General features: G+C 38.2%; 3 protein-coding genes and 1 pseudogene across 17 annotated transcripts in view; 2 read left to right on the top strand and 2 right to left on the bottom strand.

Moving 5' to 3' along the window:
* The window catches only part of PCF11 (PCF11 cleavage and polyadenylation factor subunit), a 23,570-nt gene extending 3,340 nt beyond the window's left edge, over nucleotides 1-20,230 (top strand). The window contains exons 2-16 of one of the 2 annotated variants that reach the window (XM_028514633.2): nucleotides 1,201-1,326; nucleotides 3,293-3,481; nucleotides 3,825-4,019; nucleotides 5,303-6,417; nucleotides 6,828-7,008; nucleotides 7,113-7,596; nucleotides 8,122-9,683; nucleotides 10,745-10,844; nucleotides 13,504-13,623; nucleotides 14,136-14,241; nucleotides 16,353-16,536; nucleotides 17,054-17,209; nucleotides 17,632-17,724; nucleotides 18,217-18,252; nucleotides 19,131-20,230. In XM_028514633.2, coding sequence (XP_028370434.1) covers nucleotides 1,201-1,326; nucleotides 3,293-3,481; nucleotides 3,825-4,019; nucleotides 5,303-6,417; nucleotides 6,828-7,008; nucleotides 7,113-7,596; nucleotides 8,122-9,683; nucleotides 10,745-10,844; nucleotides 13,504-13,623; nucleotides 14,136-14,241; nucleotides 16,353-16,536; nucleotides 17,054-17,209; nucleotides 17,632-17,724; nucleotides 18,217-18,252; nucleotides 19,131-19,346 — 4,863 coding nt within the window. In that variant the 3' untranslated portion in view covers nucleotides 19,347-20,230. The remainder of the gene's footprint in view (nucleotides 1-1,200; nucleotides 1,327-3,292; nucleotides 3,482-3,824; nucleotides 4,020-5,302; nucleotides 6,418-6,827; nucleotides 7,009-7,112; nucleotides 7,597-8,121; nucleotides 9,684-10,744; nucleotides 10,845-13,503; nucleotides 13,624-14,135; nucleotides 14,242-16,352; nucleotides 16,537-17,053; nucleotides 17,210-17,631; nucleotides 17,725-18,216; nucleotides 18,253-19,130) is intronic. The other variant, XM_028514635.2, reaches the window with a different exon arrangement.
* Nucleotides 20,231-27,425: 7,195 nt separating this feature from the next.
* On the top strand, nucleotides 27,426-94,335 carry ANKRD42 (ankyrin repeat domain 42). Of its 8 annotated transcripts, XM_036028736.1 has the most exons (13): nucleotides 27,428-28,471; nucleotides 29,989-30,155; nucleotides 35,989-36,096; nucleotides 40,574-40,693; nucleotides 42,213-42,348; nucleotides 53,613-53,813; nucleotides 60,051-60,176; nucleotides 66,192-66,297; nucleotides 69,052-69,227; nucleotides 80,608-80,734; nucleotides 84,936-85,080; nucleotides 89,443-89,525; nucleotides 94,281-94,335. In XM_036028736.1, the coding sequence occupies exons 1-13, from the start codon at nucleotides 28,414-28,416 to the stop codon at nucleotides 94,318-94,320; spliced, it is 1,593 nt and encodes a 530-aa protein (XP_035884629.1). In that variant the 5' UTR covers nucleotides 27,428-28,413; the 3' UTR covers nucleotides 94,321-94,335. The 8 variants fall into 8 exon arrangements, 6 of the variants coding, with proteins under 6 accessions (XP_035884629.1, XP_028372959.1, XP_035884624.1 ...); XM_028517158.2 differs by lacking the exon at nucleotides 94,281-94,335 and having other exon boundaries at nucleotides 89,443-90,279; XR_004903866.1 differs by lacking the exon at nucleotides 94,281-94,335 and having other exon boundaries at nucleotides 27,563-28,471; nucleotides 80,608-80,757; nucleotides 89,443-89,489.
* LOC114500940 lies at nucleotides 52,579-53,423 on the bottom strand (annotated as a pseudogene).
* CCDC90B (coiled-coil domain containing 90B) lies at nucleotides 94,161-109,544 on the bottom strand. 7 transcript variants are annotated; one of them, XM_036028741.1, is made up of 9 exons: nucleotides 109,395-109,544; nucleotides 106,683-106,802; nucleotides 105,341-105,444; nucleotides 103,744-103,845; nucleotides 103,051-103,092; nucleotides 102,884-102,955; nucleotides 102,734-102,787; nucleotides 101,259-101,373; nucleotides 94,161-96,414 (listed from the first exon to the last, which is right to left on the bottom strand). In XM_036028741.1, the coding sequence occupies exons 3-9, from the start codon at nucleotides 105,359-105,361 to the stop codon at nucleotides 96,353-96,355; spliced, it is 468 nt and encodes a 155-aa protein (XP_035884634.1). In that variant the 5' UTR covers nucleotides 105,362-105,444; nucleotides 106,683-106,802; nucleotides 109,395-109,544; the 3' UTR covers nucleotides 94,161-96,352. The 7 variants fall into 7 exon arrangements, with proteins under 7 accessions (XP_035884634.1, XP_035884630.1, XP_028371460.2 ...); XM_036028737.1 differs by having other exon boundaries at nucleotides 106,674-106,802; nucleotides 109,033-109,535; XM_028515659.2 differs by having other exon boundaries at nucleotides 109,033-109,533.
* Between the last annotated feature and the right edge of the window lie 34,635 nt (nucleotides 109,545-144,179).

The following is a 144,179-nucleotide window of genomic DNA, read 5'->3' as shown; positions in this document are numbered from 1 at the left end:
CCTTTTATTAGATAGCATTGCAAAAGAAAATTTTAATACAAGGTTTTTCAAGTTTCCTTAGCCACCTTTGGTTGTAGTAAAGGTTATCGGAAACGAGCACTCCTCTACACACTTGTATGGGCAATTGGTTTTGTGAAATGATGGACTTGTGTACTGCAGAACTGTGAGCCTACCCTAGCTACAGGTAGCTATGGGTGTTGTTCAGAGTTAAGATTCCTATACACATGGGGTGGGTAAATGGGGGTGATTTTTTTTTTAAATCATGGTTGCTCCAGTGGAGTTGGATTTAACACTTAGTGTTTGTGGTGTGTCTTAATGCTGCTCAGCAAGTCTGTGAACCTGCTGATGCTTTCTGGAAACTTGCTGTGCCTTCTAAAAGCCAGTGATGGGTAGGCATTGCAATTGAACTGGGGCAACGTTTGTTTACTTTGGAAAGGGCCACCTGTATCCGCATCACCATACTGGCTCTGCACAAATTTAGAACCTCTGGTTTGTGCACGTCAGAGGAAAATATTTCGACGGAGAGTCCATGCTGTGAAGAAAATCTTCAGGACAAATCCTGCCTTCCAGAGTCAAGTTCAACCTGATTTACATGACTCAGCGGCTGCTCCATCCAGTTTTTCTTGTATCAGTAATAACTTGCACCTTCCTGCAAGTTTAAAGGTGTTTTTTTTGCCATTAACTTCATGTGTGAAGTATACTTAACTTCTTTGTACATTGGATTATAGATAAGTAATCCTAATGATTTTACAGGTAACAAAAGCTTCATAGACTTTAACATATAAAATATGCTTATGGAAACTAGGGTTTCTGCCAGAAGTCTGAAAACTTCATTGAGTCTAGGTACACCATCATAAGTTAATGTGGATCACAAAGCTTATACTTGAATTGCAGAAAATAGCCCCCCTTATTTTTGGTCACTTAAAATGGGTCTTTACAATATGAACCTCAAACTCCATTGAGCATTAAATGAGCTTACTAGAGATTAAGGTTTTACTTAATGGTGATTTTGAGCTTATTTTGTATGCTCAACTAAAGATCACTGTAAGATGAGTAATTGAACACAAATGTTTCATAAACGTTAATATTTAAAATTACCAGCAAAAAGAGGTCTGTATTATAGGTTTAAAAACTCACTTTTAAAAGTACTTTTTTGGTGGTAATTCATTATACTAAACTTCTCAGTTTCTTTTTATTCAGGCTCCTTCCTCAGAGAAGCTTCCTGTTATGTACCTTATGGATTCTATCGTGAAAAACGTTGGACGAGAGTATCTCACTGCCTTTACTAAAAATCTAGTTGCAACATTTATTTGTGTGTTTGAAAAGGTATATATTGCATTTAGAAACATTTGAATTTTTAAAAGTGTTCCTGATTAAATAAATACTTGCCTTTGTGTTGGGTTTTCTTGGGTGGTAAAATGTTTTATTCTCTTGGACATTTATCAAATACCATGCTAAAGTTAGTGTTTTGTGTTAGATATTTAATGCAGATTTTAGGGGTTTTACATTACCCATTTACGAATGGACTGCTTTTAGGTGAGTGAAAAGATCTGAAACTATCAAGAGTATTTCAAATTCCATTGTTTACATTCTTGGTGTTAGGGTGTTAGCTATTTCTATTTGGAAAAAAAGTGTAATCCACCAGTGTCTTTAGACCTGTGATTGATGCCTGAAATTTATGTGATTTTTTTTTTTCTGGAAATGTTTTCTCTTGTTAACTCTGTTCAAGTATGTTTTATATTAATGTTCTAGGCATATGTGGATAGTGGACTTGTTAATTGCCTTAGGTTATATTGGAAATACTTTTTATTCCCTTAGTGTTCAAAGAAAGGATTATTTGTTTCTATAGCCAGAGATGGAACATTCCTTTGATAACGTTGTATCTGGTAGTTTGGTAAATTCAGACATTATGTTGAGGAGGACCAGAGACTTGCTGAATTAAGTCAGGCTTTATCTTGCACACATAGTAAAAGAGCGTTTATAAAATAGTAAAGTTTAGAGACTCTTTCCTAACATAAAAAATTGTAGTTCTTATATTTTAGATGTACTCATGTTTACAGAGAACCTATAGTTGTTAGACTTGGAGAATTTGGATTAGCTTGAAAGAACTCTTCATTAGATTTTACTTGTTTGTTATAACAGAAAATGTAGTTGTTGCTTGAGTAGTTTTTTTTTTCCTTTAAGTTCCTAGAGAAAAGAAATACTAAGTAAGTATATGCAGAAGAAATTTGGAAAACTGTGTTTCAGATTGTGTTACGGAGGTTGTTAAAGTGTAACCTTTGCTAAATACTTCTTACCTGAGCCTGTAGCCTTAAGGAGAGGTTCACTTTGCATTATAGAACTTGGAGAGCTAAACTATCCTCTGGGTTTCAGTTTTAGTATGTTCAAATTCATTTTTGTGTTTGGTAGAATAACTTTACTGAATCTAACTACGCCTTAACACTAGAGTTGATGAAAATGACCTTGTAATAAATACAATTATTAAAGACATAGGTATAGTCAAGGCTTTATTATCCTAAAGTTAAATACCTAACTCAGTTTTCCTAAGTACTAGGTTTCTCTGATGGCTAATTTTGAAAACATTTGTTGTATCTACCATAAGCATGAGTAGTTATATAAAACTAAAGCTAATCAGTGGATAAAGATTTTGAATTTTAATAATTAAGGTGCCTTCCACACCACAAGTATCTTGTTTTTAGGGATCAACCATATTGTATTGCAGAAGATTGATTAGTGATACAGTTTTGTCTTAATTTTAACTTTGTACTACCATGTAAGTAAATCAAGAAATTTAAGCCTTGCTCAGGTAAATTGTTTTGTAGGCACTTGGTACTTTTTGTTTTCAATGAGCCTCTCCTATTTGGTGACAAGCAAGTTCAAGAAAGTCTGTTAGTAATTTGTTCATTTGTCTGATTTTGCCACATCTGCACTCTGGCCAGAAGGTACTTGGAGGTTTTTTTTTGAAGGACGTGAGCATCTGCGGTCTGTATCTTTGTCTCAGTAATCTCAAAGCCAAGCTTCTTGTAGAATTGCACTCTTGAAAGTACAAAGACTTGCCTAGTGGTTTGTTTTCATGAAGGCTAGATGATGACTTTTTCTATTTTTTTTTTGAGGGAGAAATTTATTTTACATTTACAAACCAAATATAAAAGTTTTACTGTTGCATATATTCATGAGTGAGCAGTATGAATGCTATATGTGAAGTACAACAGGGATTGATTTAGCCTTATACTTAATATTTAAAACATTCTATAGTAACTTAACAAGCCATAGAATTGTTCTGTTGTTTTAGGTGGATGAAAATACTAGAAAAAGTTTATTTAAGTTACGTTCCACATGGGATGAAATATTCCCATTGAAGAAACTTTATGCCCTGGATGTCAGAGTCAATTCGTTAGATCCTGCTTGGCCTATTAAACCTCTACCCCCCAATGTGAATACATCTAGCATCCATGTGAATCCTAAATTTTTAAATAAATCGGTAAGTTTTACGTAAATGGTATATAACTAATACTTTTAACTGTCAAGTTTTGAGTTTCCTAAAATTTCTTGCCCGAAATACCAAGAATATCCTGTGCTGCAACAGTTTAAATTTTTTTCCCTTCAGGTTCACAGTGCATTTAAAAATATATTCTTGTTAGGTGTTAACATAGTATGTTTATTTTGATTTTAAGTTCCTGAACAGTTTTTCTGTGTTCTTTTAAACATGATTGGCTATTTAAAATTATAAAGGATATTGAGATAAGCTGGTAATTTTTAATTCCCTCTTAGCTCCCTTTTTAGTTGAGATACATAGTTTTTTAAATAATAATTTTCTCTTATAGCCTGAAGAGCCTTCAACACCTGGCACAGTGGTCAGTTCCCCTAGCATCTCCACTCCTCCAATTGTACCTGATATACAAAAGAATCTTACCCAAGAACAACTAATAAGGCAACAGTTACTGGCAAAACAAAAACAGTTATTAGAACTTCAGCAGAAAAAGCTGGAGCTTGAACTAGAGCAAGCTAAAGCACAATTGGTAAGTAGAGGAAATTTTCACTTTAAATGTTTTAAACATGTCTTTTGATAGAGAACTAATTTTATATTTGAATTTTATTAACATTACTTTTATTAATAGTGTGTTTTCCCATTTTTATTTAACAAATTATGGTTATTTTGTTAGGAAATTTTCATATCCTTATAAAACTGACTTGAATATAAACAACACTGTTTTCTTTCAAGTACCTTATTTAAAAAAATTTTTTTAAAGATTTTATTTATTTATCTTTAGAGAGGGAAGGGAGGGAGAAAGAGAGAGAGAGAAACATCAATGTGCGGTTGCTGGGGGCCATGGCCTGCAACCCAGGCGTGTGCCCTGACTGTGAATTGAACCTGCGACACTTTGGTTCGCAGCCCGTGCTCAATCCACTGAGCTATGCTAGCCAGGGCAAAAATTTTTTATTTATTGACTTTAGAAAGAGAGAGAGGAAGGGGGAGAGAGAGAGAAACATTGATTTGTTGTCCCACTCATTTATGCATTCATTGCTTGATTCGTGTATGTGCCCTCACCTGGGCAGTTTTGGTATATTAGGATGACACTCTAACCAACTGAGGTGCCCAGCCAGGGTCCTCAAATACTTTTTATTGGATTGCAATCTTCTACGATAACACCTGAGTTTGTTAACAATTATATCACGTGGAGTTAATATCAGACCAATATGGTAGGTATGTAGTGAATGTTTTTACAGTTTTGAATCTTTTATGAGCTTATGCTTCATGAGCAGAAATCAGGTTCCTAGAAGCCATCAAAAAAAGCCATTACAAAATTAAGGAGTCCAGGAAGACTACATGTTTATATGCACCAATGACATTATACTAAGTTACTTTACTTGGCACTTATTTGAGAATGAGGAGTTTTATAAGTTTATTATCAGTGCCACTTTTGGAGGAAGTGAATTTTATAACAATTTAGCTGGGATAATTGACTCTTGTGAATCTGGAGTGCAGTGATTTATTTAGCAGTTTCTTAGCATCAGTCTGGTTCAGAATCCTGAATAATTGGGAAGTGAATATTTTTTCCAGTTTACCCAGAGATTATACTATAAAACCTCAAAGTAAAGTACTTAGTAAGAAGTAAGAGGCCATGTAAGTATATGAATTTTCTCTTTTCACTTTAATCTCCATGTAAACATTAGAAGTATACAATGTAAAAACAGTGAATAAATGGATGTATTGAATAAGCATATTCTTTAGGTTTCAATTTCTTAATAAATAGTCTGCACATTTTACAGTATTAACATGAACATTTACTTTGTATTTCAGGCAGTTTCTCTTAGTGTTCAGCAGGAGACATCCAACTTAGGTCCTGGATCTGCACCATCCAAACTACATGTTTCACAAATTCCTCCTATGGCAGTTAAAACTCCCCATCAGGTTCCTATGCAACCTGAGAAAGGTCGTCCAGGTCCATCCTTACAAATTCAGGATTTGAAAGGAACAAACCGGGATCCCCGTCTTAATAGGATGAGTCAACATTCTTCACATGGAAAAGATCAAAGTCACAGAAAAGAATTCCTGATGAACCCATTAAACCAATCTGATATTAAGACAAGTAAAACTATACCCTCTGAAAAACTAAATTCATCCAAACAAGAAAAAAGTAAATCAGGTGAAAAAACCAAGAAAGAACTTGACCAATTAGATTCTAAATCTAAATCTAAATCTAAATCACCATCACCTTTGAAAAACAAACTATCCCACACAAAAGACTTGAAAAATCAAGAATCTGAATGCCCAAGGGTGTCTGATATGAGCAAGAGAGATCCAAGATTAAAAAAACACCTTCAGGATAAGACTGATAGCAAAGATGATGATATAAAAGAGAAGAGAAAAACTACAGAAAAAAAGGATAAAGATGAGCATATGAAATCATCTGAACACAGACTGGTTGGAAGTAGAAATAAAATTGTTAATGGCATTGTACAAAAACAGGATACAATAACAGATGAATTGGAGAAACAGGGAACAAAACCAGGGAGATCAAGTACTAGAAAGCGATCAAGATCGCGATCACCCAAGTCTCGATCACCAATTATACATTCTCCTAAGAGAAGAGACAGGCGGTCACCCAAACGAAGGCAAAGGAGTATGTCTCCAACCTTGACACCCAAACCTGGAAAGATGCGCCAACCGGGATGTAAGCAGTCACATATAGAAGAATTTATGCCACCTTCCAGGGAAGAAAGAAACGCTAAGAGAAGTACTAAACAGGATATTCGAGATCCAAGACGAATGAAAAAGACTGAAGAGGACCGACCACAAGAAGCTGCAAATCAGCATTCTACAAAATCAGGCACTGAACCAAAAGAGAATGTAGAAAATTGGCAAAGTTCCAAGTCTACCAAAAGATGGAAATCTGGTTGGGAAGAAAATAAAAGGTAGGATGTTCACATTTTTTAATCAAGTAGAATAATACGTACATTTTAAAATATAGTGCTAACTTAAAAATTGGATAATGTTCACTGGGTGCTAAAATTGGTGCCTTATTTTTCCATTTAATTTTTAAACCCCCATTATAGGTTGAATATCATTATTATTCCTATTTTACAGATAAGGATAGTGAAGTTTAGAAAGGTTAATCTACCAAAGGCTGCACATCTAGGACAAGGAAGAATTTTGAGTTTATATCTGATTTTCCTAACTGCAAATTTGTGCTTTTAATCATTTAATTAGCTTTTATGATGACTTATATTCACTTTAACCAGATCCTTTGAAAAGGATTCCTAAGTATGGTCCTGAGTATTAAGAAAAGTTTATGAAATAACATAACTGCTTTTATGGTTTACAGCATACAACAGGGTGATGAACATAGTAAATCTCCTCATTCAAGACATAGGGAAACCTGGCCAAGCACTAAAGGAATCTTGTCACCTCGAGCCCCAAAGCAGCAGCATCGATTAAGTGTAGATGCCAATCTTCAGATTCCTAAAGAGTTAACTCTTGCAAGCAAAAGAGAATTACTTCAAAAGGTAGTTATCATGATCCCATGTAATCATTATTCCCTTTGTCTAAGTATTTTTGTAAGTACTGTTTATATTTAAAATACTTGGTTTCCTTTTATTACCCCATGCAGACGAGTGAACGTTTAGCATCTGGTGAAATTACACAGGATGAGTTCCTTCTTGTTGTGCATCAAATTCGACAGCTATTTCAGTATCAAGAAGGTAAACATAGATGCAATGTACGCGATAGTCCTACAGAAGAAAATAAAGGTGGATTAAAAAAGAAACCTCTCTTATCTGATGCTGAATTAACCTACTATGAACATAAAGCAAAACTGAAAAGGACACAGGTTCAGCATTCATTTCCAAGACTTGATCTCTTAGATCCTGATATTTTTGACTACCCTTTGACTGATGCCTTGTTGTCTGGAATAGAATGTGAGCCATCCAAAAGTAAACATGCAAGTAGGAATAGTGGAGCACAGTTTGACAGAAAAGAACAATTTAGTGAAAGAGCAAGACGTCTTTCTCCTATATCTGGGAGTCGTACTTATGCTGAGAATCTTTCACCCCATGAGGGCCGGAGAAGACATGACGAGCAAGTCTCTGCTAAAGGTAGAAAGTTAAATCAGATTATGCCTATTGAATCACACAGCAGTGAAGGGAAAATGAACAAGCTAAGGGGATGGATTTTTGTGACCGTTCAGACAACCTTTTTCTGTTTTGATTTGTTTTTCCCTCACAGAAGGGAAGAGAGCTAATACTTAAAAAAGCAGTTCTGTGTCAGGTACTTTACTAGGTTCTTTACATATGTAATCTTAATTTAATCCTCACAATAACCCAATGAAATATATATTACCCCATTTTACAGATAGGAAATAGGACCAGAGAGGTTAAATAACTTGGTCTCAAAGTCAAGTAATTAGTAAGTTGACAGAAGGGGGATCTTTTTTACCCAGATGTGTCTGACTCTGGAGGGCATCCTTTTACCTGTTGTTTGGTGCTGTCTTTTTTCCTCCCCTCTAAGTGAGATAGTTATGGATATTTTTGGATAAACATTTACATGAATATAGAAAGTCTGTAAGATAATTTTATATAAATTCAGATTCAGAGAAAATAATTTTTTTTTCTTTTTAAAAGGTGTACGAGAAGAGCAGAGATCACCATTCAATGATCGTTTTCCACTTAAGCGACCTAGATATGACGATTCAGATAAACCATTTGTAGATAGCCCAGCATCACGATTTGCCGGCCTTGATACAAATCAGCGACTTACAGCTTTAGCTGAAGACAGACCATTATTTGATGGACCTAGTAGGCCATCAGTAACCAGAGATGGCCCAACCAAGATGATTTTTGAAGGACCTAATAAATTAAGCCCTAGAATTGATGGACCTCCTACACCAGGTTCTCTTCGGTTTGATGGGTCACCTGGACAGATGGGGGGAGGTGGCCCTTTGAGATTTGAAGGACCACAAAGTCAGCTAGGAGGCGGGTGTCCTTTGAGATTTGAAGGTCCTCCAGGACCAGTAGGGACACCTTTGCGGTTTGAGGGGCCAATTGGTCAAGGAGGTGGAGGTGGTTTTCGGTTTGAAGGTTCCCCTGGTCTGAGGTTTGAGGGATCTGCAGGTAGTCTAAGATTTGAAGGACCAGGGGGCCAGCCTGTGGGTGGTCTCAGGTTTGAGGGACACCGGGGTCAACCTGTGGGTGGTCTAAGGTTTGAGGGACCTCATGGTCAACCTGTGGGTGGACTTAGATTTGATAATCCCCGAGGTCAGCCTATAGGTGGACTTAGATTTGAGGGGGGTCATGGTCCATCAGGACCTGCAATTAGGTTTGATGGACCCCATGGTCAGCCAGCAGGTGGGATCAGATTTGAGGGCCCTTTGCTACAGCAGGGAGTTGGGATGAGGTTTGATGGCCCCCATGGTCAGTCAGTAGCTGGTCTGAGGTTTGAAGGACAACATAATCAACTTGGTGGGAACCTTAGGTTTGAGGGTCCACATGGTCAACCAGGAGTAGGGATCAGGTTTGAGGGACCTTTAGTCCAACAAGGAGGTGGAATGAGGTTTGAGGGTCCTGTGCCAGGAGGTGGCCTGAGAATTGAAGGGCCTCTGGGTCAAGGTGGTCCAAGATTTGATGGTTGTCATGCTTTAAGGTTTGATGGGCAGCCCGGGCAGCCATCACTCTTACCAAGATTTGATGGACTACATGGTCAACCAGGTCCTAGATTTGAAAGGACTGGTCAGCCAGGCCCACAGAGATTTGATGGACCACCTGGACAGCAGGTTCAACCAAGATTTGATGGTGTTCCTCAAAGATTTGATGGTCCACAACACCAGCAAGCATCAAGGTTTGATATTCCCCTTGGTCTTCAAGGAGCACGATTTGACAATCATCCTTCACAAAGGCTTGAATCAGTTTCTTTCAACCAGACTGGTCCATATAACGATCCACCTGGCAATGCTTTTAATGCCCCATCCCAAGGACTGCAGTTCCAAAGACATGAACAAATATTTGATTCACCTCAAGGACCAAATTTTAATGGACCACATGGCCCTGGAAACCAGAGTTTCTCCAATCCCCTTAACAGAGCGTCTGGACACTATTTTGATGAAAAAAATCTTCAGAGTTCTCAATTTGGAAATTTTGGTAATTTACCTGCTCCGATAACTGTAGGAAATATTCAGGGATCTCAACAGGTAAGTCTTTTGCAGTTACAGCAAAATTATGTTTCGTGGAAATAACCATTTTTAATGATTCTAGAGTTTGAGGAAGGTTTTCAGGAGATAGTTTATTCTACAGATTGGAATATTTTTAATGTATTTCAAACTAGGGAAGTGGAAAGAAAGTCTTGGGGCTGAAATTTGCAATTTCAATCCAAAATGGATTTTCACTCTTTCAGTATCTAGGAGAAATCTCCCCCCACCCCCACCCCTGTGTCCCCTCTTTCTCTCACACACTTTTTTTTTTTTTTTAGTAGACTTTATTTTTTAGAGGAGCTTTAGGTTCACAGTAAAATTCTGCTGTGAGGTACAGATATTTGCTCTATACCTCTTGCGTTCACACATGTGGATCCTCCCCATTATGGTTTTTTGTTCTTTATTATGTATATATACCACTGAAAGTTCACATGGATACTGAACAAGGTTTATGAATGGATATTTGTTTACATACCAGCAACATTTAGAAGTCTTAACCTCACTCTGGAGTACAAGTACAGTATCTGTATGCCTATACAGTACTTTTTTCATGACTATTTTACTTTGCAACATTCCCTTGATGTCTTTTACAATCTACTTTGTAACCTAAAGTATAATGGCCAAGCAAGATGATCACAAAGGAGTTCAGATTGCTAATTAAAACAAGCTTTTGGCACAGGTCACATCTCTGGATGTTCGTTCTTCTATTTATAAGAGAAAGCACTAGCAAGGTAAAGTGATTTGTGTAAGGTTACACAGCTAGTTGGTGGCTATCTTATGTTTGCATTGTGATGTCTTAAAGTGATATCTTAAATTTTTCAAAGAGACTTCACATCCAATCTCAGTTCTTTATAATTTTATGAAACAGATTCAGGAGGGTATTAATTGTTCATTTTTGTAGCAAGTCTACAATTGAAGGGACCAGTCAGGTTATACTTGTAAATCTTTATTGTAGAAACCAAACCTTAATGATATCTGTGACTATTTGTATGTGGTTAGGATGTTAAAGTCTTACTTAAAATATGGAAAGGATGTTTATAAAACTAAGGTTTCTCTTAAAGGTTCTGACTGGTGTTGCTCAGCCAGTATCGTTTGGCCAAGGACAACAATTTTTACCAGTTCATCCACAAAATCTTGGAGCATTTGTTCAGAATCCTTCAGGTATGTACTTTCTGAACTTTTTGTTTTTCAAAAGACAAATACTGTTTTTTTTGAATAGCTACCTTACAGATTTTAAAAAAATGACAATGTTGAGAGGGCATATGTGATTTTGAGAAAATTAATCTGGCTGGAATGTTTTGTTTTCTTTCTGGGTTTACATTGTTGATGTGTATTCACATTGTTTCTGTTTACAACTAGAGATCCATTAAAAATAAGAGGAGTGAAACCTATTGGGTGCAAGCTGGAAAGTGGGATAGGAGTGTAATACTTGTGCTGAAATGAAATAAATGACAAACCTCAGAAATCTCAGTTATTTGATATTTTGAGTTTTTGTTTTGTGTGTATGTGTGTGATAATCCAATAACCATTAAGTAAATACAGGGTACATTGCCTTATAAAGTTGATCTGTTCATGTGTTTTTTATGGACACTCAAATAATAATTATATCCAACATGTTAAAAGAGTAGAAAAAACTTCTGTGATTCCCTAGCTAGCTCCCTGATAAGTGAAGTGCCTTTGTTACTGTGTGGTGAAGCATAACAATATTGTTATGAATACAGTAACAATATTGAATGCAAGGGCTTTAAAATGAATTTTAGTTTTAATATGTGAAAAATAGGAAGTGTAAATTATGGTGGTTTATAAAATAACTGCAGAGTTAATGTATTGAAAACCAGCCCACCAAGTCATAGTGATACTTGCTTTATTTTTGAATCTTCAGAAACATACTCTAGTATAGCAGTATTCAGTTTCCAAATTTAGGGAGTTGTCTAAAACTTCTGACATAGCTAGGAAAGTCCTATCCAAGTTCTAGTTTATTTATGCATTAGATCTTAAACTGTCATCATAAGAAATTTATTCAATTAATTTAAAGCTTTTTGTTTTTAATTTCTAGGTTGACTATTAGGATTAGTTCGTTTTTCTTAAAAAAGATTTTATTTATTTTTAGATGGGAAGGGAGAGAGGAAGAGAAGAAGAGAAACATCAATGTGTGGTTGCCTCTAACACGCCCCCTACTGGGGACCTGGCCGCAACCCAGGCATGTGCCCTGACTGGGAATCGAACCAGTGACCCTTTGTTCACAGACCAGTGCTTAATCCACTGAGCTACACTAGCCAGAGCAGATTAATTAATATTTTTAGTGCATGTGGTGTTTTTTTGGGGGGGGGGGTGTCATAACGAAAGGGAAGGAAGGAATTTGGAATCTAAAGTCATAAGACCAGGCTTAGAATATCCACTTTGCTATTTCATGGATAGGCAGGATGTAAGCAAATATGCTCTCTGGGCTTCAGTTTCTTCCTCTGTAGACAGAATTTAATAAAAGGTATTATTTGTCTAGAAAATTTTTTATAAGAGAATCAAATGAGATTGTATATGCAAAAGTACTTTGTAACTTGTAAAGTGCTATATTAATGTACATTTCTTTGGAGGTCAGATTTTCTTGTTGAGTGGAGAATTTCATGTGCAATTGGTGTGCAGTTTTTTTTTTTTTTAACAAACAGTGTATATAATGCCAGACACCTCAGTGCATTATAATTATTAATTCATTTAGTTCTCATGACAGCCTTAGATAGGAACAATTACTATTACTACCCTTTTACAGGTGAAGGAAACTGGGGCACATATAAGCAATGTGATCATGTCACACAACTAGAATGTGAGATTTTTAGTTAGAATCCCAGGGAGTCTGGTTCTATAGTTCATGCTCTTGATCACCGAACTTGGCCATCTGCAGGCATGTGAATGGCTGTTTACCACTCTAAGACATATAGATAGCTAATTCTAATGAAATGTAAATGTTAAACTAGTGTGTGAAATGCTATTGTTATTAACTATCAGGGTTGATTTATTCATTCATATATGTATTCAGACATTTCATTTCAGTAGACATTAATTAAGCCTATTGTGTCCAAGCATTGTGCTAAGTGTGAAGAATATGCAGTGGTTAGGAGCAGGGTGGATGCAAATTGAATTTCTTCTCACAAAGAGGAATTTTTAGTAGTTCACAACTTTTTCTAGAGGTGTAATGAGATGCATGATGGTGACATACAAATACATTAAAATATTTTTATAGTTGAGTGAGAGGATCATAATTAGATCAGTGCTTAACAAGGTACATAATTGGATTGATTCCTAATCAGTGAGCTTAAGGAGAAGATTGTTATTTATTTAAATTATTGAAGCTTTAATAAGCCTCATACCTGTTTAACAAGAGCCTGGGCTGCTTTGCAAGGGTAATAATTCAGCAAAGGGCAGAGGGCAGGTATACTCTGAACCACATGGCTCATCTTCCTGCATTAGTTTTCCTGGGTAGTCATGGCAGTGGGGAGAAGTACTTTTGCTTAGGCTCTGGGTATTTTTTTCCCCCAGTATGGTTAGAAGATGAGAAAATTAGATGGTTGGAAATAAAGGGTGGTGTGTTGCATTGCATAGAAGGGAGTATGAATATAAAGTATTAATGTTTTTAGTATTTATCCTAAAGTATATTAAGATAAAAAGTTCATTTTAGGAGGTTTCGAGATAATTTATAGTTATTCTTAACAAGAGTCTGTAAAATTTATTGTTTGATAGACATCTTGAAGAAAACTTTGAAAATGCTTAGTATAATTTATACCTTTAAGTTCTAGTTTCATTTGAAGAGTGTTATTTTTCTTTAAAGGAGCCCTTCCTAAGGCATACCCTGACAATCATCTCAGTCAGGTGGATGTAAATGAATTATTTTCAAAACTGCTTAAAACAGGAATTCTCAAATTGTCCCAGCCTGATTCAGCTACAACACGTAAGTATGTTTCTGTACTTCATTCATCTACACAAAGCTCCATTAAGTTACAAAGATGTATGATATGATACAATGTTAAGTTATGATAAAAGTTCTGACTTACAATAATTGAATTCTTAGATACACTCTTTATTTTTGAAAATCTAAAAGAATTGGTTTATAATAATTCTTAAGTTTTCTAAGGTGGAAGTATTTTTGTAGTGGACATTGTTTTCAGACTAACATTCCTGATGCAGATAATGTGCAGACTTTTTACTAGTTAATCTATATTAGTTTTTAAAAATAATTTGAGTATTGATGAACTAGTTTTGTGAAATTGACTTTTAAAGACCTAATATTTTATCAAAAGAAAGAATTGTATTAGGTTTCTTGGCCAGTAAATAAATATAAGATTACAAACACTGAATAGACAAGATGGGCTTCTCTATTGCTTATAAGCATGTAGTATTCCTCTATAAATAATAAATGGAGACTGGTATTGAGAAATTGGTATATATTTTTGTCAATTGAAGAAGTAAATGAAGTTGCTGCGCAGCCTTCCACTGAAGAGGAGGAAGATCAAAATGAAGATCAAGATGTTCCAGATCTTACCAATTTTACAATTGAAGAATTGAAACAGTATGTAATCATTAATTTTCTTCCTAATTTTCTAAGATAAAAAGGACAGTGACTTTTTATCAACAGTGGACAGTATTATTAGTGTTACTAATTTTACCCCTCTTACTGTTTTTAAAATTTAGGGAGCCTGGTTTCTTTATTTAATGTTGTAAACTATGCATAACATAAACATTTAGGAAGCCTATTTAAATCTTCTTTTAAAATATGTCTGCTGCACAAATATTTAGGCCTGAAGGCTATCACAAATGTCTGTTGTTGTTTTTTTTTTTGTTTTTTTCATATCTGTGCTTGGAACAACAAATACAGGGAGTTTAAATATTAGGTATTGATGATCACTCATTTCCATTTTTATTTTATTCTTCCCTCAATCCTCATTATTTTTTCTTTATTGATATTCTTACACTTTCGTGATAAAGAAATTAGATTTTTGTAGTCTAATATTTCAAAAGTTTTTTAAAAAAATCAATTTCCACTTTATCAGTAATGCATGTTTATTGTGGACAATAGAAAGTACAAATGAAATCAAGAAAATAAAATTACCTACAATTCCCACTTTGATAACAGTGTTACTCTTTGTCCCATATCTTTTCATAAAGTTTTATTACCTATATTATATTTATAAAAAACATCCAAAGCTACTTTATCAATTCATTTTGTCTTTATGAGTACTTGATTTAAAAATAGAATAGCTAATGTTTTTCACTTTTAAAATCAGTATTTTTAAATTAATACTTTCATATAAAGTTTTGTAATGAAAGGCTTATATAGGCTTGCTTATAATAAATAATAAAAGATGGCATCCCTTTTCCCTAGTACTACTCTTCACCCAGAAGCAACCATTTTTTAACTCTTTTTTTTCTATGGTTCCTGGCATTTACTTTTGGATTTTTAAAAGATACATACATGGTGGTGCGAAAAGAAGTTTACAGTTGTTAGTATGTTAAGCACCAAGAGTTTATTCTTGTATTATTAGTTAGTTACAGTACTATTTTCCATGTGAACAACTGTAAACCTGACTTTGCCTAACGCTGTATTTTTCTGATATATAACATTTAATTTATCATATTTAGAAATCTTGATTTTTCTTTTGTCAAAAGATTTTATTTATTTTTAGAGGGATGGGAAGGAAGAGAGAAAGTAAGGGATAGAAACATCAATGTGTGGTTGCCTTTCATATTCTCCTACTGGGGACTTCGCCCTCAACCCAGGCATGTCCCCTGACTGGGAATCGAACTGGTGACCCTTTGTTTGCAGGCCAGCAGTCAATACACCAAGCCACACCAGCCAGGGCGAAATCTTGACTTTTTGAATGTGAAGATTTAGTTATCTCCTTTACTGTTCTGTCAACTTTCTCCCATATAGTTATATAATCAGTTTTTCATGAAATCATTCAATATTAATACAACTCTTAAGTATTTTATTTGCTGGTATACAAAGTACTAGTGTACTGTCCTTTGCTTTATTCAACTATTTAAAAATTGTTTGGAGTTTCCCACTGCCCTGCTTGTGGGTTTGCCTGGTCTTACACAATTTATTTCCAAATAGGGAGCCCAGAATTTTAAAAAAGGATTTGGTGACTTGTTTCCCATTAGTTTTCTAATTTTTCTTTTTAGTAATCTATGCAATTATTATTTCTCCTGTACCTCTTTTCAGTATTCTTTAGATCAGGGTAGAGTGGTTGAGTTACTAGGAGCTTCAAAGATCTGGAGAGGTGAAATCTGATTATTCTGCCATATCCACCTGCTGTGTCCACCTTGATATTGACACTAGTCTTAAGAACAGGCCAACTGTTGCTTTATTAGTTAGTGCATGGTCATTCTGTTTTTAACCAAAAGGAAGTAAGTAGCTGGGCCAGGTCTGTTAATAGGATAGACTGCATGTGCCAAAATTTACCAAAGTTAAGGAAAAAGGGGGTCACTAATATACATTAGACAATAATAATATTGATCTTTGGGTTTCACCAGCTAGCTCTTGGATGAAATATTATTTCATCACATAATAATGGCTTCACCATTATTAAAATACAGAAAACAAATATTTGTAATTGCCTTTTTTAAAGTTCTTTAAGCCAAGTTATCAAAGCTAAAGATTATTTCTTTTTTTCAAAATAGACGTTATGATAGTGTTATAAATCGACTGTACACTGGTATTCAGTGTTACTCTTGTGGAATGAGATTTACAACATCACAGACAGATGTATATGCAGATCACTTGGACTGGCATTATCGGCAAAACAGAACTGAAAAAGATGTTAGCAGAAAAGTCACTCATAGACGTTGGTACTACAGTTTAACAGTACGTAACTCATATGTCTCTGAATTGTCTTTTACCCTTTAAATTTTATAATTTTAAAAGTATGTTAGTTTAAATAAGTGCTGAGACTCTAACTTTAGAATTTTTTAAATATTTGACCCCTAGTATATAGGAGGTTTTTTAAATAAAAGAAATTAGAACAGTATGTATTTGCTTTTTCTTGACTTTAGAGTAGGACACAGATTTCTTATAGGCCTAAAATTCCAAGTTGCTGTGACTGATTTTTAAAAAATATTATACTATATTATACTAATGTTTATCATGTATAAATTAGTAGCTGTAACTATAGAGGTAATGGAAACTTAATATTAAGGTCTTAATTGTAATTAGTTGCCTTATGTTGTCTATTAGTTATGGGCCTCAAAGAGAAGGCATAATTATGAGTAATATTAAAGTATATTGTAGAAGACTGAACCCTTTAAATAACATCATATTGAAGATAACTCAGTAAAAGTTTAGGAACAATGAAAATATTCTTCTTAAATCAACTTCTTTTAAGGACTGGATAGAATTTGAGGAAATAGCTGATTTGGAAGAACGTGCAAAGAGCCAGTTTTTTGAAAAGGTGCATGAAGAAGTTGTGCTCAAAACTCAGGAAGCTGCTAAGGAAAAGGAGTTCCAGAGTGTACCTGCAGGGCCAGCTGGAGCAGTTGAGGTAAGAGAATGCTAAATATTCTACCTCTGGTCATGTTGCTTAAGTAAATGATCATAAACATATCACTTTATTTACATCCCTCTTTCAATGATTTTATGATTTCTTCACTTAGCCAGAAGGCCAAAAAGCAATTTTTTAAAAAAACATTTCTTATAAGCTTTACTCATCAGTTGTACTCTGTGATCTAGCTTTGGGTTTTATAACCACTGGAGTTATTGTATCAGTGAACAACAGTAGTGAAATGTTACCTGTTTTTGCATGGAAGAATGCAAAATTCTTAGAACTTATTTTGTATCAGTATTACATAGGGAACATTGTTTAAACGTTCAGAAAGCTCAAGTTTCCTTTGCCCATTTAATGTTTATATGTTTTTACTTAATGTATTGTATTAGTAAATTTCACTTTATACAATTCTATTTTAGAGTTGTGAAATCTGTCAAGAACAATTTGAACAATACTGGGATGAAGAAGAGGAGGAATGGCATTTAAAAAATGCTATTAGAGTAGATGGAAAGGTAATTTTCAGTTTTTTTGTAAGTTTTAAGATTGCTTTTGGTTTTTGTAGGGGTAACTTACCACATTGACAGAAATGCTGTCGGTTCTAATACAAAAGGTTTTTCTGTGTTTGAGTTGGAAGGGATCTTAGCAATCTTCTGGTTCTGTACTCATTTTATGTAAGAGGTTGCATAACTAGTTAATGATAAACACAGGACTAGGTCTTAGGAATTTAGTCTTTCTGCCTAACCAGTTTTGATTCTAAATTTTTATTTCATCATCAAAACTGTTAATGTCTTCAAAACCTACCGTGTTATCTACTTAAATGTAGCAAGCTAAGTTTAAAGAGAAATCAGGATAAAAATTTTTTATCCATATTTGTGACCAAATGATTTTGTTTCCTTTTCTAAGATAGTTATCTTCTGGTTTGATTTAGAAAAGAAAATCTTATTAGAATAGCCACTAGAAATGAATATACATGTGAATACCTACTTTTTTTCTTTTTGCTTCAGATTTATCATCCATCATGTTATGAAGATTATCAAAATGTAAGTTCTTTTTGGTTACCGATCTTATTACATTAATAAGTTTTATTTTTTGCATCAGAGCAATATTGTTATTTTGAGATACTGAGCTGATTTTGTTTTTATACAGCATTTAGGTTCATTAAATATTGGTGCTAGTTACAATCTGATGTAAATTTTGAAATTTCTGCATTATTCCTTGCATTCCATTCACTTCATTATTGATGATGTCTTTGACTACAGCACTAGTCATAGAAAAATGTGAGGGAAACCGAAAGAGAAGGATGATGGGAATAGGTTTCTAGAGTTGTGGGTAGCATTTACTACTTTTTATCTTAACATACTTCACTCATCCATGTAATATAGGAATAATTTTTAAATGATCACACATGAAATCTGAAAAAGGTATCAATGTGTTTCTCTTAGAAATTCAATTTTTTTTTTGTATAACGACCACTTTTAAAAAACCAAACAGTGGAATACATTGCCTTTCAAAGAATATTTGTTTCGCGGGTTTAAGAGGCAGTTTGGTAGATACATGTGGGTCATCAGAAGACTAGGCTTTGTAGGATGTTTTGAGGGTTTATGGAGCTTTTAGAAATCCTCTGAGTGTTTAAAATTAGGAGTCACAAAAAAACCCAGTATTTGTAGGGGGTTACCATCTGTGTGGGGTTAACTATAGAAGCATATCTAATCAACCTCTTTTGGCCTTTTACTGGTTGCTGCTTTTCTTAGCTCATTGCTGAGTACATGTTAAATACTTAATAGTCTGTTTTTATGCCATGTTTTGTAGGGAAACAAACATGTTTGTTTCTTTGTCCATATAAGGGTCTTACAGACTGTCATTTAATATGATAACGTTTGAGCTTTAGTCATTACTTATAGGACTTTTCATTTTGTAGACATCTTCATTTGATTGTACACCATCTCCCAGCAAGACACCAGTTGAAAACCCTTTGAACATTATGTTGAACATTGTCAAAAATGAATTGCAGGAACCCTCTGAAAGTCCCAAAGTTAAGGAAGAACAAATCGATACCCCACCAGCGTGTACAGAGGAAAGCATGGCAACACCCACTGAAATTAAAACAGAAAATGATCCAGTTGAGTCAGTTTAAAATAAAATGAGAAAGGTATGTTTTTCTTTTTTAAAAAAGCTGCTGTTGGATCTAGAAGGTGAAGAATTTATGTATATATAGTCATATCTATATAAATTGTGTAGCTGAGGCAGGGCCTTCAGCTATCATTTGGTTAATAAATACATTTTAGTATTTGCATTTCCTACTGCCTGCACAGTTTCAGGTGCTTGTTGTGTGAAAGTTCTGTAGATGTGTGCAAATTTAACAAAATGAAATTGTATGTGTAAAAATGTACGATTTTCACTTGTGAAACTGTAAATTATAAATAAAAATATTTTTGCTATCCATGGAGTGTAATATTTATGCACACCATCAAATAAAGACAGTGTTTCTGTACTTTTTACTGGGTGAAAATGGAATTAAACAGCAACTTCAACATAAGATTTTTTTCCTAGTAGCTCCCATCATTAAGGAGGCAAAGTCTTAAGTTAGTTTTATTCTTCAAAAGGGGGTTGTGAGAGAGCATTGCAGGACTTTTCTCAAATAGAAAAGCCAGATTTGAAATATTTTAAAAAACAAAACAGGACATATTTGCATATATATCTATCTCCAGCTTTAGAGAACCATCCAGATGTCCATTTTTGAAGAGCATCTAATGAAGCAACTTTTATTCTTGAACTTGGACAATGATGCCATCAAACAATTAAATATGTTTAAGTACTAAAGGTGATTTCTTTTTAAATGACACTTCAAATTTGTCATAATTTAATGCAGTGAACATACTTCTATTTTAAGTTACAGGGGGATCTGTAAGAATGTTCATTTGAAACATGGTTAACTTTTATCCTTTGTTGGTTTTGACTGAACTAGATGAATACCATGTTAATATCTCATACATGTAATAAATAGGATGAAGAAACTTTGTTTGTGTCTCTTTATTTCTTAAATGGTTTCAGACTGTGACTTCTTTCATCAGCTTTAAAACATGAAGTGATACTTAATGAGTCAGGCACTCAGAGATGCAACATTAATCTTTTCTGCCATCTTTTGGAGGAGCTAGACATACATAACAACGAAAATCAGTTTGTTGAATACTGTGTGGTAGGCATCGACAAACATTTTACATGTATTTTCTCTGGTGCTTACAAATAATCCTACATTGTAAATGGTAACAACTTAGAAAGTTGTAGAACTAAAATATGAACCTGGCTGCTAAATTTCTACAATTTAAAATAGTTCCCTAAGATAAATGCTAGGATAGAAATAGGCACACCAAACTACCTGGAGATGGCTAAGCTAAGTTTTGGGAGATAACTAGGACTGGAGTCCACTTTTGTAGGAAGGGGGGTATCTATGGAGAATGAACAAATGTAAACCATGTGTTTTCAAAAATTTTTATATGGTTAAAACCCAGTAACTCAGAACAGTTTATGTACCGTTGGTCATGTCATGGCAACCACTAGAAATTTTAAACAGGTAATATCCTATCTGCATCTTGGCTTCTTTTTTTAATAGAATCAAGTGAATAAAATTTTATTTAAAGAGATTTTCAAATGCTATAGAGAGGTCTAGTAAAAAACTAAGTGTCCACTGTACTGGAGTTACAAACACCATGTGATAGCTGAACCTTTGAATGTATGTGACAGTCATGAAGAAATGCTGGAATCCAAATCCAAAAATGTAGTTTTCTGCTGTGACTTTTGGAGGCCATCAGTTTTTATCAAATGCTTAAAAAGTATGTGACAAGACATTCAAAACTACTAATACCTGTATAGTGGAAGAGGTGCCTGGGGAACATTTATAGGAAGGTGAGAGAACACTACTGAAGTAGTGAGTGATAGGTGACAAAATAGTTAAGAGCTAACCTTAAATTTGACCGAAGAGACTTGTGGTTAGAATGAGGTAAACAGGAGACGTTAGCATGCTAAGTTAGCTTAAAGAGAGACATGACTCGTCACTTGGAGCTGGAAAGAGACTCCATAGCACCAGAGGAATTAGTTGGAGGGACAGTACTGAAATGACCACAGATACTGGACCACCTGGAATTAAGAATTCAATTCCTACTTTTTCTTTGAGGTAGGGGGCTAGATGTCAGGTAGTGATTTAGATGTCTCTCCCCCTGCACCCCTTACCTGTGCAAAATTTAACCAGGGCTGTGCACTAGAATGACAGTGAATGTTAAGAACAGATTCCTATCTCAAGTTGTTTAGTAGATTGTCATTCAGAGACAACTCATATTTAAGATGCTCCATAGATACACTTGAAACTAGTAAGCCAGTTATATTAATAAAGTTCCACACTTCATTATAATGAACAGCCAAATCTCATTAACTGATTTAGAAATCAAACATTTAACTTGAGCCACAGAAGATGGAACAGCAGTAGCCAACATGCCAACACATAGCAACTGGGAACTAGAAACAGTCATCTATACTGGAAAGTGTGGCAAGGAAAGCTAGAAACCTTATGGAAGGTGAATGTTACCATTTGAATGAATTCATGAGAACAAAAGGAATAGTGTATTTCCTGAAAACTGCAAAGTTCATTACACCCTTCACATTGTCAACATAATTTACCTACTTAAAACTTTCATGTTCTGGAAAATACTATACAGTAATCTGTTATTCAGCTAAAAACAAAGTATGCTTTAGGGAGAAAAATAAAACTAAGATTCTCATACACTAGCTTAAACTAAAAGAATTTTAGATTCTATTTTCCTGGATTTCTTTACATACAGTTTTAGTGCCCAATAAATGCTCTGAAAGGTTTATACAAAATGTTCAGCAAAATATCAAGGCATTTAACCATGCCCACAAGTGAAAAGATTTAGCTAAAAAGGTAGTCTGGAGATAGAAATGGAAAACCAGGCTATTATCAAGGCCTGACCTCCTGCAGAACTTGAAAGTTTTCTCCTAATGAGGTCAGATCCGTGCAATAACCGACATTTCATTGGGCAGGCAGGGAAGGACAAAAAGCCAAAAAGCACCAGTGGTGTCCCTTAGGATTTGCAGGTGTGCACCAAAAGGAAAGCGAGAATGCCTGGAAAGCATGAATGTAGACAGGCAGGAAGGAGTATGGAGATGGTTACCAAAAACCTCTTTGTTCAAGTTTTAATTCGGGGTTGGCCCTGCTTCCTTTTCTGGAAATAGCTGCAAAGAACTGATTTATGAGGGATTTTTGGGACAAACTGATTCATTACCTCACTTTGGAAAACCTAAGGTGGAGGTGGAAGAGGAGGACTAGCCATTTTTCCTAATTGGAACCATAATTTTCCTGCTTACAAAGGGTTCCATTTCCTTAGAATGCTGAGATGCCCACTTCAGTGTGTTCTGACACGTTTTTCACTTGAGAAACTTCATGTCAGTCCCTTACTTACCTTAAAATCCTGTGCAACCTGGGTTTTACATCTTGACGACTACATTAAAATTGCTGAGTATTATCAAGGACTCCTTGCCAAAACCAATGTGCTTTTCTTAGCCTCTTAATCTCTCCTGGGTCACATACTCCTTAAAATTATCTTTTGCTTTATGTGACAATGCATGTCTTTCTGCACTTCTGTATTTTTACTTAAGAAGAATTAAATTTCAGAGATCAAATACAAGTATAGAAAATAGTCTTTCATGTCCTTTCTTCTTGTATAAAGTAACCACTGAGTTAACAATTTGGCATAGATCCTTCCCAAAGTTAGAAAAAATTTTCACCTATTTTCAGAAATTAAATGAGATCACATATATATATATATATATATATACACACACACACACACGTAGTTTTGCCTTTTTTCATTTACCGTATCTTACAAACCTTTCCATGTTGATTAATGCATGTAGATCTGTATGTCTACCGCTATGCATTTCCTATACGAATGTAACATACTTGAGCCATTCTTTCACTGACAGATATTCAAATTCATAACTATTTAGTTACAAATTGTTGCAATGACTATCCTAGTACATTCACTTCAGCCAGTTAGTTTGAAGATTTTATAACTTGAAAGCTGCTGGTTCAAGCACAGTATTTAGAATTTTGACAGGTAGTGCGAAATTGTCCTTCATGGGTCACACCACTTTAGTCTTTCACCAGCAGACTTCAGAGTGCTTTGTTTAGACAACCTCTTTCAACACTTAACGTCCCTAGTTTTCATCATTGTGCTGCTCAGCCTGTGAATATCCTTCCTTTTGTTAATTTCCTCTTGGTATTTTGTTTTTGCTCATTATTTTGTGTTTTGACTTAAATTTTTAGAATAAGTGTCTGATCTTCTAGTAACATAGCTTGTAACCTTTTAAATGTTTATTATACTATTTTTTTCCTTTTGTGGTCTCTGGGGCTTGTCTTGCTTAGAAAGGTCTTCCTAAGATTAAACAAATTTTCTGTATTGTCTTCTAACACTTTGCTAATATCTTTAATTCTTTTGAAATTGTATGTGAAAATACTGAAGAGCCATTTCTCCATTTGATAAAACCTCTGTAATAAACAAATGGGCTAATTTCTGGATTCTGTTAATAGTTTTGTTCCACTAATCTGTCTAGTCCTTTTCCTACACCACCCTGTTCTAAATACTCTAGCTTTATAGTTCTAGTATGTATCAGGGTTAAGTCCTCATTAATTGTCCTTTTTCAGAAATGTTTTATTTAATCCTGCACATTAAATTTTCCAGACAAATCTGAAATTATCTTGACAATTTCCACTAAAAATTACATTAGAAGTTACTTGAAATGCAACCAATTTATGGCCTCAGGAGAATCCAACCTACAGTACTGAGCCTCCTCACACAGGGACACAGCATCTTTCCATCTATTTGAATCTTTTGTAACATCCATAAATAAAGTTCTATGGTTTTCTGGTAGATTTTGCTTACTTCTTGATAAATTTGTTCCTAGAATTTTCCACCACTGTTGCTGCTGATGTGAACAAGATCTTTTTTTACATTTAAAAATTGATTCTCATTAGTGGGAAATCTTCCGTATGCTGCTATCAAGCTTACCATCTTACTGAACTTTTTATTCTAATATTTAATATTTTACAGTTGCTTTAGGCTTTCCAGGTAAACAATATCACATCTTAATTTCCTGTTCAATCATACCTTATTTATCTTGCTTATTATTACACTGGGACCAAAATTTGCAGACCAGTGCAGACTCACAGGAATGACTGCAGATAACACGGACTATAACATTAAGTGTGCTGTTTATTTGTTCATTCAGTTAAAGGTTCTTTTTATGTTAATATGAACTTAACTTTTGAATCAGTAATAGATGCTAATTTTTCAAGTGACTTTTCAGTATGACTTAAGATCATATAGTTTTTCTCATTTATTAAATTAGGATATTTTCACTGCTATACTGTCTAATGGTAACCCATCCTTGTACTGGTAGGATAACCCCAACTTAGTTACGACATTCTCTAAATGCACTGCTGGCTTCATAGTTTCCTTAGGATTTTTGCAATCACATTGATAAGTGAGACTGAGAGACACTTCTTTCAAAGCTCTCCTTATTTAGCATCTATTAGTACTGTCATAGTTGGGAAGTATTCTTCTTTATTTTGTTCCTGGTGCCTTTTGTCAGGCATACATAGGTCATTCTTTTATGATTATCAGTTTATTAAGGTTTTCTAACCCTTAGGCCAGTTTTTTGAAATTTATGCTTTCTTAGAAAATGATGCAAGTCAATTTTCAGGACTATTAGCGTAAGTTTACATTAAATCATTTCTGATTTTCAAAGATCCTCCTATCTGTGTAATATGTTCCTTTTGTTTCCAAATTGTTTTCTTTCCTTTTCTTCCTCAGATTTGCTAAGTGTCTATTTATTGTTCTTTTCAAGTACCAATTATTATTGTGATCAATTTATTTTCCATTTCATTTATTTCTGCTTTTATTTTTAAATCCTTTTTAATCTCTTTTGGGAGATTTTACTTTTTCTGCTGTTTGTTTCCTTTTTTGTTCTTTCCTGCCATGTGTACACCCTTTAAGGATGTGCTGCCTCATTCCCTCAGTGAGTTTATCCATACAACAAAGCAAAAAATGAACCCATTACCATTATTATGTAAGTGGCTACAGCACTATATTAATTTGGAGTCAATCATAGTGGGTTCCAGTCCCCCACCTCCTAGTTATGTGGTCTTGGCCAAATCTGCGCTGTTTCTTCATCTGTAAAAACAGAAATAATAATACTGATTAAGTTTGAAACTATTTTCAAATCACTTAACATAGAAACTGTCCCATACTAGTAATTCAACAGATATCTGGTAAAATGTCTCAATTGCCCCATTTCTAAAAATGAGGTAATTGGGATGACTAATCCCCAAATCTCTCGTACGTGTAAAATCCTTTACTTTCAGTCTATCAGTTCATCCACCAGACAATCGACCAATCAGCCTCCCCACTTACCCACACAGCAGTTAGTAAGCTTTCTCCTTGAAGTATATATTCTAGATATCAGGAACTCCAAAATGAAGAAAGAAAACAGTACCTACCTTCCAAAAGCTCAGAGTCCATGAAGGGTAGGGGTGAAAATCAACTGTTAAACAGGTAATTATAATACAATGTGATAAGTGGTCTAATAAAAAGGTTGCAGGAATTCAGAGACTTTGTAGAGTATGTGCAGCAAAATCAAAGATCTAAGTAGAAACCCTGATTCAGGTACTTCCAACTAACTAGTTGTGTGCCCTCAGACAATTAACTTTGGTGCTTTATCTGTGTAAAGCAACGGTAATACTATCCTGGAAGGTTATAGTAAGGATTAAATAAAACTAATATAAAGCACTTACTATAGTGCCAGACTCATCATATGAACTCAACAAATGGCAGTTATTAATATTACAAGATGCTGTGGAAGTTAAAGAAAGGCAATTTACTGTATTTCAAGAGAGGAAAAATATGGTCAGGGGAATTTTCCAAATATGTTCAGAGCACAAAACCTATGGCAAAGCAGAGGTCAGGAGGTTAAGGGACTAGGTGAAAAAGGTAAAGGGATTGAGAAGTGCAGATTGGTAGTTACAAAACTGTCACGGGGATGTAAAGTATAGCACAGGGAATATAGTCAATATTGTGATAACTATGTATGATGCCAGGTGGGTTCTTAAATATTAGGGGGATCACCTTGTAAAGTATATGACTGCCTAACACTATGCTGTACACCAGAAACCAACACAAAATAAGAGTGTCAACTGTAATTGAAAAATAAAATTTAAAAGTTTTGTAGCTAAAAAAAAAAGTAGCAATTATAGCAACTACAAAACCCCACCCGTGGAAAGGCAATACTAATGGAGGGAAAAAAAACCAGGATGAGAATCAAGGTGGGTGATGATGTTGGAGGACAATTTTAATTTCTGTATTCTCAGCTGCTAGCACGTTTGCACACATTTGACCCATACATTTATAATAGTTAATGGAAGAATACACGTTAAGCAATAGGGCTGAAGAAAAAGATCTGGGCCAAACTGTTCAAAGTAAACATTTTACAGTTACAGTGGAAGGAACCTTGGATTCTAAGTCAGAAGACCTGGAGCAATCTCTTGATAAATGACCTGTGGTTTTTTGTTTTGCTTTTTTTGCACTGGTTCTACAACTTGCCTGTTTGGCCTCAGCAAATAACTGATATTTTGAATGTCCTTACCTGTAAAATAGGGATAACACCTACCTTACAAAATTATTGTGAGAATTAAGTACCAAGCGATTATCAAAGGGCCAGGCAATAGTAAGCACTCAATAGTGAGAGCGGCTGCAGCTGCTAACTTCCCTGTAGGTCTTTTGCCACACTTGTGAGAAGTTAGGGTTAAGAATAGCCTTTCTTCAACGTCCCAACCAGCACTTAAACAATTACACTAGGTTTGTCAAGGACGAAAGGCCCCGCCCGGCACGCGCCACACAGGTCACCTACGCAGACCGCAATCCTGGAGCCTCCACCTGAGCGCTGAGCCATGAAGGGTGCGATCCAGGCCTGGCAGTTTTAAAGACAGGGCCTAGATAAGCCTGGGTGTGAGACCGAGAGGAATTTCACCGAAAAACCGGTATGTACCAGGATCCGACTCCTCCTGAAGGGAAGCCTGGAAAAAGGTGAAGGAAGGGAAGACGGAAGTGACGCAAGCCGTAAGGAACTGGAAGTGACCAGAGCACGCCGGAAGTTTTCGTTTCCAAGGCGACGGCTCTGTGGGCGCTCCAAGCAGATGGCGGGAGTCAGAACGCTGTAAAGTTACTCCAAGGGGAGCGTACCCGTGTCCGGCGGTCGCCGCCACAGCGACTCGCAGGGAATAGCAGCCGAAGACGGCGGCCGCCACAACTGGCCCTCGTGTGTGGAGGATAAACGGCCGACCCAGCCATCGCGGCGGCTGGTCAAAGGAAAGAGGTAGCGAAGATCAGGAGTTCAGTTTCAGCGAAGACAGGGAAAGAACCCTTGAAGATGATGACCGTCGCTGCAGCGTCTCTACGGGAAGCGTAAGTGAGGACGTTATCTTTTCCATCAGTAACTCCAGAAGGGTCAGTGAAGACCTGGGCCACCGCCGCGCTGGTTCTCCGGAGACAGTTAGGAGAGATGGTGGCCATGGTCACAGCAGCTCTTGGGAGAGAGTGAGAGGAGACCGCGGATTTGGCAGCAGCGACGTCCGTTTCCGTGAAGTGGGCGGCCACCAGTCTAGTGACTCTGGAGGAACCGTCAGAGAAGACTGCGGCCTCCATCTCAGTGGTACCTGGGAGGGGGTCAAGGAAGTCCGCGGCCCCGGAACCAGCGACCCGGGGGAGAGAGGCAGTGAAGACCGCAGCCGCCGCCTCAGTGGCTCTTGGGGAGGAGGGAGTGTCGATGGCGGCCCCAGCTTTAGTAGTTCCTGGGAGGGAGTAAGTGAAGACCGCGGCTACGCGGCCAGCGACTCCTCCCGGGTGAGCGGCAGCCAAGACTCCTGCCGCCGCCTCAGTGGTTTCTGGGAGAAGGAAAGTGAAGACGGAGGGTTCCGCTGCAGGGGCTCCTGGGAGGGAGCAAGGAAGGACGGCGGCCCTGGTCCTAGCGAAGACGAAGGCGGCCGCTGCAGTGGCTCATGGGTGACAGCCAGTGAAGACCGTCGTGGCAGCAGGGGCCTGGACTCTTCTCCTCCCCGGAGTCCGTGGGATCGCACCATGCCTGGGGTGCCCGGGTCAGGCCCTTCCACCTCCTCTGCGGAGAACACAACGCCGTGTGAGTCCTGTTACTTCCATGGCCCTTGTCTCTGCCACACTACTTTTCTCACTTCTGCCCCCAGCAACCTTATCGCTTTCTGGCAGTTGCCTTTCTCAGCTGTCACTCCTCATTTCCCCTAAGTGACCTATTTTCAGTGGTCTCAAAGCTGTTCACCTTTTCCCCAATCTCCTTTATTTTAGCTTTACTGCCTTTCTTTCCATCTGCACATTCCTCAGTCTTTTTACCCATTGATGTCCACTGTCGTTAAATCTTAAGAACGCTTTTAAGTTCTTCCTTGATTTTTCTGAAGCATTTACCCTGTGGAGATGACATTAAACTTACCTAGTTTTCTTCCTTCCACTCTGTTGACTCTCCCTTTTCTTTGCTGACTTTCCTTCATCCTCTCCTTAAATGTTGCTTTTTTTCCCTGGACGCTGCCATCACTGGTGCTTTTTTCCATGTTATGTACTGTACTTCAGTCCTACTGAGGACCCCCAAATTATGTTATTCATTCAGCCATCTAGTAAATACTTATGAATTGGATAAAATGCACTGTGTCTTAAGGATATATCATTAAAGAAGATAAGCATATTCCTTACCTTCTACTGGGGAAGATAAATACTGAACAAATAATGACTAATGTGATGAGTATTATAAAGAAGAGTAGAGTGCCATTAGTTCCAGTAGGAGGTGAGGATGGGTATCAGAAAAACCTACCTAATACTGAGACACATCTAACACTGAAGTCTGAATCTCACATCACGCCTCTGGGCTGCAGACTCATATGTTAAAGTCCTTTCTGAAACTGTTGCTTGAGCACCTGGAGAACATGCTTAAAACATAATTTTGTATCCATATGCCTTCTCTGTCCTTTAGCATTCACTGTCTCAATGGCACCACACCAGGGAACTAAGCCAGATTCCTTGCATACTCTTCCCTTATTTTGTCCACTATTCACATCCAATTTCTGTTTAACCTGTTTTCATAGTATTTGTTGAATATTCTGTTCCTAATGCCATTCTCTTGGTTGCAGGTATCAACCTTTCTGCTGTAGACTACCATACCTATTTTCTTACATGGTCTCCCTGAATCTCTAGTGTTGAAATTTTACTTCATAGTCAATCCCCTAACCACAGCCAGTCCTATACACCCAGCATTACACATCTGATAATTATTATTCTTCTGTTTAAAATCCCTCAACAACTCCCCATTTAAGTGCTTCTAGCTCTTTATGGCTCCAATGGTTCCTGCTCCAGGTAAGCTGAACTTTAATGTGTTTCTCTGTATTTGCCTGTCTTTCCTGAGACCTCAGTTCTCTGATCAGTCCAAGAAAAGTCATTAGTTTTCAGTTTGTTCACCAGTTCTCCATGCTCGTTACATGTTAGAACTGAAACGGAAGTCAGATCAACATGTTAATCACAATTATGTCTATAGTAAATTATTTGGAAAATCAAAGCCATTTTTTTCTTTCTTTTGACTTATTGCTTCAGTATTTTTTTATATTGTAATATAATTTAGACAATTCAATTTTTCAGTAGGCGCCAGGAGGAAAGTGCATTTTGGTAGCATACATGATGCAGTAAGAGCTGGAGATGTAAAGCAGCTTTCAGAAATAGTAGAACGTGGAACCAACATTAATGAAGTTGACATCATCCATAAATTTACCCCTTTACATTGGGCAGCACATTCTGGAAGTTTGGAGGTAAGAAGCTAAATAAAACTAGGTTAAATTTACAGCAGTTTTGCAAATTTAACCAACAGGACTGAGGTCCTACATGAAGCACTGCAAATATTTTCTTTTTCATTTCAGTCTAATGGGTGTTTTGGTCACAAATTAAACCAAAACTTAGTGGGATAAAATAACCATTTATTTATGCTCAGGAGTGAGCCTGAGCTTTGTAACAAATTAACCCAAAACTTAGTGGGATAAAATAACCATTTATTTATACTCAGGAGTGAACCTGAGCTTTGTAACAAATTAAACCAAAACTTAGTGGGATAAAATAACCATTTATTTATGCTCAGGAGTGAACCAGGAATTTGGATCCCAGGGACAGCTTGTTCTGCTCCATGATATCTGGGGTTTAGCTACAGATTGAAAAGCTGGGGCTAGAACCTTCTGAGGTCTTATTCACGCAGATGTCTGGTGGTAGATGTTGGCTTTAGGCTGGGTACCTTAATTCTCCTCCACATGGGCCTACTGGTAGAAGTTCTCCACCTGGGCTGGTTTGTGCTTCCTCACAGTGTGGTGGCTGGGTTCCAAAGGCAAACATAAAGGGTAACTTAGAGTGGGTAATATAGTGAATACCTAGTTTTCTTAAGTCCAAACATTTTTGCTGTAATTGCTTCTGATTTTTGGAAAACAAATGGAGCATTATAGATACATTTGAAGTCCCTGTGCACCCCTCCTAGGCACCATTTCTCTTCTTCCAACTCCAGAGATAACTATTACCCTGAATTTGGTGTTTATTATTCCCATCTTTGTTTTATGCTGTTATTGCATATGCTTATATCATTGTCTTAAATGACATGTTTTATATAAATGACATGTATCATTCCGCAGCTTGATACATGTGGTTAAATATATGTAATGTAGTTTATTTTTTGAAAGACTTTATTTATTTTTAGAGAGAGGGGAGGGAGGGAGAGAAACATGGATGTGCAAGAGATATATTGATAGGTTGTCTCTCACATGCCCTGAACTGGGAACCTGTCCTGAAATCCAGGCATGTGCCCTGACAGGGAATCCAACTGGTGATCTTTTGGGTCACAGGCTGACACTCAATCCACTGAGCCACACCAGCCAAGGCCTCTACTTTATTTCTTTCAGCCATGTTGTGACAGTTTATTCTTAGACTAATATCAGAATTTATTCATTTTTCAATGGATGGATATTCAGTTGGTTTCAAGTTTTAGCTAGTACAAGCAGTGCCTAGTAAATTTTTTATGCAAAATTTCTTATTCTTGGGCTGTGTACAAAGATAACTGAGATTTTTTTCTCAAGATTCAAGGCTGTGTGGGGGGAACTTATTTTAGCTACTACATTTCCCCAGCCTGCCGCAGTAGGTCTATTCACTATGCAGTCTTTTTCTTTTTTTTGCTCCCCCGCCCCCTGCACTTAATCTGTACTTTGGCAGCTTTCCCATCTGTTTTGTGATTTGAGTTTCAGATGTCTCCTAGTTTCATCAAAGATGGGGTTTTCTTCCTCTTTTTCTTTTTCTTTTTTTGATGATTTTACTCTGCCATATTCTAGTAGTATAGGACTAATTGATATACTATTTATTTAATCTCTTTTCTGATATCCTTTCAGCTTCTCTGATTACTCTTACTTAGGCTTCTTTGGTTAACCTACCCTGCCTATTCTATAAATATAGGTATTTTTATGCTTTTGCCTTCTCTCTCTCTCCAGGCAGTTTTTTTTTTTTTAATTTCCTTGGCTTTATCACTTCTACATAATAATTCATGGATTTGCTTTCTCTCCTGAATTCTGGCTTATGTATTGGGTGCTTGATCAACAACTCATGCATATCTGACTAGCATCTCAAATTCAATTGCTGTAAAGCTAAACTATTATTCATTTCTATCCCTTTCTTAGTTTTCAAGGCTAATGGACTTTGAATCATTATTGAGTTGTTTCATTTTTTTTCGCCATCTAAAACAGTGGTTTTCAACCTTTCATCTCATGGCACACATAAACTAATTACTAAAATTCTGCAGCACACCAAAGAATATATTTTTTGCCAATCTGACCAAAAACATAATTTTGATTCATTCACACCAGACAGCTATTGTTGTGTTGGCTGTTGTCACTTTAAATTTGACAATCTAAGGGAAAAGAGGTCTAATCTGCCTCTGACTAAATAGCCAGGTATTGCATATTTTTAAAATTCTTGCAGCACACTGGTTGAAAATCACTTATCTGGAATATTTGTTTAGTAACAACAACAACAACAACAGAAAACCCCCACAGGACTGTTGTAAAACAATATTGTCTGTCATGATTATTGTAATATAAGGTGCAAAGCAATTTTCTCAGAAATCTGAGAAGCACCAAATGTGATCATTTAAAAAGTATCTTTGAGTTGTCTTAATTTTTTTCAGAAGCATTACACATTATCAACATTTCTCTAGGTGAAGGTGCCCTTCATGGTCCACATTGATGCAGTAAGAACTGATCACTAGGTCAGTTGGTTCTATTCCATCTTTGGTTTTCGATTTTTCTTCTTTGTCCTCATAGCCACTGCCTTAGATCTAATTAGTTTTCTCTTTTTTGCCTTGTCTACTTCTAGTTCATATTCTGTATATAAACTTACCACTCTAAAACTAAAATCTGACATTACTTAACACTCACCCTGTATAGGACACAGTTCAAGCTATTTAATATGGTAGACTTGTATCTCCAATCCCATCTTCCAACACACTTGGACGTTTAAGCCCTGGCTGGTGTGGCTCATGGAGAACTAAAAGGTCATTGGTTTGATTCCCAGTTAGGGTACATGCCTGGGTTGTGGGCCAGGTCCCCAGTTGGGGGTGTACAACAGGCTACTGGTTGATGTTTCTCTTACTCTCTCCCTCCCTTCCCATCTCTAAAAGTAAATAAATAAGTAAAATCTTAAAAAAGAAAAACCCTGGACATTTCAGATTATATATTGTAGCAACCCTGGAGTTTGATCCTACTTCCTCTCCCCTGCCCACGGTGGTTGCTGCTGTGTACTTGCATTTGTTTACTTGCCTGGACTAATTAGGTGGAGTCTGGTTTCCTCACAGCATGTAGCCACTGCTCAATTGTTGTTTCTTTTAATTCTTGTTGTTTTTTTTTAAAGCCTGGCTTTCTGGGGTTCACCCCTGGGTCAGCATAGTTTAGTGGTTAGCCAGTGACTTATGAGAGCACATGCTTAAATACCTTGAGCCAGTAAGTATTTCTTCTTTTACTGATGAGTCTCTGTGTGGCTTGGCGAATGTTTTCACAATCCAAGCAATTTAAAAATTGGCTGGACATCTTTTTTTTTTTTTTTTTTTTAGAAAAATGTGTTTGTAATTCTTCGTGGTTAGCCAGGGATGTGTAGCTAACTTAGTTCCTCTTCAGTCTTTTCTTGAGTCTGAGCAGCCTTGTACATGCACACAGCCTTTTAGATTACAAGGATTAAATGGAATCTTAGTAAGGCCCACTTTGACCATCTCATTTCTTGGGTTTTCCTATTAATTTTGTGGGTAGTCTGTAGTTTTGTGCTTGCCCCAACCAGCAACATGACTTCAGGCTAGCTCTGATGTTGGCTTTCTCAGGCTGCTCTGAGGTGTGGAAGTGTTTTTAACAACGTGCCTGGGCATGGAACTTTTCATGTTTAGCTCCTAATTAAGTCAACCCTTCCAGTAGGACAATGGAGCTGTCCTGTGGATCTACCTGTCTACAGGTAGATCTTCTGCACCATGCAGTGGGGAAGAGGGATATCTGTAGTCTCAGTTTTCCTGTTCTTGCTGAGATTCAGTAGATTTTCTTGAATAAATTCTCCTTATTTTGTTATATTGCCTGTGGTCAATTTCCAGGGTCTTCCAGGGTCTTGGTTTTTGACAACTTTGTCCAGTTTTATCATTGCTTCTTGGGGAGGATTTGCCAAGCTCCTCACTTAGCCATTTCTGAATTCTTGCTTATTTGTCAGTTGATTTTTCAATGTAATCTAATGGAGAACAGATATTGTTTTCATTAAATGGTGCTGGCACAATTGGACATTTATGTGTAAAAAAGTTTGAAACTTAACCTTATAAAACTTCTAGAAGAAAAATTAGGAGAAAAATCTTTGCAAATCATATGTCTGAACTTGTGATCAGAATGAGAGACTTACAGCTCAGTAGTAAGAAACAAAAAACCCAATTAAAAAAAATGACAAATGACTTCAATAGACACTTTCTCAAAAATATGGATGGCAACTGAACACATGAAAAGATATTTAACACCATTAGGCATTAGGGAAATGCAAATTAAAACCCAGTGAGATGCTACTACATGCATATTAGAATGACAAAACAAAAACAAAAATACTCAAGAAATAACTGTGAAATATTGGCAAGGATATGGAACAACTAGAACTCTCATACATTGCTGGTAGAAGTATAAAATGATACAGCCACTTTAGAAAACAGTTTCGTGGCTTCTTAGAAAGTTAAACATATGGTTACCTATGTTCCAGCAATCTCACTTCTACATATTTATTCAGGACAAATAAAAAACCTATACATGAATATTTACAGTATTCTCCAATACCGGAACAGGCTTAGTATATAGTAGTCTCTCCAGAAATATTTGTTGAGTAAATGAATGATATACTGTGCTTATTAGTGAAGTTGAGCTTTTTTTAAACAATTTTGTTTTATTATTATTATTTTTTAAAATTTTATTTATTTATTTTTAGAGAGGGAAGGGAGGGAGAAACAGAGAGAGAGAGAAACATCAATGTGCAGTTCCTGGGGGCCGTGGCCTACAACCCAGGCATGTGCCTTGACTGGGAATTGAACCTGCGACATTTTGGTCTGTAGCCTGCGCTCAATCCACTGAGCTATACCAGCCAGGGCAAGTAAGCCTTTTCAACAAATGATATGGCTATAACTGACTTTAGTGTATTGCAATGATATAATCAATTAAAAAAAAAACAACTTCCTGAAGGTAGAACCTACAAACTTGAACAGTAAAGTATATATACTGTATATACAGTATATAAAAACAGTAATACTACATGTGGCACATACCTCTAAGTACTATATTATAATGAGACTCAGGGCAGTTTTTAAAAATCTTAAAGATGCATTTGATTCCCACCATTTTTAAAATATAAATCACTATGTTTTTAGAGGGTATCATCAGAATAGCAAAGTTTTCTTTGCTACAGAAGCTTCTGGGCCCATTTGAAAGATCCTTGGCAGAGGTTGCAAACTAGCAGCCTCTGAGTAAATTTGGCTCACACATGTTTTGTTTGGGTTGTATAGTATTGGTTAAATATTAGATTTGGATCAACATTTTACTCACAGCGATGACTGGCTGGAATTGAGTAGCACCTTATTGTCGAGGAGTGTTGTCTCCAGTTTGTCACAGTTCCCACTGCTACCTATTGTTTACCCAATGGTAGAGCCAAGCCCTGACTGGTGTGGCTCAGTAGGTTGGAAGTCATACTGCAAACTGAAAGGTTGCTGGTTCGATTCCTGGTCAGGTTACATGCCTAGGTTGCAGGCCAGGTCCCTGGTTGGGGGCCTGCGAGAGGCAACTGATCCATGTTTTTCTCCCTCTCTTTCTCCCTTCCCTTCTCTCTAAAAATAAAGATGTAAGTAAGTCAAGTAAGTAAATAAAAAAAATCTTTAAAAAATGTCTAAATGCTGGTTACCATATCATTGTACCTGCGCTTTTGTTTTTCTTATATCTTGTTCCCTCACTCTCTTATGCTTCTTTGGCTGCTGTATTTCATAGTAACAGATTAAATTTAAAAGATATAAAAATGTTCAAAACATCTGCCTTATCACTTGTGAATATGATTGTTTTCTTAATTTAGTGTCTTCATTGGCTCCTCTGGCATGGAGCTGATATTACACTAGCAACTACGAGAGGTTGGACAGCAGCTCACATAGCTGCAATCAGGGGTCAGGATGCATGTATGCAGGTAATAATAGCTTTGTTTACTTTTTAAAAATTTAGTAAGTTTAATACTTCAGCATAGTTCTGATAAGCTATTGCTCTTATTTTAATAATTTGACTTTATTTTAATAATTTGATTCTGTAGATTTACTTCTATTGGGTTGGCCAAAAAGTCTGTTAGGTATTTTCGATACGATGGCTCTAGTAGTGTTTAGTTTTCAACTTCATTTGAAACAATTTTGTTGGATTGCATTGTGACAGCTGTCATATCAGTGTGCATTTATTTCTAATTTTTTTTGCAAAAATTTTTAGTTACTTAATTGTATTATGAAGCTGGACTAACACTGTGCCTCATAAAACTTCTGGGGTGTTAGGACATGGACATGGACATACAGGTAAAGTAAGAATTCAGGTGAAAGTTAAACAAAATGTGTTCAATGGAGTGGTAGTGAAAACAGTCATTTCACCTTAAATAATGTTTATTGGCCAATTAGACATTCTCTTTAATCAAGGCCTAATACTCTGAAGTTATATACTTCCTCTCCTTCTTCAAAAAGCTTCAGATCACCAGTCTGGGGATTAGAGTCATGACAGTTGCTTATTACTACACAGCATACTCCTCATAACAACTCTGTGGCATAGGGATTATTAGAATTTCCACTTTCTAAATGAGGAAACTGAGGCACAGAGAGACTGAGGAACTTGCCCAAGGTCACACAGCTAAGGGGTGGTAAAGCTGGACCTTAATTCAGACTGTCTGGCCCTAGTGCCTAGGTGGCAGCCTCCATGTTATACCCCATGTTGCTCATACCCTAACAAGCCAGTGGACATACTGTCTGCCCTGTCCTCCCATATTTTGCAGGACTGACCATCAGATTTCCACCTTGTTGAGGAGATAAGACCTAGTTCCTTTGCCATCAAGCCTGGGCTGATGTAAAGGGATGCAATCTGATCAGGGTGACAGCTAAGTATGTTCATGTTCTCTGTGCTGTTTAGAATGCAAGGAATCCTTGCCCCAGACACAGGCTTCAAAGCTGGCTTGGAGCAAGTGCTTCAGAGGAAAGTAAAATCTGCACCAAAAAAAATACTGAAAGGAGAGTCAGTTGCCTGGAGATGCAAGAAAAGAAAGGAGGGATAGGGGTGGAGCATGGTTGTCGCCTAGAGAGTAAAAAAAAGGCACAGGCATAGAAGCTGAACTGAGAGCACAGCTGAAGGAATTCAAGACATAACAGTTCTGTTTAGGATCCAGCAACAGAATGCAAGAGTGAGGTGTCTCTTTGGTCCAACCAAACAGATTTCTGTTTGGGGAAGTAAGTATAGCTGATTCACCAATACATGTTTATTTTCAGATACCTAGAGTGATTTCTTTCTTTCTTTTTTTTTTTTAAAGATTTTATTTATTTATTTTTAGAGAGAGAAGGGAGGGAGATAGAGAGAGAAAGACAGAGAATCTTCAGTGTGTGATTGCTGGGGGTTATGGCCTGCAACCCAGGCATGTACCCTGGCTGGGAATCGAACCTGGGACACTGTGGTTCCCAGCCCAAGCTCAATCCACTGAGCTACACCAGCCAGGGAGGAGTGATTTCTTTAAAAAAAAAAAAAAAAGGCCATGGTAATTTTATACCAACCTTGAGATTATTTAGACATGCACTTCATGTAACTATAAAGGAGAAATCCAAGGTTATGTTAAAATAATAATTATTTATTTTATATCTTGGGAGATTCTATTAGGAATATTAGAAAACCCTAGAAGGAATCTATATCTTAGAGGGAATGTTTATAAATGCCAGTTCTTTTGAGAAGTCCATGTGAATTTCAGCTGCCTGGAATATCCCACTTTTCACTAAGATACTTTTCTGGGCTTCCATCCAGATCTTGGCCTCACCCTCCTCACAGTCTACCTGCTAATTCTTGCAATTTACATTTCCAATGCTCTCTCAGTTCTGCAACTGAAACTTCTCTCTCAGCTGACACCAATTCCAAAACAAGCACCTCTTTCCTTATCTATCACCTCTTCCTTGACTTTGTTCCAAATTTTTTTTTAATAATCTTTATTGTATTTTTTTCATTACCATTTAGTCTCCCTATACGTCCCTCCTGCAATCACCACACTTCTATTGGGTTGGCCAAAAAGTCCATTATATTTTTCTGTATGATGGCTTTAGTAGTGCTTAGTTATCTTTAACTTCATTTGAAATACTGTTGTTGGATTGCATTGTGGCAGCTGTCATATAAGCATGCATTTAAAAAAACTTATCAAAATTGGTGAATTTTTCTGCAGCCATTTTAACACTGAAGATGGAAGAAAATACACAATATTTTTGGCATATTATACTTTCATGAAAGATAAGAACACCACTGAAATGTGAAAAAAAAATTGTGCAGTGTGTGGAATAACTGATTGAACATGTCAGATGTGGTTTGCAAAGTTTCTTGGCACTATTGACCTTATGGCCAAATAATTCTTTGTTTTGGGGCTGTCTTAGACATTGGAAGATGTTTAGCAGCAGCCCTGGCCTTTACCTACTAGAAGCCAATAGCAGGAGATCACTAACATACTCAAAATATACAAATCAATGAGGTTATTGGTGAAAATGAAAAATGTATCTTTTATTTTATGGAAAAACTAAATGGATTTTTTTGGCCAACACAATATGTTCTAAATAAGAACTTATGGGATTCTACGTCTTAGATATTTTAGTATCAACTATCCACTTAAACAAATGAGATAAGACAAGAGACCTTTTTATCTTTGAAGTTGTTTATCTGTTTGGGTTGTTTTAAGGGCTGTGCACAGTTATGCACAGTTCTTCATAGACCAGTTAGAGGTTTTTGGTGTACTCACTGACCATAGAGGGTGAAATTAGGTGATGGCAGTGGGAAAGAGAGAAGGTGATTTGACATCTACTGAAGTAGTCATAGACCTAGTATGGTGAGAATTTAAAGTTTTGAATCAGAATGACAGATAATTATGAAACTGTAGAAAGGGATATCTGAAAGTCCAGGGAGATTTGGGAGAGAAGAGATTGAGTTCAATTTAGCAGTTTAGGGTGCCTGTAGGTCATTCAGGTGCAGAAGGTGCAGGCAGTCGGAAGGGGACTGGAGACAAATATTTTAGATCATAAACTATAGAGAACAGTGAGTACTGAGTCTCAAAGTTAAAGAATGTTACTAGTAAGGATGGAAGGAAGCAGAGAAAAAAATGTAAGGAATTCACAGGAGGAAGTCTGAGAGATAGAGCCAGGATCCATTAGGCTGTGCAAGTGAAGGAAGAAGTTTAAGAACTAGACAGAGTATCAGTTACAAGATAAAACTAAAGGGAATAAAGCTTAAGGAAGTGCCATTGAATTAAAGAGCTCCTTATAGGGGGAGGCTGGCTGTATTTCTATGCAGTGGTGGGGGTGACACTCAGTTTGCAGGTGGATTTGGAGTTGAGGTATTAATTTGAGAAGTAGGAAGTGGAAATGGTAATTTTAGGGGACATTGAGGTCAAATGAAGCTTTACTGGATACTTTCCTTCCTCTAATAATGAAGCAATAATTCAAGCCATTCTCTCTGCCTTGATTATCCTTCTCTTTCTCAAAGTGACCTCTTCCTTCTTAGAGCTGGTGTGGTACTTTTTTGTAGTATACGTTTAAGTTCTTGCTTATCAAGGACGGCTCTGTATGGTTATCTTTGTCTTTACATAAGCCTAATTCCCTAAATTGATATGTCTTCATATTCTTTGTAGTGACTTTTAAAACATAGTAAGTGCTTAATATATGGTTTGTGATGTCTTAACTAGTTTGTTAATGTAAGTCAGATCAAATCATGGAGATTATTCTTCCTAAAACTCTTGATAGGAATGATGACTGACTAAACTTTTTCTAAGATATTGCTAAATATGGGATGGTTAAAAAGGAAAAAAATGCTCAATGGGAAAAAACTAAAAAAATATTAACTAATAATTTTTTGAAGCAATTACTCCAGACATCATATAGAGGGATATGCTGTGTATATGATATAACCCATGCATAGAAACTGGGCTCTTGTAAATTCAGATGGAATCTTCTCAGATGCAGTGAGAAGTTTGATTTGGAGCTTAGAACTATTACTTTAATAATGAAATCCTTTTATTATATTCAAAACCCAGTTAATAAAACATTGTGCTTTTGAAATAATGCAAGTTTAAATTTCACTTTTATTAGCTTAGGTTAAAGTATTTAACTCAGTGGTTATTAATCAATGCTCACGAAAAGTGTGCCTTATAAACTGTATATAATGCTCAGATCAGAATGTGAAATCAGGTATTATAAAGGTTGCTTAGGCAATGTTAAAAAAGTCTTCAAACATTCTCTTTGGATTAGGTAGGAACTTCTCATACTTTCCTGTGGCACACATGTAAGAGCATATGTTATAATTTAACTGAGTTTATAAATTGCTTGCCTTTGAATAATCTCCATCTGCATTTATGATTTAATATCTATATTCATATGAACTCATTCATATTTTTCTGTTGTTAGGCTCTTATAATCAATGGAGCAAATCTGGCTGCTCAGGATGATCGTGGTTGCACTCCTGTACACCTTGCTTCTACACATGGACATTCTTTCACTTTACAAATAATGCTCCGCAGTGGAGTGGTGAGGGATTCCTGTTAATATATGAGAATATGTAATCAAATAAGTGAAATAGCATTTGGTGGTCTGATTATCTTTTCCTGACTTTCTAAATACTCTCCATGACTTTAGGGAAATGATTTTTTGTATCCTCACCCAAAGACGTTTTTTCATTGCTCTTTAAAGAGAGAGGAAAGGGGGGGGAGAGAGATAGAGAGATAGAAAGAGAGAGAGAGAGGAAGAGAAAGAAACATCGATTGGTTGCCTTCTCGTATGTGCCCCCATGGGATTGAACCTGCAGCCCAGGTATGTGCCCTGACCAGGAATCAAACCCAGCACCTTTCAGTCTATGGGATGACTTTCCAACCAACTGAGCCACAGAGGCCAGGCCCTTAGGGAAGTAATTTGAACTCTATAGCTTTTCTATCTCTAAACATAGGAACAATAATTTAGATAAACCTTAAAAACAAACCCACTCAGTTTAGTAGTATAAATTATTTCAGAGGCTATGGGTTGTTCAGAGTTTAACTGGGCAGATTCTGAAGCTTCCAAACATATGTTCACCCGTGATTGTAAATCTTTCTGAATTTCTGTGTGTAGCTCTTATTTCATATAATAACTTATCAAGTGATTTATATCTCCAGACACTTGATTATGATATTTATTTTTAATATTACTCAGTGTTTGTAGAAAATAACTTATAAGAAAAGAACTACCTATATTGAAGACATTATGGTAAGAGTTGGTACTTCTGTAGTGAAAAGTGTAAAATCTTAGTATTTTTTTCATTAACTCTTTATACTCTTAAAGATATGATTTGATCATTTGAATCCACTCCTTTCATTTTATTATCCAGGAACCTGTGGCCAGTAAAATGACTAGTAAAGTTCCTTCTTTAAAATTGATTCCAGAGAGAGAAGAAATGGGTGGGGGGAAAGAGAGAGAGAGAGAGAGACACTGACAGCAGTTTGTTGTTCCACTTATTTATGCATTTATTGGTTGGTTGTGGTATGTGTCCTTACTGGGGATTGAACCCATAACCTTGACATATACTCTTGACATAGCTCTCTAAGCGACTGAGCTACCCAGCTAGGGCTTAGTCTTTTTAAAAACTATTTTTTTAATGATTTTATTTACTTATTTTTAGAGAGAGGGGAAGGGAGGGAGAAAGAGAGGGAGAGAAACATCAGTGTATGGTTGTCTCTCACATACTGCCCACTGGGGACCTGGCCTGCAACCCTGGCATGTGCTCTGACTGGGAATCAAACTGGTGATGTTGGTTTGCAGGCCGGCACTAAATCCACTGAGCCACATCAGCCAGGGCTTAAACCTATTTTTATATGACTAGTTGTGTTCTTTTTAAAAGTGTGTTATTGGCTTGTATGTTCAAATCAGTGGTTTCAGTAAAGTTTTCTTTTATATTTAGTGTTGCCTTATAATTTTGAGAACAGCCACCCATTCTTATTTCAGAGTTAAGTTGCTAGACTTTGTGTTTCCCCTACAAAATGGAAAGAAACTTAGTCTTTGTGAATGTTACCTCTAGGATCCCAGCATAACTGATGTTAGAGAATGGAAACCTGTACATTATGCAGCTTTTCATGGACGGCTTGGCTGTTTGCAACTTCTGGTTAAATGGGGATGTGGCATAGAAGATGTGGACTACAATGGAAACCTTCCAGGTATTCATAAGAGGAACTAATTTTGTTTTTTCATTAATGTAAGCTTTAAAAATGTTGATCATTTTTAAAGAAATTTAATCTGTCATTATTCTAATAGTCTTTCACAGAACTTAAGTAGTAAATATGTTAACATGAACATTTTTTAAATCTTGTATTACTCCTATATTGTGTACCTATCATGTGATTGATTTTTTTTGGAGCTATATTGGCAAAAGAGAAATTGGCAAAATTAAATTCGGATTTTTTTCCTTTAACATTTAGTCCACTTATACCTCCCTGCCCCTACAATCACTACACTGTTGTCCAAGTCCATGAGTCCTTTTTGCTCCATCCCTCTACTCCCTCATCTCCCCCTGACCACTTAGCTGTCACCCTGCTGTCTGTCTTTATTTTCCTTGTTATTCAGTTTGTTCATTAGATTCCACATATGAATGAAATTATATGATATTTTTGTCTTACTGGCTTATTTCACTTAACTAGTGTTCTCTAGGTCCATCCACACTGTCATAAAGGGTAAAATTTTCTTCTTTTTTAAGGCTGAGTAGTATTCCATTGTGTAGATGTCCCATAGTTGTTTTATTCACTGATCTACTGATGGAAACTTGGGCTGCTTCCATACCTGTGATGAACATAGGAGTGCTTATGTCCTTTCGAATTAGTGTTTTGGATTCTTTGGGTATATTTCCAGAAGTGGGATTGCTGGGTCAAAAGGCAGATCCATTTTTAATTTGTTGAGGCATCTCCATACTGCTTTCCACAGTAGTTGCACCAGTCTGTGTTCCCACCAACCATGCAAAAGGGTTCCCCGTTCTCTGCATCCTCACCAGCGCTTGTTTGTTGATTTATTGATGATAGCTACTCTGACAAGTCTGAGATGGGACCTCATTGTGGTTTTAATTTTCATTTCTCTGATGATTAGTGACATTGAGCATCTTTTCATAAGTCTATTGGCTATCCTTTTTGCCAAATATGTCCTCTTTGGAGAAGTGTCTTTTGCACATGTTTTAATTGGATTGTTTGTTCTTTTGGTGTTGAGCTTTGTAAGTACTTTATAAATTTTGTATATTAACCCCTTATCAGATGTGTTGGAGAAAATGCTCTCCCATTCTATGGGTTTTATTTTATTTTGTTGATGTTTTCTGTTGCTGTGCAAAACCCTTTTAGTTTGATGTAGTCTCATTTGTTTATTTATTTTTGTTTTCCTTGCCTGGGGAGCTATATCCAATACAATATTGCTATGAGCAATGTCGGAGATTTTGTTACCTACATTTTCTTCTATGATTTTTATGGTTTTGGGTCTAATATTTAAGTATTTAATTCATTTTGAATTTATTCTTGTGTGTGGTGTGAGAAGGTGGTCTAGTTTCATTTTTCTGCATGTAGTTGTCCAATTTTTCCAACATGATTTATTGAGTAAACTATCTTTAGCCAATTGTATGTGCACCATGCTGTTTTGATTACTATGGCCTTATAGTATAGTTTGATATTAGGTAGCATGATTCCTCCAACTTGGTTCTTCTTTCTCAGGATTGCTCTTGCTATGCAGGGCCTTTTGTGATTCCATGTAAGTTTTTGAAATATTTGTTCTAGTTCTGTGAAATATGTCATGGGAATCTTGATAGGAATTGCGTTGAGTCTGTAGATTGCTTTGGGTAGTATGGGCATTTAAATGATGTTAATTCTTCCTATCCATGAACATGTTATGTGCTTCCACTAATTTGTATCTTTTTCAATTTCTTTCTTCAGTGTCTTGTAATTTTCTGAGTATATGTCTTTTACATCCTTGATAGGTTTATTCCTAGGTATTTTATTCTTTTTCAAGCAATTGTGAATGAGAGTGTTTTCTTAATTTCCCTTTCTGTTAGTTTGCTGTTGACATATACAAATGCAACTGATTTCTGAATATTAACTTTATATCCTGCTACTTTGCTGAATTCATTTACCAGTTCTAGTAGTTTTTTGGTGGAATCTTTGGAGTTCTTTATGTACAGTATCATGTCATCTGCAAATAAAGACACTTCTTCCTTTCCAGTTTAGATGCCTTTTATTTCTTCTTCTTGTCTGATTATTATGGTCTGGACTCCCAGGACTATGTTGCATCAAAGAGGTGAAAGCGGACATCCCTTTGTTGTTCCCGATCTTAAGGGGAACGCTTGCAGTTTTTGCTCAGTGTGATGGTAGCAGTGGGTTTCTCATAAATGGCTTTTATTATGTTTAGGTATGTTCCCTCTATTATCATTTTGCCAAGAGTTTTTATCATAAATGGGTGCTGGAGTTTATCAAATGCTTTTTTTGCATCTATGGATATGATCATGTGGTTTTGTTTATGTGGTGAATCACATTAATTGATTTGTGAATGTTGTATACCAACCTTGCATTCCTAGAATAAATCCCACTTGACCATAGTGTATGATCGTTCTGATGCATTGCTGTATTCAGTTTGCTAATATTTTGGTTAGGTTTAGTGACTGTTCATCAGGGATATGGGCCTATAATTTTGTTTTTTTTGTAGTATCTTTACCTGGTTTTAGAATTAGGATAATTTTGGCCTTCTAAAATGAGTTTGGGAGCCTTCCCTCCTCTTGAATTCTATGAAATAGTTTAAGGAGAGATGTCAGTTCTTCTTGGTATGTTTGTTAGAGTTCACCTGTGAAGCCATCCAGTCCATGGCTTTTGTTGGTAGATTTTTGATCACTGCTTCAATTTCACTTGGTGTAATCTGTCTATTCAGATTCTCTAATTTGTCCTGGTTTGGTTTTAGAAGTGTATGTTCCTAGAATTTTCCATTTTTTCCAGGTTGTCCACTTTGTTGGCATAGAGTTGTTCATAGTATTTTCTCACTTTTTTTTATTTCTTTGGGGTCACTTGTTATTCCTCCCCTTTTATTTCTGATTTTATTTATTTGAGTTCTCTCTCTTTTTTTCTTGATGAGCCTGGTTAAAGGTTTGTCAATCTTGTGTATCTTTTCAAAGTACCAGCTCTTGGGTTCATTGATCTTTTATATCTTTTTTTAGGCTATTTCATTTATTTCTACTCTGATCTTTATTATGTCCTTCCTTCTACTCACTTTGGGATTTGTTTTTTTTTTTTTTTTTTCCAAGTTCCTTTAAGTGTGATATTAGATTGTTTATTTGAGCTTTTTCTTGTTTTTTGAGATAGGCCTGTAATGCTATGAATTTCCCTCTTAGGATTGCTTTCCCTGTGTCCCACAGATTTTGGATTGTTGTATTCTTATTTTCATTTGTTTCATTTGTGTCTTTTGATTTATTTTTTGATCTTGTTGTTGATTCATTCATTGTTTAATGACATGTTATTTAGCTTCTATGTCTTTGTGTGTTTTTCAGTGTTCTTCTTGTGATTGATTTCTAGTTTCATAGCATCATAGTTAGAGAAGATGCTTGATATGATTTCAATCTTAAGTTTTTTAACACTTGTTTTGTGTCCTAACATGTGGTCTGTCCTAGCAAATGTTCCATGTGCACTTGAAAAGTATGTATATTCTGCTGCTTGGGTGAAATGTTCTGAAGATATCGATTAAATCCATTTGATCTAGTGTGTCATTTAAGGCCTCTGTCTCCTTATTGATTTTCTGTCTGGAAGATCTGTCCATTGAAGTCAATGGAGTGTTAAAATCCCTGAGTATGACTGTATTTCTATCAGTTCCTCTTTTTATGTCCATCAAGATTTGCTTTACGTATTTAGTTGCTTCTGTGTTCGGTGTGTAAATGTTTACTAGGGTTATATCCTCTTGTTGGATTGTTCCCTTTATCATTATGTAGTATCCCTTTATCAAGGCTTACTTTAGCCTTGATTTTAAAGTCTGTTTTGTTGGATATAAGTACTGTTGCCCCAGCTTTTTTCTTCCTTTCCATTTGCATAAAATAATCTTTTTCTATCCCTTTACTTTTAGTCTGTGTGTATCTTTAGATCTGAGATGGGTTTTTTGGAGGCAGCATATATATGGGTATTGTTCTCTTATCCATTCATCTACTCTATGTCCCTTGGTTGGAACATTTAAGCCATTTACATGTAAGGTGATTAGTGAGAGATATGTATTTAGTGCCATTTTATTATTAGTCCCTTTTCCTGTGTTTTTTTTTCCCTTTCTCCTTTTCTTCTTGTTCTTCTTAAAGCAAGCCCTTTAATATTTGTTGTAGTACTGGTTTGGTGTTAACAAATTCCTTTAGCTTTTTCTTGTCTGGGAAGTTCCTTATTTCACCTTTGATTTTAAATGATAGCCTTGCTGGGCAAAGTAGCCTTTGTTGTAGGTTCTTGCTTTTCATCACCTTGACTATTTCATGCTATTCCCTTCTGGCCTGAAATATTTCTGTTGGGAAATCAAATGACAGTCTAATTGGTGCTCCTTTGTATGTAACTACCTGCTTATCTCTTGTGTCTTTTAGAATTCTCTCCTTGTCTTTAAGCCATGACATTTTAATTATGTTGTGTCTCATCATAGCCATCTTTAGGTCCAATTTGTTTGGGACTCTGTGAGTTTCCTGGACTTGTGTATCTTTTTTCCTTCACCAGATTAGGGAAGTTTTTGGTCATTACTTCTTCAGATGGGTTCTTGATCCCTTGCTTGCTCTCTTCTCCTTTTGGTATTCCCATGATGTGGATGTTATACTTCATATTGTCCAAAATATTTCTTAAGTTCTCTTCATTTTTAAATTTTCTTATTTTTCTTTTTTAATATATATTTTATTGATTATGCTATTACAGTTGTCCCATCCCCCCTTTGTTTCCTTCTGCCCTGCACACTCCCTCCCACCCCACATTTCCGTCCCACACCTTAGTTCATGTCCATGGGTCTATAAGTTCTTTGGCTTCTACATTTCCTATACTATTCTTAACCTCCCCCTTTCTATTTTGTACCATTTTTTAAAGTTCTTTTTTCTTTTTGCTGCTCTGCCTGGGTGTTTTTTTCCTACCTTGTCTTCTAAATCACTGATGTGATCCTTTGCTTTAGCTATACTGTTTATTCCTTCCAATGTATTATTTATTTCAGATATTAAATTCTATATTTCTGTCTGGTCCTTTTCTATGGTTTCTGTGTCTTTTTTCATGCTGTTGTGTATTCTTATAATCATTATTCTAAACTCTATCTGATAAATTGCTTGCCTCCATTTCACTTAGTTCTTCTTTTGGAGAATTCTTGTGTTCTTTCATTTGAGGTCTGTTCCTTTGTCTTCCCATTTTGGCTGCTTCTATGAATTCTACTTGGCAGTGCCCGCCCCCCCCCACCAACCTTAGTTAAACTAATCCTTGATATAGCCTCAAGCTGTAATCAGCAGCCCAACTTAAGCACCACAGTGGGGGAACAGAGTAATTCCTGTAGGTGGGGCTATTGCTTCCCCTTCTGTTGATACCACTTGGAGGGAAGTCCTCTGCTTAAGAAAGATGACTCCTTCAGTATGGGGAATCACTCAGCACAAGTATCCCGGTGGCTGTTCCTTCATTTCTTTCCCCAGAGCTATCAACTCCAGACTCTCCTCAAGCATCTCTAGTCCACTTTGCCCTCCCTCTGCTTGAGCTTAGGGTAAGTGGCTGCAGACAAAATTTTGTGCATTTGCCCTTTAAGAGTCTTTCTGTGTCTCCAGCCATGTCTCCCTGGCAGACAGAAACCCTGCTTCTTTCCACAGCTGGATGTTATCTGATTTCCTTTCTGGCTCTGGTGCTGTAGGATGGGGAGCCCAACTTGGGGTTTAGATCTCACACTTCTCAGGGGGAACCCTGCCCCTGGCCTCTGAAATATCCCTCCAGAACTTTTGCCCGCCACCTGTGGGAGCCTAGCCAGCCCTCTCTCACCTCCTCTGTTCTCCCTACCAGTTTCATTTTGGTGAAGTGGTATCTTCTGTCTGTCCTTGGTTATAAGTCTTCTCTCTAGCTAGTGTTCAGTTGGTAATTCAGGATGAGTTCTCTACAATTGAACTGTAGTTTCAGGTTGGTCCTGGGAGGAGGTTAGTGTAGCTTCCACTTACTCCTCTGCCATCTTGGGTCTCTGGATTTTTTTCCAGCCAGCTGTTTCCTTCATCTACTGTCTAGTGTTATTATTTTTTAACTTCATACATCTCCACCCCAGAGACTACTTAAAAAAATAATATAAGTAGTGGACACTATTGTATTTGAGTTAATTTGCCAATTGCAGTTGAGCAGCCTGCAATCAACTGGCCTGTTGAAATCCATACTCTGAACACCCTGTCTTCTTCTAAGAGGTGCTATAGAAATTGATAAGAAGGGATGGTCACAGTGAGATTGGAGTGAGGGTCACTAAAAATGATAGTTGAACTATTAATTAAATAATTATTGTAAATGGGGATTGTTTTCTTAATTTCTCTTTCTGATAGTGCACTAAAGTCTGTTTTTTAAGATTTTATTTTATTTTTAGAGAGAGGGGAAGGGAGGGAGAAAGAGAAGGAGAGAAACTTCAATCAGTTGCCTCTCTCACACCCCCAACTGGGGACCTGATGTGCAACCCAAGCATGTGCCCTGACTGGGAATTGAACCAGAGACCCTTTGGTTCTCAGGCTGGCGCTCAATCCACTGAGCCACACCAACCAGGGTAGTGCAGTAAAGTCTTAAATGTAAGACCTGATACCATAAAACTTGCTAATAGAAAACATAGACAGTAAACTCTTTGACATTGATTTTAGAAATAGTTTTTTGGGATATGTCTCCCCTAGCAAGAACAAAAGCAAAAATAAACAAATGGGAATACATCAAACCAAAAAGCTTTTGCATAGTGAAGGAAACCATTAACAAAATGAAAAGACAACCTACTGAATGAGAGAAGATATTTGGAAATGATGCATCTGATAAGGGGTTAATATCCAAAGTATATAAGGAACTCATGTAACTCAACATCAAAAAATCAAACAGTCCAATTAAAAATGGCAGAAGACTGGACTAGACATTTCTCCAAAGAAGACACAGATGGCCAGCTAACATATGAAATGATGTTCAACATCACTAATCATCAGGGAAATAAGATATTATGTCATACCTATTAGAATGGCTATTACAAAAAGTCAACAAATAACAAGTGTTGCCGAGGATGTGGAGAAAAGGAAACCCTCATACACTGTTGGTGAAACTGTAAATTGGCACACCACTGTGTAAAACAGTATGAAGGTTCATCAAAAAATTTAAAATGGAACTTCCTTATGACCCAGCAATTCTAATTCTGGGTATTTACCATAGAAAACAAAAACACTAATTTGAACATATATGCACCTGATGCTTATTGCAGCATCATTTACAATAGCTAAGATATGGAAGCAACCCAAATGCTCATCAATAGACAAGTGGGTAGCCCTGGCTGGTGTGGCTCAGTTGTTTGGGTATCATCCTGCAAAGCAAAGGATCACTGGTTCCATTGCTGGTCAGATACATACCTATGCTGTGGGTTCGGTCCCCAGTCAGGGCACCTACCAGAGGTGACTGTGGGATGGTTCCCTCCCTTCCCCTCTCTTGAGTTACTCCACTTTCTCATAGATACTTGTTTTTTTTCTTTTTTTTAGTTTTAGTCATTCTTTTGGGTATATAGTAATATCTTGTGGTTTTAATTTGCATTTTCTCTGATGACTAAAGATGTATAGAACATCATTTCATATGCTTCTGATCATTTGGTTATTTTCTTTTGTGAAATACTAGTTCAAATCTTTTACCTCTTTTATTGTTGGTTGTTTTTTAAAACATCAAATTGTAGGCATTCTTTATGTATTCTAGATATAAGCTCTTGGTCATTTACATATAATGCAAATATCTTTTTCATTTAAATATCTTTTCCATTCTATGGCTTACCTTTTCATTCTTTTAAGATGTCTTTTGATTAATAGAAGGGTTTTTTTTTAGATTTTCTTTATTTAATTTTAGAGAGAGTGGAGTGGAGGGAGAAAGAGAGGGAGAGAAACATCAATGTGTGGTTGCCTCTTGTGCGCTCTTTATTGGGGACCTGGCCCACAACCCAGGCATGTTCTCTGACTGGGAATCCAACCTCTGATCCTTTGGTTTGCAGGCCAGTACTCAATCCACTGAGCCACACCAGTCAGGGCTGTTGATTAATAGAAGTATTAATGTAAGATAGTCCAGTTTAATAAGCTCTTCATGGCTAGTGCTTTCTAAATCTTGTTGAAAACGTCTTTCCCTACTCTACAGTCATGAACATGTTCTTTTACATTATCTTCTAGAAATTTTATTTTACTTTCACATTTAGATTTCCAATCCACCCAGAACTGACTTTTCTTTAATACAAGGTAGCGGACAATTTGATTTTTGTTTAGTATTTTATAAATATGCCTGCTTATTTAAAAAAATCCAACTTTTACTTCTTTAAACATATGCAGTATATTTTTAATAGTGCTGTGTAGAGGTTAAGATTGTGCCCTCAGTATTAGACTGCTTATGTTCAAACCTCTCTCTTAAAAAATCATTAATTGAACATTTATTTATTGAACATCTAGTATGTGTTAATCCCTCTCCTAGGCTCTGGGAATATCACAACAAATCAAACAGACAAAAGTACCTGCCTTTGTGTGGTGGTGAGGGGGGAGATAGATAAGAGTCAAAATGAAAGAACAAAATTACATTAAATAGTGATGTGTATTTGGATAAAATAAGAAAAAGGTGTAGAATGTTAGAGGGGATGAAGTTTAAAATAAGGTGGTCAGGGATGCCTTCACTGAAGAGATGACAATTAGGTAAAGACCTGAAGGAGATGAGGAAACAATACTTGGGGGTTTTGTTAGGGGAAAAACTTTCCAGGGAGAGGTCACACCAAGTATAAAACTGGGACAGTGGTATGCCTGGTATATTTGAGTAATAGCAAGTAGTAACAGTCTGTGTGGTTGGAACAGCAGTGAGGGGAAAAGTAGTGGATGATGAGACCAGAGAGGTAACAAACTACTGAAAGATTTTGAACACAAGAATGACGAGATCTATGGTTAAGAGCATCATTTTGGCTATTATGTTTACAATAGATTGCAGTGAGGGTGTGGAGGCGTGGCAAGGGCAGAAATAGGGCAATTAGGAGACTGATGCAATAATTTAGGCTACTGTTTGAGTGGACCAGAGTAGAGGTAGCAAACATAGTGAGAAGTAATTGGAGTCTGTGTATCTTTTAAAGACAGAGCCAATTAGATTTACTGATTGATTGCATGTGGAGAGTGACAGTGGGGTCAAGGGTGGCTCCAGGGTTTCTGGTCTTAACTATAGGGAAAGGAGAGAGTTTCCACTAGAGGTAGGGAAACTATGTAAGAAAAGTGTATGCAAGAATTATAAGAAGTTCAGTTTCCTTTTTAAAAAATATTTTATTTATTTATTTCTAGAGAGAGGGGAAGGGAGGGAGAAAGAGAGGGAGAAAAACATTAATGTGCGAGAGATACATTGATCACTTACCTCTCACACGCCCCCAACTGGAGACCTGGCCTACAACCTAGGCGTGTGCCCTGATTGGGAATTGAACTGATGACCTTTTGGTTCACAGTCTGGCACTCAATCCACTGAGCCACACCAGCCAGGTCAGGAGTTCAGTTCTTGACATGTGGAGTTAGAAATGCCTCTAAGACGTAAGTGTATATGATGAGTAAGCAGTTAGAGGAGTTTGAAGTTGGAAGTTTCAGGGGGGAGTTTTTAGTAGAAGATTCAGCTGAGAAAGTGTAGAGTAGTATGTGCCAGCAACTTATCTTTCTTGTTTCTCTTGAGTTATTGGTGTATTGGTCACTTGGGCACTACCCTACTTTTCTAGAGGCAAGATTTATATATATTGGTTAGGCTATTTCCCAAATAGTCACTTCTCAAGAGCTTAAAGGCTCTCTTGTTTTTATAATCATTGTCTTTAATTTTGGAAGACCCCAGAACCATTTTGAATTATGTCTCTCCCTCATTCTGATTCAGTATATTTTCTTTCAGGGATTCCTTAACATTTCTTGTCTGTTCATGGTGTTCTTATTTGTCTAGTCTTTTATGGCTTTAAAAAATATATTTAAAAAAAGATTCTATTTATTTATTTTCAGAGAGGGGAAGGGAGGGAGAAAGAGAGGAAGAGAAATATCAATGTATGATTGCTTCTCATGTGCTCCCCTACTGGAGATCTGACCCACAACTCAGACATGTGCTCTGGACTGGGAATTGAACTAGTGACCTTTGGGTTTACAGGCCCACTGTCAATCCACTGAGCTATACCAGCAAGGGCAAAATATCCTTTTTTTAAGCTTTCCAAATAATTCTCTAATTGGAAACTACTTTAAGATATACAAACATATTACACTGCCATCAGAAACAGGAAACCAAACCTCAAAGGCAGTTTTATAACTTTATTTGACAATCAGCAGTTAGTTCTCATCCACATTAACTGTTTGTAGATTTTTGAAAGTGGTGACAGGTACATGGGTGACCAATGTTTAGAGCTGGTTTGGTGAATCTCCATCCTCATTACGTTTTCTGAACAACCACACCTGGATATGGTATGGGACATTCCTTATTCCTTTGGCCCAATTGGTTTTGTTGAGCCTGGTGTCAGTACGCACATCTGAGTTCCCATCTCCTTCATGGCAAATTTCTGGATCTCTTTAAGTGCCCGAGGGGCATGCTTCTTGAAGCCCACTCCATGCGTGTGCTTGTGGATGTTGATGGTGTACTCTCTGGTCACTACTTCGCTGATGGCAGAATGGTCCTTCTTCTTGCCACCCTTCTTTGTGGGAGCTGTTATGCTGGGCCCCCAAAAATAGCTCAATATTTTCAGGGATTTAGAGTAGAAATGACAAGGTAGTGTATGTGCTTAGTCAGTAATTTTGATTCAGCCATCTTGTTTGTAGTAACAACAATGTTTATGGAAAAGTGACAAAATACATAAAAAGTGATAAAAATAACATCATTCATATTTGCCTAGTGACTTTTTTAGTTTATTTCTCCCCCCTTTTTTGAAAAAAATATTAAAATTTATCTGTCATCTATCTCTCCTACATTGCAAGCATTTTCTCATGTAAGGGTAAGCTGCATAATTGGGATTTCACTTTTCAAGCAAATTTTCTGGGGCCAGCTGTTTGGTGACCTTCATCTGGCCTTTCCATACTCATAGTCAGTACTGCTTCGTTGTGACTAGCAGGCTGATAAGGATACGTAGGCTGGAAAAAGATCTGTTATCCCTCTGTTGTATAGGGCAGGATAGTCTTCTCCCTGTGAGGGTTAGAGCCAATGTGTTGTTTCTTTTTTTATGATTATTGTCAATTTAAAAATGAAATTCTTTTTATTTCTCTCACTTATAGTTCACTTAGCAGCCATGGAAGGACACCTTCACTGTTTTAAGTTTCTACTCAGTAGAATGAGCAGTGCAACACAAGCTTTAAAAGCATTCAATGATAATGGAGAAAATGTACTGGATCTGGCCCAGAGGTTCTATAAGCAGAACATTTTACAGTTTATCCAGGGGGCTGAGTATGAAGGAAATGATCCAAAAGACCAGGAAAGTAAGTAATAAATTTGAAATATTTTAGCATTTAATATGGAGAATAAATGGAAAAGGAAAAGAAGTTGTAAGCTAAAGGTTATGTTAAAATGTTACATATCATTGTCCATATGTTTACTCAGGCTCTTGTCTTCACTGTGAAGTAGTTTAGGCAGAAATATATATAGATTAATATAATTAACAATTTTCATATCATTGGATTTAAGAATAAAATATTATAAATACAGTTGAATCTTTTGGATCTCTCTCCCCTAATACCATCCGTTCCCCTTTTTTCCTCCTCAGAGGATGAATTGTATTTGTAATTCCATTCTGTGGTTTTATATTTATTATATATGTACTCACAAAAATATGCAGTATTGTTTTGTGTAATTTTAGAGTAAGAGACCAAACTGCTATAACTAAGAAGTCCTAACATTCAGTGGTTTAAATGATACAGAAGTTTATTTCTTTTATATATCAGCTTGGGTTAGAGAGTAAATCTGTTCTATTTAGTCACCAGGGTCCTGTTATCTTCCCAATGAATTCTCTGTAGTTGCTGCTAATCCAGTGCGAGGTTGGGAGGGAACAAGAGTATATGCCCAGGACTACAGATTTTCAAGGTCTAATTTGCACTCATTGCTTTTGCTAACTTTCCATTGGCAAGTTTTATTACATAACCATATGTAGATACAAGGAAGCCTGAAAAATTCACCATCTAGCTGAGAAGCCTCATCTGATTACTAATGAAGGAAAGGGATTTTAGTAGAAAACTATCACTTTTTGAAACTTCTTTTCAAACTTTATAAAAATGGCATAAAAAAGAGTATGTTTCCTTCTGTAACTTACATTCTATGACATATTTTTGAGAATAGGTTGATAAATGTTTCATGGTTTATTCTTTTTAAGTGATTGTATAATATTATATTTTATACAAAGCATTATCCATTCTCCAATTTGCCATTTACATTTTTTACTATTTACATTTTTACAATTTTTCACTATTACAATCTATATGGTAATGAATATTCTTTTTTAAAAAAAAGATTTTATTTATTCTAGAGAGAGGGGAAAGAAGGGAGAGAGGGAGAGAAACATGAATATGTGGTTGTCTCTTGTGCACATTGCACTGTGGACCTGGCTTGTAACCCAGGTGTGTGCCCTGACTGGGAATCGAACTGTCGACCCTTTGGTTAACAGGCCTGTGCTCAGTCCACTGAGCCACACCAGATGGGGCATAATGAATATTCTTGTCCATGTCTCCTTTTATGTGCCTGTACAAGAGATTCTTTGAGAAATGCTTCCTTACCCTTTTTACACATAGCACACACAGAAAATGATATTTGTATGGCACACTGGGAGCATTGGAGGAGGATTTTTGAGGTGTACTGCCTGTCTTTTCTGAAGACTAGGAGTTAAGAGCTCTGCCTTGGTAAATACTTGGGAAACTCTAGTTTAGGTTTGCTCTGTGGGATTTGCCCATCTTCAGTATAAATAGGTATTGCTGCAGTCTTCATCAATGTGGTTGTAGAATTTACACTCTTACCAGCTATGTTTGCTAAGAATTTAGAGAAACAATATTCAGTGTTGTCGTGCTTAAAAATTTTTGCCAATTGATAGGGTATGATTGGTGTAATTTGTGTTTAGATTTGCGTTTTCTGACTTCTAGTGAGGTTGAACATCTTTTTGTGAAGTCATTGGCTATTTTAGTTTTCTATGAATTGCCTGCCTAAACTTTTCTCCCTTTTAAAAAATTATGTTTTTGTCCTTTTCTAAATACTTTGAGTTCTTTCTATAGTCTCAGTACTGATCCTTTATTAATTTTATCTGATATAGATGTATTTTCTCACATTGTGGTTTGTTTTTTCACTTTGATGATATCCTTGCTTTTAAAAAAATAACTTTATTAATGTGTGATTTATATGCAATAAACTGTATTCATTTAAAGTATGCAATTCAATGAGTTTTGACTGTTGTATACACTCATTAAACTACAGTCACCATACAAAACATTTCCATCACCTCGAGAGTTTTTTCATTCTCTCTTGAAGTTCATCCCTCCTTTGACTGTGGCCCCACATAACTGCTGATTTATTTTCTGTCACTGTAGATCAGCAATTTTCAGCCTTTTTCATCTCATGGCACACATAAGCTGCTAAAATGCTGCAGCACAACTAAAGAAAACATTTTTTGCCAGTTTGACAAAGGGAATAGATATAATTTTGATTCATTAACACTGGACAGCTATTGTTGTGTTGGCTGTTGTCATTATTTTATTTGATAGTCTAAGGGAGAAGAGGTCAGTGCCCCTGACTAAATAACCAGATATTGTATGCTTTAAAAATTGTAGCAGCACACCAGTTAAAAATGGCTGCTATAGATTAGTTTGAAATTTTTAAAAATTTTATTTATTGATTTTAATGAGATGGTAGGAACTAGGGGTAGAAAGGGGGGGGAGAGAGAGAGAGAGAGAGAGAGAGAGAGAATGAGAGAATGACACTGGTTTGTTGTTCCACTTACTTATGCATTCATTGGCTGCTTTTTATATGTGCCCCAACTGGAGATTGAACCCACAACCTTGGTGTATCAGGACAACATTCTAACCAACTGAGCTACCTGGCCAGGGCTAGTTTGAATTTTTAAATGGAACCATTTTGAGTTTCATCTGTGTTATGTATATTAGTAGTTAATTCTTTTTTTGTTGCTGGATGGTATTCTACTATATGGATGTACCATATATATATATATATATCTTTCTTATCATTCATCTGTGGATGAATATTTGGATTGTTTCCAATTTGAGGCCATTAATAAAGCATCTCTGCACATTTACTTAAGACATGTGTTTGCATTTCTCTTGGTAAATACATAGGAGTAGGGCATATGGTAGATGTATGCTTAACATTAAGAAGTTTCCAGAGACTTCTGCCCAGGATGGAGGCATAGGTGGACACACCGTATCTCCATGAACAACCAAGATTGGAACAGCAACAATTTAGAGGCAGAATAACATCCAGAACTGACAGAAAATTTATCTGAATGGAAGTCAGACAGCCAAGAAGTTGAAATAGACCCGTACATCCAGACCGGTAGGAGAGGCAGAGACGAGCAGCCAGGCACGGGCCACGTGCAGAGAGCAGAGAGAGTTGGGCGCATAAGGCAACCAGGGGAGCGTAAGGCATCTGGGGCACACAAGATCTCAGCGGGTGGACCCTGAGTACACAAGTGGCAGCTGGCAGACCCATTGAGGTGGCGATTGCGGAGCAGGGTAGAACGCGCAACCCAGGATCCGAGAGAAGGGACTGAGGTCCCATGGAGAACGGAGCTACCGCCATTGTTCCCTCTTGACCCCGCTCCCACATACAATGTCACACTCTAGCGACTGGGGTGCCCAGCCCTGGTGAACACCTAAGGCTCCACCCCTCACTATAATAGGTGCAACCAGACCAAAAAAAAAAGAGAGATGGCTCAAACAGAAGAACAAATCAATGCCCCAGAACTCATCCTTTTAAGCAACCGAGAGATAGCCAACCTATCAGATGCACAGTTCAAAACACTGGTGATCAGGAAGCTCATAGAATTGGTTGATTTTGGTCTCAAATTAGATGAACAAATGCAGGGTATGATAAAAGAAATGAAGGAAAATGCACAGGAAACCAATAGTGATGGGAAGGAAACTGGGACTCCAATCAATGGAGTGGACCAGAAGGAAGAAAGAAACAACCAAACAGGAAAGAATGGAGAAATAAGAATTCAAAAAAATGAGGAGAAGCTTAGGAACCCCCAGGACATCTTCAAACGTTCCAACATCTGAATTATAGGGGTGCCAGAAGGGGAAGAGGAAAAACAACAAGTGGAAAAGTTATTTGAACAAATAATAAAGGAGAACTTCCCCAATCTGGCAAAGGAAATAGACTTCCAGGAAGTCCAAGAAGCTCAGAGAGTCCCAAAGAAGTTGGACCCAAGAAGAAACACACCAAGACACATCATAATTACATTAGCGAAGGTAAAAATGAAGGAGAAAATCTAGAAGCAGCAAGAGATAAGGGGACAGTAACCTACAGAGGAGTTCCCATCAGACTGTCAGCTGATTTCTCAAAAGAGACCTTAGAGGCAAGAAGGGGCTGGAAAGAAGTATTCCAAGTCATGAAAGACAAGGACCTATATTCCAGATTACTCTATCCAGCAAAGCTTTCATTTAGAATGGAAGGGCAGATAAAGTGCTTCTCAGATAAGTTCAAGTTGAAGGAGTTCATCATCACCAAGCCCTTATTTTATAAAATGTTAAAGGGACTTATCTAAGAAAAGAAGATTAAAAAAACATGTATAGTAAAAGGACAGCAAAATCACAATTATTAACAACCACACCTAAAGCAAAACCAAAAGAAACAAAGCAAACAACTAGAACAGGAACAGAACCACAGAAATGCAGATCACATGGAAGGTTAGCAACAGGGGAGTGAGAGGAGGAGAGAGGGGGAAAAGGTACAGAGAATAAGTAGCATAGATTGTAGGTTGAAAATAGATAGGGGGAGGGTAAGAATAGTATGAGAAATGTAGAAGCTAAAGAACTTATAAGTATGACACATGTACATGAACTAAAGGGGGTGATGTGGGTGGGAGAAGGTGGAGGGGAGTGAAGGGAGGAAATGGGACAACTGTAATAGCATAATCAATAAAATACATTAAAAAATAAAATAAAAGAAGTTTCCAAACTGCTTTTCAAAGTAATCATATCATTTACATCCCCACAAGATATGCATGAGAATTCTCTTTGCTCCATGGAATTCCCAACATTAGATATAGTCAGTCTGTTTTATTTTAGCCATCCTAATGTATGTGTAGTGTCATTATTGTGGTTTTAATCTACATTTTCCCGATAATTAATGATATTGGGCATCTTTCATGTGGTCATTCACGTATGTTCTTTATGATAAAGTGTCCATTCAGTTCTTTTGCCCATATTTTTATTGGGTTGCTTGTCTACTAATTATTGAATTTTGACACTTCTTTATGTTTTGTTAGATATATGTATTGCAAATATTTTCTCCCTCTCTGAAGCTTGACTGTTTTTTAGTAGTGTCTTTCAAAGAGCAAAAGTTTTATTGTAAATTTTTATAAAGTACAATTTAGCAATTTTTTCACAGGTCATGTTTTTCACAGGTCATGTCCTATCTATGAAATATTTGCCCACCCAAGGTCAGCAAGATATTCTCCTGTGGTTTACAGTTTAGCTTTCTAATTCATATTTTTGACCTACATCAAGTTAAATTTTATGTAATGAGTGAAATAAAGTATTGATTTTAATTTAAGAAAAATATAGCCACTTGTCTTGGCACCATATTTTGGAAAGTCTTCCTTTTCCTTGTTGCAAATTCTCAGCAGCTTTGTCAAAAATCCGTCACCATATACGTATAGGTGTTTTTTTGGCCTTTGCATTCTGTCTTATTGATATGCCTTTTTACTTACCACTACTACATGTCTTGATTACTGTAGCTTTATAGTAAGACTTAGAATCAGGTAGTGTTAAGTCTATAGCTTTTTAAATAGTCTTTGGCTGTTCTAGGTTTTTCCCTTTTTATATATAAGAATGATAATAGCTGTATCTCAGAATTAAGAGGGTTAAATGAGGCATTCCTTAGAAGTGTTTACAGCTGTGTCTGGCATTCAGTAAGGGTTCAATATATGTAGTTATTAAAAACACTTTATAAAGTATTTACTATGTGCTAGGCGCTAGGTCAGGTTATATTTACTCATGTATATGTTGCATGTATAGTTGCATGTATATATATTTGTATATGTATACATACACACATATACTTTACCTGCTTTTAGGGGTTTTTTTGTTGTGGTTTTTTTTTTTTTTTTTTTTTGCTGTCTTTACTTCCTTGCAAACACAGGAAAGGAGTGGTTTGTGCAAATGTAAGACTTAAGACCAAATACATCTTTTTGCAAAGGGTTGAAAATGACCATCTCCTTGTGTTTCGTGGTAGAACATGGGTAGAAGTGAATCTGGCTAAGAGTAGTTCTGTTATACCACTACTCCTAGCATGTTTGAGGTCCTGAGGGTAGAAGGGCTACACAATTAATAATAATCTTTTATGGTTCTCTTTTTAATACGTGCCATTGAGTTGACTGAATTAATTCTGGTACAGCATTCTTGTACTTCAGCTAATACTGAAATGTGAAAGTGTGACTGCTCAAGGCAGGAAAAAAGAACAACTCGTATTTACTGAAATTCTGAATTTTTTGTTCATAGCTTTAGCATTTCCAGGTCATATGGCTGCCTTTAAGGGTGATTTGGAAATGCTTAAAAAATTAATAGAAGATGGAGTAATCAATATTAATGAACGTGATAATAATGGATCAACTCCTATGCATAAAGGTGAGTTATGATTCCTGCTTAATTTTCAATTCTGACACAATTGCTATTGAATTATTTACTTTTAAAAATAATTATACATCAGAAACACATGAAAATGTATCATATAGAGAGTACTTAATTTTTAATTCACTGTGATTTTTTTATGATGTCAGACATTCACACATTATGACATCTGAGGGTAATTTCAACAGAAATTCTCTTTTTATATTGTCATGTAGTTAAGATGTGAAATTCATTTCTAGAGAAGTTTCTTAGGACTAACATTTTCTTTGACTAAAAATGACCTACACATGCATAGTTGCATGTATAGTTGCATGTATATATATTTGTATATATATATACACAAATATATTATATTTGTATATATATACACAAATAAAATACAAATGTATTTTATTTTATGTTTTAACAGAAACTGTATCTCTTGAAAAAGATCTAGCAGAATTTTCTTTTTCTCCTATACTCTGCAAAAGTGTTTTTACTTCCCTAGAAATATCAATTAACATGATTTGAACACATTTTGAAGATGTCTGCAACTTTTCTCTGTACTCTGTTTCCTTCTATGTGGAATTCTAGAATTTTGATCAGTTGTTTTGCTTTTTAATCAGGCTTTTTCAGCTTGTCAACTCAGTGTCAGGAGTACATCTCTAGGATTTATCCTTGACAGTCTTTCTTTTATTTATAAAATCAAAACCCAAATCTTTAACCTACTGTACTTGAAATTTCCATTTTGCTTCATTTGTGATATTATGTTTTTTAAATAATATGATAGCTGGTAATTCTTATAAAAATCTTCATGTGTTTGAATTGGACTGTATTTCATAAATAACTTTGATTATGTTATAGCCAGTCACAGATTATGTTTCTGTTGGTTAGGTTCTTAATCATTAAAGTTTGTTTAATTCATAATATATTTTAAGAATCTTAAGCACCACATGAACCAATAGTTTATAGGAGAAAGGGTGGTTGGGGCAGGAAGAAGGGGAAGTGAAGGGGGCTTCTTTTACACATAGAGAGGTCCTCACTTTGGTAAACACTACTCTATACTTGTAGGATTTCGCTTCATTGATTACTGCTAACTGGCTTGGCATTAAAGCTTTTTACTATGGGATTTATACATGGAGTGGAGACTGGAAATGTGTGTAAAATATTGGTTTTAAAATTATTTTATTTTTTTCATTTTTTTATTCTATTACAGTTGACTCAATTTCCCCCTGTTACTCTCCCCTGCCCTGGCCACCACCTCCACCCCCACAGACAATTCCCATCCTGTTGTCCATGTCCCTGGGTCATTTATACTTGTTCTTTAACTCTGATCTTCCCTTCTTTCCTCTCTTATCCTCCTTCCTGCTCCCCTCTGGTCCCTGTCAGTCTGTTCCTTGTTTCCATGCCTCTGGTTCTATTTTGCTCATTTGTTTGTTGGATTCATTAGGTTCCACTTACAGGTGAGGTCACATGGTATTTGTCTTTCACAGCCTGACTTATTTCACTTATTAGCATAGTACTCTTCAGTTCCATCATGCTGTCATGAAGGGTAAGAGTTCCTTTTTTCTTTCTGCTGCATAGTATTCCACTGTGTATATGTAACACAATTTTTTGATCCACTCACTTACTGATGGACACTTAGGCTGCTTCTAGCACTTGGCTATTATAAATTGTGCTGCTATGAATACTGGGGAGCATAGGTTCTTTTGAATTGGTGTTCCAGGATTCTTAGGGCATAATCTCAGCAGTGGAATCGCTGGATCAAAAGGCAGTTCCATTTTTAGTTTTTTGAAGAAATTCCATACTGTTTTCTAGAGTGGCTGGACCAGTCTGCATTCCCAACAGTGCACTAGGGTTCCCTTTTCTCCACATCCTCTCCAGCACTTGTTGTTTGTTGATTTATTGATGATGGCCATTCTGACCTTTGTGAGGTGGTATCTCACTGTGGTTTTATTTTGCATCTCTCTGATAGCTAGTGATGTTGAGCATCCTTTCATGTGTCTCTGGGCCTACTGTATGTCTTCCTTGGAGTGTCTGTTCAGGTGCTTTGCCCATTTTTTAATTGGATTGTTTATCTTCCTGGTGTTGAGTCATATGAGTTCTTTATACATTTTGGAGATCGAACCCTTGTCCGAGGTATTGTTGGCAACTATGTTTTCTCATACAGTTGGTTCCCTTTTCATTTTGAAGATGTTTTCTTTAGCCAGGCAGAAGCTTTTTAATTTGATATAGTCCCATATGTTTATTCTTTCCTTTATATCCCTTGCCAGGATGTATCAGCAAAATTATTGCTGTTTGGGATATCTGAAATTGTTCTGCCTACATTTCTCTCTAGCAGTTCTATGGTATTGCAACTTATATTTAAGTCTTTTATCCACTTTGAGTTTATTCTGGTGTACGGTATAAGTTGGTGGTCTAGTTTAATTTTTTTGTGTGTACTATTCCATATCTGTGTTGCCCTGGAGCAAAGCCCCCATTTCATATCCTGTGTATAACCGATTTTTATTCCTACTGTGTATGTGGGGTGTCATTTATGAGAGTAAAAGAGAGGCTCGCTCATGGTATATATAATGGGTCTTTGGAGGAACAATAAAGTAGGTGTTATTGACAGATGGTTTTCAGCCTATCTCAGTCTTTTATTTCTTCACTTGAACTGAGATGAGCATGAGGGATCTCGAAGATGATTCTAAAGAGATTGGTGTACAGCAACAGAGTGTTTGGGATACAGCCATTGTGAGAAGGCAAGAGGGTGAAAATGAGAAACCACCAAGGGGACAGTGGGGAGAAGGGTTTTCAGGAATTACTATAAAGGACACATGGACAAAACCAAGGTGGGGATGGAAGCAAAGAAGGGAGGTGGGTTTGGCTGGCTGGGGGGAGTGGTGGGGAGAAAATGCAGACAACTGTAATTGAACAATAGAGTAATTAAAAAAAAAAGAAACCAAAAGGGTTTGCCTTTCACCCCTTCTCTTGTGAGTCTGTCTGTTAAAGGCTCCCGAGGCTGGGGTGGATCACATGGTGTGGTGAAGAGGTGATGAGTGACTACAGCAGGGGGAAGGGGCATTTCTGTGTACATTATCATTTTTGGGGGGAACATCTGTATATTTAAATCATATTGGGTAAATAAAAGTTTATGTTTTCTATAATTTAACTCACATTTTGTCAGTATATCTGCTTCTTTTTCTTTCATTTTAATTTTGATTCAGTAAGTAAACTGCAGTATCTGTTAGTTGTTTAATGATTGCTAAATCCACTATGACTTCTCTTTCATTTACTTTTAAGCCATAATTATTTCAAATTATCTCTTAAAAATTTCTAGCCACTGCATAATTTTATCTTGTTCTCTTATAAAACACTGATCAAATTAATTAACATATTCTAATCAATATACAAAAAGGATTTTGGATAAAAATTCTTTTATTGTATTTCCTTATAGAACAATTATTTAGCTCCCCAGTCCCATTGTAAATATTACCTGTGTAATAAAATGGAAATGTTGGGTTAAACTCACTTTGTTGTATAAAACTTACCATTGTTTCGGATACATAAATATGATTTTGTAAGTATTAAAGAGAGGAGATGTTGCTGGTTTTGTGTAAAGTGGGGTTATTTCTAGAGGTATGGGTAATCCTGTAGAATTATTTGGTTTGGATTTGCTGTAGGAGAAAGAGAAGCTCCAGGAGCTCCTCAGGAGCTAACTCTGAGTCTGGCAGATGGCTCTGAGTCAATTAGAGAAAGGAAGGGCAGGAGTCCTTGCAGACATTTTGTAAGCTGAGCCATAGGGCTGTAGTGATGGTGCTTTGTCACTGGATCTGGCTTTGTATATTTTCTTCTCTGTTCTCAGTATTGGAGGTGGATTCACTTTTTAAGGCACCAAAATCATACCAAAAGTTCATACTCTGATTTATTTTGCAGAGGCACATATATATGCAGCACCAACTATGTGCCTGCACCATGGACACAGTATGAGATCCAGGCCTTACTGTTAAGGAGTTATATACTTACACCATGAACAACTAGAGATTTGTATAAGTCAGTATGCACTAAACGGCAAAAAGGATTTGGTTGTTAAAATATCGGGTTGGCCAAAAAGTCCATATGGTTTTTTTCCATAAAAGAAAATACACATTTTTAATTTTCACCAATAACTTTATTGATTTCAATATTTGAGCTATCTCTCACATGGTATAATGTTGATTCTCCTCAATTAATGTCTCAATTTGATTGCTGTCAACTTCAACTGATCTACCTGACTATGGAGAATCATCCAGTGAGAAATCACCAGCATGAAACTTTGCAGACCACTTTTGACACATTTGATCAGTCACAGCACCTTCTCCGTACACTGCACAAATCTTTTTTTGCATGTCAGTGGCATTTTTAACTTTCTGGAAATAATAAAGCATAGTATGCTAAAAATGTTACATATATCATTCAATCTTCAGTACTAAAATGGCTAAACAAAATTCACCAATTTTGATGTTTTTAAAAAAATGCACATTGATATGACAGCTGTCATACTTCAATCTAACCAAATTGTTTCAAATGAAGTTAAAGACAACTAAGTGCTATAGAACTGTCTTACAGAAAAAAGCAAATGAACTTTTTGGTAACCCAATACATGCAGTAGAAATTCAGGAGTAGAAATTGAACAGAAGTCACTAAGGGTTAAATTGTTGAGGAAGTGTTCAGGGGAATTCGGAAATAATACCTTATGTTTATATGATATTTAATAGGGTGCAAAATTGTCATACTTAATCCTTATTGTAATTTTATATAGCAGTAGTGTAAGTCACTACTACTTTATAAATATGAAATTATCTTTTTTAAAGGTGAGGAAATTGAGGTCCAGAAGAACTAGTTTTTTTTTAAATCTTTGCCTGAGGATATGCTTGTTTCTTAAAATTGATTTTTTATTGAGAGAAAGGGGGAGGGAGGAGAGAGGGAGAGAAGGAGAAGAGAAATGGATGCAAGACAGAACACATCGGTTGGTTGCCTCCCATCCATGCCCCGACTGGGTGTTGAACCTGCAACCTTCAATAGGTATGTGCTCTGACTAGGGGTCAAACCTGCAACATTTTGGTGTATGGGAAGACGCTCCATCAACTGAGCCACTTAGCTAGGGTAGAACCAGGTTTTTTGACTGAGATTATTCTACTGGTAAGAGCAGAGCTGAGGTTTCATTCATTTTTTTCTTCATTCATTCACTCATCAATTCTATAAATATATATTGCAGGTCTGTATATGCCAGCTGCTTGGTAAATTTTGTTCTGTCCTCCAATCTGATTGTTTAGTAGACTTAAATTTAGATCTTTTAAGTCTATTAAGTTTTTTTCCCAGTTTCCCTGAGTCTTGAGATGGACCTAGAAGGGTGGGTAGAAGTTAGATAAGTACATATGAGTAATGGGCACTACCTAAGAAGGCACATCAGCAGAGTTGTGGAGGTGAAAATTAATATTGAGTACGTGTGTTTTGAGGACAAAATTTAGAAATAGGTGGTAAACAGTTTAGGTAATCAGTGAGGGACCTGTAAGTTTTGAGTTGTGAGGGTCAGAGGAATAAGCTATTAATATAACATGGCAGAAGATTTTCAAAGTCAATGTGAGTCTCTATGGCTAGATTGCATTCTCATTCTGGTGCGATATAAGATTGATCAGCAGCTATATAAATAAAATAGCAGCTGGTGAGCACTGGACAAGTATTAGAAAAAACTAGATTATTGCTTCAAATCTATTACTACCTGTGTGATGTTAAGTAAATAACCTCTTTGAGCCTTACCTTTTATATCTGTATGTAAAATTCCCTGTGTAGGGGATGAGTACAGTACATCCTGGATTAAATGTTTGTCTAACTAATGAATAAATGATATAGGGTATTATATCTATCCAACTTACTTTCATTGGTTATTGCAAGGATCGGTATTTATGAAAGTACTTTCTAATGGTACTATTCAAAATTTGGAAAATTGCTATTAATAACAATAACTTTTTTGTGTATTTTCTTTTTTGTGGGTTTTTTTTTTTTTTACAGCTGCTGGACAAGGCCACATAGAGTGTTTGCAGTGGATAATTAAAATGGGAGCAGACAGAAATATTATCAACAAAGCAGGGGAGAAACCCAGTGATGTGGCTAAGAGGTATCCTTATCTCTTTTGTTCCCTTTTTGTTTTGTTTTTAAAGTTTTGCATATAGTCTTTTATGCTCAGAAATCTCTGAAGATTTAATGAATTATAGGACTCAAATACTGATGGAATGACAATATTCAAGTTGAATAGACATTTGACAATGTATCAACTCTTCTCTCTAAAACCGTGATTTTAAACTGGGAGGTAGTATTGTCCCCTTTCCTTGTGGGGGGAGCATTTGGAAATATGTAGGGGTTTGTCACAATTACTAGTGACTATCATTAATATTTAGTGAAGTTAGGTCCAGGAATGGTTAAGTACTATATGTTCTACAGTACTCAGAATAGTGGTACACAGCACAGAATAATTACCAAATGCTGGTACCTGTTGAGAAATACTGTGTGCTAAAAAGGGGTAATCAAAAGGAGCCACATAGCTTTTGAAACAAATTTTGATATTTACATTTGGATTAAATATAACACCTATTATCAAATGCCTCTAGCTCATTCAGGTCAGGTCAAGCCCATTCTTTTGTTTATTTGGTTGGTTTTTACAAATTCAACTTATCATGTTTCAACTTATCAACATATCATGTTTCAAGTGCTACAGTTAGTGTTAGGATTACAAAGATGAAAAAACAGTTCTTGCCCTCATAGGAGCTTAGAGTCTTGTGGAGAGATAAATTATAATTATTGTAATAATCATTATTAATTATAATCATTTTGTGTAAACATAACTAGTGATTATAATCATTGTATCGTATTACATCATATATAAGGTATAGTAAGAACATAGGAGACTTGCACAAGTCTTCCTATTTGAAAGTTGTGGGGGAGAAATATTAATACAGATGATGTTAAGTGTTATGAAGGAAACTGTAGGAGCACAGAATTTATATAGAGGTCAAGGAAAATTATTTTTTTGGAGAAAGCAACACTTATGCTGACGCTTGAAGGAGAAAGAGCTATAACAAAACATTTGTGTGTTTCAGGAACTGCATGTGGGTTCAGTACTGCTTAAATCTCAAGTAGGAGTGCGTACCCTGGCCAGGTACCTCAGTTGGTTGGAGCATCACACTAATATGCCAAGGTTGCAGGTTCGATCCCAAGTCAGGGCACATACAAGAATGGACCAATGAGTGCATAAGTAAATGGAACAACAAATCAGTCTTGCTCTCTAAAATCAATAAATTAAAAACAATAAAGTAGGAATGTAGTCTAACAGATGCAAATGAGTCTTGAAAGGACGCAGAACCTAATCATTCATTAAATTGACATGCAATTTTTGTTTGTGAGTTCATGTTTCTTAAAATTTTGTCTGTGGAATTTCTTTGAAACTTTGGAGTGTATTTTCATTGTACCTAGGTTCATAATTAATTGAGCCCACTTTATTTTTATAAATACCTTTATCAAGGTATAATTGGCATACAATAAAGTATACACATACTTGTACAGTACAAATTAATGAATTCTGATCTGTGTATACATATACCCATGAAACCATCACAATCAAGATAGTGAATGTATTCATGAACCCCCACAATCTTCTTGTGCTCTTTTGTAATCTCTCTCCTTCTCACTGCTGGCTCCCCCAGGCAAACACTGATCTGCTTTTTGTCACTATGGATCAGTTTTCATTTCTAGAGTTTTATATGAATGGAACCATACAGTCTGTACTCATATATCTGGGTTCTTTCACTCAGCATAATTATTTTGAGAATTCATATGCATTATAGTTCATTTCTTTCTTATTGCTGAGTAGCATTCCATTGGATATAGAATTCCAATGGAATATTCTATAATTTAGCTACTAACTTGTTGAAGGAGATAGTGATTGTGTCCATTTTTTTGTGATTATGAATAAAGCTGCTGTAAATATTCACACACAGGCTTTTGTGTGAATATAAATTTTCAGTTCACTTTGGTAAATTCTTAGGGGTAGTATTGCTGGGTCATATGCTATGGGTATCTTGAACTTTACAAGAAACTGCAAAAGTACCTTCCAAAGTGATTGTAGCAACTTGCATTCCCACCACCAGTATTGCATCCACAGTTTCAGTGGAAACTGTGGTTATGTAAGTGTATGAAAAAATAGAATTTGGGATTTTTGTGTTTAGCGAGTAATTCTCCATTTTCTAAGAGAAAGCATTAAACATCTCAGTTAGCAAAACTGTAGAAAAATATGCAGATTACACGAATTTACAACCACTCCCAAACCAAGGGTATATTACTAAAAGATTCATAGCGATGTGGGAAAGATCAAAGAAAATAGAAGATATGGATGGGAAAAGTCATTATTTTCCCATTAAATTTAAAGCTATGCTAAGTGCTTTGGATTGAGGAATGATGAATACTAAGGGGGCTAGACCTATAGTTAGCCTTAAAACTGGAACCAGAACTAATTCTACAGTCTAAACTTGGTCATCAGAGAAAGACAGTAAATGCAGGTGATCAAATAGGGTGGTTTTGGGCTTTCTGTACAATTTAGCAAATCTGTTTGGGTCTCCTCTCCCAGTTGGGTTTTTGCCAATAAAAGTTATGGAATCTGTCTTTAATGTGACTGTTTGCCCTTAGTGTCCAGTGACTGTTTGAGTTTCCCATGTAGCTAACATCAAATTGACCCTGATTTTCAGATACAGTTTTGCTCCTTTACTGGTGGGTAGGCTGGCGGCGTAATGTACAGAGTGTAATTCCCTAAATTAAGTTCAAACTGCAGTTTCAATTAGAAAATTGTGCTTCTCGTTAATTGTTGATTTTTTTTCTACAGGTTTGCCCATTTAGCAGCAGTAAAGCTGTTAGAGGGGCTACAGAAATATGATGTAGATGATGAGGATGAAATTGATGAAAATGACACGAAATTTTTTATAAGACATGGTGTTGAGGGAAGCACTGATGCCAAAGATGATTTATGTCTTAATGAGTCGGATAAAACAGATGCCAGAAGTAAGTGTGCCAACTCTGTTGTGATTTATTCTTTAAGTGGCATTTTTTAACCACAAATTTAAAAATTATCCTGAAGACATTTACCATCTACAAAGTAAAATTACTTTGATTTTGGAAGGGAACCAGAACTAGAATAATTTTTGCGCTATGGGATATTGAACATTTCAAAATGTAAGACATGATCTCTTTCCCTCAAGGAGGAAAAAGTTATGTGAAAGGTAACATTATTTAAGTGGATCATAGGAAAACAGGAAGAAACATCTCAAGAGTTTCCCTTGTTAGTTGGCAAATGATTTTTACAGATAATAATGGCAGCAAATATTTATTGCCTACTATGTGCCAGATACTTTTACAGGTATTGGTGAAACAGTGAACTACAAAATCCCCTCCTTGCCACCAAGAGCTTACATTCTGGTGATGGTGGTGGTGTCAGATAATTAATAAAAAAAAAGGTACACAATAAAATGAAGTAGGGTGCTGCTATAGATAAGATAACCATTAGAGGAGGCCTCTCTTAAGGGGGTGACATTTGAGAAGAGACCTAACTGATGAGAGTGAGCCACATGGAGATCTCAGGAGACTGTTTCAAGCAAGAGGAACACTGTGAGGTGGAATAGAGCTCAGTGTGACTGGAGTAGTGACAGATTTGGTTGGAGACATAAGTAGGGACTCAATGAGATCAAATAGAGCCTAATAAGGATTTTATGTTTAGATTTTATCAGTGGGTTTGAGGTGGGGTTGGTGTGATCTGATTTGTGTTTAAAGATAACATCACTCTAGCCCTGACCAGTGTGGCTCAGGTTGTTGAGTGTTGTTTCGCAAAACAAAAGGTTGCCGGTTTGATTATTGGTCAGGGCACGTTCCTGGGTTGCAGGTCTGCTCCTCAGTTGGGACAGATGCAAGAAGCAACCGATCAATGTTTCACACGTTGATTTTTCTCTCCTTCTCTTTCTCATTTCCTTCCCCTCTCTCTAAAAATGAATAAGTAAAATCTTAAAAAAATAACATCATTCTAGTAGTTGGTTGGAAAGTAGACTGGGAGATGGGAGAGAGCATAGCATTTCAGATGCATTTTGAATAGGTGGGAAGAGAACACACTCACCTGCTAATGCAGGGTTAGAGGAAATTCCTGACATAATTTAGATTTGCCAACAAAACTAAATTAGAATTGTACAAGAGAAGATGCGGAATATCTGCACAGAGTTCCTGGGTTCCTGGAGTCCCCCATGTAGGCTTGCAGCTACCACGATGCTGGAAGTCTCCATTGTTGTTTTGCTTCAGCCTTGTATACGAGAGGCTTTCACCACCATTCCAGAAGAGCTTACATAAACGTCAGTTTATTTTCCTTTAAGGTAATATTTATATACCCATATTTTTCTGTGAATAGCATGCATTTTTCCCCCAAGTTCTTGAGGGAAAAATAAGGATGTGTATTATACATGAGTAGTACCCAAAATTCCTTGTATCTGTACTTGGGTTTCATAATCATTTCTTACGTAAAATTTCTTGTACCATAATATATTCAAAACTAAATGCTAAAGTTCCTTTACAATACAAAAAACAAGTATCTAGATATAGGTAAATAAATAATTGAATTAAAAAATTAAAATGAAAGATTTTTTTTCTGAAAATTTGGGCCAAAAACATGGGTGTGCATTATACATGGCCAAGTATGGTCCATCAGGCTTTTTTTGGTTCTTGATCCAAACTCAGTGTTAGTTAAGACCATATTTGTCTGGAGGGCAGTGGTGGAGAAAGCTGAATCAGGGTCCAGTTGGCCTCGACTGTTTTTGCTTCTAAAGTTTCTGTGTTGTGGAAAGCCCATTTCCCTTTACATGGCAAAAGTAGAAGCAGGGAAATCAGGAGGCTGTGACCTTGTTCAGGATAGATTTGATCACGGCTTGGACTAGGCTGAGAATGATGGAAATGGTGAGAAATGATCAGATTTGGGTGTATTTAGAACAGAGAGCTGATAGGATTTGCCGATAGATTTGAATAGGAGGTGTTAGAGAATGAGAGTAATGAAGGCTGATTCTTAGATTCTTGCTTGGCCTGTGCTACTAGATAACGAGTTTAAAAGGACTCTTCACTCAGAACTACAGCGTAGCAGAGAAGGCTTTTCACAAGTGGAATTTTGACTTTTCCGTAAAGCATGGCCAGGGTTTAGACAGACAAATAGATAAGGAGGGCATTCCATTCATCTAACATATATTTGAGTACCTACTGTGTGCACAGCCCTGGATTAAGGGACTTTAGGCACTGTATCACAAATAGTCCTGCTTTTTGAAATTCAGAAAACATTTTGAACCTATTCAATGTAGTATTAAAAGAAATGACTGAAATTGTGCTTTTTCAATTCTTTCTCTCCCACCATTAAACATGTTTATTAAGGACTCGGTTATGTATCAGACACTGTTCTAGGTGCTAGGGTTCCATTGGTGAACAGATATCATTTCTCTATATTTGCTTGTTTCCTAAATTGATGTTGACTTTTCTAAAGCTATAAAAGTCTTCATTATCTGCTCTTTTTTTAACTAAATAAAAGTTTGTAACTAATAAAAATACTTTTTTGTTTCATAGATTGCATTATAGAGACATACAGATTTAAATGCCAAAGATTTGATTTTCTTTTTTTTGTTTGCTTTTAAGTATATTTTATTGATTATGCCATTACAGTTGTCCTTTTTTTCCCCTTTATTCCCCTCTGCCCTGTATCGCCCCTCCCAGCAGCATTCCCTGCACCCTACTCCCTTAGCTCATGTCCATGGGTTGTACAAATAAGTTCTTTGACTTCTCCATTTCCTGTACTATTCTTAACCTCCCCCTCTCTATTTTGTACCTACCATTTATGCTTCCTATTCCCTGTACCTTTTCCCACATTCTCCCCCCTCCCACTCCCTGCTGATAACCTTCCATGTAATCTCCATTTCTGTGATTCTGTTCCTGTTCTAGTTTGCTTTTGTTTTTGTTATTTAGGTTCTGATGTTGATAGTTGTGAGTTTGTTGTCATTTTACTGTTCATAGTTTTGATTATCTTCTTTTTCTTAGATAAGTCCCTTTAACATTTCATGTAATAAGGGCTTGGTGATGATGAACTTTTAAAATTTGACCTTATCTGGGAAGCACTTTATCTGCCCTTCCATTCTAAAGGATAGCTTTGCTGGATAGAGTAATCTTGCCTTTCATGACTTGGAATACTTCTTTCCAGGGACTAATACATAGCCCCTTCTTGCCTGTAAGGTTTCTTTTGAGAAATCAGCTGCTAGTCTTATGGGTACTCCTTTGTAGATAACTGCCTCCTTTTTGTTTGCTGCTTTTAAGATTCTCTCATCTTTAATCTTGGGTGATGTAATTATGATGTGTCTTGGTGTGCTCCTCTTTGGGTCCAACTTCTTTGGGACTCTCTGAGCTCCTTGGACTTCCTGGAAGTCTTATTTCCTCTGCCAGATTGTGGAAGTTCTCCTTTATTGTTTGTTCAAATAAGTTTTCAATGTCTTGCTCTTCCTCTTCTCCTTCTGGCACCCCTAAGATTTGAATATTGTAGTGTTTAAAGTTGTCACTGAGGTTCCTAAGCCTCTCCTCATTTTTTTAAATTCTTGCTTCTTTATTCTGTTTTGGTTGAATGTTTATTCCTTCCTTCTGGTCCAAATCGTTGATTTGAGTCCCAGTTTCCTTCCTATTCCTGCTGGTTCCCTGTATATTTTTCTTTATTTCACTTTGCATAACTTTACTTCTTCCTCTATTTTGCAACCATATTTAGCCATTTCTGTGAGCATCCTGATTACAAGTGTTTTAAACTGTGCATCTGATAGGTTGGCTATCTCTTGGTTGCCTAGTTGTATTTGCCATGGAGCTTTAATCTGTTCTTTAATTTGAGCTACATTTCTTTGTCTTGGTGTACCAGTTATGTTATAAGGGGCAGAGCCTTAGGTATTCGCCAGGGCGGGGCAACCCACATCGCTGCATTGTGGGGCTATATGTGGGGGAGGGGTCAGAGAGGGAACAATGTCACTTGTTTGGCTCTGGACCAACCTTCAGTCACTTCCCCTTCTACCTACAGCAAATTGGGCCCTTCTGGTGTTGATTCTGGGTTGAGTGGGTTTGTTTATGTTCTAGGATCCTGTGGGCTACTCCAATAAACTCTCCTTGGGGGTGGGAGTTTCTCTGGCCACTGCAACCCCCACGAATTTTTATAGCCAGAGGTTTTTGAGGCTTTATTTCCCCGTGCTAGAACCCTGGGTTGCATGGTCTGTCTTGCTCCCTAGTTGTTCCTACCAGTTTATCAGCATGCAAATTTGGGACCACCCAGTCTGTCAGCCACTGCATTGCTGTGTGCTCTCTCCACTACAGCTTCCTATTTCCACCCCACCCTCCAGTCTGGATGAATGTTTCTTCTTTAACTCCTTGGTTGTTGGACTTCCATACAGTTCTATTTTCTGCCAGTTCTGGTGGTTTTTTGTTTTTAAATTTGTTGTCCTTCTTTTGGTTGTGCAAGGAGGCAAAGTATAACTATGCTTCCATCTTGGCCAGAAGTCACCCAAAGATTTAATTTTCATAATTACAAATGAATAACAATCTTATTTTATCAAATGGTGTCTTAGTGGGCATGGAATGCCATAAGACTAAGTGGCTTAAACAGCAGATATTTATTTTCTCATGGTTTTGGAGGCTGAAATTCCTAGTCAAAGTCCAATGGGTCTGTTCTTCTGAGGACTTTCTGCCCTGGAGTTGGCCAACTTCTATCTTCGCATGGTGGAGAGAGCATGAGCAAGCTCTCTGGTGTCACTGTAAGGGCACCAGTCCCATTGGACCAGCGCCCTACCCTCACGACCTCATCTAACCTTATTACCTTCCAAAAATCCTATCTCCAAATACTATCCTATTGGGGATTAGGGCTTCAACATGTTAACATTGAGGAGATACAAACATTGTCTGTAACAAATGGTTAAACATTAAAGTACACCAAATTAGTGAGTAAAAGTGGGAGTGCTTCTGTTTCTTAAATGGACATGTGATAGGTTGATGCAAATGAGTATCCAGGAGTCAGCAGGACAGCAGCTTATCTCAGTGTTATATTTATTATTGAACATACTGGAACTAAACTGAAGTTTAGTAATTGTAGCAAATTTTAATTTCTATAGCATTTCTACTGGTAGCACAGTTATTGGCATATCACTCTCCTTTAGAATTTTTATTCTCAAAAATCCTAATAGTAACTGTTTACACTTCTGTAGTGTTTTACAGCATTTACAGAACATCTCCACATACATCATTCACAATAAGCCAGTGAGACAGGTGATATCTCTGTTTTCTATCTCAAGAAATGCTTATTTAGTATAATATCCTCATTTGGTAGGTAAAGAGCCTGAAGTTCAAAAAAAGCTAAGTTACTTGTTCAAAGTCACACAGTGACTAGAAGACTCTAGGATTTCACTATATGGCACCCTTGTCACCACACACACTGCCTCATGAACGAATATTTTCTTGCCACAAAACTCTAATTTTAGTTCTCATGATATTTGGTCAGAGAGCCATGGTTCATGTGAGTGGATGAGAAGAACTATTTCAGTGGAGCTCTTTCCTACAGGAAAGATGAGAAGGATCTATTTGAACTGAGGCTAACCAGAACAAAGGCAGCTGTAGTAAAGTGAGTAGAGCTTGGGTATTTGATTCAGACATCAGAGCTTCATCACTTTCTGGAAAGTGTTTTCGGTTATTCTGGCAGGAAAAACTAGTTGTACCAAAAGTATATTCTCTGAGGAGAATTTCTAATTTATGTCTACATTTAAAAAAAAATTCTAAGAACTCCCAGGATACTGTCAGGCAGAACCTTATTCTCCAGGGGATGGTGGAAGCCTCTTTTCTGATGAATGCAACCATGGATAGATCTGAAGATGTTGAAAGTCTCCCAAGAAAGAGCCACCTAGATTACCTCACAGTGAGGTTCAGAGTTAATGATACCTTCAGAGTTCTTTGACAGCTTTATTTTAAATAGCTTTATTGAGATATAATTTACATACCATTCAGTTTACCCATTTAAGGCTCACACTTTAATGGTTTTTTAGTATATTCACAGATTTATGCAACCATTACCACAATAAATTTTGTAAGATTTACATTACCCCAAAATGAAACCTCACAACCATTAGTAGTCACTCCCCATTACCTCTACAACCTCCTCCTTTTCCCCCAAACCCTATCTCTAGGCTATCACTAATCTTTCTGTTTCTACAGAGTTGTCTGTTCTGGGCATTTCACATGAGTGGAATGATACCATAAGTGGTCTTTTATGACTGGCTTCTTTCACCTGGCACAATGTTTTCAAGGTTCATGCACATTGTGACATGGATCAGTACTTCGTTACTGTTTATTGCCAAATAATATTCTTGTATGGATATACCTTATTTTATATATCCATTCATTTGTCAGTTGATGAACATTTGAGTTGTTTCCACAATTTGACTGTTATGAATATTGCTGCTGTGAACACTGGTGTGCACATTTTTTTGTGGATATATATTGTCATTTCTCTTAGATGTATACCTAGGAGTCAGAATTGCTGGGTCATCTGATAACTCTATTTTTAAAATTTTGAGGAACTTCCAAACTCTTTTCCAAAGTGACTGTATTATTTTACATTCCCAACTGCAGTATATGAGGGTTCCAGTTTCTCTACATTCTTTTCCAGGGTTTGTTATTGTTTCCCTTATCGAATATAGCTGCTTTAGTGAGTATGAAGTGGTATCTTGTAATTTTGATTGGTGTTTCCCCAGTTAATGATATTGAGTATATTTTCATGACCTCACTTGTATATCTTATTGGAGAAATGTGTATTTATATCCTTTGCCTATTTTTATTTAAGAAATTTTTTAAAAACTATGTTTTATTGATTATGCTATTACAGTTGTCTTGATTTTTTTCCCTTTGCCCCCCACCACCCAGCAACCCCTATTCCCTCAGGCAATCCTCTCACCCTTGTTCATGTCCATGGGACATGTAAGTTCTTTGGCTACTCCCTTTCCTATACTGTACTTTACATTCTGTAACTACCTATTTTTGTACTTCTTTTAAAAAAATCTTTTTAAAAACTTTTAAATTTAATTTATTTAGTTTTAGAGAAAGAGAGGGAGAGGAACATCAATGTGTGGTTGTCTCTTGCATCCCCAGTAATGGAGACCTGGCCCACAACCCAGACCTGTACTCTAGACTGGGAATTTAATTGGTGACCCTTTGGTTCACAGGCCAGCCAGCACTCAGTTTACTGAGCCACACCAGCTAGGGCCCTATTTGTACTTCTTAATCCTCTCATGCATTCTCCCACATCCCCCCCTCCCATCTCTTTATCTTTAACCTTTGGCATTTTAATTATGATGTGTCTTGGAGTGAGCCTCTTTGAGTCCACCTTGTTTGGGACTGTCTGTGCTTCTTGGACTTGCATGCCTATTTCCTTCACCAAATTAGGAAAGTTTTCTTTCATTAATTTTTCCAACAGATTTCCAATTTCTTGCTTTTCTCTTTTCCTTCTTCCATCCCTATGAAGACAATGTTGGATGCTTAAAGTTGTCCCACAGGCTGCTTATACTATTCTCAATTTTTGGATTCTGTTTTCTTATTATTATGAATTGGTTGTTTTTTGCTTCCTTATGTTCCAAATCATTGATTTGATTCTCAACTTTATCTACTCTACTGTTTTTTTCCTGTAAACTGTTCTATTTCAATTAGTGTATTCTTCATTTTTGACTGGATATTTTTTAAGCTGCTGAGGTCCTCACTAAGTTCCTTGAGCATCCTTATAAACAGTGTTTTGAGCTCTGCATCTGATAGATTGCTTATCACCACTTCGTTTTATTCTTTTTCTGGAGTTTTGATCTGTTCTTTCATTTGGGCCATGTTTCTTTGTCTCCTTTTTTTGGCAGCTCTCTGTGTTTGTTTCTATATATTAGGTAGAGCTGCTTTGACTTCTTATATTGGTAGTGTAGTTTAATGTAGTAGGTGTCCTGTAGGCTCCAGTGGCACAGCCTCCCCACTATCACTCAAGCTGAATACTCAAGGTGCACCCTTTGTGTGGGCTGAATACACTTTCTTTTTGTAGCTGAGCCTTGATTGCTGTTGGCAGATCAATGGGAGGGATTTACCAGGCCATTCAGTTGCAAGGACTGGCTGTGACCACTGACCACCTACCTCTGTCCTCTGTGGAGAATCAGCTGTGTAGGGGCAATGTTGTGGTGCTCTGATGTGGTCTGTAGCTTGTTCACTGGGTGCACTGGAGACTGGGGTTTCCAGGGTGGTACAGAACAAGATCAGCCCCCACCTGTGTTTTGCCTTGAACCACCCTGCCTGAGCTGTAAAGCAATCTGAAATGGCTGCTACTTGTGCTGGGTGGGGGGATTTCTAGGTGAAGCCAACCTGTGAATCTAGACTGCTAGTTCTGAGCTTGAGGCTCACTGAGGCCAGCTGCTGCTTATTTGAGATGATTTAGGAAGTTCTGAGGCATGAGTCAAGGCCAGCCATTCATATGGAAAAAGCAGTTTGGGTGGGTCCATAAATTGGGTGGGGTGGAGTCTCAGCTGGATTCCAAGGTGGGTCAAACAGTGTTAGACAGGTTGCTGGAATCCTAGACAGGGTACTTGTCTGCTGGCTCTGTTGGGTAAGGGCCCAGAAAAGGAACAATGGCCTCTGCTTGCCTTGATGCCATACACCTCAGCCTCCCCCTGCACACTAGTGGTGCCTCTCAAGCTGCCACCCCCGCACTGGAGCCCAGAGGGAGTTGAGTCTGAGTAGGTGAGTCTATGTGTGGATTCTTTAAGAGGAATTGCTTGGGCCTCCAGAAGCTTCTTCCACTGACTCAATCCCCACTGGTTTTTGCAGCCAGAAGTTATGGGGACTTATCTTCCCAGCACTGGAACCTGAGCTCAGGGTGCTGGTGTGGGGTTGGGACTCTTCACTCCTGAGATATCCCTCCTGAATTTGTATCTACCACACGTAAGTGTGGAACCAGCCCTTCTGCGTCTGTGCCCCCGCTACCAGTCTGGATGGATGTGGTTTCTTTAATTCCATAGTTGTCAGACTGTCATTCAACTTGATTTCTGTCACATCTGGGTGATGGTTGTTCTATATCTTAGTTGTAATTTTACTGTGGTTGTGTGAAGAGGTGAGCCATGTCTGCCTATGCCGCCGTCTTGACTAGTAGTCTCCTTTGCCTATTTTAAACTGAATTGTTTATCTTATTATTATAGAGTTGTAACAGTACCTTCAGCTTTAAGTCTTTTATCAGATACAGGGTGGGGTAAAAGTAGGTTTATAGTTGTGAGTATGCAAAACAGAGTTTACAGCTGCACACCTACTTTTGCCCCTGCCTGTATATGATTTTCAGATATTTTCTACTATTCTGTGGTTGTCTTTGAACTTTCTTGATGTCCTTTGTAGCATGGAAATGTTTAATTTTGATGAATTGCAATTTATCTACTTTTATTTTGTTGTTTGCTCTTAGATTTTTTTGTTGGTTGCATTCAGAATTAATAAGGACTCCGAACTCTAGAAAATGAGCAATTTGTAGAATATCAGTTTATTCTGAAATTATTTTAGTAAGAGATATTTGTGAGGGAATCATTGCTAGTGAATTAGAAAATTTTTAAAAGATGTTTCAGGAAAGACCAAGAATGTGGCCAGAACAGGTTTCTACTGTGGTGTATCTGATACAAATGTGCTCTCATACCTTACCATACAGTACAGCACACTGGTGCCCAGCTTGGGTGCTTGCAGCTAGTGGAAGGTACGGTATGTGATGTCATGTGCTGTTTTTTTTGTCCCTATTTAACTTTATTCCAGGGTGAAACTCAAAGGACTAGATGACCAGTTCTTCGGACACTAGGTTTTACCAGAGCACCTACGTGGAACTGGTTGGATTTCTTGTCATCCCAGAGTTATTGGAACTGAGCCTCAATTTAGAACATTCTTTAGTGAATTGTATTTAGGACCCTAGTATCAGAGCACCCTGTAACTCTTTGAGGTTTGAGTCTGGACTCAACATTCCTGTCACATGTCATCCAGCATCCACTTAATCACCTTCAGTGACAAGGCACTCACTGTTGCTCAGAGAGCCTATTTCCATCTTTTGGCAGGACTCTTGTGAGGAGTGAAATATTTAGGGTACTTGGTGTGGTATCTTGCTCATCATAGGCATTCCACGATAGATGGTAGCTCTTAAAGTTTTTGCGGGAAAGTTTCTCTTTTGTTGAGTTAAAATCTTTCTTACTGGAGCTTATCCCAATTAATCCTAGTTCTTACTTCTGATGACCCCATAGAACAGTTTTTTTAAAGTGTGACCTTTAAATATTAAAGAATTAGTATATAAAGTGAATAGCCACAGTTCTGTCTTTCCATATGTAACATTTTTTAACTCCCTCTGCTTGTTTGCTAGTAGTTAGTGGTTGCCAAACCTGTCTGCCCATCAGAATTGTCTGAGGAGCTTTTACTAAGTACTGATACCAGAATGTGTCTGTTACGGGGCTCAAGTGTGTACACTTTAAAAGGCATCCCAGTTGATTCTGATGTATGCAGTTTTAAACCTGTAGCTCTGGCCTGTTGAGAGAGAAATCAGAGTGTTAAGTATAAGGGAGTAGAGACTTAAATTTGCCGACCTGGTCCTGTAAGTAGGCTTTCTCAGCTTCTGCACTATTGACATTTTGAGCCAGATACTTATTTGTTGGGGGAGGGGGGTGTCTCCTTGTATATTTTAAGATGTTTAGTAGCATCCTGATCCTGGAGATGCCAATAGCCTGTTCCCCTCCATTCATCAAATTCAAAACCACAATGTACCCAGGTGTTGTCAAATGTCTCTTGGGGGAGAAAATCACCCCAGGCTGTTTAGTACTACCACAAAGGAAAGAAAATCCATAGGTTTGATAGTTGGAGAATAGCTAAAAGTGGCTCTCAACATACCTCCTTCTCTTAGTATCTTCTTACATAGATATTACATATGACTAATAAAATTTGGGGGTTGGGTTAGTTCTTACTTATTTTAAATAAATCCAACATATTTCAGTTTTTCTAAATTTTTGACATACCATAGATTATGCATAGTCCTGCAGTATTCCACTAGTCCACTAGGAAAACATTGCTAGTCTTTAAACCTTCTTGTTCATAGTATTAATAGTTATAACAATCTGGTACATCCTCCAATAGCAGGAAAAGAAGCTTCCATTTAATTTTTTTATTGTTTGTTCATCGAAATGTTCTGTTGCTGATATTTATCCTTCTATGTGTATGCCGCCTCCCTCCACCCGCTTCCCCAAAGCACACAGACACTGGCTTTAGAGGAAGAACAGGAACCCTGTGACCACCTGTCTAAACTGCATTTCTATTGACCTCTGTCTCACAGTGAGAGCCTATAAGAAAATTGTAGAACTGAGACATCTCCTGGAAATTGCTGAGAGCAACTATAAACACTTGGGAGGGATAACAGAAGAGGATCTAAAGCAGAAGAAAGAACAACTGGAGTCTGAAAAGTAATATCCTCCGAACTTTAATGGTTTGTTTTTAGTTACCTCTCTAAATGCCATGTGAGGGCTTGTTGACCAACAACTTGTTTTCTTCTTTATCCCACTGAAGGGTAGAAGATTCTATTCTGTTTTCCTCCCATGTCCCCGGATGGAGAAAGTGTTGAGATTTTTTTTATTGTGGTAAAATATACATGTAATATATCATCTTAAATATTCTTAAGTATACAATTCAGTACTGTTAAGTACATTCACATTTTTGCACAACCAATCTCCAGAACTCTTTTCATCTTGTAGAGTTGATTTATTTTGAGACTACAACTACTTTAAGCTTTTCAACCAACACATGCTCTAACCATCCCTATCAAATTGGACTGCTTACTCATGAATCTGAGGCCCGCTGCTGTGTTCACTGACTGTAGTACCGCATCAGAGAATGCTCTTGTGTCTAGACTGGAGGCAGTGAGCAGTTGCATCCTTTCCTTCCTGCACCCTAGTTGGCTGTCTGCACATTTGGTGCCTCTCTAATTAATTGCTGCTGGAATGGAGGATGCATAGTGTTTCTCCCACTGCCCTTCTGCTTGCCTATCTCTTTTCAGAGTGGACAGGGAACAAAGAGAGACAGGAGAGGAGACTTTTGATTTAATATGAACTTGGTTTTGTAAAGAGCAGTCCACATGGAGTCTCCTTTTCCCCTGCCCTCTCCTTTGGTTGGGTCTCTTTCGCTCATACTCTTAGAACCTCCTGTTTCCTGTTCCTGAATCCTCTTCTGAATATAGACTCAGTAAGAGGTCTGGTAAATATATTCAGAGTAACATCTAAATCTTTGATAAGGGTTAATATGTTATCCTTCTATGGGTACTTGGGAAATTGAAGAGAAGACACAGCTTTAAGCCAAAATACTATTAGTGGGATTTTAAATACTAGAAAACTGAAAAACCAAAGGAAAATTTTTTTTAATCAGGGTCCTTCTTGGTATCTCACAAATCACATCATTTAGTTAGCTGTTCATTTCCTATACATTGATTACAGGATTTTGAGATGTAGAATACTTTTAGTATAAGAGCCTAACTGAAAGTTTTTAGATCCCTTGTAGTCTAGAAAAGTACTTCACAATGGAGCAATTCTTTCCTAGATAGTATTAAAATTTTTATTTTCTTTGCTTCTCTTCTAAGTGGGTTACTCTATGCTATAGCTGCTTGAATTACTTCCAAGCATTACCTACCACATGCTAGGTACTAGATAAGCCTCTTGTATATATTACCTCCTGAAATATTTGCAGCTCCAAGGGCTCACTACATGGATTAGGAAACCCAGACTTAAAATTGAGGTTAAATTACTTGCATAACATCACGTAGGGAGGAGGAGAAAGGGTGGGGCAATGGAGTGGACCCAGAATTTGGTGGAGCCAGAATTTGAGCCTGAGTCTAAGTGTCTCTAAACCTGTTATCTAAGATTATTACAATTTTAACATTCTTGAATGGAACTTTTAACTCTCATGTTCACATTTCAGTGAGAAGTGGTTCTATTATTGATGTAAGTGATTTTGAACAGAATTTTTTTTGGAGACAGCTTTAGCTTTTGTGCCAGAATACAGTTTCCTATCAGCTGAGACTGTAGTGTTCCTTCTGAGTTTTGATTCTTTTCTAGAATTTGTTCTCAATTTTGTGTTGAATGCATCTTAAGGCATTTATTGTTTGGGTACAGACTCCTGATCTCAGATCTAATTGTAAAGAAAAACTGGGTAAGTATTGATTTCAGGGAAGTCCTTTTGTTTTTTGTTGTTATCCATTAGTTAGCCCAGACTCACAATGCAGCAGCTCTACCCTGGGGGTGATTTTCTCCTCTTCTTTGCTGAATCCTAATCTTCCACAGTTGCCATTCTTCTCTACATTCAATCTTAACCCCACTCACTCCTCTTGCCTGCATTTATTTTAAAATCTTTCTGATGTTTCTCAGCTTCCTGTTACTGACCCCTAATCCTCCACTCCACATCCTGCAGTCTGTTTTCAACACAGTGTACAGAGTAATCATTTTAAAAGCTGAATCTAACCCTGACCAATGTGGTTTAGTGGGTTGGATGTTGTCCTGCAGACTGAAATGTCCCTGTTCAATTCCTAGTCAGGACACATGCCTGGCTTGCAGGCCAGGTCCCTGGTTGGAGGTGTGGGGGATACAAACAATTGATGTATCTCTCACACATCAGTGTTTCTCTTCCTTTGTTTCTCTCGTCCTTCCCCTCTCTCTAAAAATAAATAAGTAAAATAATTTAAAAAAACCCTAATTCCAGTAAGTCTCTCATACTGTTGACTGAAAGAAGCTAGGCATACAGAAGTATATACTGTACAATTTCATTTACAAGCATAGGCAGAACTAATCTAACATGATAGATACCCAGAAGTGTGGTTGCCTAAGGAAGGAGGATTTCCTGGGAAGGGCATGAGGGAACTTCTAAGGTGATGGAAGTGTTCTGTATCTTGGTAGTGGTGGTCTGTACAAAGGTTTACACATTAATCAAAAGTCATTGACTGGTTCACTTGGTAGTTGTATATTTCTTGCAAAGTAAATTTTACATCATTAGAAAAAAACCAGCAAAGCCAAACAAAGTAAAAATCTAAGTCAGATCATGCCATTTCCCCGCTCAGACTGTTACCTGCTGGGGCTGCCCGAGTGGGTGTGCCTCAGGCCGGCCTGAAGTGTGGGTTTTTGACTTTGTGTAGGAAAGATTTCACAACACGAGTCCAGGTGATTTTGAGAGTAGGTTTACTAAAGCTGGGGACAGTGAAACAAAGGAAGGCCTTAGGATAGAAGAAACAACAGGAGATCCTGGGCAGTGTTCTGCTTTGGCTCCCTAAAAACCTTACAGGAAGGAAGTGAGCCAAGATGGGACTGCTGTTGCCTTACTGAGAGTCAGAGAAAAGGTGGCCTTGATTTAGAGGGTTAGCCCAGGATGAGCTGCCACTGCCCATTTCTTCCCTGGCTGCAAGTCTCATGGGGGCCCTTAGAGTTTAGGAGGAAGTAAAAGTTCATGCCTAAGAAGGGACATGGGTATGCTTTGTCTTGAGGTTTTTTTAAAATCTTTTTTCTGTGGGAGAGAAACTTACAGGAGTGTTTCAGCAGGATATTCATCAGCTTTGCAGGGCATTTTTATATGCTGATGCACCAAAATGAGTGTACAGAGGAGAATGGGATTGTTCTTCGGTCTGCTTTACTGTTTCACTTTTATCTTGTGTCTGGCTCTCATCGAGTTTGTATTTGTTCCTCTTACTTCACCTATTCTTGGGTTTAGCTAGCGCAAATGGTGTGAATTGGATCTCTGTTCTCTATCTCCCAGATGAGAGTGAGTTAAACTATGTATTCTCTGGTTAGGGAGGAGAGGTATAAACTATTTGCTCTTAAGTGCCCTAAATTAGGAAAGATAAGGTCTTGTGATCCACTAACTGGCTATACATTGTTCAAATTGTTCAACCTTGTTTAATTTTCTAGTCTCAGTTTCCCTATCATTGCCCAGGAATTTTGCTAGCTTCTTACTATCATGTCTCAAGATTCTCCAATGGCTTCCCATTTCACTCAGAGTGACAGCCTAGGTCCTTGCTATGCCTTATAAGGCTCTACATTTTCTGGACCCCTTTCACCTCTCTGACCTGCTACTCTCCCTTTTATACTTTAAACTGTTCCAGCCACATTGGCCTTTGGTTTTCTTCCAGGTCACCAGGCATTCTTCTGACTTGATGTCCCCTCTGTGTGGAATGCTCTTCCCCCAGATGTCTACTTGATTATCTCTCTTATTTCTTTAGAACTTTGCTCAGAAGACCTCAGTAAGTCCTTCCCTGGCTACTGTGTATGAAGTGTTAACCCCCTCTTTAGCAACATTTTATGTTATTCTTTGTTGTTTTATTTTTTCTCCCATAGCATTTATCAACTTCCAACATGCCATATTTAGTTACCTATTTTCTGTACTGTCTGTCTTCCTCCCCTGCGAAGGCAAGCCCCATGAGGGCAGATTTGGCTTGTCAGGGTCACTGCTGTATCCCCAGTGTCTAAAGTCTAGATCAGTGCTGGTTCATAGTAGACTCTCAATACATTTTGTTGAATAAGCAATTATTTGTTAGTTGCCTTAAATATAATGCATGGATGCTTTTCACCATTATGAAAAATAATATTTAGTTCATATTGGAGATTGATTAAAAACAAAATCTTTTTTTGACAGGACTATCCAAGAGCTGCAGGGCCAGCTGGAGTATGAACGCCTACGCAGAGAACAATTAGAATGTCAGCTGGATGAGTGTCGAGCAGAGGTGGATCAACTTAGGGAGACCCTGGAAAATACTCAGGTCCCCAACTTTATCGCAGTGGTTAGTGTCCTTAACACATTTGTAGTTCTCAAGAAATAGCATACAGGAATAGCTAAAGTACAACATTTGGACTGGGGCTATTTGGACTTGAATCCTGGCTGTAACCGTTTTTGGTTTGAACAAGTCATTTAACTTCTCTATGCCTTAGTTGTAAATTTATGCTTTCTAGAGTGTTGTAAGGATTAAAGGAATATATATGTGTGTGTGTGTGTATATGTATATATATGTGTGTGTGTATACGTCTATGTATAGATACAGATATAACTATATATACACACATATAAAAAGTAGGTTTATAGTTATTTGTATGGAAAAATACAAATTAATAATACAAGATTAAAGTGTTTTGCATATTCACAATTGTAAACCTACTTTTGCCCACCCCTGTGTATATCCATCCATATATGTATTGATTAGCAGAGCAGCCTGGTTGATAAATGTGCAGTGTTATTATGCTTATTGTTATTGTAACATGTTACAATAACATGGTACACAAGTTATTGTAACATATGTTATATGTTATTGTACCATGTAAGTAAAAAAAATATTTGCAAAGTAATCATTGATTCCATACCCTTAGCTCTTTTCATAATTCCCAGCTAGAACTTTGAATTTTGAATTCAGAATATAGCTCTAGAATTTAGAAAAATGCTTAGAGTGATAAATGAAAAGGACAGATATCCAGAACAAAGCTAAAAAGAAACTGATATGGAAATAGAAACAAAGAACAAATACAGGACAGCAGGTAGAGTATTTCCACGATAGAGTGACAGTGACAGCAAGAAATCCTAGTGGTGCTTGCATTTCAGGCCCCAGGCCTTGTATCTGGTCTCAGAGTAGAACAGGCAGAAGGTACACTGGAGACACTTTGACCCTTGCTCTCTCTGGGAGTGAAGCCAGCCATGATATGGCACCTGTGGACAGCTCATGTGACAGAGTGCAGGGTTTCAGGTGCATTTCACATATTGCCTCCATAGGGAAATGTTTTCTTCAGTCATCAAGGGAATTAGTTCTGCTCCAGACCCTGTATCACCTCAAATCTGATCTATAATGCAAACTTCTGGGCACTTTTTATTTTGTACAAACTCATCATTAGTCTCTTTAAAATAACCACTTTTAAATAATAAAATATATATGTGCTGCTTGTAAAATATTTTTTAAAAAGGGCAGACATTCCTCTCTATACTGAGTTCCTCTCTCCAGAGGAAGCTACTGTTAACAATTTGGTATGTCTCATTTCAGATGATATTCTGTTCATTTAGAAACACATGTGTGTATTTCTATGCATATACAAATTCAAACACTTGCCTGGGTTTGAATTTTCCAAGGAATATAATTAATTATAAATAGTCCATTCTCTTCATTTTTGCAGTGTTCACCTTGTACCCCCCTTAGCCCCTGGGGAAACTTTAGTATGGAGGGGCCAGCCTGTGCAGCCACGTGGCGTTGGCTGAAGACACACACTTTTTCGTAAACTAACCACTTTTACTCAAAATATGTTCCCTCTCCACCTCCGGGCAGGAACTCTGCTGGCTCAAACAGTCCCCTCAAAGGCACGAACATACGCTGTTCTTGTCCAGCTACCTAAACCTTTTGGACATCACCGAAGCGGACACCTTTTGAGTCATTCTAAAATGATTGTCTACTTAGAGAATTTTAGTGTTCTAGCTATTTAAAAATACCCTGTTCTTTCCCAAAAGCTCTCGTCTCACAGTGGGGTTCAGTTTCATACTCTACAGCACATCCTTCTTAAAACATCGCTCTCTGTGAACAATGTGTTGGTTTTTTGGAGAGCCGACTCAAGGTCCCTACACTTTGGGCCAGCTGTTGTGCAGTCCTGCCTTATCTGGTTTCTATAAATGAGCAATGTCACTGACCTCTAGTGGCAGCTACAACCTTGGTGCTGCTTATTTTCTACCACAAATGCGTCTGAGTCTCAATTTCCTCATCTTTAAAATGAGTATAACATCTACCTCATGGCATTGTGCTGATGTTAATGGAAATACTGTATAGAAACCCTCTCTAGAAGTATTTATAGTATTATATTCTCCCCTCCTCTTATTTTCTTTTTTTCTCCTTCCTTTCTTTCCATTTTCTGTGTTCAAGTTGAACAAACATAGCCCATGGATAAATAAATGTGTAAGAGCCTTATATATTTGAGAGTAGGAGAAGTTAGTTTATTTTGGAGTCTAAATAAATAAAGTATAAATAAAATGTCCTGTTTATTCAGTGCTTATTTATGTCGATTCTTCAAGAAGCTCTGATTTAAATTTTTCTCCTGCCGCTTTCTGGTCAGAGCCTATAATTGATTATAGCTATACTTTTAAGACTTTCCCCCATGTATTAGAATCTGCAATAGTGTAATTTTTATCCAGAAAAAAATTCTTATGATACTTTCTTAGGATAGCTTGATCTGTATTATGCACTTAAATGGCTTTTTTATAACACAACTGGTTTTGATAATAATTATTGTTATGGTGCTTTCTCACATATTGTCTCATCTTAGCCCACATTAAACATCACTAGCTTTATTTTCTTCTGTTCTCCTACATGTAGCTTGTATTTTCTGAACTTCCCCACCACCAAGCCTTTGTTTATTTTGTCCATATACCTGGAAGGCTCTCTGTCAGCTCTGCTTCTCTGATTCTTCTAGGAACCATTTTGTTTATGAGCCCAGACTTAATCCCCCTGACTACACATGATCTCTCTTTCTTTTACCCAATAGTTCGTACAGTTTTAATCGCACCTCATCACTTGTAGTAGAGTTTAGCTGGGTACTTACTTTACCCACTGTACTGAAATTTAAGTTCTGTGACATCATCTAACTTACCGTAATAACAACATCTGTGTCATCCACAAGTTACTGAGTACGGGCTATGTGTTAGCCTCAGTGCTATGAACTTTGTATCTGGCAGATCTCCCAAACTGGTATCATTCAGGAAGTCATTAGTGCAATGCGTTGGGCCATGTTTGCTAATTAAGGATGGCCAACCATAAAAGGTTGGTAATAGTACTACTTCACCTTGTTATATATGTAAACTGTGAAATACAGTGGCATCATATGCCAGCTCCCAATGAAAGGTTGGTTATTGTTGGTTTTCAGATTAGTTGGTATATTTTTCCAGGGGAAGAGACCATCTATACTTACCCGATGCTCACCAGTGCCTTGCCACACTGTAAGGGAGGGCTACCCAGTTCTCCATCTAGTCCTCTCTCCAGTTTGCAGCTGAGATGGGGGGAAGAAACAGACATGTGGTTCTGTTTTTTCAGGTGGTGGTGGGACAATGGCAGCTTACTTTTATGCTTGGACAGTGTGATTTGAGTTAAGCTGACTGACCTCATTAGCAAAGGTGTGGGCAGGGACATGGGGAATACTAACTCCAGCCATGGAACCTCCCCTGGACCTGTTCCTTGTGCTGTCATGGAGCCCCTGCATTCAGATTGGTCCTGCCTAACTAGGTGCAAGCATTTTTGACTGAAAGAATCATTCAAAGATAATTAACATCTAGTGAGCATCCACTGTGTTTCTAGCCCTCTCTTTGTCCTTCCCATAGCATTTATTAAGTGATTCTTCTGTGTTAGGTCCTGAGAAGAACATGATGGATAAAAATACTCAGAAACAGTGGGTGGGAGGGCAAAGTGGAAAATGAGACAAGAGCAGCAGAGGGACATTGTGTGAACACAGAGGAGGAGGGAATGGAGAAGCCAAGAAATATGATTTCTAGCACTGTCGGGCTTGCAAAGAATACAGATGACATAGCAACACTTTGTGCATTTCAGTTAGCAATCTGTTGTGAAATATTAGTCTAAGTCAGCAATTTTCAACCTTTTTCATCTCATGGCACACATAAACTAATTTTTAAAATTCTATGGCATACCAAAAATATATTTTTGCTGATCTGACCAAAAAATAGGTATAGTTTTGATTCATCCACACTGATGGCTATTGTGTTGGCTGTTGTCATTTTTTTATTTGACAATCTAAGGGAAAAGAGGTTGGTTGCCCCTGACTAAAGTCAGGTATTGCATGTTTTAAAAATTCTTGTGGTGCACCAGTTGAAAATCGCTGGTCTCAGTCCGAAGCAGAAACAACAAGGTGTTCTATTTTGGGGACATATTAGGTAGAGAATAGTACTGGGCGGTTTCTCAAGGCACCTCTTAGTCTTGGGAGTCAGCACAACATGATGCACTGGTTCTTCAGTTTTAAGAATTTATTTATACAAAATCCTAAAAGAACTGTAATCCAGAGTTGAAAATGTTAGTATCATTACTTTTTTTCTTTTGGAACAGATAATGTAGAAAGATAAATTGTGTCTAGGATAGAAATCTTATTTGGTTCTCTCTCTTTTTTTTCATTTGTAGGAAAATGCCTCTTCTTGTGAGTCAAGCAAAGAGAAGAGGCGAGTGAAGAAAAAAGTGTCTTCCGGGGGTGTTTTTGTGAGAAGGTACTAAGCAGTGAAATAACTAAATAAACTTGCTTGATTTTTCTCTTTTATTTTAAAAATTGATGTGTTAATCTATGTAAACTTTTTTTTATTATATTTTAATCATTGTTCAAATACAGTTTTCTCCTTTTTAATCCCAATCCTTTCCCCCCTCCCACCCTCCCCATATGTAAACTCTTTTAAAAATACTCTGATGCACTGTTACTTCAAATCGGAAGGCAGAAATATGTTACATAATGTCAAAGGAATAGTTAAAATTACATGAACTCAGTTGTACTCCCCTCCCGATACATCCTTTTTATATTTATGTAGGCAAGTCAAGATTCTAGATTTATCAGTAATTAATTTAGCAGATACATAAACTTTAAAATATAATATGGTAGCATCTAGAATTCAAAAGAAATCCAGTACTAAATGTTAAAAAATATTCTACATATTAAAAATTATTAAAAATTCTATAATGGAATTATATTTCTTTTACTTGCTAGAGACTACCTTTTACTACTACTAGGGTAAATATTAATTTTTTAACTTTTAAAGTTTTCAAATGACTTGACTTTAAAAAGCATCTGGACTTGGGAGAAAAATGCAACACATAAGACCAGTAACTTTTAGAACCAGACATCTTTACAATAACAACCAAGTATTTCACTCAGGAAAGTTTTACAAAAAATGGAGAACAGCATTTGTTAAAGGAAGAAAACAAAACCGTAATCTATGCTTACTAAGAATGCCCATTTAAATAAAACCTGCTTTAAAATTCAAACATTGCTCTGTCTTGCACGCTCTATAAGAAAGGATATAGAGATTAGAGAAATTGCATAGACTAAAAACATGTTTGTTTTTTTTCCCCTTGACTTTGCTGACTGAAAAAAACAACTGTGGCATTGCATTTCAGTTCTGATCTCAATTCCCTCCCTTTCCTACCCAGCTCCACTCCTCCTTGACCTAGCAAACATTTGTCTCTCTCCTAGGGCAGTTGTATCCTCCTTTCCCCTGAAGATCTGATTGGTAGCTTTGGGTTTCCCTGGCAGCAGCTTCTTGGTGTATATCAGACTGCCCACCTTCTAGTCCCTGGCATGTACTTTACATGGACACTAAAGGCTATTTGGACCCAGTATCACCAAGGCCAGTACGCCCTGATATGAGTGCATGTGATTGCTAAGACCAGTACAGAGCTGGTCAAAGGTCTTTTAAGTGTTAAACCTTTTTGATAACCTTTATAGTCATTTTGTTAGTTTTTCTGTGGTTTCCAGTAGACTTTCAATGTATTGTAGTAATAATTGTCGACGTTTATTGGGCACTTACTATGTGTGGGATCTGTGCCAAGTCGTTTACAGATATTCTCTCAATTCTCACAACAGCTAAAATAGATATTTTATACATAGAGGTTAAAAATAATTTGCCCAGAATCGGACAACAGTGTGGAGCCAGGATTCTGACCTTAGCAGGGAAAGTTCAGTCTGCGTTCTTCACCACTGCTGGGATTCCCAAATCCATATTTCTCTCACCATCTGGGACACAACTTTACTTTTTCCTTCTAGCCTGATGACCCTAAAGTTAAACCCAATCTTGGAAGTAGTCTGTTATACTTGCTCCAGTTTTCTTAAGGCTACATCTCCAGTCTTTCTCTGTATGAGTACTGTAGGAAATAGAACAATGCTGTAAGGGAAGTATGCACTGTTGTGGCCCAGGTTCCCTGGCAGTCCCCCAGTATCCTTCCCTTTTTCTATATTAGAATTTACTTGGGCTTGTGGATGCTCAGGGTAAGGACTTGCCTTCCAGCCTCTTGTGTCTAAAATACCAAGTTGTGGCCGATAGAGTGTGAGCGTAAATGGTGTGTATAACCTTAGGGTCATGCCTCTAAAGGGAAAGGGTTTGCCCACCTCTGGCCCATTTCTTCTGGAATGTGGATGTTGTGGTGAGTCATGGACCTGGTGGGTGAGGGCCACAGCAGGGAGTCAGAGCAATAAGATAAGTGGGATCCTGACCCCTGATACACAGAGCTGACATACTAGCCCTGGAATGGTTACACTTGGGTGGTAGGTAAGAGAAATAAACCTCTGTGTTATTTAAGCCACTGTTATTTGGGATTTATTATAGCAGCTAGGTCTAAATCGTAATATAGCTCTCAAAATTATGTGCATTTGATTATAAATCATGAAAATATATTATGTTATAGGTGGTGTTTTCTAACACTAAGCAATTCTGATTTGTCTGGATACCAACTGGGTGTTTAGCAATTTAATTTGGACATCAACTACGCAGGGTTTAGAATCAGATGCTACAAGTTATGTGCTCAGTCTCACAAAACTGCTCCCACTTCAGACATCATTTGCAAGTCCCAGGTTGTCACAGGTACTTCTAATTGCTGATATGGGGGTTACCATATCACCTTCCTCGGGTTCAATAATTTGCTAGAATGACTTCTAGAACTCAGGATAATACTTCACTTACTATTACCAGTTTGTTAAAGGATACATCTTAGGAACAGACAAATGGAAGATGCATGTGGCAAGGTATGGGGTGAGAGGTGCGTGGAGCTTCCTTGCCCTCTCTGGGTCTTTCCCCCTCTCAGAACCTCAATGTGTTCACTGGGTTGGCGATGGATGGTTGCACTCAATCTCTAGCTCCTCTCCTCTCCTCTCCTCTTTCCTCCCTGAAGGTTTGGGTAGGGGTAGGGGCAACAAAAAGTTTCAACTCTCTAATCATGCCTTGGTCTTTCTGGCAACCAGTCCCTACTCTGAAGCTATGTAGCAGCTCCTAGCTACCAGTCATCTCAGAGACAAAAAAAAAAAAAAAAAAAAAAGACAAGACACTCTGGCCCCAGCTGGCGTAGCTCAGTGGATTGAGCTCAGCTTGCGAACCAGGCATCGCAGGTTCGATTCCCAGTCAGGGCACATGCCTAGGTTGCAGGCCATGGCTCCCGGCAACTGCACATTGATGTTTCTCTCTTTTTCTCTCTCCCTTCTCTCTCTAAAAATAAATAAATAGAATCTTAAAAAAAAAAGACACTCTGAAGATTCCAAGGATTTCAGGAGCTGTGTGCCAGGAATTGGGGACAAAACCCAAATATACAAGGGGGGACCCCCTCAAAAAATAGCATTTATAAAAAAAGGGTTTTCAGAAACTACTATAAAGGACACATGGACAAAACCAAGGGGGAGGGTGGGAGCAAGGGATGGAGGTGGGTTTGGAGGAAATGGGGGGAAGGGTGGGGAGAAAATACACACAATTGTAACTGAACAATAAAACAACAAAATAATTTAAATAAAAAAATAATTTAAAAATTGTGTATTCTTATATTTAAACTTCAGTCACCTTCAAAGTATTCTCCATTTGATGCAACACACCTATAGAGATGTTTTTTCCACTGCTCAAAAGTTTTTGAACTTGTTGATGTTGATGCCTTTTAGTGCTTTTTTTTTGTTTCACCTCTTCTACACCTGTAAAACGTTTCCCTTTGAGGACTTTTTTCTTTTGGAGAAACTAAAAGAGTCGCCGTGGGCAAGTTGGCGTGCATAGGGAGGCTGGGGTATGGGGGGTCTTGCCATTTTTGGTTCAAAACTGCTGAACACTTAGCACAGTGTGGGCTCATAAATCACCCCTCATGAAATGGGCAAACACGTTGAGTCTTCAAAAACAATTCAGTGAAGCTAAACACAGCCTCTCACAACAATGCCAGCTGATACACAGATACAGGTGGGTTCCTAGAACACTCACCTAGTGGGGGAAGCCTGTACTACAAGGGATCTGCCTTCCAGAAGATATTCCGGGTTCTTTTTGGTCCCCCCTCAAATATTATGCTACCTTATATTAATGAAACTCAAACATAAAGTAAAAAAGATGTTAAAATGTATGTAGAAACTAATATTTTTTCCCCATGCATCAGTAGTTTGTCCATCTCTTGAGATAGAGGACTCAACTTAGACATTACTAGGGTATTGAGTAAGAACACGAGATTTGGAGTTTAAGTCTATGTCACTTACCTGCTATGTGACCTTGGTAAGTTACTTAACTTTGCTTAGCTCATTTCTGTCCTATAAAATGAGAGTACTACTACCTGCCTAAGAGGATTGCTGTGAAAACCAGGTGAGTTGATACATATTTTCTTCTAGCGTATTCACTGTTGTATGGACTTTGGCTACACAATGACAATTACTAATTTCAGTGTTGGTGAGCCATAGCCTTTTCCACTGTCTCATCTTTTCTTTGTATTAAAAAGTACTTAAAACTTCTCTATTTAAAACTTTAAAACTTAAGATGTTAAGTATCTAAATTTTTAAAGATTGATAAAATGGGCATTGTAAGCGTTGTTTTTCCAAGTATGGTGAAGGGTTTTTATTGACTTGACTGCCCTTTCATTATCTTGCCTGGTCTACTGTCACCAAATAGTAAGAATGGGCAAGTTAGGATCTAGTCTAGGCCATGTACAAGGTGAGGGTAACTAATCCTCTTAGGGACTTACTGAACCACCTCAGAAAGTGCCGAAAAGGGTTAGCGTTCTCAAAAACACTATAAATGAAATGTTCTCTTACCATACCCATAATAAAGTGTTTAAAATATTAAAAGTTTGGATTAAGATTGAGATCTAGTCACATCATTTACTCCACATGAATTTACAAGTACCTCATGTAAGCTCCTGGGAACTCAGTTTAGTGTTAAGAAACAGGCATATACAACAATAGCTGTTTTATAGTGGGTGCAAGTGCTGGAATACAGGTATAACAATCCTCTCATTTTTCTTCATTTCAGATATTTACATACCCTAAACAAAAACCTATCTAAACTCTAAAACACCAAAATGAAGTCTCCCTGGAAAAGACAGGATCTAGAAGTTATGGGAATTGGGTATGGTGTCTATACTTTTGTTCTTCCATTATTGGGATACAAAGCACCTTGCTAAAATCCCTAAAGATGGAACAGATCTATTTTATCATTAATGGCTATGAACTGGGAATATGCATCTTTATTTGTTGAGGTTTGAGGAGATCCAATAAATGGCACCCCTCCTTCCCATCTGGGTTGTGAACCTAATTAAGATGAAGAACAAATGAACTGATAAGTCTCAAATAGTGCCTTTATTTACTGATAAAGCTGACACTGGAGAATGTGTTTATATCTTCAGTAAGTTCCCTATTAGTGAACCTCAGAATTGGACTAATTCACCCTGCCCCAAGCACACTACACCGGGGTAGGCTTCACCCTGCAGAGGCTGAGCCTGATCCTGTAGGACTGGAACAGAATGAATGCTCTGTGTAAACAGGCTGGTCCCAGACAGGAGTGGGGAGGAAGTGGCTGCTTGGGCCCTGTTTCGCCTTTCACTTTACTTCACCTGGGGCAGGGTGGATGAGGGGAGGAAGACGGATGACAGTAATGTTATGCTACTCAAGTTTCTTTCACATGGAGGAAAGAAGTATGCCCTCTCAATATTTTATTAAACTTTAAATTGTAACAAAGCAGTCATTTACTTACTTGTTTACTATCTTCTCCACTAAGATTGTCAGTTCCATAAGAACAAAACCATGTTCACCTTTGTGAACCTGGGGACGAGTATGTTACGTTGTCTGCCATTTTTATTCAGTGAACAAACGCACTGCAGAGTTTGTTACAATGGAACCTTTTGGTCTATATTTATTAGTGCAATAAAAATGTATCTACAATGTGCCAAGAATTTTCTTAGGCAAGCAAATTCTGAAATAGACATAAATCAGAACAAAATATTAAAATAGTGTTTTGTTTTGAAAACAACCCAGCAATTAGGAGAAAATTTAGTTGGAAGGCCTGTGATTCCCACTTATTGGACCATATGGGCTAGTCTTTGACCACTCTATTCTTCAAATTCCCAATTTATAACTAAATGGTGATGGAGTTCTTTTTAATATATTGAATAAATAATGGTTATTGAACTTTTAAAGTATTGCCAAGCCATTATGAAATCTTGAAGTGTTTGGCACTTCCTGGCTTTGGCTTTTTGATCTAGGTAAAACTGAAGGTCTGAGTTGAAAATATTTTGTACTTTCCTTAAAATTATACATATACTGTTAGTAAATACTATTATATAGGGAAAAATATAGTTCACCCAATAGCAATAAAACAAAACTATGAGTTTCTTGAGAGTAGGCATTATATATCAGTAGATGTTTACTGAATTTAAATACCATAAGAAAAAGCTTTATTTTATGCAATAAATATAAAGCAGGGATAAAATGGTTTTTATGAATCAAAAAATTAAAAAATATGTGTAATAATCAGGGCTCAGGATTTAGCAGCTCTACAGGTTTCCTATTAAGTGGCATACACTTGCACTAGGGCACACATTTTAAGATTTTAAACTTACTGTTTTTAATTGTTCATTACAAAAAAAAACCCAATCTGCAGCTATATGGTTATTTTTAAAATCCAAAAAACTGTCTTTTATTTTATATGAAAAGGCAATAGTGCAGTAGTTATCAGGAAAGTTGTATGTCAAAATATGTAGGTATAAGATAACCAAAGCAATCCTGTAGGATTTGCACAATTGTTCATGCAAACACAAGAAAACTCTGGTTCAGTTTCTATGAACTATCAAAGGATACAGACAAAAGACCCTTCTATCTCAAATTAATCAGGTTTTGAATGGCAGCTTTTCAACATAATGAAATACATAAAAACAAAGACAAAATACATCTTATTCTAAAACGTTTTCTTTTAGTACCTATGTAGTTTGAACAATCTTGTTGTGTTAAGTCTTGCTTCGACTTTCAGTGTTCAAAGTATAGCCATCCTGGCACAGTGTTTTAGGAAAGCAAGAGCAGCAGCAGCAGCAGGAGCGCAGTATAGTCGTTTCACTGCTGTTTCCAGAGTCTGTAAAACCCCAATGCTATTGCCAGGCAAGTAAACACTGAGGCTGTGAACAGAAGAAACCATGTTACAGGTCATGCAATTGAGATTATTTTGCAGAGAGAAACAGAATGTCATTTTCAATTTAAATGAGCAAAAAGCAAAGGGAATCCAACCAATTTTCTGTCTTAGGTTTTTTTTTTTTTTTTAGATTCTGTTTATTTTTAGAGAGATGGAGAAGAAGAGAAACATCAATGTGCAAGAGAAACAGCTGATGGGTTGCCTCTCACATGCCCCCAACCAGGGACCTGGCCCTAAACCCAGGTATGTGCCCTGACTGTGAATTTAACTGGCAACATTTTGCTTTGTGGGACAACGCCCAACCCCACCCCGAGCCATGTTGGTCAGGGCAATCTTAGGTTTTTCCATTCCCTAGAAAGTTAAGTTAAAGATAAAGGGTATCTGTTGGGGTAAGGACTGATACCAATTCTTATAAGCTTCCTGTATTTTAAACCCAGTAAGGAAGACAATAATTTAAAAATGTAGATCATATGTCAGTTGGAATCTATAAACTGTTTAAAGTCATTATTAACTAGCATTATAACCTCTAACTTCAGATCTTATAGTAAGTGAAAAACTTTCACCTATATCATCCATTAGAAGAAAATTTCATTTGCCTTTTGAATATTTTTAAAAACAACTTTTCTCAAAACTAAGATTTATATTAAAAACTAAATAAAAACTAAATTTTAATGAAAATCATTTTTTTTCAAATACAAGCAAAAGTTTATTTAGAAAGTCACAGAGGTAGAAGAAGTGAGTCAACTGGGCCACGTGGGCTCAGGCAACAAGTTAGAGAGGCAAAGGAAGGGCCCTTGGAGCTCAGGAGAAAGCAGAGGTACATGCCTTCCAGAAACAAAGGGGAAAAGGTACAGGCATTCTCCAAAGAGAGAGAGAGTAAGGGAGGAAGAGAACAGAGAGGGAGGGGGAAGAGGGCTGGAGAGAGACTGAAAACCCTTTAAAAAATCTCAGGTAGAAGAAATGGCAGTGCAAGCATCAGACTTCTTTACCGATTAATACACCACCTGCTCTTTGTTACATTGTTCTGGACAGAAAACCTTCCTGTTCTCCTTAAGAAGGTGAATCAGTGTGAGGCTTTCAGGGACTCCCTAGTTTCTAGTTTGTTTAAAGTTGACTCCCTCCCTCACCCCCATGCACAAATGTATTTATTACATTATTATTTACATAGAAAATAATTGGAAATAACCTAACTATAACAAATAATTTATGATACTAGACTGCCTATTATACAGCCATTAAAAATGACATGTACTCATAGAATAAAAGACTAAGTAAATACAGTAATGCTTCAGTAATAATTACTTCTAATTGGTAGGATTATGAATGATTTTAATTTTCTTCTTTATAATTTTTAAACAGCCATGGCTTTTAAAACAGAGAATCTGAGTTGAAGGGCAAACTACTTTGACTACAGACACAAGAAAAAGACTTTCATAGTACAACTATCCAAATTTTAATGTGTAAATTTATATATTATCTCATTCGATCCTATTCTTAATGAAACTTGGTTAATGGTAAGATCATTTCCTGTGTTTAACCAACTGAGCTACTTTGCCAGGGCCTACCTAGGTGATTATATTCTTTGCTAACCCAAATGACTGATATGTCATTTGGCTGATAAATTGTCTAAGACTACTAGTGAGCATTTTATTCCTTAATTAGAAAACATAACAGTGGTTTCTCTTTAAGTTTCTCTTTCATTTCTGTTGTCAACTGTTACTAATTAGAAAACATAACAGTGGTTTCTCTTTAAGTTTCTCTTTCATTTCTGTTGTCAACTGTTACTTTTCATTGCTGTCATTGTACCAGTCCCAAATTGCTTTCAAATTTGTTAACTTATATGGTCTGTTCAGGACACTTCTTTTGGAAACATAACATGCACAGGTGAGCATGTGGCTGGTACATCTTAACTACTGTGTATATTATTATTTTATTCCTCTGCCCAGAACAGAGCCTGCCACATTAACTCTATCGGTTAAACGGCAACTGCCATTATCTTCATTATCTCACAGCTCTTGTTTCCTTGGCAGCAGTGATCTGGGTCAAAGGTGGTGTCTGACTCAAGATGGGCGGCCATTCAGATCCCTCCTTGGGATTTTCTGATTTAAATTAAGGAAAGAGATATAAAACATAAGACTGTGAAATTAAGGAGAGAGATAATTTTTCTTGGTTGGCGGAACTGGAATGATACACGCCTAGGAGCTACTGGTTGCCATGTTTCTAATCAAGGATGTAGAGAAAGTTGTGATTCCAATTATCCCTGGGCTGCAGCTGTACCTTTGCTCTTCCATAATTCAATACGTAAGCCAGAAAATTCCCCTTTACGTCTAAGCTAGGCCAAGTTAAAAATATGATAATCAAAACTGAAAGAGCCTTGGTTGATGTATATGCTGGGAAACCAAAATGATTATGATTTACAATTTTAGAAGGATTTCTTCTCTAAGGAGAATATAAGACCTTTAAGGCTTGGACTTTATTGTTAGTATTTTTTCTACTGTGTTCATAATTGAATTTAATATTTGAATCTCAGGTAAGTGAAGTATTATTCTTACTGGCAACATGGCAGGTATTCTAGGACCCAATGGATCCTCTCATGGCATTAACTTCCCACCCACTGAGCATGTGGGACTGATTTCCTAAAAGGCTTGTCAGTAACAGCAGGAGTAAACAGGTATTTGGAGAAAGATAAGGTAGGAGAAAGACAATGCCATCAGAAAAATTGCTGCAAATCCTCATTAAAAAAAAAAAGGAAAGTAAGATAACCTAGGAAAGGTATTTTTCCAAACAATGACTTCCTAATTTCTTTTGCCACTGTCATTAAGTCTATTAGAGTCAGCCTTGTATGTATCCACTACTGAAGGAAAGCCTTATGGAGACCATCACTATCTTCAAACTGAGCATAAATATTATTTTTAAGTATGATATTGATTCTTTCTGTAATGGAATTTGAAGCTGTCCCTAACCTGGATTGCTTTGAAATCTCTTCTGAAAGTGGGAACAGACATTCCAAACTGGGCTGTTTGGAAATTTCCCAAGCATTACCACTGAATTATCTCCAGTTCCAGAGACTTTGCTAGAATGGGGGTGGTCAAAACTTGTTTTCGCCTTAGAACCCTTTCTTCAAATAAATCTTTGGCAGAAGCCCAATATTTTAAAACATAGAGAAGTCGAGCCACTTAAATTGTAGAAAGAAAGGATTATGCATCACTGAGGGCTGGGGGCTCCATCTTCACTTCTACTGCCACCTTGTACTTAGTGGCTGCCCAGAAAACCACTGATGGTATAAATCAGCAATTTTATTTTGAACAACAGTTTGATAATATAAAAGTTTTTAAATATGCATATCTTTTTGACCCAGAAGTATAGATATGCAACACAGTGTATACAGAAATACTAGCACAAGGGCACAAAGGGGTATAGGGGTGTGTATGTTTACATTTACTAAAAAACAAACATGTATGTTATTGTTTGGTGCAATATTGGTTTTAATGATGAAAAACTGGTAGCAGAATGTCAATAGATGTTTAGATAAATAAACTATAGCCATTTCATACAATGATTACTATCCTTTCTAGTAAAAAGATGTCTATTGATGTGGAAAGATATTCAAGACATTTGGTTACATTTTAAAGTCTGTACAGTATGATCTATTTATTATTTTAAAAAATTGTAATGTTTATATAAAGAAGAAAAATCCTACAAAGATATATACTACTAATAGTAAAAATACCTATAAGGAGGGAGTAGACTTACTATATTGCTTTGAATTATATAACAATTTATAATGAAAATATATTACTTTTTATAAGAAGGAAAAAATTACTACTAGACTAGGGCATACTTCCTACCTCCTTGGGGTCCTGTAATTGTTCCAGGTTACATGGTACTTGAACCCAGTATGGGACAAATAATCTAATTTGGGGGTAGTATCTGTGCTCAGTCAGTTGGATTCAAGGTAGGAGTTATTTTTCCTCTTTGCTTATGATTTTTAAAAAATCCTCACCTAGCCCTGGCTGGCGTAGCTCAGTGGATTGAGTGCGGGCTGCAAACCAAAGTGTTGCAGGTTCGATTCCCAGTCAGTGTACATGCCTGAGTTGCAGGCTATAACCCCCAGCAACCGCACACTGATGTTTCTCTCTCTCTCTATCTTCCTCCCTTCCCTCTCTAAAAATAAATAAATAAAACCTTAAAAAAAAAAAGTCACATTAAAAAAAAAATCCTCACCTGAGGATATATATATTGATTTTAGAGGGCGGGAGGAAGAGAGAGATAGAAAGACTGGTGCGAGAGAGAAACACCTAGCAGTTGTCTCCTGTACACACCCCGACTGGGGATGGAACCACAACCTAGGTGTGTGCCCTGACTCAGAATTCAACCTGCAACCTTTTGGTTTATGGGACAACACCCCAGCCAACTAAGCCACCTAGCCAGGGCTGCCTGCTATGAATTTTAATGGCCTATATATATTTTAGTTATGCTTCCCCTTAAGTCCACTCAAATACTGATGGGAGAGCACAGCCAATAAAAATAACGTTTTTTTCATTGTGGAATACCTGTTTTTCTTTGCATCATTGTGTAGTTGTGTTTATATATTTCTTGGACATCCATAAGTCTTTTCTTCTTAGTAAGTTGCAGAGCTACCTGTTAAACTTATATCCTGAACTTACTGCCTATCAAACTTAGATTTTTCACTCACTGCAGGGACCAAACAATTAAGGAAACCTGTGATAGCTCCTCCATTTTCTTCTTCTGTGCTGGCAAGCATTACTTGGTAGGAGCTGACAGGTCTGAAAGTCAAATGATGATAATTCCTTTCTCTGACAGCCTTACCTGCAAGATAACGAATTGTCTCAAGCTTGTTAGATTCCATTAGCGTTTTTAAAGAAGCAATTTCAGTGTCAATTTTATTACTGGTCTCTGAGATAATACTGTTGGTTTGAGTATCCTGTAGCAAATAAGAATAAAGACAATTAAGTTTTGTCCTTATGTATACTGGCAAAAATATTTACATTAGAAACCCTTATTTATAGGTGAATTGTGTATTACTAAAGTCTTAATTGAGGAAACAATGTAAAAGCAGTGTGATATTTAAAAAAAATCATTATGTGAACATTACAAACTGACAAAAAATATTCCTTCTACTTTAATATTTGGAGACCATTTATTAAAATTATCACATTCTGGGCACATTCTACTAAAAACCTCATAGTAAGATATTTGAGACTTAAGTGTATAAGTGGATAAACTAAGAAGAAAAAATTTTAGTCACTGAACTATCATTTTATGTGTAAAAAGTCCTTAGGATAAGATAGTTAAAAATTCAAATGTATTTTGAAAAAGAACCCTAATCAGGTTTATAATGTGAATTGGCACCAATGACAGGAAATGGCAAAAATGTTTGTAGGGCAACACTGAACGCTATGCGTACGGGAGCTGTAGAAATAGGAAAAGAAATAGGAATAGGAAGAAAATGGCACTTAGAGCTCAGAAATGAGTGGTGGGACAGATTTTAGATTTCCTAATCTCCTTTTTCTGGCCAAAAAGAAAGAAGAGAATAGGATGCTTAGAAGGACAAATGGGACCTTCTACAATATTAGAAGCAACTAACAGTGCTGTCTCTTCTGTTAGAATGTAGACCAAATGGCTCTTTACTTTTTAGAAAAGGACTAGGCTAAGCCAGAAAGCTGAGTTTTACTCAAGCCACAGATATTAATTATGACAATTTAGGATTATTGAAAGGGTAATCAGTAGTAATGAGAATAGGGTTTAAAATCCAGGTTCATGGCCCAGTTGTACCACTAATAAGTGGTGTGTGACCTTAACGTCCCTGTGCCTCATTTTTGAAATTGGTAAAATGGGAATACAGACTGCCTGTCTCACAGAGGCTGATACAAGGGTTAAAGAACTTAACAGACAGAAATAAAGTAAACAGAATAGTATCTGACATATAATAAGCACTCAAATATTTACTCTTATTTTTTAAAATTTAATCTAGGCACTCACTTAAATACTAATTGTGAATTCTTTTCTTTTTAAAAAACAGTTATTTTTTAATATATAAATAAGTTAGTTAAAAAGTATGCTACCTGGAAAGCTTGATTCTGACTCAGAGGTCATCGCTTGGGTACTATCATCCACTTGGTGGCAGCTTTCCCAGTGCTGGTTAGACTGTAACAGCTCTAAGAAAGTCATGGATTCTACAAGGGCTAGCTGTTTAAAGTCCAGAGTTATAAAGTGATACACATAAAAGCTGTTACACAAGACAGGAGAGCTGTACAAGAGAAATTTTTTATATAGTAGCTTACCTTTTTGGTAAATTCTGTGGTTGCTTCCATAAGTTTCTTTTCTTGATCTGTAAACTAGAGGGTATCATGCATCAGGAAGTTAATAAAAAAAGACTAAAAGGTATTAAAAAGCAATAAATAATCAAGAAAGTACATTTAAAGGCACATTACCATATCTGTTACTCTGCTCCTTTCTAGGTTGATGTCCAGTTTATTATCTGCTCTGATTTGACTGGTTTCATTCTTTAAAGAAAATTAAATTTTTTAAAAATCGATCTTGTAATGAATATTCTGAAATTGATAAAATATTCTTAAGTGGGAAGAAGAGTTTCACTTACTATCAATTGTTGCTTAACTTGTTCTAATTCAGTTTTCATTTTCTAGATATAAGAAAGATCACATACAGTTAACATGAAACTAGGAGCCCATATTATAATTTTTTCATAAAATCTGAAACCCTAGGTTAGCAAAAACTAGATGTATGGATTTCTAATACTGGATTTGATTAAAAATAAAGACAAAAAAGAATAGTTCTTCATATTCAGAAAAATTCTTATAAAATATTAGAAAATGTATTTGTTTTAGCATTCTACTTTTTAAAATCATTGATATTCTAAATTTAAAAATATTTAAGCTGGTGGATAACAAAGTTCCAACTGAATGACAAAAACACATTTTTCTCCTAAATGACTAAAGTAATTAGTACAGAATCACGTAAAATGGAAAATGTCACACCTTTCATTATACTATGAACTATGCTAAAATTGTATGTAATACACAGAGCTCAAATATTTATATATACATAAGATATAACTCATTCTTTAGTATGCAAGAAACTATGCTTTATACATAGAGAGATTAGGTATGGTTAAAGATAAGAGTATATTTTTACCTAAGAACTTGTAAATAGAAAAAAAACATGTAAATAGTTATTTAATAACCACATAAACTTGCTATTTGGTCCTATTATTCACCAAGTAGACTACTTGTGACACATTATTTACTGGTAATAAACTGAAAATTTCTGTCACCTCATTCTCTGCTCTCAGATTTGCAAATTCACTTTTCTCTAGGATAACCATGTCTTTCCTGATGGAGTCCAAATGAGCCATTAGCTGTTGTACTGTTATTTCCTAGAAAAAAAAAAGACAAAATCACCTAGTTATCTGTGGAATGCCATCCCCTTAACATGGGATTGTTTTCATGAAACTTAAAGAGTATCTTATGCTACAAGACACACCGCTTGGCTAAGTGTGGAAAAAAAAAGAGCCCTGGCTGGTAAAGCTCAGTGGATTGAGTGCAGGCTGTGAACCAGAGGGTCGTCGGTTTGATTCCCAGTCAGGGTACATGTCTGGGCTCAATTAGCTGTTTCAGGACAGCTCAGAGGTTTGGGAGAATTAAATGACTGGCTTTTTCTTTAGTGGATTAGTAATCTGTTATGATTCTGAATAAATTAAGCTAAAATATGCACACACAAATTTATAGGTAAGTTACATCCAAAGGTTGAATGTTTTTAATTCTGAATGTCAAATTGGAAATTATCATAAAAAACTTTAAAAAGCTTTTGAGTCATGACCTTTAATATAATGAAATTTTATGCAAGAGCTTCTAATTTTACATAAGAACCCCTAATTTCTCTCTGCTGTGAAATATTTAAGAAAGGAAGCCTAAATTTAAAAAATTAAAATTTAAACAATATAATCAAATGAAAAGATTCTTAAACATAGTGAATGAACTCATGACGACAAACTATGAATTATTCCACAGCTGAGCTTACTCTGTCCTTTACAGAAAACCGTTGCCTTTGTCCACAGCACGATGACAGCTCTTGCAAATTACTTAACCTCTCTGCTCATCTCTTCAGTGGCAAGAGAATAATTCCACCTACATTTTAAGGTTGTTAAAGGGGTTAAATAACATGTGAGAAGTCCCCAACACTCATATCCTAAATTCTTAGTAAATGGCATTATTTGTATATCCAGTCAAATTAAAGCATCTTAGCCAGATGATTTATGAAGTCATTCCCAGCTATGTAAGTCCCATCCAGCCTTCTAAGTTTGTGAAAATTAAGAATATAAACATCATTGCAGTAAAATATATTTTTTAAGATTTTATTTATTTTTAGAGAGAGGGGAAGGGAAGGAGAAAGGGAGAAAAACATCAATGTGTGGTTGCCTCTCACGCACCCCTACTGGGGACCTGGCCCACAATCCAACCGTGTGCCCTGACTGACTGGGAATTGAACCAGTGACCCTTCGCAGGCTGGCATTCAATCCACTGAGCCACACCAGCCAGGGCATATTTTTATTATATAGAAGGGTTAGCTCTTCTACTGTGGAGGGCTTTCAACAGGGAAAAGTTATTTCACTAACAATGTACCACCATCTCATGATTCAAATAATGTAATTATCTTACAATGAAAATTTGGTAAAATTTCTTTCTGTGTGTTACCATAATTGTTATGACTATTCTAACTCCTTAATCTCTCTAGATGCTGACTTTTTTACTAAAGGGATTTTTTTGTTTCTGATTCCTTTAGACAGAACAATAAGGAAGATGTGAATGTGTTTGGGAGGTTAGTAGATAAGACAAGAGATTCAGTTAAGTGACAAAAAATGAAACTGTTACCTGTTGAGCTTGAGTGACCATCTCCTTATAGATAGTATCCAAGCTGACATTTGATAAGGTGGTTAATACTGATACAATCGTTTTTGCCTGTGCTTTGTCAAATCCTGCAGGCAGCAAATAGGTATTTTTTAAAAAGTGCACATTCTTATCAGAATAGACAGCTGAATAACTTCCCCTATAAATTATTCTTTTAAATATCTTTACAACTAAGAATTTGACAGAGTATGCAAAATTACTCTCTAAAACACTCTACAATTTTGATTTCCACTGATCCATTTCCCCAATCTACATCAACACTGGATAGTACTAGTCTATTTTTATTTTGAGCATATAATTGTCATAAAAATGGTATTGCATTGTTATTTTAATTTGTATGTAAAATTTGCATTTCCTTGGTCAAGAATCTGTCCATATATTTATTGGTTATTGATATTTATTTTTCTGTGAGCTATTTGTTTATAGCTTTTGCCCATTTATGTCTAAAAATGCTTAACTTTTTCTTCTTGATTCATATGAACTGTTGGAATTTTAAAGCAATAGGCTCATTGTCATGTGTATTGCTAACAATTTTAACTTTATGGATATCATTTGAGATACAGATTTAAATACTTCTATAGCCAGACCTGTCTTTACTTTCATTGCTTTCAAGTTTTATGTCTTGCTTCTTCTAAAACTACTGTATATTCTAGTATTTTTTCTAGTTTTTCTTTCTTTTTTTTTACATTTAGCTTTTAGTCAACCTAGAATTTATTTTTCAGTAAGAGGAATCATATATACTATGTGATTAGAAATATCACATAGCACACATGGCTAGCTAGCCATTTATTATAAATCATCTGTTAAACAGTCCTTCCTTTACCTAATTTGTAATGCTGCTTTTAAATTTGCTTGGTAAACCCATGTGTGTGTCTGAATCCCATTCTATAATCAACTTTTCTATGTGGTATCACATAATTTAAAAGACTGTTTTGATCATCTGGTCATTTTGTGGTGCTTGTTCTTTGATTTTCTTTTTTGCTCTTCTTAAACATTGTCCTTGTACTTCTACATGGACTTCAATGTCAGCCTAGAAGCTACAGGTGTTTTTTTGCCTTTTTACATAATTGGAAATCATTCTACACATGTAATTTCATATAATGCTTTTTTCACTTAATGTACGTTTAGCATTTCTCATATTTTATTCAAGTAATACCATTTTTATGACTATAAAATATTCCATTGTATTGATGGCACTTATACTTAGTGACTCTTAATTGTTCCTAATAGCGATACTGTCTTGGCTAGATAATTTATTATGAGTAGTGTTAATTTACTTCTTTCAAAAGATACCCATGTTTCTCACCATGAGTTTCCAAGTCCCGGACCAACGCATGGGTATCAAAAGTTAATTTTCTTTGTTCTAAAGGAGTTATGTCCACTCGCCTTGTGTCATATTCTTCCTTGGTTGTAGTGGTGAAGAAGTCTGAAAAGAGAAGACAGCATTTTTATTTCTTGTAGTAATAAATGGAAGCCTCATGCTTTAGCTTCTCAAGCATTTTCCCCATCTATAATACAGTTCCAGCTCTCCTATTTAGGAATTCTGTAATTTCAGGGTAGATAATTGACTCCTCTGAGCCCGTCTTATCCAAAAGTGTCAACATTATTCGGCATAGCAAACATTCAATAAATGTTTCTTTTCCTTCTTTTAGTATTCAGAAGTAGTTTGTTAAGAATCAGTCTAGCCCTGGCTGGTGTAGCTCAGTGGATTCAGTATGGGCCTACGAACTGAAGTCGTTGGTTCAATTCCCAGCCAGGGCACATGCCTGGGTTGTGGGCCAGGTCCTCAGTAGGGGGTATGTGAGAGGCAACCACATACTGATGTTTCTCTCCCTGTCTTTCTCCTTTCCTTCCCCTCTCTCTAAAAATGGATAAATAAAATCTTTAAAAAAAAGTCAGTCTAAAGTATAATATACATCAAAAGTTCTGAATATCACTGCCACTTCTTTAATAACTGGAGAACAGAAACTGCCCAACTCTCCTCAGTGCTTAGAAGTCTTTTATACACACTTATGAGAAATTTTTATATCTATCTGCCCATGCAAAGTAGCTTTCTGTACTCCCACTCTTACAGGTTATTTCCCACACAGTTCTCAGTTGAAATTATCTTGTTTACTATTTGTCTCCCTGAACCAGAACATAAGCTCCATGAGGCCCTGACTCTGTTTTTCAAATACTGTATCTTTCATACTTAGAACAGTGCTGGCAAACAGTTGGATTACAGTATTTTATTTTTGAATCAATGAATTTTATTTTAAAAGCTGGACTATTTACTTTGAACACAAACTCCTAGGACAAGTTTCACATTTTAAAAATATATGTCCTGTTTAAATAAATCCCCAATTTAAAAAAGTATTTATTTTTAGAGAGAGGGGAAGGAAGAGAGAAAGTGAGGGGCTAGTAGAAACATCAATATAAGAGAGAACATCAACTGGTTGCTTCTTGTACGGGCCTCCACTTGAGACCCAACCCACAACGCAGGCGTGTGCCCTGACCTGGTATCAGACCAATTAAATAGGCAGCTTTTCACTTGCGGGAGGACGCCCAACTAACTCAGTCACAATAAATTCCCAATTTTTAAGATACAGAGAATGATGAGCAAAAGCAGGCACAACATGTTTTCACTGACTTTATAGATTAATAGGCAATTTTTTAAACTATTGTTTTCATTTGAGTATTTAAACAACATACACCTCCAAAAGTTTACACAGATAGGATTGAGACTGGAGTGATTTTCCAAGGTTCAAAAAAATGCTGCCTCCTATTTTTGTCAAGGCCATCTAACGCATATGCATGCTAAACACCTAAATGTATACTCAAAGACGTGAAGGGCCTGGCAGCTACACAGCCTTCTTACATGGCATGAACAACCATGTGAGGAAAAGGAAGCAATGAGCAAAACAGCACAAAGTACAGTGGGTACTGGTTGGGTCATTTCACCTGGCGCTGAAGATTCAAGGTGAACAGAGAATGCTGATATTAGTACCAAGGGCCCACTCTCCGGACAACCTTAGAGTTTAGAAATTGCGGGGGAGGGCAGAATTCTGAAAACGTCTCTCAGAATAAAGTCAGATGTCCTCCAGGTCACACTGCTAACAAGGGTGCCAACTAGTTCAACACCTGTAGGTTCCAGCATTCACACTCTGTTTTGTGAATGGCTACTACGTGATGATTGCAGGAGACTTGAGAATTAGAGAAAGAATAAAGCGGACCTGGCATGTGCTGCAGTCTACCAAAAACCTAGGCTCGAGTCCAGCACATACATAACAGGGCCTAAATTTGAACAGGCCACGAAAGAAACCAGGTCTCCCGAGACATCGATTACCTTCCGCTTGCTCGCTCCGGACAGATATACAAGAGGGCGGGAATCACTGGTATTGACGGTAAAAAGAGAATTGGAGCTCAGAAAGAAGCCTGGCGGGAACCTCAGGCCGTCAGAGACTCGCTCTCAGAGGAGGAAGACAGTTCTCCTCGAGGTCCTTGGCTCCCTGGGGCGAGACCCGGCAGGAGGGTCTCCCGGGCCAAGAGTGGGCTCTGCAGGAGGGCGTGGCAACCTCGCCTCTCAGTCGCCGGAGCAGGGACTAGAATCGGAGCAGGGACTAGAATCGTCCTTCCAGAACACACTCAAACATTGGTGACACGGCGCCTTTTCTCACCTCTCCGCAGCGCCCGCGAGAAACGCCCACGGGGAGTTGAAACCTGTCGCCCTCCACTGCTTTCGGGTAACAGGAGCCTCCAAACACTACGACTCCACATATCCTCAGCGTCCCGTTTGGAAAGAGGAAACGAAAGCCTGAATGAATCACGCTCAGGCTTTCGGGCAAGGTAGTTCTGGGGAAGGGAGGATGCTGGGAAATGTAGTTTTTGAACTGTCGCAAACATTCCGTTCAGCGCCCGCTTGACCAGAGATTCCGCAAAGCAGGGCCCCTTCACACACTGACCCACAATTCAGTAGCATGGTTCAAAGCGGCTCCGCTTCGCCCACCACCCCTTCCCAACGCCTGCACGCCGTTACCACCCTTAGGAAGCGGGATCTTGTCTTTGAGCCTTCCGGCGCATGTTTCCTGGCAATGAGATACGGTTCAACAGCCGAATAGCCCTGGGTAGCCAGCAGCCATTGCACGTTTGGGTCGATGGGACCTGGAGTCACATTTAGCCGCACAGCAATCTGGGACCTGAAGTACTCCTCCGGTGACCCTTCTGGGGGAGCTGGTCACATAGAAACCTTCTGGGAAGTGTAGTCCAGAGAATTCCTCATTCTTGGGGACTTAACTGCAGCTTCGCCCTCTAGTGCACAGGAGGAGGAACTTAAGTTAGTTTAGTCCCTCTCGTCAGGGAAACTGAATTCCTCTGCTTCTAGGGCAGAATTGATATTACCATTATACTTATCCCTTTCAGACCTCATTTACTCCAGACTTGCTCCACTTGGTAAAATGCTGAAAATAACACACAGTAGTTGCAGGGTTACTACATATTTTGTAGGTCTTCAAATGGTACATAATAGTTAGTTTTTAGGGGCTTGATTATTCTCACAAGTGTCTAAACAGTTTACCACTGTATTTTCCTACCCATTTGTTTTCAAAGCCCTGGGAACATCAGCTGCGTAACAAGCACCATTCTAACCACCGGGGCACATTAAAAGAAAAACACTTGATTCCCGTCAGCCAGGGCTTTAACAAATCATTCATGGGGAGGAATATAAATGGCTATTTAAAAATTGAAAATAAATAAGAAAGGACAGGTCAATCGCACCACTTAAGGGAAACCATTAAAGATTTTTTAAAGTTATGATTATTAATGCTATCAAATATGCAGTTCGGGCAACTCATGCTGCTGGCAGGAGTGTAAATGAGTACAACATATTTGGAAAGCAATTTAATAATGTCTATGAAAGCTCTAAAAAGTGAATAGCCAAAGTTTCACTTCTTAGAATCTATCCTAAGAAAAATTAATCACATTTGTAGCTAAGACTTTTACGATTTATAGACCTTGCAGTGTTACTTATAATAATGAAAAATTGGAAATAATCTAAATATTCAGAGTGATTCAGTAACTCGCAGAAATGTTCCAAGTTGGAATAATATGAAACCATTAAGTTTTTTTTATTTTAGATCTTAGCGACAGGAAAATCCATACACACATGCCACATGTACACACACATGCACTCACTCGTTGACCCTCGAACAATGGGGTGGGGTTAGGAGTGCTGACCCCAGCTAGTCAAAAATACGTATATAACTTTTGACTCTGTAACAGACCCTTCCCATCCACAGAGTCAACCACCTGGGGACCAAAAATGGTATTTTCTGGCTGTGGTTGGGAATCGTGGTTGTAAATAGAAAAATACTATTTTCTGTCTGAGCTTGGTTGAATCCACAGATGAGAAACCCATGGATTCCAAGGGCCTACTGTATTTATTGAAAAAAATGATCTGTGTATAAGTGGACCGGGGCAGTTCAAGCCAGTGTTGTGCAAGGGTCAACTGTGTATCTCCAGTATGATTATAATTCTGTTAAATGATATGATCCCTACTCCGGAGGAGTTCACAACCACTGGAAGATACAAATCAGAAGTGGGACCACAATATTTCTACTTACCTTAAGGAATTATAATAAAAGTATGCCTCTTTATCTATTAATACTAGTTATGCTTTATATTACTATAAAACTCCCCAACACAAATACAAGTGTTGATAGTCATATGACCAGAGCTAGACCAATCATGTTACTTTTTGTAGAACTGGCACTTGGATTCAGGGATTCTTAATCATTTTCTGAGCCTGGCTGGAACTTTAGCAAGTAAGCTCAGGGCTGAGACAGCCATATTCTGCTCAGTTGGGGAGAGAAGTACGGAGAGGCAGGAGCAGGGAGAGCACATAGAGTAAGAGTGGTATTAATAGATTAGCTATTCCCTGAGTCACTGTAATGCTTCTGTGTGTTTCCAGAATCTCCATGGTTGCTATTACATATTTGTATGCTGAAAGTCTTAATTTCTAAAAAGATTTTCCTATGAATTTGTTAATATTTTTATTAATGTGTTGAGAGGAGTAAAGGAGCTAACAGAATGCTTAGCACATTACATGGCACATATACACACCCCATAAACAGTAGCCATTTTTATTAATAATGCCTGTTGACCATGCTCGGTGTTGAGAGAATTCTCTGTGTGTCTGTCATGCCCTACATGCAGAGGCCCTCTCTGCCTTTTGTTATGGACTCTCTTTTAAGGAAGTTTGTATCATGGGCAGCCTTGGGAAATATAGTGTCTCCCTCTGGAGCAAAAGGCCTCATGCTTGTTGCCTATTATAAAAGATTTGGGTTGTCAGCGTCCTTCTCTGTCATGCAATCTACTGCACACTCAGGTGCATCCCTGGGCCTATCTGCATCACCCCCGTGAGACGTGGGGCCAAGGAAATGACACAAATATGCTGATGCTTATGCAGCTTGCTGTGCCGTGAGTAATGATGTCCTTTGTCTCTGGTCAAGGATCCTCATGACTTCTGCCAGCATCCATGCAACTGTGAGAGGCTAACTTGTTAGCCCACAAATAGGGTAGGATCTCAGACCCTTCTTAGTTCTTCACAATCATTGCCCTACTCTGGACTTTACTTTTTTTTTTTCATCCCTTCAATTTTACTCACAAAAGTGCCAGCTAGGTTTAAGGTTAATGTGAGGAATGTAAAGAAACATAACTCAGTCCAATAACTATTGTATTTCTTCCTATATGCAAAGACTTCTGCTCTTCAAGAACTTGTAATATAATTGAGAGAACAGAACAAATATACCTATAGCTTCCACACAAGGCAGTAATAGATTAGTGTCATATAAAGATTACAGAAAATGAAACCTTTGGTTCAGTTGAGAATGATACTTTTCAGTCATGGTTATCAGTAAGAGGTAAGAGTTGAGCCCTGTTTTTCAGGGTTTTTGTTAAGTGGAGATTGTAGGGCAGAGTCTAAGAGAGAGGATGGAATGAGCAAGGATGGCTTAGTAATCTCTGCTCCTTCCCACTTCAGGGGCTTTGCACATGGTATTTTCTCAACCTGGGGTGCTTTCTCCTCCTTTTTACCTGCTTCATTCCTTCCTGTCCTTCAGATCTCAGTTCAAATGGCACTTCTTTAGGAGGTGCCCCACTCCCCACATGCGGATTTTGTGTTTTTGTTATGGACTCTTATAGCAACCCTACCTTCCCATGTCTCCGCACCCCTTGTTTGAGTCCTTCATGATGGTAGAGGACACATCTGTCACCGTTTTTTCCAGCATCTAGCACAGTGCCTAACCTATAATGAGTCTGTGGTCGGTATGTGATGGATGAATAAGTAAGTGTTCAAAATATAGTCACCTAGTTTAATGAGGAAAGTCGATAGACTGGGACATAGGAGTTATTTGGAAGGTTGGGTGAAATTGGAGAACAGAAAACTGAAAAAAAAATAGAAAAGACGAACAAATTTGGATTTCATACAGGAGACTCTCAGGAGACTTCAAAAGTTTTTGAGCCCAAAGTAATGAAAGCCAGTGTGAGTGCTTTTCCACAGAATAGCTATTTGGCATTCACTGCTGCAGGCTAATCAGTCGCCTCTCCTCCAAAAGTCCCACAGCGTGGCCTGGCCCTGGGAAATGCTCCCTGTCTGAAAGCGGCCTGGTTTTTCCACCCCTCAGAGGCCAGTAGGGTAGCAGAGAAGTGGGTCCTGGATTTTTCACTGTGAAGGACCACTTTCATTGTTATTTTTTAGCCTCATGAGCCCCAAATTTAAACATATCTTACACTCTTTATCAACCACATGTAGGTAGCATTATTTGTTTTGCTATATTCAACTCAAGACAGAGAGTGAGTGGAAGATGAGCGTTGCTGATCCAACACCATGCTGATACATTGCAGCTGAAAGTGAAGACACTTGCCAATTTTGGGGGTGATTTTCAGTTTTATCTCAGTGATGGTACAATTTCTTTAGACATTTTGAAATTTTAGAACCTTTTAAAGGACCCCAATACCCTTTCAGGTTTGGACACTTGGGTTGGACACAAATGCACAAATGGCCAAAGGCCCTCCTGCACAGTGACCTCAAGGAGAGACGATGCAGCCTGGACCCCTCACATGAGTAGGGCCTTCTCTCTTGGGGTCGGCGATGGGAAAGAATCCCAATGGAATTTTTTGAAGCAGGTGAACAATACAGAGAGACAGCCTAAGACCCAGTGGTCTCCATTTCCTTACTTGGAGTTCTTGACGCTAGAGGGAGTAAGAGGACAGAACAGAGGACAATCCTTTGCTCTTATTTCTGCAATTCATTTTATAGTTCTTGAATCAGAGGAGTCCATTGTCACAAAGGCTTTGTGTTACTTTATGTGAATGTCACACTTATCGTGGCTTGCAAACGGCCACCAACCCCTGTCCCTCACTAATCTGGGTCAAATTCTTTTCCTGAATTGTACTAGGGGAATGGCAAAGACACCCAATTGCAAGTTTGCTGATTACAAAAAAAGAATGATTAAAACAAAAGAAAAAAAAGAACTGTTAAGACATTATGTACTTTGCAGCATCTCCTTTAGACAGTGATGCTTGTTGACCATTTATTCCTTGAACTAATTCTTGGTGCACATTCTTAATGCTTCAAGGCAATGTGCTGAGCCAGGAGGCTCACACAGAGGCACAGTCCTGCCCTCAGGTTGCTGTCAGTCTAACCATAATCAATACTACGATGAAGGGAAGCATAGTCCGCCAAGGGAATGCATAAGAGAAGATCATACTACCCAAAGCAGGGAGCCCTCAGAAGGCTTTCATTTGGAAAGATGACTAGAAAATGTTTTAATGAAGTGGATTTGGTGGGCAGTTGAGTGAGGTGAGTTGTGTGCAAAAGGCAACAACACTTAAAAAGCCAGGACATCTGTGCAAGAGAGCCTGGCTGGTCTAGGAACTGAAAGAATGGTTGGAGAGACAGGTTGAAGGTAGAGGGATTCAGATGGTGGGCTTGGCAAGGGTGGGCCTGGCTCTCAAGCTCACTTTGACTTCATCAGGGGTAAAGCGGAGTCATCGGAAGCTGTTAGACTGGGGACTGACATTGAAAATAAAGGGTCTTGGCCTGCTCTTTGCTCACTTCTCTGTCTGGACTTTCAGGAATCACAGCCCAGTGTTTCACTCAGGTCCCCATGCTAGATACTGAGCTGGGAGAGCCCCTCACCACTGGCCAGGAACAGTCCCACGCCTAGCAGGTCCACGTGGAGTCCTCACTCTGTGCAGTTTGTGTCACGGTGCGGTATCAGAGAAGCCTTCCTCATCGGGAGGCTTGGCTGCCTGGATCTCACCAAGACCTGCTGGAAAATAGGGTTTCAGGGTCTCCTCACCTTTGGGGCCCAACTTCTGCAGTGGAATATAGGAGAGGTGACAGATCTCACCAAAGCTGCACCATGGCCTGTGTCCTCCCCTCCCCAGCCATAGTTTTTCCCTGAAGAAGTGATATTCATGTGTTGCTTTACCTCTTCCTATGAACTCATTCACATGCAGTAGCTCATGTGAACTCCTTAGCAACTCCGAGTTGGGTATTATTGCTCCTATTTTACAGGTAGGGAAACTGAGGTTGAGAAGGCTGACATGACCTGTCCCAGGGCACAGAGCCAGTAAGTGGTAGAGCTCAGAACTGAACATGCTGCATACTGTACAGAGAAGTCACCTTGTCACTCTTGGTCCACTATTCATTTTCTTTGGGCACAGGGCACAAATTGTGAAATCACAACTACTCTGAGACACATGACCTCTCACCCTCCAAGGGGCCATTTTGTTTTCCTGTGTTCCTGTAGTAGAGAGGTGGCAAATAGTTTTCGTCTTCATGTAGCTCCCTTCCACTGCTCAGAACAAAGCACTGAATTGTGTGAGGCCCATCCTGACGCAGTGGGAAAGAATAGCATTGCTGAATGGCACTGCCCTCTGTGGATGCAGGACAGGGGCGGGGCAGCACGTATGCCATTCCCAGCACACATCTCTAGGAAGGCCTAGAGATGACAGGCAGTATCCTGCCCAGATTTAGGAGAGCATGTGAGGCTAGATATGTGAGAATTTAAAATGAAGCAACTCTAGACTGCTGCAGGCCTGTCTGTGACACATGAAGAGTAGTCCAGGTTAGAGGGCCTCCAGGTGGTGGGAGACTCCTGACCATGGCACTTTGTCTGGCGGTGATGCTCTTCCCTCCAGAAGCCCGAGGGACACCTGTGGCATGGCTCAGCTCCAAGCAGCTGCAGAAAGGCCAGCAGGACTGTGAACCTGTGAACCTGTTTAAGTGTGAGCATTTCATGGATATTCATGTTGGTGTGTTGGGAACAACGGCTGCTGGAACCATAAAAATACTGATGGAGTGATTCTATCAGTACTTAAGACATGAACTTTGATCAGCTGAGAATTCTGAAAACCTCCAGACCATTAGGGGCAGATGTGTGTGGGCCCTGGGCCCTGTGGGATATACAGAAGGAGCACAGTGTGGACTCAAGGTGACAAATGAAGATTATTCTGGACAGGAAGAGGACAGAAGTGTTTCTTTAGACTTGCCTGGCTAAGGATCAAAGAGTTTCACCACTCCCAAAGATACATTCATACCACACTGTGGTGGTTATAATTGGTTTTCTATATATGTGTGCTAAATAATATGCACAGTAATCTGTATATCGTTAATTCCATAGGTTGAGTTTGCTCATTCTCAACCTTTTGCCATCATGAAATGGTTCCAAACCTTGAATCATGCAGATAAGATTCTGATGTCCGGAGCAGACAGACCAGTTATGCAGCTCACAGATACAAAATGTGGTTTGACTCAAGCTTTTTCCTGTATTCAAGGGCTTGATAGAGACTCTATTTATGCTGCCACTTTGGTCAAGTGGATGCCAAGAGTCAGGATGGTTTCTGACAAGACAGCTCTGAAGTTGATGGGCACATGTAAAGGGTCTAGTTCTTCTGGCTTAAATTACCTAGACAATTACCTTGGCTTTCTCTAAGTGGAGCAGTACAGTACAAAAGAGAAATTTCAGAATTTGTGCTCCTTTGGTAAGGTAGGCACTGGAAGACATTCACATCTCGATTTGAAATATGAAGCCTGTGGCTCAGGAACATAGGCAATTTCCTCACAGAAAGTTCCAACAAGGAGGAGAAAATCTTGGAACCAATCTCCCTTTGCCTAAAAAATGATCAAACTATAATTATAACATTTAAGGGGTAATTGTTCCAATTATACCAAAATGGGATGCTCCAACCCTCTCTCTTCTGACAAAAATAGAATTGCTGTGAAGATGGAACAGTGTTTCCAGACAGCTTACATGGAGCCTGTTCTTTTTATAGTGACTCTAGGGTCAGGGAAAGGTCTGTGTGGGCAAGCCCTCTTGGGTCTGCTGGGTGCCAGCCTCTGAAGCTCTTCCCTCTTCACAGCTAGATCCTTTGAGACCCAGCCCCAAAGTAATACTCACCTTGACCTAAGGCATTAGAACTTGACCCATTCTTGTGAGATCCCATGAGTTGGATGGGGGGCCCGACAGTTCTCAGATAGGTGATAGGGCATATGAAGTGGGGAGTCTGTTCTGAGATGTTCTCATGGGGATGGGATGAGGACAATAGCACTTCAATAAAAGGGTTCTCTCGGAGAGGAGGAGAGGAAGGGAGAAAATGCCACACACTAGCGGGGTACTTTCTCAGATGTCGTTTCAGGTAGGTAGCAGAATCCCAGGTAGTTGAAGCACAGTGGGAAGAAATGATGGGGTACAATGCTGGGGAGTCAGCCGGGTGTAGCAGTCCATGTCTGGGAATGCTAAGGTCTCGAGCTTCTGTCTTTGGCCTTCCCAACAGAGGAAGGGAAGGTATCAGGATTTAGAACAGACACGAATCCCAGGAACTAATTGGGAGCAACAATTTAGGAAAAAATGGTGGTAGGGTTGGGTGAGAAGAGCACATGGGAGCCCAGGAATTCATTTTTCCCCTTTAGTTGTAGATCACTATGGGAAGGGGGCAGGAACAGGGCAATGGTGAGAAGAGAAGCAGGAGCAACACCCTGAAGAACTTTGTATGTTACACAGGGAAGTCCTAACTTTCTCCTAGGGCCCTAGAAGGGTATTGGAGGGTTTTAAGGATATGACTTCATGTGGAGTTTGACTCTCAGTTTGGTAGTCCAGTTGATTTGGGAGAGTAAGATGTAGAGGAAGAAGGTTGTTGGTGGACACCATGCTACATGCTGGGGCAACATGTTTGGCAGGAATTTTTTTGGTTGTTAGTGACAGAAACTCACCTTGAGAAACAACCCTGTGTTGGTTGCACAGCTGTCCTCCTCTACAGACACAGGGCAGAACAGTTCCTGCAGTCTGCAACAGCTGGAACAAGGCCTTGAACATGACGGGCCCCCTCACCGTCTTTCATTGTTAGTCCTTTCTGCCTGCCAGCTCTGCAAGGCACAGTCGTATTTGAGATAATGGGCTTTGGAGCCAGACAACCTTAGGCTTTGTTACTAGCTGTGTGATATCAAGCAAGTGACTTAACCTTGCTTTGCTTCATCTTCCTCATTTGTAAACAAGGATGACCACATTATTTACCTCTTGGGGTTGTTATGAGGACTAATGAGTTAATGCACATGAAATGCTTAGCGTAAGTGCTTGGTTTAAACACAGAGAAGGTACCTTACAAGTTTTAGCTATTAGCACTATTATTTCTATCATTTAACTGCAGACTGACTTTTTCCCATGTGATAGGAAGACAGCCTTTGACAGCCCTGAAGTTTCATACCTAACTTTACCACCAGAGAGAAGCGGACTGAATCTCCTCTGGTTCCAAGTTCAAGCACTCAAAGGGAAAGATTCGCAGGCCAGCATGAACTCCCCAGGTGATGGGTGCTGTGATGGAGGCTCTTCTCAAGTCCAGCAAACTTTCACATTTCAGAAATGACATACCAAGGCCTTTGGGACCTCTGCATTTGGTGGATGCTCTATGTTTTTCTACAGGATTCAGAAAAAAATGTAACAGAAATATTCTGACCCTATCAGGCTCAATCAATAGATATAATGAAGGACTATGGAAATACGATGTTCATCTCCTCAGTGCCTGGTCAGCTCTCTGGTTCTAAGACCTCAAGCTCCTACCTGACAACTGGTGTCTGAGCTCTGCTTTCTGATCAGCAGTGCTTCACTCCTGCTGTCTGGGTCCCTGGCCCACTCCCCTGCAGAGCCTTCCCTTCCCCCCATTAGAGCACCTGGCCCACATCTCCTGATGCCTCAGACTCTTTTAATGGGATTCAGTGACTGGATTCTAATCCCTTACCAGCACTTCTTCTCTGAAAGAGTAGGGTAAAGGTGAGGGTGGAAATAGGAAGCACCATGGTTCTTTGTCCTCTTTAACCTCCAGGGCTTCATTTATACCCAACTTTGTTACCGCTCTGTTGGCTCAGGGACACTTGCCTGTACACCAGCCTCACACAACAGCTGTGATGTAACTTCTCAACAAATTTTGAAGTTATTCCATGTCTTGGACTTTTATGGTGGATCAAAAATGTTCAAAGTGGAAAATGTTAAGTCTGGAAATGTCAAGGGTCTAGGGTACAGATACGGAACAAACTAATCCTGTACCCAGGGTGACTGACAGCTTTGTGGTGCAGGTGGCATTCAGCTGAGCCATGCAGGGTGGCTAGGATTTGGACAAGTCAAGTGAGTAGTATGGTAGGTTAGAGGGAGAAAGAGCAGGTCATGTTTGGGGGACGGTGGAAGTTAGATGTGCCCAAGCCTCAGGATGAATGAAGAGATTGATAGGAGATAGTGTTGGAATGGCACAAAGTCCTTGGAATCTCCAAGACAAGCAGCATTCTTTTCCCCAGCAGCTGTGGGTGGGTACCTGTTGGACCACTGTAAGCAATGAGCAGGAGCCTATGTTATGGAGAAGCAGGGTAGTGTTGGTGGGGTGTGTGTGTGGTTTGTCCTTATGGAAGTCAGCCTGGCTCGGGGGACCAGTGTTGTTTGCACACAGTAGATTTAAAAAACTCATCTCACAAAACGTTCTGGTCCTTGCTGCACTTTCCAGAAGGTGCTCAGAGTAACTCTCAGTGAACACCTGCTGAATGGGGATGAGCTTCCTGAACATAAATATCTCCCATTTGAAAACCTTCTTGGGTTTTCTATCTCTGATTGATAAATTTTTGATTATACGATTAGGGGCTAGGTCTCATTCACGTCAATAATTCTGGTATCTAGCTCAGGGCCCCTGAGCAGAGCAAGTTCTTCACACAGTTTAGGTACATTAGACCATGATGAGCAGTGTGGGAGTTTGAGTTGGGGATTAACTTGGGAAGGTGGAAGGCCAGGAGCTGTCCGACAGACTGTGAGGGTTGTAGTTAGAGATAACAGAATCTGTTGTACCAGGTTGAGCAAAAAGGTGTCTATGAAAAAGCATTATGGTTCACAGGATTGTTGGGAGAGCTGAAGGAACAGAAAGTGATGGACCTCCCCTTTCAGGAATGACTCCCTAAAATCACACTGCAGGGTCGCTGCCTTCGCCAAGATCAGGAAGCTGCAGAACCAGGAAGCTGCTGCCACGGCTGTTGTTCAGCTCTCCTGCACACAAAAAACTTGGTGCCTCAGGCTTTGTCTCTTTTCCCATGCAACTCCATTCCTAATTTAAGTCTCACATCAGTGCGTCTGATGAGAGAAACTAAATCACATTCAGAACCTGGATAAAAAGAAGCTTTGGACATTGTGTTTTGAGTTGTGCAGCCTCTGTTGAGAGCACCATGGAGGGGCTGGAGCGACCCAGTTCACACAGTGGGACTGCTAGGAAGGCTGCCAGGACAGGGATTAGGCACAGGGGGCCATATGCCCTCATTTAATCAGCAACCATTCACTAAGAACCTACTGGGTTTAGGGCCTGAGCCAGGGGAGGTACAGAGGAAGAGTTCCCTCCCTTGGGGTACTGACACTCTGAAGGAACAATACAGAAATGGTCAGGATGAATTTCTCGTGCCTGCTTCCACAAAGAGCTCACTCCAAAGACTGGGAGAGGATGGTGCTGTAGGGAGGAGTCAGGTAGCACCCCCGGGCCGCACCCATTGGAAGAGAACAGGTATGGATTCTGGCAATGAATGTGGCCAAGCCTACCAGCATTCGACTTCCAGGCAAAGGTAACTTCCAGGCAAAAACCACTCTCACAAAGATTCCTAGAGCTGGGAGGGCTCTGGAGGTTAGCTAGTCCAACTGTCCTGGTTGCACAAACTTCCTCCTCTCCAGTGTCTCTGAGAGTGACTAAAATTATTTTTGGTTTTATTCCAACTCTTGGTTTATTTTTTAGTTTTCAGGTTCTCATTTTATAGGTCAACATGTGGCAGGTTGCCTCCCAGATAAAATATGAGAACAGGTGTAAGAACAGAGAAATTAAGTAACAGCGAGTTTAAAAATATTAATGCAATCAGGACACAAAAGAAATCATAAGAGCTTGTTGGATATTTGAGGCTGTGAACACATAGGTGAGGCTGTGCTCTAGTTTCTTTCTGCAGGACATAAGATGGGAAAAGAGTCATCACTAAAGAAGACCTGGAGAGGACGATGCTTAAATTACAAGAGGATGTGTGTAAGTGAGCTTCCTTTGTAATAACAGGGCCCAAATTGCTCCTATTTCATTTACTTTGCCACGTAGATAACAGTGGAGTTTGTGGGCCCCAGTCCGAGTCCACATCCAGGCTCTGAGTGGGCCTCTCCTTCTCTGATGGAGCCGAGCACTCAGTTAATGGTGGCTGCAGCCACTTGGGCTTTTCCAACTGCTGGGAGGCTCTGTGGGCCACCAGCAGTGAGTGAGGGCCCACCCTCTTTTAGCCTCCCAGCCACCAAAGGTGGTGCGAGAGCAAGATGACAGGGCATTTATAGAAGAGACATGTGAGCCCAGCCCTGGAAAGTTGAAAGACAAGGCCTCACCTCAGGGGAAGAGGGGATCCTTAGTAGAGTCAGGGCACCATGGAGCCCAAAAAGAAAGTACTTTCAGAATCCAGGGCCTCAGGAGTGGGATTTTGTAGCTTCTTGTTCTGTTGCTGTACCATCAAGGTGACTTTTCTTTATTTTTCTTTGTAAGTCTTTGGAACAGTCCAGGTCCCAGCAGGAAATGGCTGACATGCCTCAGCTGGGGGTTTTGAAGCAACTGGCAGGCACTCCACAGTCCTTACTGCTGCCTCATCTCTCCACCTCACACAGGAAGAGCCTCGCTACAGATCCCTCAGGTCTGCACACGTTCTGTTGGACCAGGGAGGGGAGCATCTGCTGTTTGAACCACTTAGAGCTCAGAGCTTACATATGGGACTAAATTCTCCAGAACTTCTTCCCTCCAGAAGGTTTTCATTCTCTTGCTCAGGGAACAATGAAGTCATTACCTCTCTTGCTCTCCTGTGCTCCTTTAGCATCTTGTCTTGTGCTGTATAAAGGTGAGACAGGCCAGGGGTTGCTTTTACTGTCCCAGCCTGTGAAGCACAGACCAGCTCTATGGGAGACAGGCCTACCAGGCCCTCTAGCTCTGGTGGCCTGTACATGCAGATTCTCATTTGTCTGTGTGCTTCCTGCATTGTTCTGTCCTTCCTACCTGAGCTGTAGGGTCTGGGATTCTTGTGTGGGCTGATAGGGAAGGAGCAAATGAGGCCACTCACTGGGCTTCAAACCCACCATCCAGGCTATCTGGACAAAGGAGTTCTGTATGTGCACAGTCTGCATTAGAGTCCCCAGCCTCACAGTAATGAAGGGTGTTCTTTGGCCAGACCTTGCTCTACACTCATATTTCCCTCAGGAATCTTGTGGGTTGGTAGGGGAATGGGCTATGGTGTCCAACCATCCACCTCGTAATCCCTTTGGCTCCCAGTGATTTGATAAGTCCTTGAAAATACACAGTTTTTCTCATTTATTCTTTACAGTCTGAATCTATATCCAAGATTCATACCTATTTTACAGATGAGAGAACTGAAGCTTAGACAAATTAAATAACTTGCTCAGTCTTATAGGTAATTACAGTCAGGAATGGGATTAGAGGGGAGACCCTCCCCGACATAGCCAGCTAATGAGATAAAGCAAAATGTTCTCAAGGAGCTGTTTTCAAAAGTATTGTTAACAAGATATTACACTTGCTGTCCTTTTAATAGTTTTATCTTCTTCTGGTAAAAACAGCACAGATTTATCATTTCAACTGCAAGATCTGTTCCCAAATGAAAATAGCCATGAAATCTTTTTATACAGCTATGTGTGCATCCCTCACAATCTGATATGTTTTTACCAGCCTCCAGATACTGGAGTAGAGTGGTTTTAGGTAAATTGTTTTTGGCAGTACCTGCTTTTGAAATAAATGCAATTATTATTATTTAAAAACTGTTTTTGATGAAATTTCTTAGCCAAAGCAAAGATTCACTTAGCTGGATTTTCCTGCCGAGGTATTTGATATTTCTGTGGTCACAGGCTCCCAGAGTGCACCAGGACCCAGAGCAGACCAGAGTACAATCACCTGAGCTACCAGAGCTGCAGTGAAAAAGCAGTACAAAATTATTCCACTATCCCAGTAAAACAATTATGTACATTTTAGTGTGTTTATTTACAGTCTTTTTTCTTATGAGACCTTTTCTTTAAACATAATTGCATAAGAAATAATACATATACAATTTTATAGCTTACTTTAAAAACCTTAATGTGAACTATTTAACTGTTTAATATAATAATATATTTATAATTATAATAATAACTGTTTAATATAATTAAACAGTTAATAAACAGTTAACAGTTACATTATATATTATTGCCATTTTTCCAGAGACTTTTAAACCATTATATTAGACAATGTAGATTGAATTTTTAAAACAATTATCATTGGCCATTTGAGCCTTCTTTAATAAACAATATGAAATCTTTCATGTTTAGAGATAAACTTCCAGAATTGACTTTATTGCATAAGTCTATAAACATTTATTATTGCCAAATTGATTTTATAAATAAGCAGAATAGAAGATGATGGTGTAGCAGACATAGCTCACCCCTGCACACAACCACATCAAAATTAAAACTAAAATATAGAGCACCCATCACTCAGAAATATTAGAAATTGAGTTGAATGGAAGTCTGACAACTACAGAATTAAAGAAACCACATCCATCCAGACTGGTAGGAGGGGCACAGATGCAGAATGGGTAGGTCCCACATCCATGTGTGGTGGATAAAAATTTAGGAGGGATATCTTGGGAGCTGGGAATCCCAGAACCATGCCAGGCCCCCCAGCTCAGGGTTCCAGTGCCAGAAAGATAAGTCCCCACAACTTCTGGCTGCAAAAACCAGTGGCAATTGAGTTGGTGGAAGAAACTTCTGAAGCCCTAAGCGGTTTCCCTTAAAGAACCCACACATGGGCTTACCTACTCAGACTTACTCCCTCTTAGCTCCAGCTCCAGGGTAACAGCTTAAAAAGCACTAGTGGTATACAGGGAGAAAGTGAAGTGTCTGGCATCAAGGCAAGTAGATGCTGTTGTCCCTTTACTAAACCTTCCCCCTGCAGAGCCAGGAAGCTGGTGCCATTTCTAAGGCTCCATCAACGTGGCTAACACTGTTTGACTCACCTTGGAGACCCCCAGAGACTCTGCCCCACCCAATTTAAGAACCCACCCAAGCTGCTTTTCCATATGAATCGATGGTCTTGGCTCATGCTTCAAAATTTCCTAAATCCTCTCAAACAAGCAACCACTGGCCTCAGTGAACCTCAGGCCAGCACTACCAGCAGTCAGCCTAGATTCATAGTTTGGCTTTGCTTGGGAATCTCCAAGCCCAGCACAAGTAGCAGCCATCTCAGACTGCTTTATAGTTCAGGCAAGTTGGCAATGGGCAAAACACAAGTTGGGGATGACCTTGGCCTGCACCACCTGGGAAACCCCAGGGCTAGCACACTCAGTCAGAGCACTACCACCCTGCCCCTGCACAGCTGATCCTCTACGGAGGATGGAGATTGGTAGTAAGTGGTCACAGCTAATCCTTGCAACTGACTAGCCTAGGGAAATCCCTTCCAGTAATCTCCCCACAGCAACCAAGGCTCAACTACAGGAGGAGGGCATACTCAACCCACATGAAGGACACACCTGGAGTACCAAGCCTGGGTGATATGGGAGGCTGTGCCATTGGACCCTACAGGACACCTACTATATTAGGCCATGCTACCAAGATATGGAACCAAGGAAGCTCTACCTAATAGAAACAAACACGGAGAGGCTGCCAAAATGAGGAGACAAAGAAACATGGCCCAAATGAAAGAACAGATCAAAACTATAGAAAAAGAAGTAAACAAAATGGAGATAAGCAATATATTGGATGCAGAGTTCAAAACACTGGTTATAAAGATGTTCAAGGAACTTAATGAGGACTTCAACAGCATGAAAAAGATCTAGTCAGAAATGAAAGATACACTGATTGAAATAAACAATTTACAGGGAAACTACATTAGAGTGGATGAAACCAAGAATCAAATCAATAATTGGGAACATAAGGAAGCAAAAAACAATTAATTCAGAAGAACAAGAAGAAAAAAGAATCTAAAGTAATGAGGATAGTATAAGCAGCCTCTGGGACAACTTTAAGAGATCTGACATTCACATGATAGGTGTGCCAGAAGAAGAGAAAGCAAGAAATTGGAAATCTATTTGAAAAAATAATGAAAAATAACTTCCCTAATTTGGTAAAAGAAATAGACATGCAAGTCCAGGAAGCACAGAGAGTCCCAAACAAGATGGAGGCAAAGAGGACTACTCCAAGACACATCATAATTAAAATGTTAAAGGTTAAAGGTAAAGAGGGAATCTTAAAAACAGAAAGAGAAAAGCAGTTATTTACCTACAGGGGAGTTCCCAGAAGACTGTCAGCTGATTTCTCAAAAGAAACTTTGCAGGCTAGAAGGGATTGGCAAGAAATATTTAAAGGCATTAAAAGCAAGGACCTACAATCTGGATTATTCTATCTAGCAAAGCTATCATTTAGAATGGAAGGGCAGGTAAAGAGCTTTCCAGACAAGAAAAACTAAAGGAGTTCATCATCATCAAACCATTATTATATGAAATGTTAAAGGGACTTATTTAAGAAAAAGAAGATGAAAACTATGAACAATGAAATGACATATTAAAAATGGCATAATAAAATGCCAATAAAATGGCATAATAAAATACATATCTATTCACAATTGAATCTAAAAAACAAACTAAGCAAACAAGAATAGAAACAGAATCGTGGATACAGAGAGTGTTTTGATGGTTGCCAGGTGGGAGGGGAGTATGGGGGGGATGGGTGAAGAGGTGAAGGGATTAAGAAGTACAAATAGGTGGTTACATAATAGTCATGGGGATGTAAAGTACAGTATAGGAAATAGAGTAGCCAAAGAACCTATGCATGACCCATGGACATGAACATTATAATACCCATGGACATGAACAATGGTGGAAAGATTGCCTGAGGGAGTTAGAGGTGCTGGGTGGAGGGGGGCAAAAAGGGAAAATCAGGACAATTGTAATAGTAAAATCAGTAAAACATAACTAAAAGTGAAAAAAATATGAAAAAAGGAAATTTAAGGTCATAAAAAATTAAGCAGTATAAGTTTATCCTAGTATCATCTGTACTTTTGAATGCACTGGTTTTCCAGTACCCTCATTAGCACTAGATATTATCGTGACCAAAACCTTGTTTTTTTATGAATTTTACATATGGAATGACACCTCATAATCAATTTTAATCTTTATTTATTTATTAATGAGGTTGATTATTTCTCCAGCTGTTTGCTAGCTCTTGTGTGTATTTTGGGTTTATAGCCTTTGTCCAGTTACCAAATAGGTTCTTAAATTTTAAAAAATGTAGTGTATGGTATTAATTTTTTCCCATTTAAATACTAGAGAGATAGTAATCCTTTATCTAATGTATGCTGTGAATATTTTTCCATGATATATCACTTTTTCTTTCTATGTTGACTCCTTAGTATTTTGTGTCATTTTCAAAGGAACATTTAGAAAAGCAATTTTTCAATGAGGAAAAAGTCATGTCACCTAAAAATGGAATTGTGCCTTGTGGGTGTGGCTCAGTGGGTTGGGCATTGACCTGCAAATCAAAAGTTCACTGGTCTGATTCTGATTCCCAGTCAGGGTATATGCCCAGGCCAGGACCCCAGTTGGGGGCATGCAAGAGGCAATGGATCCATGTTTCCCTCGCACACTGCTGATTCTCTCCCTCTCTCTCTCCTTCCCTTTCTCTCTTTCTCTCAATAAATAAAATCTTTAAAAAATAAAAAAATAAAATAACTGGAATTGAAGGGACTGTGTAGTTTAATCTGGATAAGACTTGGGAGACAGGACTGTGCTGCTTGATTATTTGAAGGGCTGCTGTGTTACACAGGAGTCAAACTTACTCTGCACAGCTCAAGAAGGCATAACCAGGATAAATGATGGCAAGTGGCAAGTAGTGAATAATAAGTGATATTAATTGATTATGTTCTTTGTACCAGGATGTGTGTCAGGTATTCATTAATCCTCATCACACGAAGGGAAGAACCATTACACCTTTTTCCAGTGAGGTTAAGGGACCTGCCATGGTTGCTCAAACAGCAAATGGAGGAGCTGGGCTTGTGCCCAGGCCTGGGACAGACTCCAGAGCCCATATTCTTCCCATGGACTGTGTGGTGGGGACTGGTCATTCCCTTTGTGAGGGCCTCAGTTTCCTCATTGTAGCATGGAGGTTGGAGCAGAGGTCCTCTAGGATCCCTTCCAACTTGAGTGAGTGAACGAGGAAAGCTGGGGAGGCTGTAGCTGCTGCTCCTCACAGGCTCTCAGCAATCCTGGTGGCCCAAAGAGAAGATCACCACTGGGATGAGGCCTCAGGATCTCTATTAAGTGCTCATCTTCTAAGGAATACTTCCTTCCTGTTCCAGTGTTCCCATCCAGTCTCCCCCAAACCCTGAGATATTTCCAATATGTGGGAAAGTCAAGAAATAATCTGCCTGAGGGAGGGGTCCTGTCTTCACATTATATGAAACACCAGAGTTGCCTTTGAACACAGAGAACCCAGTTCTCTAAATGGTCATGGCCTTTCTGGAGTCATTCAAGTTTGGATGCTTCTAGTAGGAAAAGTGTGGTGTAGTTTTTATGCCCATGCTTAATTAAAGACAAATGCACAAACAAAACCAGCTCTAAGTATTCAATGAGGATAGGAGGGAAAACACAATCCACATAGGACATTTCCAAGCCAGAGCACAGGAGAAACCAACGGAGGAGGGCATGCTTAAATCTCGGAATGTACCTAACCTTTCTCACCCATGCCACGGCTGTACTGCCATCCTTCCCTGATTCTCTAAGACATGTTTGCTTTTTAGCTACATCAGCTCTGAAACTGGGATGTGTAGATTAAATGGTGGAGATTTTCCTTTTTTAGTGGTACGTAAATCAAGGGTACTTCTTATAACTAAAGGTGTCTTATACAGAGTTACATGAATTGCATGAGATAATATGTACAGTACCTGATGCATTCACATAGAGCGTGAAGTATGTAATAAGTATGAAGTATATTATATTTATTTTATATATAATGAATTTTGTTTCTTTTACAAAATAGTAATCCAAGAGAAAAAGCCAATTGCTATTAGTGCTTGTGGAAATAAAATAAGGAATGGAGATTTTTAGCTAGAAAACACAAGTTTTACAAAGAAAATTATAAGCAAAGAGTGATATTTGTAACTTGAGGATTGAAAAGATTTTCAGTGCATTCCCCATTCTTTCCAAATTCTGTAAAATATTCAGCTGGAATTATCCTTGAAATGAATTATATTTACAGATGAATTTGGAAAGAATTGACATCTTCATAATATTAAGCCTCACAATGTAGAATATGGTATATCCAGACCTTCTTTTGTGTCATTCATAGGGTTTTTAAAAATATTAGTAAGCTTATTTCTAAGTATGTTACAGCTCTTTACTATTGCTGCATTTGATTTCTTTCCTAAAACTTTGGTAGAATTCCCTAGCAAAACCTGGACCTGTTGTCTTTTGAAAAGGAATATTTTAAGACCCTTTTCAATATCTTCCCTGGTTATTGGTGTCTTATTCAGACATTCTACCGTTTCTTGAATTATTTAGACAATTTATACTTCCTAACAGTAATTCCTTTCATCTAGATTTTTAAATTTACTAGCAAAGATCTTATTCTGTTATAACTTAATAATCTCTGCATCTATAATATCTCTTTTCATTTAATTTAATGCTAGTATATGATGTCTTTTTTTCCCCTTGACTAAATTTGTTAGAGATTTTTTATTTGATTAGGCCTGTTAAAGAATAAGCTGTTGATTGTATTAATCAGCTTAATTTTTTCTGTTTTTTTTTACTTTATTAATTTCTATCTTCTACTTTTAGGGGGGTTTGTTATCTCCCTCCATCTAGCTTCTATTTTGTTTTCTAATAAATGCGTGTGAGGTTATGGATTCTTTTCTTTAAAAAACATTTTATTTATTTATTTTTAGGTAGAGGGGAAGGGAAGGAGAAAGAGAAGGAGAGAAACATCAATGTGGTTGCCTAGTGGGGGTCTGACCTGGCCTGCAACTAAGGCATGTGCCCTGACTGGGAATTCAACCAGCGACACTTTGGTTAGCAGGCTGGTGCTCAATCCACTGAGCTACACCAGCCGGGGCAGATTCTTTTTTCTGATACTGTGTTGATAGTTTTTGACAGTTTTGATATTTAGTAATTTCGTGGTTTTTTACTTTTAAAATAAGTTGTAATTTTATTTTTTCTCTCTTTAAGAATAATTTAAAGTGTATTTTAAGATTTTCAACTCAACAAATATATATTTCATTCTATTGTTATTAATACAATATTGTTATCTAATTTTAGTTATTTTGAGTCTTTTTTTTTCTAGGAAGCAATATCTTCTCAAATCTCCCTGAGAAGTGTAATTAAACTGAATGTACAATAAGTTTTCTTCTCCTAGCTCTTTAGGTATTAGTTCTTATTCATTAAATTTAGTTCTAATCTTCATGGATATTGTTTTCCTCAGATGATTGCTCATTAGTGTCTATTTTTATACATGCCAATTTGTGTTTGATAAAGATTATACTTTAAAGATCTCTGGATAAAGATTATACTCTCTGCTTTTGTTACCGTGGCAGGAGAGAGGCAGGACACGTGCTGGTAGCATGTTTCCCAGCCTGCAGCACCATAGCACTCACTCCCACTGGGCAAACCTGGCTGACAGCCACCATCTACCCATCTTTCTACCATCTATCCATCCACCTGTCTATCTATGTATCTACTCCCAACCCACCTACCTACCTGTCTATCTATCTGGTACCACTGTGATAGGTGGAATAATGGTCTCCCAAAATACCCATATCTTAATCTCAGGAACTTGTAAATATGTTACCTTAATGAAAAAAAGGACTATGCAGATGTAATTAAATGAAAAATCTTGAGATGGGGTGCTTCCCTGGATTACCCTCATAAAGGAAAGAGGGAAACAGGAGAGTCAGAGTCAGACAAAGGGCTGAGACACTGAAAGCAGGGGTTGAAGTGATGCTGTTCTGTCTTTGAAGACGAATACAAACAATGAGCCAAGAACTGAGAGTAGCCTCCAGAAACTGGGAAGGGTAAGAAAATGAAAGCACCCCTGGACAGTCCAGGAGGAACACAGCCCTTGACTTTAGCCCATTTTGAGTTTTTTGGGGACCCATTTTGGACTTCTGACTACCAGGACATACATTCTAACATAATAAACATGTGTTACTGTAAGTTATTAAGTTTGTGGTAATTTGTTACAGCAATAGGAAATGAATAACTTAACTATAATAACTCTTTTAATCCTCAAAACAACTCATTTTAAAAGTGAGGAAACAGGCTCAGAGAGGTTAAATAATTTGCCTAAGGTCACACAGCTGGTAGATGTGAGATTTGAACCTAGGTTATCTGGCTCCAGTGGCTATATGCTTAACTAATGTACTATACTGCTTTTCATGTCAGTTGGTTTATTTTTTTTCAAAATATCTTTCCCAAAGTTTTATAGGATTTTAACAAGGAGGTAAGTGTGTATGCTCAGTTGAATGTTTTGATCTCATCTTGGTGTATCACTCATGAATGCCAAGATTCTACTGTACCAACAACTGTAGTATAGTGGTTGAGAATGGGGCTAGCCCTGACTGGTGTAGCTCAGTGGGTTGGGGGTCATCCTGCAAACCAAAAAGTCACTGGTTTGATTCCCAGTCAGGGCACATGCTTGGGTTGAGGGCCAGGTCCTCAGTTGCGGGTGTGTGAGAGGCAACCCATAGAAGTTTCTCTCACACATTGATGTTTCTTTCCTCTCTTTCTCCCTCCCCTCCCCTCTCTCTAAAAATAAATAAATAAAATCTTTATAGTGAGATTATATATATCAAGCGTTTACACAGTGCTTAACAGAGTAAAAAGGTAATACATACTTATTGACCTATTCTATACCTAATAATAATAATAATAGCATTATTAGAATAACAGCATTACTAGAATTATTTTTATTTACCACGTATGTTTATCTCAGGCACTCCCAGCCCAGCTCATATCCTAGAGCACACACAGTGGGAGGGAGGAAGAGGCTCATTTGCCAAAATGTTCTTTCTGAGACTTCTGGAATATTACTGATGTCAGACCTGGGTCCTGTCATTTAATGAGAAGAGAGCTGGCAGCAACCTCACCCCAGTGCCCTTTTCCATCACATAAAGCAGAGACAAAGGACGTTCATCCAAATAAATAGATTAGATTAGGCAATTTAACAATTCATTCAACTGTTTCTGTCTTTTTCCTTCCCAAGGAGCTGTGTCCCTATCTGCCTCTAGCCAGTGCTTGAGTGGCCCAGCTCTGTGTCTGCAGAATTCCCTGCTGTGGGACACCCTGTCCAGGACCAGGGATCCCACTGGAAGAGAAGGTGGAGGGCTGTTTCTGCAGTCCGTTGATGTACCTGCAGTTCATTTCCCCTCTCGTTCTGGTCTCTGTAAAACAGCCTTAAGGGTAAGACAGAGAGGCAGAGGCAGTTTTTGATGTCACAGTTCTTCCACCTACCCACTCCCTCCCTACCTGCTTTGTTGTAATCTCCCTCCCCCAGCATCAGCAGAAGAAGAGGGGCGTGATTAGCAGCTGGGAGGGAGTTGCAGGAAGAGCTGTGCCTGCCTGGTGGTGCATCTGCAGAGAAGCAGGTTCTGGCTTTTCTAGCCTGTGAACAGCTCCTGGCTCATCTTCCACAGCATCCAGTTAGGATGCTGCATAAAATAACAACAACAACAACAACAACAACAACAACAGCATGTATTATAAATCAGTTGCTTGTCTGGAAATAAAAGTATGGAAGTCTATGGCGTTAAGAATGAAATTATTCTCTAACACCATGTCCTAAAGGTAGACACTGTTCATAGTTTGGTGTGTTGGTTTTCCATTGTGCTGCACTATGCTTTCCTTATTTGTATCTCAGACATCTTTCCAAGTCAGTTTATTTAGGTCTTTCCATTTTTGTTAGTAACTGAATATTAATACATGGGATAGCTAAAGCATTTTCCTTTTAACTAGCATTCCTATTAATGGGTACTTAAGCTGTATCCAAAATTTTTTTTTATTATAAGCAAAACTGCACTGAACATTCCTGTAGATCCTTTTCAGTACATGTGTGTGAGAATGTTTATGGGAAGGATTCCTAGAAGTAGAATGGCCAAGCCAGAGTCTGCAATTTAAAATGTTGAAATATATTGCTATATGACACTCTAAAAAGTTTCACTAATATGCATACTTTTATGCAAAACTTTCAAGGGCTCTAACCAGTGTGTGATCTATGAATTGCCTGAACTAATGGCTCCTGAGTTCTCTAGAGATTTGGACAATATTCAGTAGCTCTTTTGTGGAAGGTCAACACACTGTTGTGTGCCTGGAACAGACACTGTGGCAGACATGGGGTATTTAAGGATTTCTAAAGGTTGGCTAACACTCCATTTCCATCTCAGAGAAGTTTACTAGTGGGAGAAAAGACAAGTAATGAATATTAAGAGATAATATCTAGGGAATCAGGCTATAAGTAAAATGCTAAGAAAGCATGGAAGTGGGAGTAATTGCCTCTTTCTGGGGCCTTTAGAGAAGGCTTCCCAGAGGAAGTGGGCCTTGAAAGATGAGTAGGAGTTCTAGTAAAGAAGTAGGGGGGCATACTGGGCAGAAGAACTAGCCGGAGCAAGGGTCCAGGGGCGGTGAAGTTCAGGCGCTGTCTGGAGAATGGTTCCTTTGATCCTTAGGATGATTGGGAGGAGTGGTGAGGAACCAGTCAGGAGAGGTGGACCACACTGTGAAGGACCTTGAATGCCACAGGAAGGGGGAAATGTTCAGATCAGGAGAAGAATGGCTGGAGGGAGAAAGCCTAGAGCAGTGGAGAGTGAAAAAGAGACTGTGCAGAAGTGCAGGCAAAAGTGATACAGGATGGGATTGGCGGGCTGCTGCTCAGGATGGGGGTCTGAGGGTGGGCATGGGGCTGGAGGAGTGGATAATACTTGAACACATTCCTTTTGTATCTCAGACTTGGGCTGGATTGATAAGATTCAGGCCTAGAAGCTGTCATCTGGGGCAAATTTATTACAATGGATGGTTAATAAAACTGTATTGATTTCATTTTGTTTTGCAACAAGAAATCCCTCTACTGGGAGAAATGTCAAATCTGATGTGTCTGAGAGCAATGAGCAATAGACCTGCTTAGCTTGGTTCAGCTGGAAACTGCCATCTCAGGACTGGAGCTGCTTGCACGCTGTGCTGGGCCAGGGTGAGGTCTTCACTGGACTGTAACTCCCTTCTTGATTAGCAGCCCTGACCCTGCTAGAGATATTGGAGAAGATGCAGAGGAGAAAACCAAAGATGAAGGCAATGACCTTGTGAAAGACAAAACCAGGAGTTACAGTGGACATTCGTTCATTTATCCACTCATCAGACCTGTATGAAAATTTACTCTGTGCCCAGCACAGTGCTAGCCATTGAAGACATAAAGTCTCTGTCCCCCAGAGTCCTGGCCTAGGACCAGAGCCAAAAGAGCTTTCATATGGGTTTATTTGGTATGGTCAGATTTCCTCTTCAGTAAAACTGGAGTTTGAGGTGTTTGTCTGGGAAGCCTTCTTTCCTCCCCTTTTTTCCAGTTGGCCCCATCCAGGCTTCCCCATGATATTGGGTTTGTGTACCATTCTTGTTCTCAGTTGTCAGTTTCATTGCCGTTAAAGCATCAACTAATGATAAGAGAATTTCTAAAAATAGCTTAGGCATGCTCCATTCTGAGATTTCTTTTCAAATGTGTGAGAGAAAGCCTGGGAAAAATATCTGGTCTTGATTCTGGCTGGTCCCAGCCTAGCTGCTCACTAGCTTTGTGACTTTAGAAAAATCATTTAGCCTTCCTGAGCCTCATATGAGGCATGATAGTTCCTGCTCTGCCCTCCTCATGGGATGGCTGGAAGGCTCAATAGGATGTTGATGTGCTTTGAAAAATGCTGAGCACAATACAAAAGCAAGAACCTGTAATTACTCCCTGTGTTCTCTGTTGCTTGGAGACAGTGACCTTGATTGTTACCGTAGGGTGCCCACAATTTACAAGCTGCCCCTTTACCTCAACTCTCAAGGGAGTGAACATACTACACTTTGACTCACCTCTTCCAATTCAAAGACTTTGAGGCTAAGAGGGTTGAGCAAATTTTCCCCAGTAAGAATCTGTGTGAAAGGCAAGGTCAGTGGGACTTGAAAAGTCCCACTGATGAATCCCTGTAGATGGCAGGGCAAGAGAAAATAGGCTTGGACTACAGCAGAAGGGATGGAGTCAAACTTTCAGAAGAATAAACCTGGTTTTAAGCGTTCAGAGGCACTGACTGTGAGAACTTGGAGCTTTCTAAGACCTGGGTGTTGTCCCTTTAGGTCAACTGTGTAACTTTAGCCAACCTACCAAGGTCCCTTAATTACCATTTGCTAAGTTATCAAGGGTCTCTGGACCTCAGTCATGTACTAGGAGTTGTATTGAGGTAATTTTGTATATATTATACCAAGACATGAGCTGAATTGAATCTCCTTTTCTGAAGCATGCTCTGGTATGAAAGATGGAGGCTGCTCTTTTTGTGTAATTGGTGGGGCAGGGGGTAAGTTGGGTATCTCAGTCCTGCAACACCCTTTTAGAGAATTCGAATTGCAGACAGTATGAAAACTTGGTGAAAATCTAGTTTGCAATTCTGAATTGAACATAGCTGTTCACTTGCTGAAATGCTATTATTTGTGCTCAACTGGAGGAGACAAAAAAGACCTTTAGCAAGCTGCATGCAGCCATCTTGAGCTTTTCCCCATGAAATGTTTGGCAAAAAGAAAATTTTACTTAATTAGCTAGGACAAAGGGAACTAGTAAGAAGTCTGGCTTAAATGTGAGAAAGCTGAGTTTACTTGCCACTGGTAAGATTATTTTCATGGAAGGGAAACGAAGGTTTCAATTGATTATTCATGTCGAAGAGGGAGAGGCTCCTGTCCTGTCTCTCATTAGGAACACTTTTGCTGAGATCTTCCCAAGCCACAGTCACTGAGTGACATAATGAAGGACATGTCATAAATGACAATGACACATGTGATGAGGGTGGTGATGGGAGCTGACTTTCCCTGGAAACGCACCATGTGTCAGGCTCTGTACTAAGTGCTTCCCATGGATTATGTCACTGAATTCTTGTCCTCACATGATGCATCATTGTTATCCTCACCTTATAGAAGCAAACATTGAGGTTAATGAAGATGAATATTTCTCTTAAGTTTGCCTCTCTAGGAAATGAGCAAACCCAGGCAGTCTCACCCAAGAGCCAACAACTAAATATATTGTTTCTTAATTTGAATAATTTTCTAGCTCCTGCTATAATCATTACCATAAGTTATAAGATATTTGAATTAAACTGAAGCAATGTATGGAGATTTCACTTATTTTAGTTCTACCAGATGGCTGAGTTTGAAACCTCCTTGAAGAGGATCTCTGAGCTTTCAAATCAAGGCATCTTATGGCTTGCAAGATACTTTACCGTTAATTTTTGGAACAATCTCACAAGTTGTAGGCACTAACATTGCACTTAATAGATGAAAAAATTGAGACTCAGATAATTTAATTCAGTTTCCCTCAAACTTTAATATATATCATCTGGGGATCTTGTTAAAGTCAGATTCTGATTCAGCAGGTCTGATGTGGGGCTTGAGTTTCTGCATTTCCTAGGTATTACCAGGGCTGCTGGTCTGGGGACCACAGGGTAAGTAACACACTCAGGATCACACAGTACGAAAGAAGGAGGTCCTTAAAACCTAGTCTCTTAAGACTATCTGGAGGCTTCCACAGTGTGGTATTGGTGGTACTGAAAATACATGGTTGCTTTTTGTTTGGTGGGACAGGCGGCTGGGTAGAAACTGGACTTGCATCAGGCCCTCACAGCTCAGCCTCTTGGTCATGCCTTATACCTCTCTCTGAACCTCAGTTTTCCTTCTATATACAAAGTGCGGGGAGGGGCAAATTACATGACTTCTAAGATGTCTGTATGCCAGAGTAAGTCATGAGGAGAAGTGCCAGGATGCAGGCTGAAACCCTGGATGGAAAAGTGTTTCTGTGAGATGGGAAGATTGAAAGGAATCACCTGGGAATACAGATCCTTTTATTTTTTAAGTTTATTTTTATTTACTTATCTTTTTATTGTTGACACATACTCCCCTTTCTCCTCTTTTGTCCCCTTCATCTAACCTCTGCCACCACCCCAGCCTTCACCGCATTGCTGTCTGTGTCCATAGGCTATGCCTTTGCAACAGCTTGGATGGACCTGGAGAACATTATGCTGAGTGAAATAGGCCAGTCAGAGAAAGACAAACACCATACGATGTCACTCATATGTGAAATCTAATGAGCAAAATAAACTGATGAACAAAATAAAACCAAAGGCGTGGATACATGGAACAGACTGACAGATTTCAGAGGGGAAGAGGGTAGGGGAGACTGGAAGAGATTAACCAAAGAATACAGATCATTTTTGAGAGAGCTTCCTGCCCAGGGTCAGTAGAAAAAATATTTTATCCATGAGAAGAGAAATGATTAATGCCTCTCAGAGTGTTGATTTTCTAAGGGACTGTGATTTAGCACCAGAAACACGGGGAGCTGGAAGGTCAGACTCTCCAGGCTGTGATTTAAATAGGAGAGAGGGAGCAGCCACTGAATGTCTGTCAATCTGTGTGCCTTGCAGGCTGTACTGGGCTTTCAGCTTTACTATCTGGGAAAGTAAAGATTTCCTCCTCATCCATCATCTAAGGCCAGGTGCCTCATCTTACATGCAAGAGCCCTAAGGTAGATGAGACTGTTTGTAATAAATGCTCAAGTTTTCAAAACTCTCTTGTGGATTGTAAGGTAGCCTTTTAAGAGACTGATAATGATCCTAACAGAGACAGTTCCTGTCTGATTCATTTCTCACCAGAGATAACTGGGAGGGCAGGGTTGCCTCTTTGGGACTGAAGCCAGATGAGAAAAGGCCATTTCTGTATCTTCTTTGGAGAAATGTCTATTTAAGTCTTTTCCCCACTTTTAAATCAGGTTATTTTGAATTGTAGGAGTTTGTTACATATTCTGGATATTAACCACTTTCAGATATATGATTTATAAATATTTTCTCCCATTCCATGGTTTGCTTTCTTACTCTATTGATTATGTCCTTTGATGCACAGAGGTTTTTAATTTTAATGTGGTCCTATTTATTTCTTTTTACTTTTTAAAAAGAGATTTTATTTATTTTTAAAGAGAGAGGAAAAGAGGGAGAAAGAGAGGAAGACAAACATCAATGTGTGGTTGCCTCTCATGTGCCTTCTGCTAGAGTTCTGGCCCACAATCCAGGCATGTGCCCTGACTGGGAATTGAACCAGTGACCCTTTGGTTGAAAGACTGGCACTCAATCTACTGAGACACACCACATTTCTTTTTACTTTTGTTGCCTATATTTTGGTGTCATATCCAAAAAATCTTTGCCAAATCCAATGTTATGAAGTTTTTCCCCTATGTTTTCTTCTAAGAGTTTTATAGTTTTAGGTTTTACATTTAGGTCTTGGATTCATTTTGAATTAATTTCATTCTTTCATATGCAAATATCAGCTATTCCAATGCCATATCTTGTGCACACTTGTCCAAATTTCTGGACTCTATTCTATACCATTGGTCTATATGTCTGCCTTTATGCCAATAAACACAATGCTTTGATTACTGTAACTCTGTAATAACTTTTGAAATCAGAAAGTGTGAGACACCAACTTTTGTTCTTTTTCAAGATTGTTTTGGCTCTCCAGCGTCCCTTGATATTCCACATGAATTTTAGGATGGAATTTTCTATTTCATTCAAAAATTCAAAAATGCTTTGGAGATTTTGGTAAGGATTACACTAATCTGGAGATTCATTTATTTATATTCTTTGATTTGTTTCAACAATATTGTCTTGTTTTCAATGTACAACCCTTTCACCTCCATAAATGTGTTAAAGGTATTCTTTTATCTTTGTAATGAAAATAGAGAAACACAGATGTTAAATAACTTGTCCATAGTCAAATGGTTAGTAGGTAGAGGGGCCAAGATTCAAACCTTGGCTATCTGGACATAGGCCCTGTGCTCTTAAATGCTTTACTATATTATTTAGACACTTTACGGGATCTCACACAAGGAGATACCAAGAAGTGGCAAGGGCAGTTCAATGCCAGAACTTCAGAAAGTCTGAGAAATTGGAAGTATGAGATGCTTCACAAGGTGGAAGTGAGGGGTGGGGCTAACAGGATTATACAATATGAGGAAAAGGAAAACCACTACATGCCCTCTGAACCTTCTTCAATCAGGCAACCACTTCTCAAGTTCCAGCAGACAAGGGAAACGAGTTTATCCTTTGGAGAAATTGACTCAGGCAGGCTCTGCACTTAAGATACCAGGGACAGCAGAGGACAGAGATCTTATTGAAAACAGCAGAAGTTAAGTGAAAGCCTACATATTAGACAGCGAGGCACAAACCATCTTGCTCCCATGAAGCTACCAAAAGCCAGACTGCCAGACAAAAGATGGAATATAGGGGAAAAAGGAGATGCAATTAGAGGAAAAGCCAAGAGGCTCAATAGTTGATTTTCAGTATCTTAGGTATTATTTGCAAATATGTCCAGAACCAAGGAGAGAGAAAATATTCAAGAGAGAAAACGAAAACTCTAAAAGAATAAAGAATTCTTTTGAATTCACTGAATGCTCAGTACAATGAATAAAAAAAATCCCTACTTCAAGGCATTTTATTATATCATGAAATGTCACAACTCCAATGTAAGCAATCAATTGTCGGAGCATGTTTATTTTTTATTCTACTGTACCTCTGAATCCACTGCACTCTGGTGAATAATCAAGTTAAGCAGTAGTTTAAGACCTTGCCCTTGGGTCACACTAATATGTATAGTGGGATAAATGGAGAGAAATGAAGACATTACATAAACTATACATATTCATTGGCTTGAGGGGACATATGGGCTGTAATTAGTACCATATATCATTGCAGTAGTACTGCATATATCATTGAAAGGTGGACTTTGAAGGGTTTCTAAGGACATGTGAACTTTTTAGGAGTGATAGCAATACAACCTACTTCCTTCTCCTGTAAGGAGTACGTGGCTGTAGCATTTTCCTTAGATTGATTTTTATTCTCTTGCTCTCTACCTTACTATGGTTATGCTGGTAGTCCCTGGAGAAGAGATCCCGGAACATTCATAACTATTTTCATAAGATTCTGTGAGATTATTTGGAATTCCATTTGAGAAATATCTTGGAAAGATGTAGTTGACTCTTGGAAAACAAACAAACAAAACCTTTTAGGGACTATTTGAGCTCTGTCTTTGACAGGCAAGACAAATGGAGCTGGGAAGATTGCCTTGATAAGAGAATTGTCTAGGAACCTGTTGAGAGGGGAGATAAATCAAGTTGGAAATATGATTCAAAAGTAAGTTGTCTTGGTTATTAAATTATTGTCACTCAGCTCCAAATCCAAGTTTCTGTATTCCTCTTTGTGATGTTGGTGCTAGATCTCTGCATAATGTTTATCTCCTTTGCCAGGTGGCATCTTCCTAGGAGGTACTAGAAGGAAATTGGAAGGCAAGAGGAGGGCCAAAGCGACCTTCCTCGTCCTGTTTGCTTTTTGTTTTGGTCGCCATTGTTTCAGCTAAAGCCCTCTGCCCCAGTGATTCTAGCCTCCAGCTTCTTTGGGAACTCCCACCATTGGCCTCATCTTGCCCCTTCAGTGCTATGGGCAGCAGCCAGGTTCTAGAGGCAAAATGAAGCACCATGAGGTACCTCCTTAGTCTTTCTCTATGTTCTGTCAGCCTTAGCAATGGTGTTGTCTAATGTGGTTACTGTCTCTGGGTACCTCAAAAGTTCTCTCTTTGTCTTTCAACCCTCTGATATCTGTCTAACCAGTTGCCTGTAGTAATTTCCCCTACTGAAATGCTCTGAGTGGTTTCTTTTTTCCTGACCAGACCCGGACAGCTTCACAGACTGATACAGAAATAAATCTGTAGAATGGTCTTGTTTTCTTACCAGTTAGCTGAGAACTGTTTTGTGATCTGTCTGGATAAAACTTCTTATCATCCCCTAATTTCTGATATATAGCATATGATTTAGTACATTTTAGAATATATAGTTTTTCAGAAAGGCCAGATGATACTTGATCTGAGAGGAAGACAGTAGTGAGTAGGGACTGGGACATCTTTCCCTTACAGCTCTCCTTTGGAATCTATACTCTATAGAATCTAGGTTCTATACTCTGTTGCATGTGATAAAAACTCAATTCAAATTAAAATAAGCCAAAAAAAGATGAAATATTGTTTCTGTAGCAGAAAATCTAAGAGCAGACCTAGCTTTAGGTACCACTGGAGTTCAGACATATTAAGACCCAGTCCCTGCATATCTTGGTTTAGATTTCCTCTATTGGCTTAATTCTCAGTCAAGGTCTTTCAACATGATGGTGAAGACAGCTATACAGTTTGTTCTTAGAGTCTCGCATTTTTCTTAGAGCTTATGATTCCAAAGAAAAGTAAGACTTAATCTCCCATCATCTATTTCAAACCTCACAGTCATTGATCTAATTTGTTAGGCCTGAGGCACATGCCCATTTGAGAAGTAACTGCTGTGGCCAGAAGAGGAGGATATAATAATTGGCTGTATGTGTTGACATGACCATTTACCTCTAGGTTGGAGGAGCAACCAATGCAGATCAGGAAAGAGGGTGAATGATGGTGATAATAACTACTCTTATCTCATTTAATACACAAAACTACCTTGCTGTCATCTGAATGTTTGTGTCCTGCCTCCTACTCCAAATTTTATTTTTGGGACCTAATGCCCAATGTGATGGTATTTGGAGATGGGCCTTTGAAGGGTGCTTAGGTCATGAGGGTGGAGCCCTCAGGAATGGATTAGTGCCCTCATAAAACAGACCCCAGACACCTCCCCTAGCCCTTCCACCACATGAGGACACAGCAAGAAGACTCTATCTGCAAACCAGGAAGGGGCTCTCTTCAGATGTCAAATCTGCCAATGCCTTGATCTTGAACTTCCCACTCTCTAGAACTGTGAGAAATAAATGTTTGTCATTTATAAGATACCTAATTATCATATTTAGTTATCTCAGTCTGAACAGACTACAAATAGGGTAAATATTATTACCATATTTTTGGACTATAAGATGCACCCCCCCAAATCTGGGAGGAAAAGGGGGTGCATGTTATAGTCTGAATGTAGCTTACCTGGCTGGCTGGGGGGTGGGGTGGTGGCCTATGTTATGTTATTAAATATTTTACCACATTTTTTGGCTTCAAAATTTTTTTCCTATTTTCCTCCTTTAAAACCTAGGTGTGTCCTATGGTCCAGTGCATCTTATAGTCCTAAAAATATGGTAAATCTGATTTAATCCATTAAGAAACAGAGGCTAAGGGGGGGTTAAGAAGCTTGCCCAAGGAACTCAGTGGTGAGTGATTCAAGTCCAGGTCTGATAACTCCACGGCCTATGCTGTTTCTATTCTGATACACTGATTATCCTATAAAACCACGTCCAAGAGAGGGGCTGAGAGCCACTCTGGAGAAGTCATATTTGGTTTTTTGTCCTGGAGATTGACCAAAAATACTCAGATGTAAAACCTATTCATCCTGGACCTAGAAACAGAAGATACAGTTAAAAAGAATAGAGATGTGAGGAGTCAAGGTGGAAATGAAATTCGGGAGTTCAGGACTTTTGCTGGCTGGGTTATGGCTGGGATGCCCAGAACTCTGATCAAATACCCTTGATATAAAGGGCTTACTGTCTTCCAGGTGCTGGTTGCCCAAGAAGTACAGCAAGTTGCTTTGCTCAGGGTGAGCTCTTGTTTTTTGGCTCTTGATGAAGCCTCAACTTCCCTGTGACTTAACTCCAGTTAGCTCTGTCTTCACTTTAGTCCCGAGGTACCTACATGTAACTCCCTTCTTCAGAATCAGCTTTCCACCTTCTGAGTTTTCCTGCCCTCATCCTTCACCTGAGTATCATTGAGGAAATGTACAAAATATAATCATCTTGGAGAGTATGGGTGTGTACTTTCCTAAGATGTGTACAGGTAATCGCAGGAGACATGCATCCATCTCTCTTGGGCAGAGTTGACCTTGTTGGATAGACTCTCTCAGCCTGATTTTCCACAGTTCACTGCAACAGGCTCGGGTGAATTTTGATATGAGCAAGCTCTGATTCAGAAAAAAGAATACACAGGTGGAAAACACATTCGTCCTTTATTCAACAAATATTAACTGAGTCCCTAGTATGCACTTGGTACTGGGCTATATCTTCAGATGGGTGGGGACAGAGAGGAGAAAGCACAATAAAAAAATGGAAAACTTGCCCTGGGTGGTGTCACTCAGTTGGCTGGAGCATCATCCAGTAATGGAAGGGTTGTGGACTCAGTCCCTGGTCTGGGCACGTGCCTAGCTTGTGGGTCAGATCCCCCATGTGGGCATGTATGATCCCCTGCCCAAGTGCATTTGGGAGCCAACTGATTGATGCTTCTTTCTTGCATCAGCATTTTTCTCTCTCCCCTCCTCTTCTCTCTAAAAGACAGTGATAAAATGTCCTTGGGTGAGAACTAAAAAAAAAACAACTGGAAGAACTTGTCTCTGCCAGCAAGGGTCTTCTTAGCTGAAGACTTCAGTACAAGAAAAATTGAGAGAACATTTGAGGTTGAGATGATCAAATTTAATGGTTAAGGTGCTCGCTCATTTGACAAAGCTCTTTTAAATGTTCCCTCTATGCCAGGTGTTGGGTAAGCCAAACAGACACAATCATGTTTCTTAAGGAGCTTAAGTCTAGAAGGAGATGTTTACAAATAAGTAAAAGGCCATTGCAAATTTTTTGGTTATTACTGCTAAGTGATGAGCACTATACTGGCCTTTGTCTTCTTTTAATGTTTCTTATTTTTTATTTTTTAGAGAGAGGGAAAGTGAGAGAAAAAGAAAGGGAGAGAAACATCGATGTGCGAGAGAAATGCAATCAGTTGCCTCTTCCACACTCCCAACAGAGGAGCTGGCCCACAACCCAGGCACGTGTCCTGATCGGGAATCGAACTGGCGACGTTTCAATTTGCAGGTGGGGCTCAACCTGCTGAGCCACACTAGCTAGGGCATACTGGCCTTTATCTTTTGAACTGAGAGTACAAAGATGAATAAAGGCAAAAATTTAATTCTTTAACAAGGTCACATACTAATGGTAATGACAAATATGTAAATAGATACATTTTCATGTATACCTACAATGTGATTGATTTCAGTATGAGCCAAGTACCATGGGAACTCAGAAAAATAAAGAATGTATGAAATGTGGGTGGCAAAGGTTGATATGATCAGGAAAGAAAGAAAATTTGGGACATGATGACAGAGGAGGAGGCATTTGCCAGATAGACAAGACATTTACTAGCAGAGGGAGCAGCATGTGAACTGCCATTAAAATATGAAAAAGTCACAGAGGTTTGGCATCTGCAAGTAGCCATCCAGTTTTGGGGTGAGGAAAGGTTAGTGGAGGGAAATGAAGCTGGAGAGGCAGGCTGGGGTCAGATCATAAAGGGCCTGTAAGCCATGCTCTAGGGAGCTTGGATTTTATCTAAAAACAATGAATCACTGAAGCATTTTAAGATGGAAAATGAATTTAATGGTTTTGAAATGGAAAATGATGACATTCAAGACTTGAGGACCTGTCAAGGGATCATTTTAATAGATCAGGTCAGAGACAATGGTTTGGGAGTAGAATGAGGTGAGGAGGAAGACTAAGTGTAGAAATATTTGAGAGTTAGTATTTTTGGAACTTGGATATGTGGGGCGAGGGAAGAGAAAAGATCTAGAAGATTCCATATTTACTTACAGCTGGGTGCATTGTGCTATCATTTACTGAGAGTTGGAATATGGGAGATGTGATGATTACTTTTTTGTGTCAGCTTGACTAGGCTATGGTACTTAGTTTGGTCAAGCACCAATTTAGATGTTGCTGTGAAGACATTTTTAAAGACATGATTAACATTTAAACCAGTAGACTTTGAGTACAGAAGATTATCCTCCATAATGTGGGTAGGCCTCATTCAATTGAGTGAAGGCCTTAAGAGTACAGACAGGTCTCAGATGGCCTTCAGACACAGGACCTCCATGTCAGCTTCCCTGAGTCTCCAGCCTGGCAGCCAGCCCTGTGGATTTCGAACTTGCCAGTCCCCACAATCCTGTGAGCCAGTTCCTTACATCTCCTTTTCTCTATGTAT

Source organism: Phyllostomus discolor, chromosome 6 (genome assembly GCF_004126475.2).
Source record: "Phyllostomus discolor isolate MPI-MPIP mPhyDis1 chromosome 6, mPhyDis1.pri.v3, whole genome shotgun sequence".
NCBI classification, from domain to species: domain Eukaryota; kingdom Metazoa; phylum Chordata; class Mammalia; order Chiroptera; family Phyllostomidae; genus Phyllostomus; species Phyllostomus discolor.
Note: the sequence above shows the minus strand (reverse complement) of the source record. Positions and strands in the feature narration are given on the sequence as shown.

Bases quoted from the DNA above. Each gene is read 5' to 3' on its own strand.
- ANKRD42 (XM_036028736.1), top strand. From the start codon at position 28,414: ATGCCTGGGGTGCCCGGGTCAGGCCCTTCCACCTCCTCTGCGGAGAAC. The intron at 60,177-66,191 runs GTGAGTTATGAT...TTTTTTTTACAG, and splicing joins ATCAACTCCTATGCATAAAG to CTGCTGGACAAGGCCACATA. The intron at 80,735-84,935 runs GTAATATCCTCC...TTTTTTTGACAG, and splicing joins GAACAACTGGAGTCTGAAAA to GACTATCCAAGAGCTGCAGG.
- CCDC90B (XM_036028737.1), bottom strand. From the start codon at position 109,258: ATGTTTGCGACAGTTCAAAAACTACATTTCCCAGCATCCTCCCTTCCC. The intron at 105,445-106,673 runs ATGGGTATCTTT...TGCTGCCTGCAG, and splicing joins GGAAACTCATGGTGAGAAAC to GATTTGACAAAGCACAGGCA. The intron at 102,788-102,883 runs GTAATGTGCCTT...GATACCCTCTAG, and splicing joins GGAGCAGAGTAACAGATATG to TTTACAGATCAAGAAAAGAA.